Below are 123,728 nucleotides of genomic sequence, written 5' to 3'. Positions count from 1 at the left end.
AAATCATCAGAAAACCTTGAGAGGGAAAGTCGGCTGTCCCTCTACTGTGAGTGCTGAGACTACAGACAGCGGCTAACTCCCAGTTAGCTTAGCACAATGAATGGTAGTGGATGGGAGGTGGCATCCATTTATCACCGTGATTCTTGGAGGTTCTTCGTCTGGGTTTGTCCTTCACCACCCTGCGGGATGAAGTCGGCCTAGGTTAGCAGCAGCAGTCGCTCTTGCGTTTCTCTTCAGCTAATAAAACATCTGTCCTGCGTCCAGTCGCTGAGCCCATCAGGAGAGTAGCTTTGACTGCAGCGCCTGATTCTAAAAATGGACTCTTCTATTAAAATTATTCCATAAAGAATGTACAAACGGAAATTTGATGACTTATGACAAAGATGTGCAAACGCTTTCCCTTCTGCTCGTGAGTCTTAAGACATTGAAAGGCCTGCTTCTAGTGACACAAACAGTTCCTGACAATTCCATCCATCCATCCATCCCTCCATCATCCATCCATCCATCCATCCCTCCATCATCCATCATCCATCCATCATCCCTCCATCTATCCCTCCATCTTCTCCCTCTCCTCCTGTTGAGGGTGGTGGGGGTGGAGCCTATCCCAGCAGCCTTCCCCCTGGACAGGTCACCAGTCCATGGCAGGGCCAACACATAGAGACAGACAACCATTGGCTCTCCCAGCCACGCCTACGGTCAATTTAGAGTCTGGATTAACCTGGTCCCTCTTGATGTCTTTGGACTGTGGAGGAAGCTGGAGTACCAGAGAGAACCCAGCAGGAACAGGGAGAACATGGAGACTCACCCAGAAAGACCCCGTGCTGCAGCCGGGACTCCACCCACAACCTTCTTGCTGGGGGCCACGGTGAGGACCACTGCTCCACCCACAACCTTCTTGCTGGGGGCCACCGTGAGGACCGCTGCTCCACCCACAACCTTCTTGCTGGGGGCCACGGTGAGGACCGCTGCTCCACCGGGCCACCCGTTCCTGGTCATTGTGATCCTTGAAATAGCAAAGCATCTATCAAGTGGATCAAGTGGGTGCAGATTTTGAAAATCCAGCTGTGCGTCAGTTGTTTCGAACATGGCGCATTTATTTGAAATCCCACCTTGGAGCTGGTTCATTCGCCAGGATTCGCCTCCTGGAGGAGACACTGCCTCTCCTGGCGGGGATGTTTAGTGCAGCTGCTTTAAATCGTCGTGTTTGTGTATATTGAGAGTGCAGATGGATTAAGAAGATGCAGATTATTCTGGATGACGCATTTAAAACAGATGTTTTTGTAGTTTTACTGTTATCAAGCACTGGGCTCCATGAGCTTCAGCGACAAGTCCCTGTCTGACGTTGTCGTGATTCTGGATTCACCAGGAAGAAGAATGCAGGGAGCAGAAAGAATCCATGAATTCAAGACAAACAGCCAGAAAATGAAATTTGGGTGAAGTATCACTTTAAGAGAGCGCTGCGGCTGTAGAGGGGGTTCAAAACTGTCATTCGGTAATTATTTCCACCAGATCTGCTAGTAACCTGCTTGTTTATTGATAAACCAGCTGTTTAACTCTGCCTTCACCAGAGGTTTCAAGTTCACACTGCGATCTGCTCGTTCTCATGCACACACACTCGCCTCTGCGACCACCGTCTGCTGCACAGATTGTCATTTCATCAACACGCCTTGAACGACATCATGCCGACTCATTTCACTTCCCTCAGCACACACACGAGAGCTTCAGCTCGCCACGTCTCCGTGATCTGCATTCTGTCCTTCAGCCGCTTAGACGGAGACATTCTTACATTTGATCTTTTCCACAGTGCAACTCTCTGTCCTCCTGTCTCAGTCAGAAACAATCGTTCCACCCACAACTGTTCCAGAATTCAGCTGCCGGGCTTTTAACGGCGAGTAGGAAAAGAGAGCACATTAAACCTGCTTTAGCATCATTGCTCTGGCTCCCTTTACATTTTAGAGTTGATTTTTAAATTTTATGACGTTCTTTTAGAGCCTGGCTTGGACGGGTCCCAGGCTGTGGAATAGACCTCTTAACGTTCTATGAGCCTGAACGTGACCTCAGATAATCCAGTCAGTTACTCCTCTGTGTTCCCTGCTTCGTTATCCAGGCGCCAACATCAAACCGTAGATTGGGTGCCATGGGCCATTGTTGGCGTTCCAGCTAAATCACACCGGCATCTCCACTCAGTGCTTATTGGCTACAACGCCAAAGGCATAACTTGGTTTCTCTGATGACATCATGAGCTTGCAATTTAAGTCATGATCATTCCATGTAAAACGTCTCAGTCTTTATTGATGGAATTGTCGGGCGATGTGTTTGACCAGAAGCAGCGGGGAGAGTGAGGCTCCTGGAGATGAGGGCCCCTGTGTGGGGTCCGGATAGTTGGTACGATGCTCTTTATGGCCTCCTCGGCGGAGGCCGCCGCTCCCTCTCGTTGTATTCACTCCACCGAGGAGATGATGTGATCTGTGGCTTCAGGATTACGTTCAAACTCTGTGCTGATTGATCAGACGTGGTGGCGCCAGGAAGGAAGCAGTTACATTCTGGGGCGGATTTGTTCAGCACAGTGAAAAATTACATTGTTTGACTTTGTGTCTGGCTGAGGTCACGGAGGTGGACGGAGGCTCCCGCTCTCCAAGTCTCTTCTCGTTAGTCAAGTTCTACTTCAGCGTATGAGTGAGAGCTCACCGACTCTCTGAGTGGGCTGAAACCGTCCTCATGGACGATGATCTGCCGCTGCTTTGTGTCAAGTGTTTACATTCTCCAGGTGCGTTCTAGTGTTCCTTGTTCTGGACCGTCCTCCACACTGTCTCTCTCTCTCTCTCTCCCTCTCATTACATGGGTTCAGTATGACTGACCTCACCAAGCCACTTCGTAACATTTATTTTTGAAAAGGGCTAAACAAATAAGGAGCATTCGGCGGTTGCAGCGAGCTAATGAAGTGCGCTGATGAGTCACCCAGCGCACACAAGCCTGCTGTGTCTCAGCCCTGCTTCTCTGCTCGAGAGGACACTGGAGGATGAGGGAAATCATATAAAGGGCCCCAAAAAGAGGGGCCCTGACATCATCAAATCCGAAAGGTTACTGGCCAACGCTTGGCGCGCCCGCCAAAGAAAAACACTATTGATATTCTGTGGGTCCGGCGGCGGACAATGGCGAGGCCTGTCCCTCCCTCTCTCCCTCATGGCCTGGAATGGCAGAGATGTCACAGAGAGCCTCCAAACAAATGGATGGAGGGATAGAAAGGGATGGAGGGATCAGGAGGAGGAGGAGAACAAACACATTGTTCTCGGGGTGGAGAAAGGGGTATTGTGAACGAGACAGATAGCTTATGTGGGAGAATGGGGTGGGGGAAGAGGGAGGGACACAAAAGGACAGCGAAAGGTGAAATCTGGCATTATTTTTCCATAACCCTTAAACTTCTTAAAGGGAGACGCAGCGGGGACGAGTTCAGCTTTCATCTTGTTTTCTCTCTTTATAAACTGTGATCCCGAAGCTCCCGGCTGCATCTCAACATGCGGCGCGGCGCAGTTCAACAGGGCAGCGAGCAGGTAGGTTTGCAGCGTCCCCTGAGAGCCAGTTTGAACGGGTGACTTGATGTGAACTAACAGCCACGCTGTTTGAACACAGGACAGGACCTCGGTGGAGATGGAGGCTGCTGTGCTGAAATGCCCCGCAGGCGTGTGATGTACGCCAGCTGCCCCCCTCGGTAAACACCAGTGACACACACACACACACACACGGGCTGCTAAACAGGCGCACACATCCATGCACTGATGTGATTAAAAAACATTTGCAAATGCACAAAAGAGGAAACAAAACGCTGGAACGTCTCAGCGTGGAGCCTCTCACACCCAACGCACAGATCCAAGGACTCTCACTTCCTCCCCACTTACACAATCACACAAATGAGACAGGGACCAGGCTCGCTGCAGTCAACAGAGTAATCCACAACAAAGGCCAGGATCATACAGCACACACAATATGGAATTCATTACATATTTGCATTTTCAATATTTCATGCTCTGTTGCCTGTTTGATTTCCATTAGGGCCTTTTTCCATTCCTCACACTCGCCGTTTCAAGCCACCTTCCAAAGCGACGGTGCAGCTGAACGACTCGTATTTGAAATTCAGATTCGAGCAACACCAGCAAGTCCCTCGTTTGTATTAAAAAAAAGATGCGATGATGATATTCAAGATGAATGGCAGATGCGCCCAAAGGAGTCTGCAGGAGTCGAGATCAAGAGAAATCCTCACGCGAGAGGTATCCGGCGAAGACAACAACGAGAAACACTCGCGTGCACACAAACCGTGGCGGATGAAAACGCCGGTCAAATCAGAATTTCTGATGATTGCGCTATAATGGCGTCCTTCTGAACTCCCCTTCAGCAGACATGCAGGACGCAGCCACCGCCATCACCAAGACTCTGAAACAAATCAAAGGCCAAGCAGCAGTTTGGTGGAGGGCAGAGCTGCACGCCAAGATGGCGGCATCAACCTCTGCACGTGCAAACACTGATGACTGACACGTTCACACTAACAACGTCCTGCCGGAGCTGCACCACAGGGTTCAGTCTGCCTGCGAAGAACCGGGCTGCTGACCACGTGACACGCGGTACGCCACGTCTAATCAAACGCTGTGGCGCAGCAGACCAGGACCAGGACCAGGACCAGGACCAGGACCAGATGAGAATAATGATTTCAAAATCAATTGTGCCTCTATTTATTTGTTTATTTTGCTGTGATTTCATTTGTTTTATGGAATTTTAATCTTTTGAATGTTTCATGTATTTTTATGTTGTCTATCTCTTATTCACATTCTGGCGTCAAACTCTTCAAGGTGATTTTAACGTGTCCTTGCTGTGCAGGGAAGATCAAGCTTACATGAAAGGTGCAGCACGACTCAAGCTTCCCGTCATCATCATGATGACGATCATCACATCATCATTTTCAGAAATCATGTTTCAGTGTCAGTCAAAATATTCACAACTGGATTTGTTTTTCAAAATCCTGCTGCCTCGGTCCTGTCAGGTGAAACAGACCGGACCGTGAAGGACAGATGTTTTTAAATCAACCGTTAACGCTCTTCTAAAATGGCTAAAGTTACTTAGTTAGTTAGTTAGCACCTGTCAGATTTTAGAATTTCTGTTCTTATTGACCTGAGTTGAGATGAAGCATCGGTCATGGCTGCTCCAACACAAACCAAAACGCGCGTGGTACAGAACAACAGGTTGTATCGGCTGTTTTGCTGTGGACATTTTATTTTCAGGTGGTTTTCTGTTTAGCTGCGGAGCTAAGAGGGTCTCCTCAGACCCTGGGCTGCGGAGCTAAGAGGGTCTCCTCAGACCCTGGGCTCACTGTTATTTCACTATGTAAAAGCTTCTAAATCGTCTTCCACGAGGGGAACTTGGCGTCTTTGTTCTAAATCTCCTTTCAAAATCATGACTTGAGTTTGTTTGGCCCAACATCACCGCTCAGCTTTGGCTCTCAGAGAGAAAAGGTTTGGACTCAGCCGTCCAAGAAGTAATATCATCATGTCTCCCACGACGGTTTGTCACTTTTACGTACAAAATGAGGAGGATCAGGAGTGTGCAGACCTGACAGATAATAAGAACACAAATAACAGCACCATTAATAACCTGACGACGAACATGCAACACAAGCGCAAAACATCCTGGACGCACATGCAGCCAGAAGCGTTCCAGCATTTTCCCTGGATGTGGTCATGTGTGAATGAGGGCCAGAATCAAGTTTCTGGGGAATCTGCACTGACATTCCCACCTTGCAAGCTAAAGCTGTTTTTGTTTTTCCCTCCCAGCTCATTCCCAGACAAATGACTAGAACGCACCTGGAGAATGCACTCACACACGATTCCTTGCAGTCCAAATGCTGGAGCGCTCATCAGACAGGGCTGCACGTGGACATGAGGCTTTGCAGGGAAAACGGGAGAGGCTGCTGTGAAGGAAAGCAGGAACATTACCGGAAAAGTTCCCAACCTCCGCAGGGCCCCCAATACCAGCATTTCCATTTATGTGTGAACAGGTCGAACATGGGAATGTTCTGGAAAGCAGTGAAATTCGCCAGTAGACAGTATTTGGAGTAGAAGAGGCTTTGGAATTAGCAGGAGCGGAATAATTCTCGGGCAATGGTAGAAACAGTCAGAAACAACACTGGTCCCACTTCAGTCCCACTAAAGCTCCGACATAGGACGGTGCTACAAGGGTCAAAGGGCGTGATGACCTCACCAGGTCTGAGGTCATTCATTGTCTTCTACAAGAGGAGTCATGACAAACATCCTGGAACCTCAGTGACCTGAACACCCAGGACAAACCAGCTAATCGGTCAAGCCACTGAGCAGCTGGTTCTGGTGAACAGGACAAATGCTCGACGAGTCCCTCAGTTCTGGTTCCACACCGGGAAAAGAATTTTACAGATTGTTTTGTTCCTCTGATTTGAGAGCCGCACCAAACAATCCCATCCCTGGTCTTCACTGGGAGCGATGGCGGTTTCACCACACGTTGGGAGAGTGTAGCAGCTGAAGAGGAACCCAGGACTTTTGGTTCAGACTTGTTGAAGCAAACCAGCTTTGTTTCATGCCTCCAAGCTGGTTGACCTTGTTATTGTTGGAGTGAATTTAATCAAATGTGGCACAAATGTCGACTGGGACTCCAAAATGACCTGAAAACATTTTGATGGTGGAAGGTCGAGGTCACTGCGACAGGCAAAACAGTGGTGTCATACGACAGCAGCGGCCAGTTTCGACTGAGGCCATCGAGCGAGCGGAGTCAGCCAGCCGAGCGTTCGCTAGATCGACCTCGATGTCTTTGTGCTGACCTTGAATGTTTCCTCAGGTTTTCTTAGGCAGCCCAGTGAAATCACATTTCAGTGAAACTGCTTCTAAGTCTCAGTCTTTCTGACTGCTGTTTTCAATCCTTTTCACTCACCAGTAGAAAAGATAGTTGATGAATATTTGTCGTCTGGTTTACATCAAAGTAGCACTTCCCACCTGTCAACTCGCTTCATTTGTGGTGCGGCTGAAGTGTGGGACTCCTCTCGCAGTCACTCACGCATCCCTGCTGCTCAATGTTAGCGCCTCCTGACACCAGACAGGTCTGACTCACTCACTCAGAAGTAGAAATACTCAAAGTGGTGAACTTTAGGCTCCGCTAACAAAGCTCTTCAGCAGACACACACCGCCACTCACACACTCCGCTCATTTGTCGTGACGTTAGGAGTGCAACAGCTCCTCGTGTTGTTCATGCAGTTGTGGTGCTCTTGTGTGAACGTGCGCCTGAAATCCGCAGCGAGCTCTCAAGGAGTAAACAGCGCTCTCCGTCACTGTCAAAACACCCGCAGCACGTCGACTCCACTCGGCATTTAATGCAATCCACACGGCTGCTTAAGGATGGAGCAGACAAAAGCCAACACATCACACACACGCTAAGTGGGTTCCTCCTGTCACATGGCGTCACTATGCAGAAAATCATCTTTGCCTCTTCAACAGTCGATGATTGATTTGGTCAGGAAAGTTAGTGGATCATCTAACAGAAGCTGGAGTCTTTAGTCCTGCTGTTGGAGCAACTGTCAGCTGCAGCGTGTTTCCCATCACTAATATGGTTCCAGGCGGCCAGCAATCTCCTTGGCGCGCACACACACACACACACACACACACACACAGCCTTTTCAAGGGCTCAAGCAGAAATCAGAGCAGTTGAAATCATTGGTATGCTGGCGCGACATCTCACGTGTGGCTCGGCGGTTCAGCACAGCGAGTTCTGATGGATCTTTCACCAGCAGGTACGTAGAAAAATGGTCACTGAATCAACACCAAGTTTGTTTAAAACTGGCGAGAGCCTTTATTTCCATTCCATGTGACAAGAAACAAACTTATTTACAATTACACTGAAACTGCCATCATTCATTTCTTCCGTCCAGGCGGTCAGTAGTAGTCCTCCGGATCCACTTTCTCTCCCTGGTTCTGAATCTGCTGCTGCTTCTTGTACAACTCAGCGATCTGCAGATGTGACGGACAGAGAGATGGAAGGGTTTGGATGAGCGAGCATGAAAGAGAGCAGACAGGCCGGCGGGAGGGATGGAGGGAGGGACGTCAGGTCAGTAACATGAAGAGGAAACGCTAAAAATAACACTTTGATTATTCATAAGTCAGGCTTTGAAGTGGCTGACTCTCAGCTGGTGACGAGGAGACGGAGGTTATGTTCACTCGGGCTCGTCAGGATTTAGGGGCGAAGGCTGGGAGGCGGGATAATGAATAATGTGTGAACAGCAGGGACCACCCAGGAGCGGCAGTCGCTCAGCGGGGCGGCGCAGTGAGAAGTAAAACAATAGAACAGCACGTCAGCATGGAACTCACCGGCTCCAATCTGCTGCGGCACAAATGTTTTCATAAATTCTTCTGACACCGAGCGGGTCGGTTTCAGTGGAACTGTCCTCTAAATCAGCGAGTGTGAAAGTGTGTTTTGTGCCAGGGAGCGTGAGCGCGTCCTGACAGCAGCGTCATTATAATGCAGCGGTGTTTCTCAAGTGTAGCAGGAACACATCCACATCCTGCTGTTAATGGACTGCTTGATAATTCAAGTCAGTGACACTTCACGGATTCACACCTTCATCCGCCGCTGCTCTGATCTGCACCTCAATTAAAACACAGTCAACAACTTTTTTCCTCTTCTCAGGCATCAGGAGACTTTCCTATGGTCTGGAGGAGCTGATGTGATGTCACTCACTGGTCAGAGGAGCTGCGGGGGGAGAAAGCACCTACTCTGGTGTAGGTGCTCTGCCGGGGCAGGCTTGCCGCCGGCTGGTCTGGACCAGAGTCAGAGCGGAGATCCTTCTGTCAAACTTTCGGCTGTAATGTCAAATTCTGATCATAATGAAGAACCACCGCAAGGTGATGTCAACGCACGGAGCGCACAGAAGCAGAGGAAGCGTGAAGCTCGTTGTGGTGATGCTCAAGTCAAGCATCCACCGTGTCGGCCGTTAGCATAACGCTAGCCCTGTACTTCTAGCGGTTGTACTGCGCTTCAGGTATCACACGGGTGGTGTTCATTTGAGGAGATGATTTTCAGCAGAGAGAAGACTACAAAAGCACTGCTCCTGCAGCGGCGTCGGTGACGATGTGAGACTTGATTAATAATTACAGGCTGATGTGTCCAGGCGAGTACGTGACCTGCACATCCAGCAAGTAGAACTGACAACCTCCCAGTGTCTTACCCAGAATCCAACGCTCAACTGTGCCGACGTTCCAGGTGCAGACGCAGTGTCCTTGCTGGTCTATTCACCCTGGAATTTTACTGCATAGCTGCAGGAAGCAACCACAGCAACGCCATCTCTACTCAGCGGCTACACGGTTCAGTACTTGACGAACAGGCTTGAGGTTTTACCGCTTCAAACTGAAATCGGAACTCTTTGACCCCCGACACCCCTAGCGGCGGTTAGCACAGGTGATCTGATGTACCTGAGATCCAGTCGTGGCGTCCTCGGGCTTCTTGTCATCTCTGATCCGCAGAAAACGAGGGAACCTCAGAGAAACACCCTTCTCTGAATCCACCTGCATGAAGACGAGTCAGAGTCACTGAAGTCGAGCAACAGTTGCCCTGAAAATCTCAAAGACCGTCTTTCCTTCCTAGGAAACTTGGTGAAGAGCATTGATGGATTGTGAACATGCAGGAATGAGGTGGGCCTGAGAGTTGGGACCGCACCAAAGACTAAGAATGCACAATAATAACCACCTCTACCCTGATGTTATGAAGCTGATAGATGGACGACGTGGGAGCACGCGCGTTGGGTGTGTTCTCCTCTTCTTGATTAAAATCGGCGATTACATTGGGGAGCTAATACCCCCCCCCCCCACACACACACTTTTCTGAATTACACAGGCGCTGAGTAAGCGCAGCACTTCTCCCTCAATCTGTAGATTAGCTGAGAATCACATAAAAAAAAACCCTCGGCCCCCCCGGGTTCCTCAAACATGAGCATGTGGAATAATGGCTGAGCTGCTGATGTCCAGCTGCACACCCGCAGATGATTAGAAATAAATAACTAATGAGGACTTCATCATGGCGGCAGCGGAGGGGAGGCTTCTGCAGCCGGAGCTCATTAAGACTTTCTTGAGGTCCGCCACGACACACCATCACATCAGCGGTCCTGCCGTCATTAACATCAACCGCGCGGTTGCTGGGCAGATCTCCCGTGTCTCCAGATCAAGGAAGAGTAGGAGGGACGGGTTTTAGGCGAGGTGGTGATCTGTGTGCATCTGGATTCCAAAGATCAAAGTGCTCAACGCCATTTTTGGATTCATATCTTGAGTGTGTGGGTGGGGCCTGCGGGGGGTGTGTGATGCGATCAACACAACCACTTCAGAAACGACTTTGTTGGAAACCAGTTTGCTTTTGAGGACCCTTGGATGAAAAAAAGAATTCAAATAGCATCCATCTTGTTTGTTTGTAATGACGAAACTGTAAAAGGCAACGAGATGCAACAAGTGAAACATGTCGATGTCTGTTCAGCCCAGTAAAGTCAAACAGTCTATTTTCTGATACACAGCAGGGTTCGTTCATATTTTATGAATACAATTTGTTGTGTTGGTGTTCTGGCAAACATTTGTGCTGTGCCAAGTAGCTGCTAAACAGGCATTCATGGAGCTCAAAGCAGCACTTGACAGTATGTCACATCATGGGGTTCATGAGACTTCCACTGCTGGCAGCAAAGCAGAACAGGGAGACTATCAGTGGAAACACGAGAGGGGATTAACAGCGAGAACTGACCAGTCCCATGGCGGCCTTGTAGACAGGCGACAGCGACAAGTCGGCGCACTTCACCTCCCACACCTGCACGGCGTCCAGCCACACGTCCGGCTCTGCCGATTGGTCGAAGCGGTAGTAGGCACGGGGCCTGGGAAGAATGTGTTCCTGGAGGACAGCATCACCTCATCAATGACATTGACGATACATTACAAGATATCAAGTCAAAGTGACACAATTTCCGGTGAAATGACAGAAATAAGCACTGCGGATCTGTAGAGAGAAACTGTACAAAGTAGGGCAACGCATTTCTAAAGAAGCGGATAAAAGACACAGCCAGAGTGGCTTTGGTTGCCCTGCTGGATCCTGCTGCCTCACAATCACCTCCCAGGAGAAAGCGCAGGTTTGAACACTCAAATTCAAATGATACCCATTTGCCTGAGGGGCAACATAAGAGCGTGATTTCCGAACCACATTATCAAACACTTGCATGAAATGTTGCATTCAGAAACACTCTGATATGCGCATGTTCCCCGATATTCATCTCTTAGGGTGTAAAAATGAAACGCTGCAGCTGAGCTCAGGCCTCCACCCAAAGCTTCCTGTTCTGTAAGCAAAACTGTCAACATCTACAATATTTAGTGGTGTCTTCATAGCTCTGACACCTGCGATCATGCTGTCAGCGTAGGTGTCACTCTTTAACAAAATGATACCCATCTCCTCCCGGCGTAAAACAACCATTTCAGCAAATGTGGCGGTGGAACGGTGCAGTTAACTCGACTGCTGCAGTGTCCACAGAACTGGGTCATAGTTAAGTAATGATGAGAAAAGAGGGCTGCAGCAGTGCTGCTGGTTTCTCGCACACATTATTTATACTGTAGGCATTCGAGTGACTCTCCTCAACAGAGTGAATTACAATGAGTGAGCCAGTAGGCGTGTAGAGTCTTCTAAAACGCTGCTGGGGCCTCTCTCTTACAACTGCCATGCACAAAATGTCATGTTGATGGGTGGGTTATGAGCGAGGAGTGATCTGAGCCCCACTAAATACTGGTTAGTCTTCTTATGGTTATGATACGCAAAAATGCAACTTTACTAAAGATTCGTAATAAAAGCCCACTCAAGTCTAAAAATGCTGCGATGAAGGGCCGTATGAATGCACGGCTCTGAGTGGAGGGCGAAGTGTTCATCGGAGGACACACGGACGACTCCTCCTGAGGGCGTGAAGGCAGCGACTGCAGGTGCCGCTGCAGGAACCTCCAGGATACGTGCTCGTTCTGCAACACCGTGCAAGGATGTTTAGCTAAAACTTCAACTATGAAGATGAAGCGGCGCATCAATCTGTTGAGGGTTCGGCTCAGAGGCCTGCGTCAGAAGAAAGCTAGAAATGAATAACAGAAATCAGTACGACGCATATCGGCTTCATTTTTGGCATCAACGAACCAACAATATCACTTTCTCCTCCTGCACCACTCGGCCTCTCAGTGACAGAGCGCCCACCGTTGCTCCCTTGCTCAGACTAAACAAGCAACAAGACCACATCTTTTAAGTTACAGATTCTTGAAGCTGCAGATGAAATTCCTCACCAACGGCACGTCAGGTTCTGGGCTTTACTTCTCCTATCAGGAGGGTGCAACAGAGACTGAAAGCTTTAGGATTTTTCTTCTGTCTTGTGTGCTTGCTGCATTGCCTCACTCTTGTGTTTTCACATCGTATCGCATCATGACAGTGCCTCATCATGGTCATGCTTCAAAGTGACGCACGTGGAACCGTATCACTGTCCGTTTAAATGAATCTTATGGGTGGACCTGCATCCAGATGCTTCTCCGATCGCCCTTGAAGTTTTGAATCGTGACCTCATGAAAGCACCAACAGCAGGTTACTTGAAGCATCCTCCCAGTGGACGATGAAGAAGAGACCACCATGACAGAATCTCCAGGTTCCAGTGTATTACAGCTCGTCTCTTGGTGTGAACTTCCTCATAAAATCTGTTACTCGAATAATGGAGAATAAAGTGAGAAATGATGGCCCACTGGGCAGCAGCTTTGACGACGCGATCCCTCGCATTCTTATCAGACTTTTACTGTGAAACACCTGCACAGGAAGCGTTGACTGGCTGTCACATGGCACTGCTCAACATTAAACAGAAAATAATGAGCAACTAGAAACTGTTGTATTAATTTAATAGAGGGTATCAAAGCCACTATGAGAATTTACAACCCTCTCACAGTTTTGGGCTTCATTTCTGTCAGTAATAATCTTGCAGTGACACCTGGGGGTGGAGCTGCATCATGGAACAGTTGGTTGAGGTGAATAAAAACAGAAGGAATGGCTAAATTCATCAGACAGCTCTTTTTTCCCCTCAAAAAAAATCAAGAGTATACAAATGAGTTGGGTTAAACCACCTTACACAACTTATCTAAAGTTGCTACCACTTCCAACAGGGAACCCCAAACTTCCCCTTCCCTGGCAACATCAACCAGCTCAGACTGGTCCTCCACTGGCCTGTGGCCTCCTCCCCAGGGACGCGTCCAGGTGGCGTCCTTACTCGATGTCTGAATCACCCCAGCTGCCTCCATTCACAGGAGCAGCAGCTCAACACCGAGTCCCTCACGGGTGACTGATCTTCTCACCTTATCCCCAAGGGAGATGCCACCCTCCCTCCGGAGGAATCCCACTTCGACTGCTTGTATACGCGATCTCCTTTCAGTCACGACCCATATTTCAGTACCTTAGGTGAGTGTACGAACAAAGACTGACCGGCAGATTGAGAGCTTTGCCCTCTGGCTCAGTTCTTTTCATCAGAAAAGTTCAGCAAAGCGAGTACAAAACAGCTTCTACTGCTCGGATTCTCCGGCCCATCTTACACTCCTCCCTGCCCTCGCTGGAGAAACGGACCCTGAGATACTTGAACTCCGTCACTGTGGGGAAAGTCAAATAATCTGATAATCTGGCTAAACTCTCCTCTAATTTGCTGCCTGTCAGACTTCGCTGTGGCCATTTCTCCCAGATCCAAGAGTTACTTTGGTGCATGTAACAATATCATACCAGCCAATGAAAGGGAGGGAAAATCCTGACAAAACTCAAACTGTAATAACTCTGAAATGTACTTTAGTGGTGTGTAGTTTCAACCACCGCTTCCCTCACTCATTAAAGATTAATCCCCAGAATGAATAGAGAACGATGTGGGTTCTGAAGTCAAAACAAAACAAAACAGGAGCACTGTCTCAGACTTGGACTGACCCGCATCCTCAGTTCACAATAAACATCAAGACAATAAAAGAAGAGATGGGAACGCGGTGTTTGTCGTTACAGAACAGCACATCCCCACCCAGAAGAGCGTGAACGCAGCCAATCATCGCTCAGCCTGGATCCCAGCAGCTTATAGCTGTGCAACCAAAGCAACATGGCCTCACCACTGGCATGCCTTAATTCACCATCCATCACTTTCAGATGGAGGGTTTCATTACAAAGCACTAAAGTATTGCCTGTATTGGTCTGGGGGAAAAAGGTTACAATGCCTTTTCAATCACAGCTTCACTGATTCTGCAGCAGTTGGTACTCCTGAGTTTATAACCTTAAACTTAACAATATTACTTTCAAGTTCTTTATGTGACAACAACCATGTGTACCAGATCTGTTAGGTCTCACAATTAGCGTGGCTTCAAAAATGAAGATTTATTTCTCAAAAGCAGGTCTGAATACAGCCGATAAAGCCCTCAAATGAATTCTGACTCCCAGAGCAGCTATCATTTTCAGAGAGCAGTTGTCAATTTCTTCAAACGTTGCTGCTCTGGAACAAACCTCTTCAAATGTAAATTGAAAAAAGCAATTCATTACCCTACTTCAGCGCACATCCCCACAGTTGCTCCAAATCCAGGTTTTTATTGGGGAAAGAGGAGTAGTTAGAAGGCACAAGCCAATATTTCCCACAAAAATACTAAAATCACACATTTGCAAGCAAATACACAGAACCTGAAAATATGTCTGAACATTTTCGTCCGACTGAAACTGAACTACGCCAATCATTCCAATTCTGGACGAAGCCAATCATGAACAGTCAAGGAGATGTCATCACGGCGAGAGATACAACAACACTTTTGCAACTGCTCCTTGAATGCTAGTGTGCGGATCAACAGGGACGCCACTTGCTTATTTGTTTGACACGTGACGCAAAAGGTTAAGCAGAAGGAATTCTGATCGTGACAAGTGAAGAAAAAAAACTAGCTTGGAGGAAAATGGTTGCAGTATTTGAGTACTGAGAAAAGAGGCTGCATCGTCTTCCATCTTTCTACCAACACATTTAGTTCAGAAAAACCTTGTATTTTTTTGACAGAGATGAACGGAATGAAGAATTAAATGAAGAAATGCTAATTTCTTTTGAAATCGCATCACCTGGGGCTGAAAAGTGTTCAACTCCGAAGTTCTGACTATAAAAGGGTAAAACAAGATTTTTGCCAGGCTCGAATGTGTCAGAGTGCCACTTTACCTTTAAGAACTTGTAATGCTGCTCCAGATCTTCATCCTTGAAGCCTGTCCCAATCTAGAGGAGACAAAAGGAGATAAGAAAAGACACACTCAGATATACACATACACGTATTCCCTCTTGGTGAGCAGGCAGACATTTGGCAGTGAGCTGCAGAACACAGAGCAGCAAGCAAATCCCCCATACACCACAAGCCTTGTCTGCTTGCCTCGCCTGAAGCATCATGTCACCTCTCAAAAGACCTGAACCGGCAGAGACACAAGAAGCACCTCACACGCTGACATGCAGAGGCATAAATGTGGTATATCATGCAAATAAAGCATTTTCTAGCTAAGATGTCCTCTAAAAGGGAGGATTCTGCAGATGTCCACAAATGCTTCGAAGGCTGCTTTCCCCCAAAGGATGACTCATTCGAACTGTGGCACTGTTGTGGTTTTCAGCTGGCAAGTCCTCGTAAGAATATGAAACAACTCGTGCAGTTTGGAGAGTAAGCAGCTTGTGCATGCAGACAGCAGTTGGTTGTCAGACGTGTCAGACAGAGAGGCTCTAAGTGGGCAGACACTAGACTGCATCTCCCAATCATCATAGATGAAGTGAAGGGTAATTGGCATGCAGCTTCCACTGGTAAGAGCCGCCCAGCAGTGGTCAGGATCGGCTCTTCTGCCCCAGCTAGCCTGAATTTTAAACTCATCCTCCTTCTCCTCCAAGTAATTATCAGAGCATTTAGTCACAGTAACTGGTGAAAATGTACCTGGGCTCCAGGAAACTAAAAAGCTTGTTGAATTCCTCGACCTCTACCAACACTCACTGGCAGCACATCAAGCTGTAATAATTAGCAGCGAGGCATCCGCTGACAGAGGCAGGTGCTTGCTCTCGATGGGATGCACCATAGCACTCGTACCGCGGCTCAGCTGAAGAGTAGCACCACATAATGTACATGTGACCGTGTGCGGGGGCAGTATGGCTCGGGAGGTAGAGTGGCTGTCTGATAATCAGGGGTTTCTAGTGCGAGTCTGTGTCGAAGTGTCCTTGAGCAAGAAACTGATCCCCCAATTGCTCCTGATGAGTAGGTTGGCATCGAGCATGGCAGCCTCCATCAGTGTGAGTGTGTGTGTGTGTGTGTGTGTGTGTGTGTGTGTGTGAAAGAGGCAGCACTGCAAAGTGCTTTGAGTGCTGTTTGGGTGGAAAGGTGCAATACAAAGAGTCCATTCACGAGCTACCCTGGCAGTAGTGAGCATTGTTTAGCATGTTTAATTTAACGTGATTAGTGTGTGGATGCAAATTGACCCACAGTATTGTATTCTTTTATCCACTGACGTTCCTAAGAGCCTTGTTGAACTAGAAAAACTGCACTGCTTCTGTAAAACTCCTCAGTGACCTTTGAATTCCAAAACAAGTATGAACGCCCCCCCCCCCCCCCCCCCCAGATTCCTGCCACCAAAACACTCAAGATCTTGTTTTTAAAGTCACGTGCCTCAAAATTCATGGACTTGGTGAAATTTAAAACTGCTCAATTTATGTTAAAAGCCTGTAATAATCTATCACCAGGAAATATTCAAACGATGTCCATGAATAGACGAGGTAGTTATGATGATTTAAGAGGGGAACGAAATCCAAAGCATCCGTCTGCCTGACTAGTCTGAGAGGCAGGGGTGTCTCAGCCTGTGGGGTGCCCCTCTGGAACGGTCCAGATGTGGAAACCAAGAAGAGCAACAATACGAGCGAATTCAAATGCACCCACAAGCCATCATCCATGGACGTACGCGCTCACCTGTTTATTCATTCTAGGTTTGCCAGAAAAGATATCATATTACAATAAAATGTGAAAATGCATCTTGAAAAAGGAAATGGAAAATGCATAATGCAAAAGATGTGTAGGCGCATCCACACACATCCTTGTACTTATATCTTTCATTGACGTAGTACATTCCCTAGCCCCTCCCCCTCACCAACTCAACTGACTGCCTGACCCGAACCTTGACCCTAAACCTGACCTGAACCTGATTCTAACCTTCACCCTAAACCTGACCTGAACCTGATTCTAACCTTCACCCTAAACCTGACCTGAACCTGATTCTAACCTTCACCCTAAAACCAAGTCTTGACCTTCAAACGGCCCTTTGAAGATGTGAGGACCGGCTAAAATGTCCTCACTGTTGGTTAAATACATATTCTAGTCCTCACTATGTAGCAAGTACAAGAACACACACACACACACACACACACACGCACACACACACACACAAGTTGTTTGAAGATGATTTCAACAGTAAAGAGGGGGCAGGACGAACTCAGCTTTGGCTTCCTTCTGCTCCTTCTCCAGCGTATCCACAGTACTTGGACGATACCGACTGGTGATGTCCTTTTGTTTAGAGACTTTGTTTTTATGTGTTTGATTGTTCGAGCTGAATAAAGATCAAATCAAATCAACACGTTACTCGTTGGGTCGGCAGGTATTTGACCAAAGCAAAGTGAAAAGGACGGCAGCATGAAGGCCGAGCATCTCACCAAAGCATTTCTAGTTGTATTCAAACAATGGAGGTCTCTCACTGAGCTCTCCAGGGAGAAGGCAGACAGAAACCTTCTACGCCTCTTTCTTTCTTCATTTTGTGTTATCAGAGATTTTTATTTTTTAAAGAGATGCCATTTGTTTTGATCCTCTGATTCAAACAATTTGTTGAAAGAATGCGTCTTCATTTTTCTTCTTAGGTAACTAGCTTGTTGATCCGATTCAGTCAGGCGTCCGAGGCAATCACGCTAAAGACCTTTGGTAAAACCCCATCAAAGCCAGTAAGTGGACTGGGCTACCAGGAGAGCCTGCTGGAAGGTCTGCTGAGCCACCCTACTGAGCTCCATTCCTCTGAAGTCATAACAGACACAAAACACACAAGCTTGTAGGGATATGGGTTTTGACACAACAGCTGATACTTGCGTGAGGAGAACACTGTGTGCATGAGAGAGAGAGAGAGAGAGGGCGAGAGAGCGACGGGGTGAGAGAGAGGGCGAGAGCGAAAGAGGGAGAGAGAGGGAGCGCAAGGGCAAGAGACAGGGCGAGAGAGAGAGAGGGCGAGAGAGAGAGAGGGCGAGAGAGAGGGAGAGAGAGGGCGAGAGAGAGAGAGAGAGAGGGCGAGAGAGAGGGAGCGCAAGAGAGAGAGGGCGAGAGAGAGGACGAGAGAGAGAGGGGGCGAGAGAGAGAGGGAGCGCAAGAGAGGGCGAGAGAGAGAGGGCGAGAGAGAGAGGGAGCGCGAGAGAGAGAGGGCGAGAGAGAGAGAGAGGGCGAGAAAGAGAGAGAGGACGAGAGAGAGAGGGCAAGAGAGGGAGCGCGAGGGCGAGAGAGAGAGGGAGCGCGAGGGCGAGAGAGAGAGAGAGAGGACGAGAGAGAGGGCGAGAGAGAGAGGGAGCGCGAGAGAGAGGGAGCGCGAGGGCGAGAGAGAGAGGGAGCGCGAGGGCGAGAGAGGGCGAGAGAGAGAGAGTGCGAGAGAGAGAGGACGAGAGCGAGGGCGAGAGAGAGAGGGAGAGAGAGAGAGAGCGAGAGAGAGGGAGCAGCAGTCCAATAATCAAATGTGATGCGATGAAGGACGATGGAATCAAATATGAACAAGGACGTTTCAGTCCCGCTGCAGGTGAGGTCACCTTTGGAAATCTGGGTTAAAATGTGGACTTTTTTATGATTAGGAATTTCTGCCTTTGTCTTACAGCTGACATGGAGGTGGGAGAGAGAGAGAGAAGGTGGGCATGCTGTGGGTGCTGCGGTCACATGACACACCACCACTGGGCCACCAGATGCACTATTGATAACACCTTTCAAGGGGCTCATTGAATACGTTCACGCTGCTGTTAGCTTGACGCAGGTTTGATCTGTTATTCACAAAATCAATCGCAAATATTTCCTGCGGGAGCGCAGCCTTCCCACGTACCGGAGCAGAATTGTTTGTCATCTAGAATTGCTTTCAATTTGGCTGGATGGTATTCACAGGAGGAAAAATAAACACAGAGTCAGTCACAATGATACTTTGTGATAAGAATGAATATATTTACAGTACTAGGAAAGGGTTGAGACTCACCCTGGGGTAAACTGTTTTCTCTATAAGTGCATCAAATTAAACCACAAATTATAGACAGCTCGTAAGATCTGGTGGATAGCAGCTCGTCCGCAGGTGAAAGATGGCTTGCGTGGCCACCTATTCTCCTTAGAAAAGGCGTCATTGTATTTTGGGATTGTTGTAGTACAGCTTTTTGAGCACCACCATTAATCACTGCATATTTCAGCTTTTCAAAATTGTCAGACTTGTATTCTAAAATTATTTTTTATGTCTGTAAATTAATTGCCAATCTGTTTTGCAAACATAATAGTCCTGCTGTGTGTTACTTCCCATCTGCTGCCGCTCAGCAAGAAAGCATTGCTCACAAAGGAGGAATTTCACACTGAAAATCAGTGGGGTTGATTTGACAAACTGAAATTGCTAAAAGCCCCGTGTCATCTTCAGCTGAGTTTCAAAATTGTTTGTTTCACAGAATAGGACCCGTGGCTTTGGTCCGCATTACTTCATTTGAAATTGGTTCAGGAAGGAAATGTCTTTAGAGTTGGCAGGTAAAGGAGGAACAAGCACAGCCAACAATGATGTCATCACTGGAGGAAAAACACACTCAAAAACATTTGAGCGCCATCATCTGTAGCCACAAATACACACACATTTACCGTATTTTCCGCACTCTAAGGCGCACCTAAAAGCCTTTAATTTTCTCAAAAACAGACAGTGCGCCTTATATATGGATCAATATTGGTTAATTGTGGCTACCGTAGTCAGGGGGTGTCGCCGAAGTAACAGCGGTAAAAACGGTAAAGGGGAATTCCAGTCCCACACCACTTGTGTGTGTAGAAAGACCCCAAAATGGCACCTTTCAAGAGACGCTTACGACGCAGAGTTCAAACTCAAGGCTATCAGTCAGCAGCTACCGGTACGCACAGTTTGTGTTCTATTAATAAAGTTTGACCGACTGACTTATCTGACTGTTTTGTTGACATTCCCTTTAGCACAGCTCCATCTAGTGGACGCATAATGCAACCCCAGCCACTGCAGTAGTTTCTATTCTATGCGCCTTATAATGCGGTGCGCCCTCCACATCAAAACAGTTTTAAAATAGGCCATTCATTGAAGGTGCGCCTTATAATCCGATGCGCCTTATAGTGTGGAAAATACGGTACCTTTGTGCACACCAATAAAGGCATCATAAACAACAATACATGCAGTTTCACCTCAAGTATGAAAAAAGTTCAAGGCAGCCAATCAAGTAATGCAGAGGACAGCGAGTGCAAAGCTACTTTGTTTTGCTGTCCCTCATGAAAAACTCGTATGTGTCTGAGCGCGAGGGAGGTGAAACACTACATGATGTTGCTGTTAAGACAACCAACAGCGGCGTTTCCTTGTAAATCACAGGATACTCGTTACACCGGGCCTACGCCGTCTTCAGGCCTCAGCAAACGTGAAGCTGGAAAAGATCTGAGCATGTGGAATCCAACTACAATGTTATGTTCTTGTCGTAAATATAAAAATTGGACACCTCGCCATGGTAACGAAAACTCTTCACAGCGACACATCACCAACTTCCTAAGTAAGTAGTTTCTGACCAGATTTGAGCTGGATTCCTGTCGACCCATTTGGGGGGGGGGGACATCAAAGTTTTGAAAAATCATGTCATTTCCTGCTGCCAACAAGCGGCGCCACGATTAATTTGCCACAAATTTAAATGAGTTCTTCCCTACTCCAACCGGCTTTGGTGGAGATCAGCCTCATAGTTTTTGAGTAGAATGTACACACGCCACTGAAAACATGCCCTTTTTAGCCAGGCAATAAAGAAATATCCCAAAATAGAGTCTGGAAAACTGCACTTGAAAGCTATTAGAGCAGAAACCGGGCCAACGTGGAAACACACACAGACTTGTATTCTTGCTTCTGACATTTCATGTGGAAATGTATCTTCTCTGGTTTAATTCAAACTCAGCATCCAGCCACGACTCACTTATCCTGCGCAGTAATCTCAAGTGAAAACATTCACACATGAGATTTTGTTTATCGGGGAAGGGAGGGGGCACACATGCACTGCTGAGCTGCTCGGTGACCAGAAATATGTGGTTTTACTGGCGAGCTCACAGGTGGGGGGGGGCTGTGTGTGCTCACCAAATCCCTTTTCCATGGACAAAAACATAAACGCTACTCACACACAAAAAAGATGTTAAGTTTTGCAGGATGGAAAAGAAAGAATTTATGATGCGAAGTAAAGTCATACACTGGTTTGGTTGCATTCTCATTCCCCCCCCCCCCCCCCCCCACACACACACACACACACACTTTCCTTCAACTCAGGTTGGAAGGGAAACTGACTCAGAGCAACCTCACATAGTTTAACAAACAAGCTCAGCACAACACAACATCAAAATGACCTGCACCCGCCTCTCTACCATTCCCAGGCCTCAGAAGGACAGGAGCTCCAGTCGGTTTATAAGAGCAACAACTCAAGTTGAAATCTTATACCGTGGAGCTGAAGAGAGTTTACTTGCTTCTGACACCACACATCCGCTGATGTAACCACTGTGCAGGCACACCATGTGATGACAACTGACGGATGTATTGTTCAGCCTTAGTTAGGACCTTGTTAGTTAGTTAGGAGCGAACCATCTGCCCCAAAGCTCTCCACAATGTTGCCAAGCTCACAGGCTAACCAAACTACAGGTGGTTTAGGCGTTCTCATTTTACTGCAAAGCTTCACTGCATTGGACTACAATCAGTGTGTCGCACCCAACCAGATGTTCATACCAAGCGCGATTCAAACATTCACTGCTATCACACAAACCTTGCAAACGGACTGAAACTCCTCGTTCTCATCGTCGTAGCAGGCCAGCAGGAAGCCGCCGTAGGTTCCTGTCCGCTTGCCTTTCCCCAGGTAGGCACCAATCACACACAGGTCCATGGTGTCGCCCACACCTTCGAGGTAGTCCTTTTTCAGCTGTGAGGAGAAACAGAAACTGTGTATTTAAGAAGTTCCATGTAGAGCAGTTGAGTGTTCCAAACACCACGACACGTACCTCTCGCCTCCCAGAACGCTGTAATTACAATCAAGTTCCATGTGCATATGGATCCCCAGTGACAGAGCAATTCTATTAGAGTGAGACACCAGCACTTCTGCTTCCTCCTCCTCTCTACCTGCAGTCACCCCGTGTTTATTAAATCACCGTCCTTGGTCCAACAACAGCCTCGATGCATCAGGTGCACAAGTTAGCCGTTCCTCTCTTTCTAAGTCTGTACTCTCCCAGGCTGACTGGGCTCAGTCCCGTCCAGCTCACACACACAAATACAGATCAGCACAAGCAAGTTCTTGGTGCCTGAGAACCATTCCAACTATTTAATACACACCCCAAGTGTCTTCTAAATACACTTCCTTACCAGGATGGCACAACATACAGCACGACACAGCTGTGTCAATAGGCATTGTTGAGCCCCCCCAAAAAAGAATCCCACATTCATTACAACTCCAAAAGGTCTCGATTCTCTTAGCATAAATTAAATGCCCGAAGGTACATTCAAAATGTCCTTTATTCTTATGTAAACTGTCACAGGTCTTAGCTGCTCCTCCAAAACCTTGACAAGCTTACCGTCTTAAAGAAATGTCATCCAGAGGTCGAATTCTGTCTGAACATGTTAAAAGGGTCTAATTGTCACCAACTGTAATGTTTAGAAAATCTTATCTAGTCCAGAAATGTAAAACATAAATTTCTGGACAATTTCCATCTGGCCCCATGCCAAAATGAACAAATTCTAGGTTTTCACTCTTTTGCTTTTAGACGAGTCATTTTTTTCTGCTTTAGTTCAGTTGTGAACAGACGAAACTCCAGCTCTTGAAAGACGTTTTTCATTTCAAAAACACATCATTTGCTTGAAGCCCATTCAAGTACAAATATTGGTGGTAACACAATAAACATGTCAAGCTCCTCTACTTGACTGTGTGTGCTCACAATCACACCAGCGTGATCAAATCTTCTGAAAATCATGCAATACAATGATTGAACAATGATGAATCTCCTCCTTGTTTTCCTCCTTGGTTCATAAAGGTAAAACAGGAAGTATTTCAAAAGTGACCAGGGGAGTCCAAAGCTCTGGGAGCGTTGACGATAGTTGACCAACCAGCAACGTTTGTGAAGCGTGTGCCACAAACATGGCATCCACTCACCAACGGAAGCTGCCTGCTTACCTTCAGCCAGTTGTGAGAGCGCTTTGCAATTTCATAGGTGGCGTCCTTTTCCAGAGTCTTCACCATCAAGCCCTCGCAGGAGTCTACACACACAAACACACACACACACACACACACACACACACACACACATTACTGCTTCGACTCCCTACACAACAACACTATTAGAGTGGTGCAGAAAGGAAATGAACAGATTATCTTTCTGATACCTGGTGGTATTTGTGTCTTTGTGAGAACCATACGAACACTCACAGAAGGGAGCTCAGGACACAGGGACAGTAAACAAGGACAAAAATAACTGATACACACAGCAAAACATGTACATGCTCTCAAATACAGACGACACACACAGACGTAAAAGGGCCTTCACACAACACACTAGTGCTTCATGGTTATGACATAAGCAACAAGGGAAGGTTGAGGTCAGACAAAGAGAGCAGGACTGTAAACAAATACACAACTGATACACTCGCGCACACAAATTACACATGAAGGCAGCAGGCAGAGGCAGATATGAAACAAAAATTGGAGTCAACACCCACACACACACACAAAAAAAGGCTTGAGATGTAGGCAGGGAACAGTTCGTACGTACACACGCAAAGTTCAAGACACAAAGAGAAGTCAGGAACTAAAACGAAACGAAACACAACACACACACCTCGGACAGACTGCTCCAGGAACTCGGCAATACTGTCTGTGTTGCTGGAATCGATGGATCGGGCAAAGACAAACTCTCCCTCCACCTCTGAGAAGCTCTCTCTCAGCAAAGCCCGACGCCGACACAACGGCTGTCGCACCAGGGACTGTGTGTGCACGCACACAGACACACACACAAACAGAAAAACATCATTACAAGTGGCAAAACTGTATCATTAGAACCATTTCCTCTTCATAGCTTGGAGGCCTGAGATGACAAGGATGAAATGCCATCGCTGCTAGCAACACACACACACACACACACACACACACACACACACACACACACACACGAGTGTACTAAGATAAAGTGCTCAGCCACAACAGCTTTGGACACACATGGGACTCCCACATACGAACCATGGGAGCACATCGCTATGCGCATGTTTAAAACCACCTCCTGCAGTTTAAGGAGCATTCTGATTGTCTGCATTTCTTAAACGAACAGCTGCAAGTTCACCCCAAAAATTTGAAGCAAAAGAACGGCTAAGACATGAAATGTTGACAAATGAAAGTTCTTACAATTACTGACACTCAGGATCAATTCCAACCTATTTAATTCCAGCAGTATACATACAAATAGGGCTGAGTATCAACCTTCCATGAATTCATGGCCACTGAGAGAATTGCTTCAATACTACAGAGTATCAAACGCTGCCTCGTCATTAAATACCCCACGCTCACGTCCACCAGAGTTTCTCATTTGTCTTTTTTAAAAAGGTATGTAATTTTCATGAGGTTCAGGTGGATTATTATCAGTCTTGAGGAAGTATTGTTAAGAAACTGGTGTCAAAGTCAAGGTGGCTATCAATTTTATTTTCATCAATATCAAGCCTAAATGCAATATCATAGATGAAACCGTCCATGAATGTGAAGCCAGCGAGGGATCATTGAGGCAGCATTTGCAAAAAGTCAAAGCCACAACAGGAAGTTTTAAGGGCCGCCCCCAAATACTGGATCAAATACTGGAAGAGACTGAGGAGTCTTGGTCTGGCCTTGACCTGCTGGTGAGACACCAACTTCTACATGCAGAGCAAAAAACTCTTGAAGGGTGTGAATGATTTTCCACATGTGGATACTGTTGAGTGTGCAGGTATCACATACATGTGTGATACAAGCCTCTTTATAGAGACTCGTGATAAGCGAGGGGGGGGGGGTGGCTGTGAAATGAATGACTTAAGTGTTCAGAGTCTGCTTGCCGGTTGCAGTGTCAGCTTCAGAATCATTACGGCTTCTGCCAGTGTCATTAACATGCAGCTTGTTCCAATGCTTTTAATATTTTAAAGGCTGATTATTGCATTTTTGTTTCTCTGTAGTGCAGCACCGTGTTAACACTGTTAGCACATTTTTCATCAGCCCTGCAACTACAACCATTTTCAGGTTCTAAGTGCAAATTCCTGTCAGTGAAACAGTTCCTGTTGAAATGTATAGACTAAACTGTGATTTTCCTTCCCTGATATTTACTGTTACACACACACACAACGCATGCAGAGCATTTCAATATGCCTGTCCATTAACATTCTTGAGCTCACACCAAATATGGTTATACGCTTCCAGGATGTTGCCATTACTGCAAACTGACCACATAAATCCAATTTCTGTTTCTGGTCCGGCGGAATCTTTAAGTGATCATAGTTTAGGGTGATCGCTGTTGCACCATCAGCAAGTGTTGAGTTTTCACCGACTGCTGCTCTTTCACAATCACTCAGCGCAAAGTGACGTACAGCACTTTGCAGTCGTGACACAATGTAGTCTCCCATACGGCTGACAAATGACGCAGTAACGCAACAAAGAAACAATCCAAGCTAAAGAATATAAGCTTGATCATAGCAGGCAGTCTCTGTCTACAGCTGTTGAGGTCTTAGTAAAAATGTTTTACTATATTGAATGCTAGTCAATGGCAACAGCAAAGATATTTACAAAAATAACACAATTTCTACAACATTTATGCAGGACAGTTTACAATAAGAGGTTTTTTGCAGCTGAATCATTCCTTTGGCTGACAAAGTGATGGCCATTTGATTGATGGTGCAGCACTGTTCCAGAGGACCGTGGAACTGTCAGTGATAGCCGGTGCCCTGCTAGCAAAACCCGATGGTTGGTTGGCATCAACAATCAAAGCCAGTGAAACTGCAGTACACCGGGATACCATAAGTATACAAAACTGGTAGAAATAAGTGGAAAATAACAATAAATAATTCACCCACAGAGGGAAATCCCTCCCTAAAATTTACATAAATGCCATATTAGGTTGGATTCAGCAATGAAATGGCACATCCCAAGAGTCACTGGTGAGTTAATTATGTAATTTGTTTCAGTCCACTTGGGAAAACATACCACTGCCGATGGAAACAAACTGATTTGCATTTTATTCAGCTGAATTTTAGGGAAAATCGTGCATCATATCGATGAAAATAGAGTTGTTGGTTTTTTTTACTGCAACACAAACAGACTCAGTGACAATTACAATCTAGCATGCGGTCTAAAAAAAGCCCCAACTCTCTGTCTCTCTCATACACAGACGCTCTCACTCTGCTGGAATCACAATGAGCGTTACAATCATTATCTAGTTACGGCCCCCAGCAGCACTATCATTGGCATTCAGGGACATTGTTGGCATCTTGGTGGGGTGACGGGCTCCCAAACAATAAGCATGCACACACACGCTTATTCAAAATGACAACAGCAGTGCCATGCAAGACGTTTGAGTAATATTTTCCTCACTGCCGCCAAAACTTACCTCACCGTTGAGATAGAGGAGGTCAAAGGCGTACACACACACTTGGACTTTGATCTCTGATGCATCCACGTCCTGCGGGGAAGCATCAAAGCGCAAGCACGCGAACACACACAGACACACACACACAAATAATTTTCCCTTGACAAAAATATGCAAATAGACTAATCTTATTCACAAATTGCTACATCTAACCTTGGGACTTGTTAGAAAGAGCGCTTTGATTTTTCCCTCGTTCATCTTGCAAGTTAACCCACATGCCTTTTCACATCACACATCCTTGCTGAATTCATCCCTTTCTTCCGATGTATTATTTCCCTCTCCGCAACTCACTTCACTCACCTCCTCTGCTTCATCACCTACTCTCACCTTTCCTGCTCTTCATCTCCTTTATTCTGCTCGTGTTTACTCCTGACAAGTTTCTACACCGTCAACTCTGCATTATTATAGGTTTTCCACCGCAGCCCAAATGTTGCACCATCTGTTGAAAAAGCCATCACTAAATTTGAGTGTGGATCCTTCCTTCCTGACCACGTCACTTTCAGACTGTAAGAACTCAGGTTAAACTAGAAGCTAAGCTACCACAGGTAGCACGTGGAGGGGGTTTTTGTATTGTTTTTTTTAACAAGCCTGCTCGCGTTGTCATATCTGCACAAATGAGCAAGCAGATGACACACGAGGGTTTGGAGCACCGATGCAACCTGTTAATTCATTGATGAACAGATTTTCAACACCAACCACCACCCTGATAGGTGGTTGAGTGATAATACGGTGACCCTCGCATGTGTTCCAGTTCCATCGTGGGAAATATTTTCTCGAGTGAATTCCAAATTTGAGCAAATCCAGCTCTCAAAGCGATGTCAGACACATTTCCCGGCCTTACTCACCAGACACCATGTCAGAACTCCTAAAACACTATTTTTATTTTTTTGTTGCAGGAAAAGAAAATCTCCAAAATTGATACTAAATAAAATAGCCGCCAAGAAGTAGGCAGTTTTAAAAGTGATGCAAAGGGAAATACCTGCAGCAGCTGCAGTCTTCAACTCGTCCAGATTTCTTTGATGATTTATTGCGCCTCTCTTTCATCGTCTCTTTCACTTTCATTACTTTCCCCTCTACTTATAAACAACGTTTAATTAGTCTGTATCAGGTTTGATCTCCGTTTCATTTCAAGTAGAATACTTGTACTAGAACAGCCGAGACTGCCAAACATGTCCGCACAGTCAGTTTGTGCATCAACAGTCAGCGCGGTACATCTTCACATACCTCTCTCATCAAGCTCTCTAGACTTGCACATTCATTCCTGTGTAACTTTCAGCAACGTCATCCAGCTTAAAAAGAGACCAGGTAAAGGGAGTCGTTTCACTCCAGCGTGATCACTCTGATCTAAACCTAAAAAAATAACTGACATTTTCCATCTTAGTCCGTCTTCATCTCCGTTTCCTCACAACCTCGGCCTCCTCGACCCATTTGACTCCTCTGTCTCCCACTTCTCAATCTCTCGCTCTTTGTCCGTCCATCTCCCTCCATCTCCTGGATCATTTCACCTCATTATCCACATCTCAGCCTTCTGGGTTTCATCTCTGTCTCGTTTTCTCCTGAACACATTTTTCCTTTCTTTACTCCCATCTTCTCCTGCTCTCTACTTCTCTTTATCCATACCTTCCTCTTGCGGGTGGTGAGGACCTGGAAGGGCTGGATCTGCTTCTTCTCACGATCCCAGGCCACCGCCTCAGAGTCCAGAACACAGGATACCACAGAGTCCTTCTTCACCTGTGGAGGAAATAGTGAAGATGCAGCAATGCAGGACTTCATCTTCAGTAGAGACAAAGGCAAAGCAGTACCATCTTGTCTTGAAACCTCATTGAATTCAACCCAACAAATTTAGAGATTTAAAATCAGGACTCAAATTTAACCCCCCCCCCCCCCCCCAAAAAAAACTTACAGACAAATGAATTGTGGCCAAGTACTTTGCAAGTCCACACATTAACATTTTCCACCGAGGTTTATCACCGCTCTAGAGTAGCCTCATCTGCTGGTGCCAAAGTGGGAACTAATTATCTGCCACTAATCACATCCTGAGCTAGAGGCTGAAGGATGAATCTCTCTCTCTCTGGTTGATTTGGGGCTGCACGGGTTCTTAAATCCTGACCTGTTGTGCTTCTCCCTGTTACCTGCACCAAGGGAGTGATGCCATCACCTGCTGGGTCTGATGGCCAGATTATCTGTGTTACTAACTTTTGGAGGCGATCTGGATTGTAAATCCTGGCTACTGAAGATGGCTGAAGGCCACTTGCAGGATTATAGCTGAGTATTAGCAGCACTTTTCCAGACATGTCAGAAAAAGTTCAATCATATTGGACGATTACATTTGAAAAACATTTTGGCTTCCAGATCTTGATGGTATTCTGGATGCGATCCAGACAACCTATTTTCAACTTAAAGGAAAATATCTTTGAAAATGTGAGCATGTTTTGATGACATCCATGACGCTGTAGTGAATGAAAGCACTCAGCACTCAGCTCTGGATGAAGAAGGGATGGAAGCTGATCTGAAAGGCCTATTTTTGGTGGTTGAGAAAAAAATGTAGGGAGGGGTTTTGGTGGCAGAATGTTCTTCACGCACCCACAGAGCATCTTTGGCAAAGGTTTGCGTCAGTTGTCGCGTGACAATAGCAGCCTACTAGCCTGTCTATGAGCACAGTCAGATGTAAAAGAACAGTTCAAATCAGTCAGTAGACACGTTTAAGGTAACAGGTTGTTTTGCAACAATAATATCTCAAACATAATTAGTTATCCTGATCAGGATATTAGGCTAAGCGGTGCATTAATTAATAATGAACACATTAAATATTAATATTAATATCTGAGTGCATTAATATTAATTTATAACTTAAAGCATTTAAGCACTGTGGTTGCTTTGAGAAAATTAGTTTTCCCTCATTAAAATGCAAAATAATGCAGCAAGGTGCTGTAGAAATCTAATCAGACCATCTCCTCCATGCAGGGGATGTGTGAAGCATTGTTCATTCATTGTATTCACCGAGATTTGTCGACACACAGGCATTGCCATGACAACCTCAAGTCAGGAGGAGGTATACCAATTTTGAGGAATTTCTTTAATCAATTGCCTGCCGTGTTGATGATCAGCAATCGATTTGCTTGATGAGACCGTCATTTCAAGCAACGTGGCTTGAGAAAATGAAGTGTCATGAATTTGAGTTATTTAAAACCTAAATTAAAACCCAAAAAGTCTCTGTGTTACAAAGCATTTTTCCATAACATAACGTGACTGACATTTTTCATATATTTTATCTGTTCTCTTATCCAAATCCTTGAAGTTATTGCACAAGCAATAGGGAGGAAGAAAAGTGAGAGAGACAGCAAAGAAGACACACCAAGAGAAAAACATGTTTGAGAGAGAACACGAAGTGTAAAGATGAGTAAACCAGAGAAGACAGCAAAGAAAGTGAAACGGAAGGCTTTTAAAGAGAGTCAGGTGTGTAGACCGAGAGTGGGAAAGACAAACGACGAGGACGAGGAGCTGAAGGCAGAGACACGGCAAAAGAAAAAAATACTAGCGAGAGGAACGTGGAGAGAGAGGAAGGGTACAAGAGGCACAGAGACAGACCCAAAAGGTGACATTACAGGCAGCTTGTATCAAAGCCCTTAATGGATGAGAGGAAGAGTGTGACAATGGGAATAAGACGAGTGAGAAGAGAGAAAAAGAGGTGAGAAGAGAGCGGGGGACAGGAAAAGTTGTCATTAAAAACTAATGACGAAAGGACAAATGATTAGACAGAAGGACATGAGACAAAATCATGTGGACAGAGAGCAATTAGATGAGACACAAAGAGCCGTGTAGGTTTAAAAACTATGAAAGAGAATTAGTATCAGAGTGAGAGAAACGAGGGAGGACGGATGTGAAATAATACCACACACAAGGAGTGAGAGAAAATGGATAACAACCCTGAAAAAGTAAACTTTTCACAGGCTGCTATGACCTACTGCCTTTCTTCACGAGTGGTGGTGATAGTGGGGGGTTCTCAAGCCCAGCCATTAGCAACTGCTACCACTCCAGTCATGCAGCAGCGGTACGGTTGGTTCTCGACAAGAAAGAAGTTGTTTACCTTCATGTGGTGATGAAGTGAGCTGGTTCACACAAACCCCAGTCGGAGCTCGTCCCCTGCAGCTCTTCATCTAATAGCTAACTGTGACTCTTTCATTTTGCATTTTTCTCTGCAGTATATAAAGCTGCAAACAATTAACTGCCAAACAACTACATAGCACAGCTAATATATCATAATATATATACATTTTTTTCTTTAAACAGCTAGCAGTGCTAAGATCAATGACTTTTTGATGAATGCATTTTCTGTGGCTGCTTCATAATAAAAGCTAGCAGATAGACGGATGAATTAAAAGAGAATTAGAAATACGTGCAACAAGTGGCAGTTTTCCAGCGCATGACTCAGGTGGAATTTATGAGGACACACAAAAAAAAAATCGGGAAGGAACAAAACAACAAGGGGAAAGAGCTGGGTCCTGACAACAGACTGATGGAGGGGAGGAAATCTGAACAATGCATGAGGTCCGTGTTATTAATTAGCTGAAATTTTCAACAGGCAAAACATTTTCAACAATCAACTCGATCCAGAAAACAGGCATTTTATAAGCCGTTTGCTTACCGTCTTGCAGATAGACCTGACTAAGTGCATGACTTTGTATAAATCTACAATCATGATGGATTTATTCTGATCTAAATTAGCATAAAAAAATCACGTTAAAAAAGCTGGGAGCAGCAGCCTTCCAAATGTCACTCTGTCAAATTAAATTCAAACTGTATGCGGCCCCAGGGTGAAGTTAGGCACCAAGACACGATGGCGTTTGGTTTTCTGACATATCCGAGACTTCCATGGTCATTCTTGCCTCCGCTGATAAACTCAAAGAGGCAAGCCCATGCTTCTCTCCCATTTTCTACAGGAGCAGGGCAAATATTTGAAAGTTGATTACCTGTATTTGTTTGAGTAACAAGACAACCCACACAGGTCATCCAACAACTAAACGCCACAAAAGGCAAAAGAATTTGCTTTGTTTTTATTTCAAAAACAACAGTAAAGCAACGTTTCTGCAGCGCCGCACTCAGCTCCTCGCAGACATGTCTCCTATCCATCCACTAAATCACTGAACACGAGCCACTCTCACTGTCATGATCTCCAGGGACTTCAATCATGTGAAACTAGACAGCCGTTTCCTCTTTCCTAACTACAAAATTAACTTTTGTCCAGTTCCCTGCATGGATCAATACATTTTTCTGATTCTAGAGCTGCTGGCGTGGGCGAAGCCGTAAGAGAAGCTTGAGGGGCCACACTTTGTTAAATGTAAAAGTCTGTAGCTGTATGATCCTGCAAGCCACCAATGACTCCTGAGGGAGGCGTGAGGCGATCGGGATGCAGTGTGCAACTTAACCACTAGATGTCACTAAATTAGACACAGGTCCTTTAATAATACTAATACTATGACTACTACTACTACTGATAATCATCATCATCATCATCAATATTTTCCACAGATGGTTAAAAACATGCATTAGCAGCACAAAACAACACCATATGCACCATTTTTAAAGCACATTACGACTAAACTAAATGCACGATTTACAGCTGTACATTGGAATTTCCCTGATTATTTTCCCTCAAACAAGATGGCTGTCTGTTTTGATATTATTGACATCTCAGCCACAGTTGTGTGCTAAAAACACCCGTAGATGAGACAGGATTCAGTAAACTGATGTTGCTTGATTTGGTCCTTCATTACATTTCCCAATTAAAAGCAGAAAAACATGCTCAGCGGGGGTCATGAAGTTCTCTGTCTCTCTCTCTCTCAGAGATCCCCGGCCAACTGTGAGAGGTTCAGATAGAAGCAAGCCCTTTCCCTCTCAGTATGCAAGAGCATTCTTGTTAATGCGGCGCGTTTATCTGCTGCAGTTTCAGTTTGATTGACTCGTGTTTCTGACCACCACTGAGACAAAAACAGCATTTGCATGACTACAAAGTTATGCAGCCTCAGAGGACCACAGTCTAACTTCAAGTTCTAAAAAACAAAACAAAACAAAAAAACCATTGCAGCCATAAATGACCAAAGGAAGAGGAGGATAAAACAAGGAAAGGGAACCACTAAATTTTGAAAAGGGTCTCAAACTGAGTAGTCTGACAGGAGTGGGCTCAGACACCCGACAGATGAGGGATCGTTTGAGACACAATGAAAGAGTGAGATAAATGTGCACAGTTGGTGTCCACACGGCCCTCATTTGACAAAAACAGCTCAGAGTGACTCTCCCTCTCCCAGGGGCTGAGCTTCATCGCTCTGTGTGTTCAAGTGTTTTACCTTGGGAATGCGAGTGATGATGTCGGGGTATTTGCTGGTGTTGTCCTCTTGGTTGCGACTGAATATTCGAACCTCACCACTCTCCAGGATGTGAATCTGTTGGTGGAAAAGAGCAATGTAAAACTGGCCAATTTCAGTGGCAGAAAATAAAAGCAAGGGTTTTATCCGTGAGATGAGGGGATGTGTGAATCATGCATGTACTGTCCAGGAAGAGCAGCTGGCCAAAGAACGGTCACATGTGAGTGAAAGTGGTTGTTTCCTGGAGGATTCTTTACGGCTGCAGGGGCTGAAGGACTTTGCTGTACCCGGGTGGTGGGCGAATATCACTAATGTATTTGTACCGAGAGTTAATAATGTCTTATCTATTATTGAGGTTTATTCATGCATATTGCCTCTTTGACCCACCACTTAGCCTCAGGCTTGAGCAACACGACATGACGTCAATGAATCTGGATTTTGTCGTTCTGCTTATGCTATGACAGTCAATATATGGTTGTATGAGGGCATTGTGGGCAATCACTCTGAGATACATTCATTATGTTCATAACGGAGGGGCCAGGGCACTTGAACAGAGTTGGGCTTCCGTCAAGAAAATTGTACACAAATATTGGGAATATGGCAAAAAAAGACAACAAGTGTTAAGTGCATTTCTATTTACTGTTTTGGAGCCAATGAAACAACCTCTATAATGAGGATGTTGGTATCATCAAAGTTACACATGGTTGGAACAAACAGTAGAAGAGAAAAAGCGATCTACCGGCAAAAAGTTGATATCGTCTGCGAGTGAGTAAGAACAGATCTGTGCATTGGAAATTTTCCTGAATGAGGTCCAGGGGCAGGAAGCTTTCCCCGCCAGGAGAGAACTGCACAATGAACTTATTCTAGCACCTAAGCCGTGTCCTTCACACAGCGTGTCATCAGTCACGACCCACATTTGCTTAAAGTCAATGTATAATACGCGTACCAGATTAATTAAATGTTAGATTTGACCTTTCCTCTCCTGGTCTATAAAAAAAAAAGGTCAATAAAAAATTTCAATATTTATTGATCGACTAAAATGGAACATTTTATCAGTAATAATTTCTTCAACTATATCAGACAAGCCAGAGGATGACACTGCACTCATAAGTATGACAGCTGGGAACTCTTAACAATTCCCAAGAAATGCCAGACTGAAACAAAATAAGCTGTTTACTTCCTTTCAGGCTGCTTGCAGGTGAACACGGATTAACTCTTTGCTCTCCCTGGCCAGCAGTACAGAACAAGACGTGCAACTGAAGAAGCTGAACGAGTGTGTTGAGATTGTGAAAAAGGTCCTAGGTGCCGGTTCTGTTGGCGGCGTCCACAATAACACACGGCACAAGATAAAAGCAGCAAGCGTCCCCTGACACTCCTCCAGGTCAGACTACTGCACTGTTCTCTCTCCAGCTCTCCTTTTAATGAAGGCTGTTCTTGAGTTTTGCATTTTATTTTTTGGTGTACACAAGAGAAACTGACAATACATTTTAACAGACCAGTTGAAGCTGTGTCTCTTCAAAATGAACAATCTTAACAATAAATTATGAGTTTTTCTCCTCTAAAACCATCAAAAGGTGGTAGTGGTAACAGTTCCTGCCAACAATTTCTCTTTCCGGGGTGAGCGCCGTCTGCAGACTGGGCTCAAGTTGAGGACACTTCTTACAGTGAGTGCAACAGCAGAGGAGGGATTGCAACTGACTGATGCTGGTCATTATTTCATTGTTCACAATTAGACTTTGATGACGGATATTAACATGACATACAATACACAAATATTTTGCACAGTACTGTTTATTTGCACTGTTTCCTCCCTTCTCTACTGTTATTATAAATTATTATAAATTATTGTAAATTCCTTACTGTGTTATTTGTTTATTGTAATTTTATTAATTTCTTTTTATATTCCTTACACTGTCAGGCATTCTGTGGACAGCAAAGTAAGAATTTCATTGTACAGGGAAACATGTTTCCATACTGTGCATGTGACAACAAACACTTTGAATCCGAATCTTGAATGACATTGCAGGTAAAGCTGCACAGACTAAAAGGAGGGTTTGTGTTTACGTTACAACTTTGGACAAAAACGATCACGCAGGCAAGAAGAAGAGGGATTAACACAATACCAGTACGGGGCAATTAGACTGCAAGAATTTGGGGGAAAACAAGTTCTTTTTCAAATCAATGATTGATCAATCAATAATGGAGGAAAGAGAATCATCAAAAGCCGAGATCCTCCAACTCTTCAGGAGTATTACTGGTTTGTCCTCAGGCTCATCAACTGATGCTCAAAACAAGTGACACTCCTCTGAGCGTGAAGTGTGACAGGTTTGTTTCAAGAACATAGCCAGCTACTCCTGACATGATGCTGTTTATCACTAAAACGAAACTTCACCCAAAATGTGGGATAGCAAGCACCCTCGTGTCTTGAGCGAATGAAGTGGTTTTTCCCCATCAAGCATCACTTCTTTGTGACTCTAAGATGCAGAAAGCATCAGCCACAAACATCTGCCTTGATGCTGATGTGACGGACGGTTAGTAACAGCAAAAATTATCCAAAAATATTGGTCTGCAAACTCAATCGCATCGTGCGGTGTAATCGGCGCCATCTTTATCCAGCTCAGTAAACCACATACACGTTGATTTGAGCTAAAAACAGACAAGGTGCTAGCATAAACGAGCACGGTTACGCTGGTTCGACTAAATTTGTCAGTGGGTTGTGCAGATAAATTTCTTTGTACAGTGTTTGTCTTTTTTTTTTTTTACACTACTACACTGACAATCTATTTTTAGGATGTCATTTTAGCATTACGCCACAACCACGAGTGTCAAGGTTGTGGCTCAGTGATAGTTATTTTTGTATACTGATCAACAAGCCTCATCTCTAAAATGTAGAATTAAATGAAATATAAAAATATTCTCTGCAACCGTACACAGGTATTTTGTTTCATCAGACGTCACACAAGCAGAAACATACTTTCTATGTGTACTAACAATGAAGACAAAGACACACACACACACACAAAAGCGCACAGCGTCTATGGAGAAGTGTATCATGAGTCCCTCTGCTGGCTACTAGAGGTAACACCCACTGCAGTGAGACCAGAGAGAAAGACGAGGAGGACGTCATAGAGCTCATTCTCTCCATCTCTGTCCTCTCCCTCTCCTCATGTCTCTTCTTCTCAATTCAACTCAGTTCAAAGGCACTTTATAGCCATGACTGTCCAAAATTAACAATACAGCTGGAGGGGCTTACATTACAATCTCTTGCTTGCTGTGTCTCTGAATGTCCCCTCAAAATTCCCTCAGCCCCACTACTGTCTCCTGCTGTGTCTTCATGTTTGTCTCCCTTTTACATGTCTCTGTTTCCTCACCTCTCTGCACCCCCCCCACCCCACCCCCATGAGTTGCTTTCTCTGCCTACAGGCCCAAGGGAAAAGCACAACTACTGTTTATCTTAAAAGAATAGGCACAGGCGTGCTCTCACTCACACACACACACACACACACACACACACACACACACACACACTTCATGCATGTGTGCACAGTCAAAGAACACAGCCCAAAGGTGTATGCATATAAAATGCGGCTGGCATATGTTCAGTGCCAAACCTAAGAAAACAAACGGCTGCCCTCAGTAATTTACACCCACATGCACACACAAACACACACACCTGTGCACGTTCTCCATCATATTTGTACTCGCAGGTGAACGCTGCCTCATCAAACTTCTTCATCACCTCCCCAACCCCCTTGGTGGGGTGAGCCAACATGGGTCTCAGTGGAACACCTAAGACGATGGTTAATGATAGAATTAGAGGAAATAAACAGCTAAAGTAAACAGCAGGGCACAAGCTTATCATCACCAAAGAAATGCAGCAATGCATTTTTCATGTCAATCATAAATTGTTGTGGAACTAATTGCAAGTTTGCCCGGAAAATATCTTCTTCATTTTCCAGTGCATGTGGAGGCCACAGGTTACAAGAGCAGAGGCAGATTCCAGATCTGTTTTGCAATAACCCAGAAGCTGAGAAATTAACTTTAATAAACATGACACACAGCATCACACCCACCACTGTTTCTGTGGCAGCTCTGCAGCTGAAATTAGTTTGTTTGTATTCTAATTTGGCCCTAATATGAAAGTTCTCTGACTCACATCCCCTTGGGCTGCGCTGCTAAGCTAAGCTTCAAAAGCAGCAGAGGAGTGATATAATGAAATGTACTAAACAAATTCCTTTAATTGCAGCTCACAGAGAAGAGAGCCAGATATGACAGGACAGAAATATTTTGTTCAAAATGCACTTTAACAATCTCATATCACTGGGACACAACAGCCAATTGTTTATTTGGCAACAAAGCCTCTAACAAACAGCCGATTTAGCAGATGGTGGCTGGTATTAATTTCCCACCTTAGCGACAACGCTTCTTATCACAAATAGTTTGACAAAGGTGTAATTGGGAGCTAATCCTTAGTTTAGTGGTATCTTATCTTCCTGTGATAAATGACTCAACTAAAATAACTGCCTCACCTCCACTGAACAGATCGATAAACACGCAGCACACACTGGTTTGGATCCTCTTGCATCTTTGCTTTCTGATTGGCTGCTTACCTGGAGTGAGCTTGCAGTGATTGGGCAGCTGGTCTATACCTTCTTTTAGCAGAACGGGGATAAGGACATCGTAATTGGGCATCTCGCTGAATGGAGGGGAAAGTGAGCAGGACATAAGCCAGGGTGTTTGAGAAGAAAAACAAGAGAAAAATCGATATCATCCAAAATGAAAGTGAAGTGGTACGAGTGAGGGAGAATGAGAGACGAGGCTTAAGGGGAATGAAGCATTGCAGTGGCGCCGAGGAGAGACTGCAAAGTAAACTTAAGGAGTTTGTTTAGGTTTCAGTTACCAGTAAGTCTGTTTGAGAATGAGACTCTTCTCTTCGATCCAAGCTCGCCTGCTCTCAGCGCTCATCCCCTTCCCAGCGTCGATCACAGTGGGAGGGAAACCTATCAGCAAGGAGGAGAAAAAAAAATGCGTGACCAATAAAACGTTCACAGGATGAAAGTTCAAAGACACAAAAATATAGAGGATGTGTCTATCAGCTATTTCCCACCGCGCTTGAACGATGTAAATTCAGTCACAATGTTGAAATATGGTGGATTATTTCCAAATTAAACATAAAAAAAATTTGTTATATTCTTAAAAACTGAATATTAAATAATCTAAATAAATTATTCATAGTAACAATCCACACCACCCCAGTAAAAGAGGAAAGAATACTCTGAGGAACTCCTCAATCCTACCAACACGTACTCCATGGAGGAAACAGAGTTGGGGGAGTACTTGTTGGGGGGGGTCCACCCTGGTTATCCTCTGGATGTTGTAGGGCTGTCATGGTTGACACATCTCTGCAACATTGCGTTGACATCGGGGGCGATGCCTTTGGAGTGGCAGACCAGGGTGGTGGTCCCATCTTTAAGAAAGGGGACCAGAAGGTGTGTTCCAACTACCAGGGGATCAGAACTCCGCAGCCTCCCCAGAAAGGTCTACACCAGGGTACTGGAGAGGAGGGTCAGGGCGATAGTCGAACCACGACTATCGCCCTAACTTTCGACCGTGTTCCCAGGAGCATCCTGTGGGGGGTACTCCAGGAGTATGGGGTGGATGGCCCTTTACAAAGGGCTGTTCAGTCATTCTACCGGAGGAGCGAGAGTCTGGTCCGCGTGGCCGATCGTAAGTCAGACTTGTTCCCAGTGAGGGTTGGACTCCACCAAGGCTGCCCTTTGTCACCGGTTCTGTTCATAACTTTTATTGACAGAATTTCTAGGCGCAGCAGGGTGGTGGGGGGGGTCGAGTTCGGCGGCGGGAGGGTGTCGCTCTGCTGTTTGTGGATGACGTAGTCCTCTTAGCGCCATCGGGCCACAACCTCCAGCTCTTGCTGGGACAGTTTGCAGCCGAATGTGAAGGCTGGGATGAGAATCAACACCTCCAAGTCTGAGGCCCTGGTCCTCAGCCAGAAAAGGGTGGCTTGCCCACTTCAGGTTGGGGGGGAGGTCCTGCTTCAGGTGGAGGAGTTTAAGTATCTGGGGATCTTGCTCACGAGTGAGGATAGGATGGAGCAGGAGATTGACAGGCGGATTGGGGCGGCGTCCGCAGTGATGCAGGTACTAAACCGGTCCGTTGTTCGCCAAAAGGCGAAGCTCTCGATTTACGTTCCAACCCTCACCTGTGGTCATGAGCTCTGAGTAATGACCGAAAGAACAAGATCACGAATACAAGCGGACAAAATGAGTTTCCTCCTCAGGGAGGCTGGGCTCTCCCTTAGAGACAGGATAGGGAGCTCAGTCCTTCAGGAGGGACTCAGAGTAGAGCTGCTGCTCCTCCAAGTGGAGGAGTCAGTGGAGGTGGTTTGGGCATCTGGTGAGGACGCCCCCAGGAAAACCTCCCTCGGGTTAGGGTTCCAGGTATGTCCAACCGGGAGGAGGCCTCAGGGCCGACCCAGGACACGTTGGAGGGATTATATCTCTTGGCTGGCCTGGGAACGCCTCAGGATTCCCCCACAAGAGCTGGTGGAAGTGGCTGGGAAGAAGACAGTCAGGGCTTCCTTGCTGAGGCTGCTGCCCCCGCGACCCGGACCCTGACCTGGACAAGCGGTAGACGACGACGCAATATTGTCAAAAACTACAGCTGAATATTAAATAATCTAAATAAATTATTCACAGTAACGATCCACACCACCCCAGTAAAAGTTTGCTCCTGGTTGACCTGCTTGATTAAAGAATGGTTAAATAAATAAAAATGTTAAGGGAAAAAAAAATTTCCAGACCAGACCACCGATCAATGCAAATTTCCCCACCGAGCCTCTGGCCTAATTGACTCTTATTAAAGCATACCCTCTAGTCTTGAATAAGCCACGAATACTAATAAGTCAGGAATTAATTTAGTTAATTTGGTGTCTGCAGTGATGGTGGGACCAGGCTGGATTTGAGCTGAGAGCAGGTGGTGGGAGAGAAAGGCTGTCAAACCTTCCTGAGTGATGAACTCAGGAACATACCGGTAAAAAGATGCGTTGACTTCATAGCTCAATTACACACAGAGGACTGCTGCGTTTGTTTCCTTTGATTCCAGTTACCTGAGCTTAACAAGGAAGACATCACTAACATATTGGCATGGTTGATGAATTACAAGTTTCAAATATCATCTGACTCTTCTAATGAATTCAAAGAATATTTTAGCACTGCTTTCATTAGAGCTCCATAAATACAACATGCTAATGCTTATCAGCTTGAGCTCACTACTTCCCCTCTCCTTTAGCTTGAACTCCCACCATCTAATAGCATATAAAAGCAAACGTAACTTTACCTTTAGCAGACGAACTTGGTGAAACTTTCATAAAACCACATACTGGGATGGGAACTATGAAGAAAGGAATCTTTTCTTCTGTGTTATTCAGATTTTTCTACTGCTCGCTGCCTGGTAAGAAAGTGCTGTGTTTTTTGCAAGATGATTTCCAGAAAGTAAAAAATATCTATAAATGTATATGGTTTTTAGTGCGATAAAAATAGCATTTTAAATTTGGCTGTATTTAGACAGGCTAATTAGTGCAGCCTTCGGTGGGTTGTGGGGGGGGGGGGGGGTTGTGTGTCTCTGGCACATTTGTTTTTGGGTCTTGAACTAAAACATTTCGGAGCCACTGTCCTATGTTTTCTATGTTTCCACACAGGTCACAGTTCTGGTGCGACTTCAGGTGCATTTGGTTTGACTGCAGTGCTATTGAGAACAGTCTGGTTATGCAACGCTAACACAGCAATAACGCAAGCTTTACCACCCATCTTTAGTAATTATCTGCTGTCTCGCTATCACTGCGATAGCTATATCAAAGGAAGCTGCTAAGAAATGTTCAGTAATGGTGGTCTCAGCATGAGCTCCAAGCAGCGATCTGTGTGTCCCTAACAGGTATGTTCCAAACGAGCACTGCACTACTTTTCACCTTGATTGGGTGGCGTCAGGCACACAGCTTGGCTTAATGCTGATAGGACACTCTGCTCAGCCAGGCCTATCCTCAGCTTCCCAGCCAGGGACCTGTACATCAAAGACAGGCGACCGACAGCAGTCACTGTTAACGTGCTACTCGTGACAACAGCTATATAAGAAGGCATTGCAGTATTTTTATGTAAAACCTATTTGCAGATGTGTATGTGTGTGTATGGTCAGACATGTGGGCAAGCTTGTCTGGGAAATATGCGTGAGAGTGTTATTTTACCTGACAATATAGCGGGCCTCGGAAAAGCGGCACGCAACAAAGAGGCCTTTGATGATGTCGATTTTCTTATTCATGGCCTGAGGCACACAGGAGGAAATTGAGATTCACACCAGACGGGTAAGAAGAGACGGAATGCAAAAGAGTGAGGTCACCAGCGTCTATACACTCCATGTTCCATCTATAGAATCAAAAAAGAAAATCCCCAGCAGCAAAGAGGAGGAGGAACTAATTGCTCAAGTGATTCCAGTCAGGATTCAACAACTCAATTTAAGGCTGAGAAATTACCCTCCTTCCTCTGAGCTGGACAAATAGTAAACTAATAACTCAGTGTCAGAAAGGGAAGAGGTGTATTGACCACAAATACTGGGAGGTAAACCGATTAAAAACAATATTTTCCCAATACTGCTCTCCCTTAATGAAAATGTTATTCCACGGCTCACCGAGTTGCCACTCATGCTGGCAATTTCCTTCAATTTCCTGAACACACCCCCTGCTGTAAGACTGGCCGGTTGGAACATCATCCGCTGGTTGCTACGGGAACTCTCAGCCACAAGACCCAAATCTCCCTTCTCTTGTGCCTCCGCCTTGATTTTGTCCAATTGTCGCCCTGGAAACAAGAGTGAGACAGTAAATACAAGCTTCCTCAGCAAATGATGAGCAGAGCCCGAGAATACACAAGCTGGTGTTTTCTGAGTGACTGTGTGTTACCAGTTGCTTGAGCAACAGCCTTCATAAGCACCGTCTCTCCCACCCCAAGTTCCATTCCCAGGTAGGCAGGACCCAGCTGGTTCAAACACAGATACACACAGCACAGCAGGTCGTCTAGGAGGGGAGCACATTTTACACACTTAAAAGCACAAAGAGATGAGAAAACACACACACACACAAAAACAACACCACCACAAACAGTTTTGAATCTGTATCTCGAGCTTTGCTGCCGAATTTTGCCATCCTAAGGATGACAGCTTTTGCAAGCTTCTAAGAATGAATGTGCCAAATAATATACAGTGGGGGGCCTCCGCTACCTCAGTCAGATGCCAAGCTAACGCTAGCAGGAGAGCCTGCAAACTTGTTGTTAATGTTGAGGCTGCTGAAATCAACAAGGCTTGCAAATACACATTGTAGAACCTGAAATACTTTACTTCCTCACGCTGCTTCTCAGATGTTTTGGTGCCATGTTTGTCTGGTCAGAACGGCGTTACACAAATAGAGGATAGTAGTGAGTAACAAAGCAACTTTAGCCTAGTTTATTGACAGGTCAAAGGTCATGTGACAGGTCAAACCGATGGAGGTTTTAGAGCACCCTCTGCTGGATAACAAGTGACCCATTTAAAAAATGGTCCCGTGAACTCTGAACCGAGAGGTTTGTTTCCAAACAAGTGTTACAAAATCCCACTGATAGGTTCACGTGTCATCGAGTTCAAAAGTACTGAATGCCAGAGTCAGTCATCAGCTGAAAGTGTTATTTTGGATATCGGCCGAAAATTTCAATAGTGTTGCATCCCTAATAAACATGGTCCCATACATCAAACATCAGAGGCTCTTTCACACAGAGGAACAAAAAACCCAAGGACAGACAGACAATATCAAAACACACACACACACACACACACACGCACGCACACAGCACATCAATAGAAACAGATCAACAGAATCCCACAGGTACATGCTCGCGCACACGCCAATGAACTGACTCATCCTTCCACTTTTATGTATAACCCGGCTTATCATCATCTCCTTGATAGAGTGGCTGGCAGCCAGATGCCAGAGCAGTTACATCAGCATGCATTATAGCAGAGATAAAATAGCATTTACCTGGAGAGAGAAGCAGCACGGAGCGAAGCAGGTTCGACAGCGTCTCTATGTTTCTCAGTCTGGGGAACAACAACAGGATTGCTTTGAGACAAGGAAGATGAGTTAAACGAATTCCAAAGGCAAGCTGTAAACACCAGGAGGTGGGGAAATGAGATTTGTCTTGAGGTTTTAATCGAAAAAATGGAGACTGGGGAGGCAGTTCATTTATAAAACCCAATACATCATTTACAGTAGGTGGGAAAATTTACTAGCAAGTTTTATCATCCAGTGTCCTTAAAAAATAAAGACTGTCTATAAAAGTGCACTAGCGAGAGACTTGAATCAATGTATTACAAGCACTTTCCCTCATGAAAAGCTATTTCTTATTCAGAGATACAAAGGAAGGGAAGTGATCATCTAAGATTCCAGAATAACAGCTTAAACACTGTTGAATTAAATGAAAGTGTGAGGTTGTTAAAACACATCCTTGAAGATTCCTAGAAAGTGGCCTATTTGTGAAATTTCTTCCCATTTTCTGCCCTCCCCAGAATATTAATCCAATTTTGTAATTTTCCCTGGCTGGGACACACACGTCTCTAATTATGTTCCAGAAATTCCCAGCAGAAAGCTTGAGTGTTTTGGTAAATTAATATCCTGTGAATAGAGCAGATCATTTTGTACCATTTCTATCGTCACGCTGGGAAAAAATTCCTTCCTCCATATGGAGCTCCTACCTGCCAGAGTCCTCTTCAATCTTCTCAAAGGTACGAGCCACTGCCAAGTACGGCACTCTGGAGAGTGATGAGCATGTAGTTAGCAGAGCATCCACACCAACAGAGTTTTACTCCCTGCTTTCAGCTGACTGAGCTGTTCAGAGCAAATAACAAGTCATGCAACGGTAGGATCAACTTCAACTTGATCAACAGAGTGAGAGAGACCAACGGTCAGAGTCACTAAGAGTCCTTGAAATATAGTTTGACCCTCTTTGAGGCTCCATACGGGGAGAAAAGATTTCTTCAAAACTAATTTCAGACTAACTACAAGATTTAAAATCTATTTTCAATTTTCAGAACACAAATAGAGTCATAATGTTAATTCAATCACAGAATGTACTGAAGTCATTTAAGGGACTTTGTCCTATGAGATGCAGTTACTAAATAAAGCACAGAAGTGCCCCTCCCCCCGTGACCCTTAAAGGGATAAACGGTAGAAAATGGATGGATGGACGTTCACCCCAAGTTTTGAAAGTTGACTCAGCGGCACAGTTATTCAGCCGAGCTCAACGGACGTCTGCTCTTGCTTCAGAGTCAGTCATTAAATTACACATTTTAGTGAGGGAAATTTTCAATAACAACAGTTAACACAAAGTGAGGCTTCCACTTCCACTATCATGATGTCACATTGACCATACACATCTTTCGCTTCATTTCTGTATGATGTAGTTGTGATAGGAGGTGTGGAGGGTGTGAAAGTGGGTGGACGTACTTCTGGCCCTGCTTCCAACAGGCGTGGTCCACAGGATGGTAGTTGGGCCTGGAAGGATTGTAGTCGGTCTGGCCCGAAGTGGACTCCCTGAGGAGGAACACAGCAGACACTCGCATGAGCAACTCAGTTGGTTTGCTTCCACCAACATTTTTGCACCCACAAAACACTTAATACGCTTCCTAATAAAAAAGCCAACAGTATTCATTCAAGGTGTATATCAAGCGTGCCAAGTGTGTGTCTTATCCTACATTCACTGAACACTGGACAGAAGGAACACAAGCTTGTAACACTGACTTCATCATAACTCGAGCTACCATGAATACTGCAGACTGTATTCGTCTCTCCTACAATGACCCACATAAGATAGTGATAAAAAAATAAATAATCAAACATGAAAAAAAGGATTTTCTCTCTAAGAGCTGAAAATAGTTAACAGCTGAGGAGTAAACATGACCAAGAAGCTGCTTCTAGATTGTCTAAATGGAGTAAAAATACTGCTTGGTCAGTGACTGAGAATACGGGAATAAAAATCCCTAGAAAACCCACCTCTGCTGAGGCGCCACACCCACTTTTCAATCACGCGTCAGGATAAAGCAACTGGAAAAACATTGACCTGACAATAACCCAATATAATACCCTCCTGAACAAGTTACATATTGCATGAATGTCTACTGCTGGTAGGGCTGCATGATGTTGGGACAAACTGACATTACAATTTTTGTACCCCCCCCCCCTGCAATTTTCTTTGATATACACTGCAATATGCAGAAAAAAATACATGGCTTCTATGTGTAAATGTCTATTTATCACTTGTGCGCTGTACAGTGAAATCCATCCTCTGCATTTAACCCATCCTCCGCAGAGCAGTGAGCAGCTGTAAGCAGTGCTTGGGGACCAACTCCAGCACCTTGGTCGGGAGCGCTGACAGGAGTAATAACCCTAAGCTACACGTCTGATATTAATAACGGAAACAATACTAGAGTACTGGGGAGGGGAGACTGTACTATAGCGAGGTGTAGGACTACATTTAGTCAAATGGCCGCATCCGTTTGAGGCACACGCTCACAAAATAAACTACCAGCACAGATGAGAGGCTGTGACAACCACTTAACCTGAAAGAAACAAAGCATACATTTTAACATTCAACTGGAGGCTGTAATGGTAATTTTAATGAAATACGGTGACTGCCATAGTGATGGTGGGGGGGGGGGGGGGGGTCTGTTTTAATTAAAATTTTCAAAAATTGATGAAAATGAGAGCTGTAAGTTTTCTGCGGAGCATCCAGGAAGCTGCAGTGTGAGTTTTCATTTGCCTCTGACAATGCACATCCAGCGATGCGACTAACTACTGCACGCCTGGCGATGATGATGGAAGCACGTACCGAACCCATACTCGTTGCTGTTGTCGTATTACCCAAGCCTCACAGGTAATTCCACTTGGTGTCACAGCAACAACCAACAAACCATCAGGGACATCTTAACATCACAACACCCCCACCACAACAGACCTTTTGGCCTCTCTCTCCATGCTGGATGTGCACAGTCACCCTCTTTCAGAGGTGCCTTCACCACCGAGTGACATATGGAAACATTTACCATGAGCGCTGTCAGGTGGAACCATACCAATCACTTTTATACATCCAGCAAGTCGTAAAAAGCGGGGAGCTATTATTTGTTTGGGGTATAACATATCTGCCATGTCTCATATCAAGAATTTGCGACTATGATCAGTTATTCTGACACAGGGACCATCTCTGCTTACAGCTGTATGTCAACATCAGTGTAGAATTTTGTTTCATCTTCTCTCCTGACAAACATGTTTTGATTCAGTGTCTCTAAGAAACCAGAGAGTAAACCTGCGAGCGGGAGGACACAGAGAGGTAAATATGACAGACTGACACCCAGACGCGAATACAAGAAGGCAGGTGAAGAATCAGGTCTATTAAGCCTCAGGAGTTTGCAACTTCTTGTTGTACTTTTGCTTACCCTTTTGAGTCTTTGCTCTCCTCTGACGTCCTCCTGCCTGCACTTGTCTTTTTTTCACCTTCATTCTTTTCTGGTTTCTCTGTCTTTGCCACTGCTTTTCTGGGAGCTATTGAAAAGAAGGAAATAAATACCTCTTTCCTAGCTGATAAAAGGCACATTTATGGACATGTTTTTTTTGCAAGCGCAGAGCTATGCAAATTCATCCTCACCAAAGAAACTGCTGATGGGGGTTTTCTTAGCTGGCTCTTTCTGCTCTTTCGCCGTTTGACTTTTTGGGCTCTCTTCTCCTGCTCGGGTGTCCTTTTCAACCACCTCCTCCTTGGCAATAGTGGGCTTTTTCTCATCATCTGTCTTTTTCTTTTTCACCCCCTCAGCTTTCTTTCCTGTCTCATCAGACCTTTTTCTCTCCGCCGGCTCCTCCTCGGCCTCCTCTCCTTCCTCTTTCTTCTTGTTCTCCACCTTCTCATCTAGGCCGTTAGCCTCGGTCACTGCCTTTTCAACACTTTCTTCCTTTTCTCCTTCTTCCATGGGTTCATCGGCCGTCCCTACACGGGGTGAGACAGAAAGGGATGAGATAAATGCCAGCAGGTTTACTGAGGGTAGCCTATGTTTGAAGGCAGCTTTCAAGAAAACAGCCCTCTTCAATAAATGCCACAGGTTATATTTTTGAAGCTTCCTTTTCACCCAAGAGTCAGGAAAGGAAATTTCTATTCACAAACTTGTAGCCGTCGTCTCAAGAGGTAGAGCAGAGGTCATGATGCCGGCTGGTTGAGGAGTTGGACATGAAACTTTAATTTTTCCCACTCCAAGTTCAAAATGATTGATGGACTGAGCTGAGGAGAACCAGTCTTTTGGTCTGAGACAAACACCAAACAAGTGAAGTGGGTTCTGACATTTGCACTAAAACAACACGGTTTCCATTCACGAGCGTCTCGTATCGCAGGACTTCCTTCAATCCTTTGATGCTCTGGCTGAAAATTTGAACTGCATTTATTTGCAGGGTTACAGAATCATCACTACTCATCTGAGTTGCAACAAACACAAATGGAAGTTAAGGCTGCAACTGACAATAATCAACGCAAAAACCACAATAATCCATCCTTATTCTGATTAGTCCATCAGTTGTTCATTCTAATATCCGTGAAACGAATCGAAAAAAACCTGCTTTACTTTCCAACAGCCAAGGTGACATCTTCAAATTGTTCTGTCAAAATAAAACCCTCTTTACAAAGAATCACTTCACAAACACAAAAACAGCAAATACCGATGCTCACTCCGAAACGCCATCTGGCATTTTTGGTAATTGCTTTTCTACACTTCATAAAAATGCAGTTTTATATTCTTGGTTTTACATTTTATTTGGAGTATAACTTTGCTGCTCAGAAATAATCTCATCTAGGAAAAAGAATTCATATTGTTTGGATTTTCCCTGTAATTGTAGCAGTATACACAATAACAGGGGACTTGAAGTTCCGACGCTGGTTTTGTACGTGTTACCTCTCCCACGGAAGTCATGAGATGCCAGTGTGAGTTCATCTGTTGGGAGAATAACGGAACAATCTGCTGATGGATTCTGACCGAATTTGCAAGAATGGTCAACCAAAGTCCGGGTAAAATTGGATTTGAATTAGGATTTGATCTCAAAGAGGATCTGGAGACGTCAGATCGCCTCGCTGTGGTTGCTTGCTTGCAGTTGTCAGTTCTCCAAATAACTCTGAGGTGGAGCGGCTTCCATTTTTACGAACTTAAGATATTTCCATATTTTGTTTTGCGACAATTTTTGAAGCTTTTCATACGTCTTAAAAAAACGGTGGTTGCTAACAAACAGCTAAGCAGGACTACGGAGGTTGCAGGGCCATTGAATACTGAAAACTCACGAAGCGTGAAGCTAGCCGTGGTGACACGGAGTCAAGCCTTCACTGCAAAATTCATTTTGCAGCGCAACATTAGCTTTGCACTTTCAATGGTTGCATTTATGCTTGTAAAAAGGACCACAGTGGTGTTAATTAGTGAAGCTGATCTTTTTGAGTTGCCACAGAGCTTTTTTTCCCTGCAGCTACCGCAGATCCAAACCAAAAATCCATTCGGCTTTGGTCAGGGGAACCACGGTGATGTTAACTTCTGGGCGAGTGCTCTCTTATAAAACCAGTAAAAATGAGTTAGTGTGTTTTGCGGTTTTCCTTTCAGAAATAACAAATTAAATTGTGCAATTCCCTAAGTTGGAGTTTGATTATGATTAAGAATTTGTTAATGGTTATCAGTATAACACCATGGGCGACATTTGTTGCCAGGTTTCATTTTTCCCCAATCCATGCCTGTTTATTTGTGTAGGTGTTAACTTGGCAAATCCTGGAAAGCCTCCAGCTACACTTCTCTCCTCGCCAAGAAGAGGGAGTCGTATTGTTACCAGTCTCATTGCTGGGATGAAGCCTCACCTGTGCCGCTGGCACTGTTCGCCACGCGAGGACGTTTGTTTTGCTGACCCTTCTCCTCGGCCTCCTCTTTTTGACTCTCACTGCCACTCCTGCTCTCATCAAGCTTCCTCTTGGGAAACATCTTCCTCGCTGCAGAAGTCAGGACAGGCATTAAATTAAATGGAGGAAGGGGAAAAGTGAGAGGCGTCCCTGCTGAAATTGTGCCATGATCAAACAGAAAAGATGTGGAGATGAGTACAAGACGAGTCTACCCTCTTACTGCAGATGTAGGGCAACGGAAAAAGAGAGAATCGCAGATACATACTTTGCTAATGAAAACACTAATTCCGTCCTGAAATATATTATGCAGCACAGCAGCTTAGGGTTCCAGTCTAATTTCCTCTGTAATTTTATGCAGCAGTGGTGCTGGAGGGTAATTCTGGTTTTGTTTCCTCTGTTTTGGTCCTTGTTAAGGTTCTAGTTCAGGTAGCACTGCTGATGCTTTTCTTCTGGATATTATAATGAAAGCATTAACCCGGGACATTAGAAGGCAATTTCTGGTCAAATTAGAGTGTTACTTTAATGTGCTGTTTTCCTTCAGTGGTGATAGTGGCGGGGTTCTTATTGTGATAACACAGCACTGCTGAAAGCAAACACCACAGCCACCAAACACAAAGAAAATAAGATGATGAAAAGAGAATGAGCGGCTTTCCTGCTGCAAAAAGTAGCATGAAGAAAAAAGCAAGGAGGTGCTTCCTAAATGAGAACAAAGCCGCAACACTAGAAAACCGCGTAACTCTCTTACATTCTATTTAAAAGTCTACATTTTGGAGTGCTATTAAAAATACAGCGAGCACAAAGCGCCACTTACAACCCCTTAACTATTCTATTTTATGTTAAGCGCAGATGGTTACAAAGCTCTGCACGCTTTCATCTGATTTCGAAACGGAAGATAATTACCATGTATGTGGCGAGAAAACGAGGAGATCTTTTATTCTTGTTTTTCACATGAAAAATGTGATCGTATACGCATTGCAGCAACAAAAGGAATTATCAGGACATGTGATCATGCTTTCAGAAAGTTACCGAAGCCTGCAGACCAAAAACTGTGCACTGACAATCATCTACAACGATCAGACGAGATGCTGAGCTGGTTCCCTCAAAACCCCGTCAGCAGAAACAACACACAGCAAAACAATGCAGCAACAATATTACTGTCCTGGCAATAACCATAGAGAGATGATAATATAGACACGAGTGTGTACTTGTGATTCAGCAGATGAGATAAATGACACAATCAGAGAAACACAATCTCATCTAGTGGTTGTCTGTCTCAGGCCCGAGACAAGAGAGCTGAGAGATAAACGAGCAAAACTCTGTGTGTGGGTGGAAAGTGTACTTTGCTATTTCTGGTGAACTAATTTCTCATGCATTCAGTTTTTGATAAATGTCTTGTTTTTCCTCTCATTGTGAAATAATGAGTATTTAGAGCCATTAGGCTCCTGCTAACAAGTAATCAAGTTAAAATAGCTCGAGGCAGAAAAAACTATTAATCCTCAGCTGGTGTCAAAGATCACAAAGCTGCGACTCGGGGGGAGTTGTTTAGAGACACATTTTGTTCCAAGTCTGGCGTACATAGAATCCGTTAGGTTCGGTTTTTAAAGCCTGGTGAAGAAATAAATACGTGATCCGACACCAATTGTCGTTCCGTTTAAATGTCAAGTGAATTTCTAAGTTAAGTTGTTGATATGTTTGGGGGGTGGACATGAGGTGTGTTATACAGGTGACATTACACCTGACTGTGACTTCATCAACAACAACAACAAAAACGTGCCGACTCTCAGTTGGACAAGTTGTAATTGTCCCTAAGTACCGGCCAGTATCGGCCATGTTGGATGCTGTCTGGAGATGAAGCAAACATGATGGCGGCTGGTCAGCCACGTGAACCCAGGACGGGCCACTCCAGACGGGTTTCTGCGCTTTCAGTCTCTTTCAAAGGAGGTCAACAACTGAGGTACTTTACAAAGTACTGACCGGTCTTGCGTTTGACAATCCCAGAGGGGGAGACGGAGTTGGGAGTGTCAGGGGTCCCCGGGGAAGCTGAAGAAGCCGGGGTGGCGGGAGTCCCGGGGATGGCTGGTGTTGGCGCAGGAGACAGGGGGTTGGGAAGCGCCTTAAACACATCCTGGTGAAAAACACATTTGGTGAATCTCAGGATGAGAAGCAGCAAGACCTCAAGTTCTTGGATCTAAGATGTTTCTCTAGTTTCACCTTGACTCATTTGCATCTACACTCTGTGGAGGAAGTGATCATTACCATACTGCTGTCTCTGCAGCTCTGACGCTTCCTTCAAACACATTTAACGCGATTCACAGAAGTTATCACAACATGGAGTCAACACAAAGACACGTTTCAGATCAAATTTACAACATGTTAAGACTCTGCCGTGACCTCCGACTAGATTTTGAAAGCTAAAGCTAGCATAAATTAAACAGGGAGAACAACGTTCCACATCTGTCCAGAAGATAAGAATTTGAATCAGAGAGAATCGTTCATCAGAACTGTCAGTAAAACTTCAGAACTTCTGCTGAGCTAAATGAGATTAACTGCTGTGGCTGGGTATCATTCAGAGCGATGTCAAACTGACTCCTGAGCCGATTATTTGAATTAAACTCCTTTGTATTTTTTTCAAATGAAAATTACATGACAAGAGCTGCAAATGAATCCTAAAACACTCCGATATGTCAGTGAAAATTATCTTTAGGTGCAGGCTCGTCTTTCCCTCTACTGGAGCTGCTCCCCCAACCACGAGTATTTGTATTAACACGCTGGCAACCATCACGGCCTCATCGATGAACGCCAAATTACTGACATCACTAATTAAACTGACAGGGCACTTAAAACAGGTTTTACTAAAACAAGAGCTATTTGAGTGACAGCCAAAGCCAATAATCAGATCTGTTCATTATGAGGCTTTTAGACAATAATACATTCAATATTGTCGAATCGTTACACAATAACTGTGTTTTGTTCATCTGTTTTTCCCCACCACTGAATAAACAATAGGCACCGATACGCCCACAGGAGCTCTCACAGCCTTATTAGATCCAGCTTTTGCAGCTTACATTGTGGGTTTAACACATAAAAAAAGAAAAAAAGGTTTCAGATGTTTTCACCGAGGAAAGAAAAAACTGCAGTAAAGAGGCAGTTTATCTTCCAATATGACGAGACAAACCCAAAGCATTTTCCATCAACTGGTGGTTGAGCACAATTCCAGCGAGGAAACGCCTCCACTGCCATGTACCAGTTTGTAAGAGTGGCGCGTGCCTGTGTTGTACCTCGTCTGTTCGAGCAGACGCTTCCTTGTCTCCTTGTCCCTTAGCGGCCAGCTGCTCTTTAACGACTGGCGCCTCATCATCGTCGCTGTCCAGGATTTGACGGCTACGCTTGGCAACCTTCTTGATGGGTGAATCAGCCTCCTGGACCCCGTTCTGCACTTTGAGGGGACTTTTAACTGGTCTGGATACAAGTGGAAACAGAGCGTTATCCCACCGGGGCATTGAGAATAAACACAAGTCGTCATTTCGATGAATAGAGCAGCCACGAGGTGTTCATCAAGCATTTTAAGAAGAGCTTTAGGACAAAAGGTACAGCAGTAAAAAACAGCAAAGACATCAAATCAAGACATAAAAGAGAGGTCAGAGCAACGATGGAAAGATCATTCCATAAAGATCCGTCTATTAAAGAGACTTCTAAGACAGCCTTGAGTTGATAAACTATCATCAAAGCAGCTCAAAGATCCGACACAGACGCCGTTATCTCCTTCAACCATCGCTTTAGATAAGAACTGGCCACGAAAAAGTTTGACTCAACATCTGAGCGCCAGTGGGACTCTGCGATAACTGCAGGGTAGCAGGACCCAACATCAGCTGATCCACCAGCGCAGGTCGCTGATTCTCCAATTCTCCAATTTCATTTAGCAGACGCTTTTGTCCAAAGCGACGTACAACACAAGCAAGAATTTAGACCTAATTAAGGAAAAGTCCATAGGAAGCGCAAAAGTGCTTCAGTTGTGATTTGGTCACAGGTACTGCCATCTAGTGGCAGAAGAAGTGTCGCCCCCTCCCTCCCTCCCTTTTTTTTTTTTTTTGACAAACATACAACATCACACAACCCAGTTAGTGCTACATAGTCACTAAGTGCTGGGTCTGGGACCCTCTGACTGATTCTACCACAGGACAAAGAGGAGCAGAGTCAGGTTCAGTGCCTCGGTGCTCTCTGAACAATTGAGTCTTCAATTGTCTCTTAAAAGTAGAAAGGGACTCAGCAGAACGCACAGAGTTCGGTGGTTCGTTCCACCATTTGGGAACAACAGAAGAGAGGCCTCTGTACCGAGGCAGGAGTTTCCACCAGGAACTGGGCCGACACCTGAGGGGCTTTTATCGTTGCTTCTGCCGGCCTTCATCGCTCTTTAGCCCAGAAAACCAAACCAAACATCATTTTAACAGCAAGCACAGGCAGCATCTCCATATCCTCTACAACATTAATGTCTTCTCCTGGTTTCAAAAGGCTGCATTGCAATAAAAGTGATGTCATGTTGTGAGGCGGCCGGTTCCGTCTGTTCTGTTTGTGGGTGCCCACGAATCCATCAACCCACATTTCTGTTGCTGGTGATGATTCAACTCCAACCACAGCGTTCATATTATGTGAACGCACCGACAGTCTCAACATACTTTCACAAGAGTGACAGCAATATGTAATCACTCTGTCCTGTCTGAAAGTCTTTAAGCCCCGAATTCCACGCTCTGAGGGGACAAATGCAATTTGACACTTTCTAAAGAAGATGAGTAGAAGCTCTTATCATTTTATTATTGAGCCTCTGCTTCTAACAATGTGACCAGGAACGTGTCATCAGTCTTGCTCTCAGTGGGTCTCTACCCTGGTCCTCCTGTCCTGCATGTTCTCACCTGTCCCTGCGCCAACACACCTGAGCAGAAGCGTCCACCGACTTCCAGTGTCGCACAAATATTAGCAGATGAACTGATGACCAAACACAAAGAGGCGTTCAGACAGAGGATGACATCATTAGCGGGGCTACGACGGAGACACCGGTGGCAGCAACGTGATGATTGCTCAGTCAGCATGAAACACACACACACACATTTATAGGGTTAATGAATGGACAAAAGTTCATTATCTGTATTTAGAGTTTTACAGCAGAGTTAAGAAAGGCCTCCAAAATGTCCTACAACACTTGAGTATTTTTGTCATTGACCGTCTTTGAAAACCCAAATCGTGATTTTTAAAAACATACAGAAACTTGCAGCTGATGCTCACGTTTATGTTCTTCCACATCCCACATTTACACCGTACAGTTTGGGTTATTAAGCATTTTCCCTTTTCTTTTTAACAATGAGACTGTGGAGTCATAAATCACACCTGCTTAATGTGTCTAGAACTGTTAAGTGTTAAACCAGGTCTAATGATTCCTACTAAACAGCCATTTACAGACTGGGAGGGCTTCACTCTACACAAGGATCTACATTCTCCTAGTCAATAATAAGATAAGTAGTATGAGATGGAACGGCAGGAATAATCCCACTGCTCCCATCAGTGCTGCTGTCTTTTACATGCACTTTGAGTATTTCTGACGCTGCAAGAGCCCATCACATCCGTCAGAGTAGAGACACACAAGCCAGCAGGAGTACGTCTTCTCAGCCTGCCAACAATATGGTTTAAAGTGGATCATCAACGTATCTGTCCTACGTACGGCCATCAAATGATTGTGAATGAAAGCTATCACGAGGCGCAGGAACAGGAAGTGACCACAGACAAGAACCGTGCAGGAGTTAACCAGGGACCCAGGATGCAGGGAACCCCTGGGGCCCGTTAACTTCAGTACTCCAATAAAGTCCTGCATCCCATCCTGGGTGTGCGCCCAATCATGGGGATTCACATCAGCCCAGGTTGACTCAAACCTTGTCTCTGCGTCTCAACATCAGGAACAAAACCAAAGATTATTCATGAAATTCATGGACTTTACAAATGTTTCCTTTTCAATTTCATAATGCTTGCATGAGTTTTACAACATGAGCAACAGGTGGACGTCATTGAAGCTTCTTTTTTTTTTACTGACAACCGCGACTTTAGTAAATATTTGATGACTGCAAAATAGGTTCAACATCTGCACTCAGTATCCTTCATACCTGGGAGAGTTGGAGCAGCACAGGTACGATAGACCACTCAAAGCATTGCATTTAGTGGTATTTCACCAAAATACTGCCGGAAAAGGGAGTCTTACTTTTTCACAGGCTCATCGCCGCTTTTCTTCTGAATATCCTTCTCCTTGGGTTTGGGCTGAAAGAATGATCTGATGGAAGAAGGAAAACAGTGACGGGGAAACGGTTAAGCTGCGATAACGGGGGCAGCAGTAATGATATAATCAATAAACGATCAATAAGTGTGGCTTCTTGACAAATGACAGTGTCGGTGCATCGGTGGTTTGGATGTGAATCTACAGAAAGAGGAGCAGAGTGGTCGGGGCTAACGTTAGCTAGCAGCTTCAACACGTTGATGACCAGACATTCATGCAGCAACATAACGGCTACAGCTGCCCTGGAACGTGTCCTTGATGTCCGGAAAAGCAACAAGGTTCCATCTTGACATCGAGCCCACAGACCGTGAAGCAGGCAGGAGTTTGTCTGATGGTGCAGAGAGAAAAACTGCTCCTTAGTGACGTACCAGACGCCGCTGATGCTAACTTCATTCAGCGCAGGTAAGTATCAGATTTAGCTGCACCGCACCGAGTTTAACGCCTTTGGAGGCACTTCAAGAGCCCCCAACACAACTTAGGGGATACTTTACCGGTTAGTTCATGCCAGTGTGGGGTCACACGACCCCACGTCGATGCTACTCCCGAACAAGCTAGCAAGGAACACAAGCATCTCCACCGCTACTTACGCGATGCTGCGCTGCATGTTGCCGTCAAAATCCTTCCTTCGCCGGACACTAAACTGAGACTAAGGTTTAATTCACTGGGCGAGTCCAACATTCACACGCAGAAACCCAAACTCCCGCGCCTTAGGTTGACAAACACTTGGAATATTCGGCGCCAAAATGACATCGAAATCAAAGACTGTACAAGAGGAGAGGGCTCACTCCCCAGGACAAGTAAAACATTTCCGGGAGCAAATTTGTCCCGCTGCATTCCAATTGATAGTTTTAGTGGTCGTTAGCCCGTAGCATTCATTATTTTATATTTGATCCTGTTTTTATATTTATGCTTATGCTTATGGTTTATTGCCGCTAACTGCACAGTTTCACAAATGGATGTTAAATGCATTTGTTGAATTGTTTTCTGCAAATCAATGTAAATTGAATTCAATTGATACAGAAATATATTTGTTTTATTAGTACAAATCACCATAAAAGAAGAAAGTAGATGATTAAAAACTGAGTGTAAGACATCATTTCAGTTCAGAAATTCAGCACTAAAGCCAAGACTCAGTTGATTACGACGGCCTTTACATCGAGGACCTTCATCTGAATAAGTCTCTGATTATTCCACTGATGTGCTCGGAGATCAAACCATCTGAAAACACGACCAATAAAATCATGAATTCACTCACAAACAAGCCATTTTTACGTGTTGGTTGGTGGCGCCAGAAAAAAAACAACATAGTGGAACATCCTGTATTTGACTCCTCTCAGCTCGGACTTTCTCCCGGGATATTTGTGATTACGTTTACTGTGGTACCAGCGCGCCACCGCCCCCTGCCGTGTGGGAGTGGTAACTTCAAAAAGCGGCTCTAATCCGAGTGCTGCTACCACATGAAGCCTCCTTTCATAAAAATTTCACAGCGTCTGTTTGGATGCATCATTCATGTCGGCCTTTTTATTTTCATGAAGCCTGAAGAAGGGAGGGAGAATACAAGACAAGCAGCTGAATAATGTAGCTTGAGTGCACTGCTTTATTTACTCCAACACAAATGCCATGTTGTTAATTGTTTACAAGTGCAATTCCCCTACTGTGGCGTGAAGTGCTGACAGAATAAAAGCGGCCTCCTCAATATTTCTATCCAAAAATAAAACATAACATGGTACAGCTCAATAAATACAGCTCTAATTCGAAACTTTGATCTAAGAGAGATTCACTGGAGAGAAACAGTCAGTCTGGTTGTGGTTCCTTCTTCACGGCCTCTTCCCCGTCTGTCCGTGACTCCCCTCCCTCCTCTCATCTCCTGGAATTCCCGCCTGCTTGACTCCTCCGAACAGGCTCCGACTGATGTGATCCCACTCCGACCAGGCGTTTGCGGTGATGTGGAGTTCCGAGGCGAGTTGAGGCGGGAAGCCAGCCTCCAGCTCCCTGAGGCTGACCCCTGGACACGCAGGGCCAGAGATGAAGGGTAAGGGGCCCTGGAGAACCCGGGCGGCTGGGATCGGCTTCGGGAGGCAGCACGGAAGCAAGAGAGGGTGAGGCGAAGGTGGAATCGCTGTCAAGAAGCAAAGGATGCTTTCTCAAACAGGAAATGACATCAGAAGTTCAGATTCTGTGCATTTTCACGCAATCATGTAACAAAACTGTTTTCATGAATGAACCTAAATCACAGATAAACTGTATGTTTCCTGTGTTGCTGCCTTTACATACATACAGTTTGTTGCACATACGTTTTTTTTGTTATTATATTCTGGTCATGTACTAAACAGTTTTTCTACTTTAGTAAATTGTACTTTCTTGATTGGCAGTTCTTGTTTGTCACTCCTTTGTTTAAGCTCCTCTCAACCAAGCAAGTTCCTTGTGTTGGGAAAACCTTTTTACTGATAAATCCAAATCTTCAGAGCCCCAGATAGAGAGAAAAAAAGATGTTGTGGCCACAAGATATCAGTTGTTCCAACAATTTAATCAATTTGTGGACATTAGATATAACTTGCTCCTACAAATGAATCAAAGCATGGGAACAATTACCTTTTAATCCTGTGAATTAGTCAAATTGAATTAGTGAATTATAATTATGGCCACAGTTTTATGGTGTCATATCTTGAGGCCACAGTGTTTCCTGCTCCGTGTGGCCTCTCTGGGCCTCCGTACTTTCCTTATTCAGACTTTGAAGCTTTTTTCCAGCTGGTAACAGTGACGGTTGAACCAGCCTTTGGAAGCACTTGTGAATGAGAACTTTGAGATTCTTGATTTCATTTGAATGTATTTTTGTCCCCATTAACACAGTAAATCATAACAAGTAAATCGTTACACTTCTGAACTTAATAATGGAACAAAGTTTGAGGACCTGCAGCAGCAGATTTTCAAGTGCAGTTGTGCTTTTGTATTGAGTTTTCTGAAATAAAAAAAATCTTCAAGACACTGCAGTTAATCCAAGCTGTATTTATTATTTATGACCCCAAATGCTATTACTTCCCTTCGCAGTGAGGCTGTTTGACCTTGAAGGTTCGACACTCTGGGCTAAAACATCACTTTTTCATGCACCGGTCAAATTGGGAATTTCTGCTTCCTTAAAATGTCTTCTTTCAAACTCCAGCAGAGAAAACCTTGACAATACATGATTTGGTGTTCCTTTCAGTTCATATTTCAGTTCTAGGAGAAAAATGCAAATTAGATTAAATTGGATAATGCAGCATTTGCATTTGAGACTTCACTCGTGAGTAATCAGCAGGAGGTTTCGTGTGTGTGTGTGTGTGTGTGGGGGGGGGGGGCGCTAAAAATAGTAGCGCTCACAGACGTGCCCGTTTTATTGCCAGATATTCTCTGAAGGTTTTCAGAGGTTTATCATCCATACGCTGATTTATATCACATTTATGTCCTAAAAATGTGGCGGAAATTTAATTTCTCCTGGGCGGCTGAGTGTTTATTCTTCCTGTTAATTAATTAAAAACACACAGCCCCAATAAGTTTCATTTCCATTTTTTTATGATATGAATTCATCCTTCTGGGATGAAGTAACGATGTGTGGTGAAGTAAAGTAAACTTCAGGAATTAAGGAGACGGTGGCATGCAAGCTGAGTCACGACGAGGAAGACGGCCGGATTCCCTCGGAGTTTCCCCGTCAACAGTTCCAGTTTCAGAATTGATTACTGCCCTCAGTGGCTACGCAGTTAGAAAAGGCTCAGTTCAAATGGATGCCGTGTTGCTGTTGTTGTTTAGGATGTTGACATTCTCGACATGAAGGGCAACAGAAATCTGACTCTGCTGACGGACTCAGACTCGCTGCTGGCAGCTGGAGCCTGCTGATGTTCAGGGGAACCCCTGGTGGATGCGCTCTTACCTCGGTCCAGCACTGAGCCCCCACACAGAGGAAGACCGCGTTCTGCTGGGAGGAGAGGGAAGGGGAGAGGGCAGCTCTGGACCAGCTGGAGGACGGGCGGACGGACGGACGGGCGGGCGGATGGATGGATGGATGGATGGATGGATGGATGGATGGATGGATGGATGGATGGATGGATGGAGAGAGTGAAATGTGAACACTGATGTTTTTTTTCAGCACACAAGATCAGGAACATCATGTGAAAGAATTATGGAGCCCTGACGAGGCCACAGGGAGAAAATATATTTTGTGGCCATAAGTTATAAGTTGTTCCCTCAACTGGATCAACTCGCAGCCACAAGATACAAGGAATGAAAGCATGGGAACAGGTGACAGCTGTTACAACAAATGACATCGCTGTTATCTTGTGGCCACAAATGGATTAAATAGTGGGAACAAATTAGTTCATTCGTTAGCAAAGGAACAAGTGGCCATGTTATCTTGAGGCTTCAAATCAAAAACCAGTGTAAAAAGCAGTCGCATCTTCACCAATTAATCGAAGCGTCCGAACAATTAATATCTGGTGGCCACGAATTAAATAAAGCAAGGAAACAAGTTATCTTGTGGCCACAGATAAATCAAACTATACAAACAAGCTACGTCTTATTGCAAGACATGAATCAGACTGTGGGGATAGATTATATCCTGGGTCTCTTAGGAATGAAGGGGTTATGCTGGGAACAAGTTATATCTCATGGCCACAAATTAATGACAGTGTGGGAACAAACTGTCTCCACAACGACATTTTGTCCTCTTTCTTTGGCTTCTCTGGGCCTCCGTACATGGCGCCACTAAATGGGCCTCTGGATGATGAGAGATGAAGGTGTTCCTGACGTTTCGTACGCTGCTGCTCTCCCTTAAAACTGACACATGAACGATAAAGAGTTTCATTCCCAAAAAATCTGTCATCACTTTTACAAATTTGCTAATATAATTCAACTAATTATGACACTTTCTAAAGGATAACCTTAGCCCTTCGTTTGGCTGTGAACAGGATGAGCAAAGTCTATCCTCTGTAGTCAACGATAATATGTGAGTAATGATTTCCACTCAAGTCATCCAGTTTAATGTTGGATGATAAAACAGAAGGAATTATATCTATTTTGGTTGGTCTGCTTGAAAAAGAAAGAAATATATTTAATAGAGGTAATTAAGCTTTCTCACTGAGTTTTGGAATAACGCTCTTGTTAAAAGACATCTGGGAAATGGTGATTAAAAAATATAACATTTTGTTTCTTTGAATGATTTAAAAAAAAAAAAGCAATTAAAGTGAGACGCCGGTTTAATAGGAACACGCCAACTTTTTGGGAAATACACTTTGAAGTACCGCCTTCCCAGAGCCACACAAGAGAATAGTTTTCACTTCTCTGGTCTGCGCTGCACCAGAGACCAGAGACCAGAGACCGGCTGACTGGCGGTTAGCGTAGCGCAGTCAATGGTCCCGGATGGGCAGGTTAGCATCGCCCAGTCAAAATAGAGAGACTTCCCCAAAAAGTTTGTGTGTTTTTTTAAGCTGTGGTATGAGAGGTGAAGGTGTGGTGATGACCTGATGGCCGGAGGGTGGCGGTGGGTATCCTGGATAGTTGACCAGGATCAGTTTGCTGAAGTTGAACTTGTAGGTGAACCTTTTCCCTTTGGTCTTGTGCAGGATGCGTTTGTTGTAGTAGTACCTGGAAGTAAAGTGTTTCCTGTGTCACTCTGGCCGGCCTGGACGGGCTCTAAGTGTATTCATGCTCTCATATTCCTGCAGGCAAGAAGTGCTGCTGAATGTTGCATCTTTGCGTGCCTTTTAAAGTTTAAAATTTTAAAGTTGAATGTGACAGCATGTGTTGTTGCAGAGAACATGTTCTATACAGCATCAGCCTGCAGCAGGATAGACACATTCACACGTAGAGATGCGTTACCTAAGCGCGCGGCTCAGCTTGTCATAGTTCATGTGTGGTTTGCCTTTCCTCTCCCCCCACAGCCTGGCCAGCCTCTCAGGGTCCCGGATGACAAACTCACCCCACTCTCCTCCCCAGCCGATGGCCCCGCCCTCGCCGCGGCCCAGCAGCTCCAGTAGGAAGTGCCAGAGCTGCACCTGTCTGGAGCCTGGAGACCAGGCCGGTTTGTAGGCCCAGTCAGGGAACAGCATGGCTGCGGAGACCACAGCAAGAACGTGACACACGGCGACTGATGATGTCATATGTTGCGAAAAAAAAAATTAGTTATTTTGAAGAGAAATATTTTGCATCGACAACATGGTAAAACCTGAAACAAAAGAAAATGTCAAAGACTTCTCCACTTTTACTTGAGCAGAATTTTGAAAGGAAACTTTTTTTTACAAGAATATTTTTACTGTCACTCAAGTAAGGAACAGAGTACTTCTTCCTCCACTGCAGAAAGTAATTAAAAACAAGTGTTGAAAATATTCATGTATTTGTAACAGATGCCATCTAGTGGCCATACTAATTACAACCACAGAAAAGAAGAAGGTCACATGACATCAATGAAAGTGGAAAGCTCTGTATACGGATGTGGAGGCGGCCGGCGATGGAGGGATAATACAGCAAGGCCACAAGTAAGAGAGTTATGCTCCAGGTCGCTGAGGAGAAATCCTCTGTTGTTTCTATTTTTATGGCTCTTTTGAAGGAATATTTGGATACCACACGGTCGCTAACGAGCTTCGGATGCAGAAACACCTGAAGTGCCCGGTGATGCGTGAATTCGATGATTGTGAGTTTTCGTTAAACTGTGCTGAGGCAGACATTTTTGATATTTCCCCGGAGGAAAAAACAAAAAAGCTACAGGCCAAACGTAAGTCATTGCGCCATCTAGTGGTTACAGAAAGTAAACCCGACATAAAAAACCGCTGGATTTGCAGGACAGAGGTATGCGAGCTCTAGTTGTTCATGTTTTTCATGTACCCGCTCATATTCTCCATGACGAACAGCTGAATATCTGTCAGCGCAGGATCTCGCTCACACATGAATAGACGTGATGAATGGTCTCGCACTTACTCCTGCTCCAGTATGGCGGTGAAAGATGTCCGACAGAGGAGCTGCAGCTGCACTGCATCTGAGGTAATAAAACAGATAATCAGCATCAGAACTGCGCCCGTCACACTGACGGCCACAGTAGCCGCTTGAAGATTTATTAATTGCCTTTCATGTGGTGTTAAATTAGATGTAACTGATTAAACCAGCTTCTGCTCTCACTATCACTTACACAATTATATCATCTGCACACATATTAATTTAATGACACTCAAACCTTATTTGTACTCTGGAACAAAGCTGATCTCCAACTCTGTTTATTGCATCAATATAATAAATGTTGATTGGTCTCTGTCGCTTCATAATTTGCTCACATAACTCAGGACCTGATTTGAGCTCTTCTGCAGTGCTGTGAAAGTCTGACGCTATCCTTTCCCCTGCACTCACATCCACTTTATTTGCTGTATTTTCCTACAATTTCACCCTGTAAAAACACGCGCCATCCACCCACAACCACAATGACCTTCCCAGATGATTCCAAGCAGCAGAGACACCCACCGTACCCCAGCACCCCACCCCTACACAGAGGGCTGAAAACTCATCTCTTCCTGAAGTGCTCCTCATCGCCTTTTTCCTCACTGAATGATGTCTCCTCTCCTATAAGCCCTCTTCCACAAGTTGTTCTATCCACTTATCTTGGAGCAACAACAGAAAAAAGTTGTCTCCTGTTAGCTCTTATTTGATTTCCCAGCACTCTCATATGAGCACTGGGGCGTGGGGGGGGGGGTCACTGGGCCGCACAGGGGCATTTAGACAAAACCAGTTCAAACGATCTGCTCTCTAAGGATGTAAACTGAAGTATGAGCAACCAGATGCGACCGCGCTGAATATTGTGAAGATATCAGCGTTTCCTCTGTCGCTGACATTTTTTTAGTTCCTCTATTTTATGGCTTGCTTTGTTAACTACAAATTAACGTTTGTTCTACAGAAAGAAAAAAAAAATCAGCCACAAGAGCAAATCAACAACCAGCCGAAAGAACTGAAATCATTGGTGGAGCACAAAACGTTGACACAGAGGTGGTTGAAAAAAAACAAAATCCAAAAAGGCAACAAATCACAGATGTAATTTAACTAATCACTTCTTCACTACTTCTCTGCTACATTCACCTCGTTTACAAAGAGCGTGCTAATTAAAGACTCTCACATAAGTGGAATAATTCAATGGTTACCTTGATTGGAGCAGGAGGGGGGGAGCAAGCAGCAGCGTTTCGTTAGATGAATAATGATCAGTTTGTCTGCCGGCCAAGTCTGAGAGGACTGAGGGATGGATGGACCGAATCTTAAACCCTCTGTCTCATCCCAACTCCCCTTACAACCCCCCTCACACACACACACACACACACACGCACACACACACACACACACACACACACACGCACACACACACACACACACACACACACACACACACACACACATGCATGCATGCACACTCCCCTCCTTGAACCAAGAAGACAAAGTCAGAACACCCAACACTGATTACTTTGATCCATTTTGAGAAAGATAATCACATTTAATTGTTCATTAACAATTACAAAAGAAAGTACCTCAGCTCTTCAGAATGAAACATCTGAAGACTTAAAGGCAACATTTCCTTAAAAAGAGCTGTTCAGAAAAGTAAGAATTATCACTTAAATATGTGGATCCCTCCTACGAAACAACAAAAATGTCTGTTCCAAGAGACGACGACTTCAGATCCGTCCCAGCAGCCACAGTCTGAGACCTAAAAATGGACTGAAAGAGAATTCTTTACCAGTTATTTACTCAAAGTCCAAACATCTAATGCTGATTTATTTGATCCATTTCTAGAAAGACATCAGTTATTTTCCATGAAAAGCAATACAATTATCTTAGCTCCTCAGTATGAAACATCTCGAAGCATAAAAAGCTAAATATCCTTGGAAGATGTGCTTGCAGATGTAATAACCATCATTTTTAATACATTTATATGAAATAAAAATGCCTCTGATGACTTCCCAGTGCCCAAGATGAAGAATGAACATGGAGTCCAGCAGAGGTTGTGATCATGCGGGACGTTTAAAAGAGCATAATTGAAAATGTTCTGAAAACAGCATGGTCGTAATGAATTGTTTTATCAGAAACTCTGGTTTAGTTCGTTTTATTTCACTGTAAATGGAGAATTGGTGTGGATGAAACAGAACATGAATTTTATAAAGGTAACCTGACATTTTAAGATTAATTGACCGTTCAGCACTTTACTTGCGATGCTCAGGTCGCTCCCGTGTGTGAGCAGAGACGAGTGTTGGCTGTTACCCCGAGTGAAAAGGGCAACTTAGCTTAGATGGCTGTTGTTGCATGAGTGGAAAGGCCAGGAGGAGAGGAGAGACAGAAACTCAAGAACAAAGTAATTTGATGGGAGGAAACAGGAGAGGATTGCAGTGTATTAGAGTGAGCCGGGAGGGTGACAGAGGAGTGAAGGTGACGGGGGGGGGGGGGGGGGGGGATCAAATTGGTGATGAACTCAATACCAGAGCCCCTCTTTACGCCACTACATCTGCTTGTCACTGGACAGGAGCGACTTTGTCCAAGGTCAGCAGGCTGTTCGATCCTCCGCCGCACATGCTCAGAATGCTGCGAGGGAGCTGTGACGCAGTTCGCCCCAGAAAACATCCTGCCAGTGCTCTCTCTCTCTCTCTCTCGCTCTCTCTCTCTCTCTCTCTTTTCGAGTCGTGTCTCGCTCAGGTAAAACTTCCAACTCCATCAGACAGAAATGAAGCTCCTCTGGACTCAGGGAGGATGTGGCTGTGGGGGAGAAAACGTACAACTAACAGTGGCAAACATTATTTTTGAATAACCTTGAGTTTGAAAGATCAAGAAGGAGCATTTGAATAAATAAATTTAGAATTAAACAAAAGTCATTGGAGGAACAGGATGCTGGGAGAAAAACTACAAAGTGAACGATGAATGAGGGACAAATTGATTTAAAAGCACGAGTGTAACTAAAACTACAAACTTCATTGTTCCATAGAATCAAGGAATCATAACAGGCAGAAATAAGTTGTTATATCCTACTTTTGTGGTATAAAATGTAAATAATGTGGAAGTCAATTATCAAAGTATTAGACAACATGTCAAGGGATAGTTTTACATTTTGATTATAAAACGTATTCTTTTTCTTGCCAAGAAGGAGATGAGATGTCTTATTGTTGCAAATTTTGTCGGTGGCTAACTAGCTTAGCCTAGCCTAGGTTAAAGACAGTGAAAACAGGAAAACAGTGAGTCCACTTCCTCACATAAATGCTTGAATTAAATGAATAACACAGCTCACTCCACCATCTTTGACAAATCTATACAAAAATGTCAAATTCTAACTTCAGGTACGTCTTGCCAGGTCTTGCCCGAAATACAACCTGAGCTCAGCCAGAGCAGCTGTTTCTGTAGCTTATGCTAAGCTAACTTCCCCCAGGCTGTAGCTTTGTATTCAGTGTAATGATATAAATTAATTGTTGGGTCATTTGGAATGATCGCCAAAAAAAAAAAAAAAAAAAATATATATATATATATATTAAACTATAAAGTCATTACTGTGCCTATTTGGGCAAAATTTGAGAATTAGCCTTTGATTGCTAGCTTGGCAGAAATGTATCTTCTCAGTCGGTCTGCTCATGTCGACAAAAGGTCTGATCATTTCGACTAGCAACAGTTTTATTGAAAAATCTAATTGAACCTCAGGATGTCTTGATGATGAAGAGGTTTCTTGAGTGGCTTCTTGACTGCTTAAATTAAAGAAAGTGCTGAGCCACTGCATTTGTAGCTGGATTAGCTGTGATTTAGTTTTCTCTGCAGCAGAAAGGAGACAGAAAGGGCAGCTCCCTGCAGCAATCCATTTAGGATTATGATATACATTCATCCCTATGCATTTACCCATAGCCCACACACACACACACACACACACACTCTCTCTCTCTCTCTCTTATCGTCCCTCAGATGTGATAGCTGACACCGGAGGCTTTTAATTCCAGTGTAAATACAAATACTCTCCCAGACAGCTATCAATTATGCATGCCGCTAATTGAGTTGAATGTTGTGCTTTTAGCAGCCCGGGGACCCTGGGTCACACGCAGGGAAAAAAACCTGACACCAAACACACACATACACACATTCACACTTAAGCTTATCTTTAGTAGTGAGGACCCTCATTGCTGCAATTAACCCTCACAACCAAACACGTAAACCTGCCCCTGAACCTAAAGTTAATCTAAGCTTAATCCCAACCTTAACTCTTAACCACACAGGCTGGACCTTTCAAATATCTTTATAAAGTTGGGAGGAGTCCAGGATGACATCACCTCAATGGTTCCAACCTTCATGGTGTTACAGGGTTGGATGTTCATATGAAATGGGATTGAAGTTACAAATTATAGCAAAAAAATAAATAAATAAAAGTGGTAGAAAAGTGTAGTTTGTTTGCTTAGCAGAGCCAATCAAGGGAACATTAACCGTATTTACCGTTGGGCCGCTTGTGTGTTAGCAGGATGCTAACTTTCTGGAGGAGAGCAGCAGGGCCAAGGGAGAAACCATTGAGCTTTGGGGCAGGGGTTTCAAAAAGCCAGAACGTCCCTCTCTGTTGTGGATGATGATCGTTTTTAGATATTTTCAATATTTGGCCCTCTTAAGTAATTTCTAAATTAAAATACTGCCTGTCACAGTGACTTTGACCTTTGACCACCAAAATATTTTCGGTTCGCCCTTGAGTGGAAGTTCCCTGAAGGGAATTCCGGAGATATCACGTCACCGAGAATAGGATGGATTTACCAATGGACGAAGCGTAACTCCCTGGCCTGCAGCTTTCACTGCCGAGGCATAGAAATGTCAGTACAGCTTTTAATGTCACATTCATACTTTTATTTTTCACATTTTTTTTAAACGCAACTTTTTTTTGGTCAAGACATTAAGTCAAGATTTTGATCCAAGATCCCGGCATTTACAGATCTCCTGTTCTGAAAAGGACGGTGTGACGTAAGCAAACATGTCAGCTGTTTCGTAGACGTGAAAAGCCGCAGGACAAGTCGATCCTGAGTGGACGCGGCGTCGCTCTCAAACACCCTCAGAAGACGAGAAGGACTGAGCTGGAACGGCAGCACACAGCAAACACTGGATTTACTCACAGATATCAGTTGGCACGCACACAAAGCCATGACCAGGCCTCCCAGCGAGTCTAAAAGCTGACAGTCTGGTAATTGGGCTCCTGGACTTGACGGAGCCGCCCGGACGCCCTCCAGACGATGACAGGAAGCCAGATTTAAACAAATTGAGGGAATATTGAGGGCGAGCGGCGCTGCCAGGGGAATATTACAGTAGAGATGTAATATCAACACAGAAATGTAAGGAGAGCCTCTGAGAGATATTAGCCCAGTCTATCACCAACAGATGCTGTGAAGGGGAAAACAAATATAATGAAGGAATTCTGCCCGGGTTTAATGGGACACCACGTTCCCTGGGGGGCAATTAAGGTGGCGACTCAAAAAACAGGCGCAAGATGGGAATTTACTTTCCAGCGATTGTCATTCTCTCTCTATCTCTCTCTCTTTTCTTTTCTCTACTTCACCGAGCAGCATTATCTCCTCTGTGACAAACTGAGTGTGTGTTTGTGTGCAGGGGGAGGATGAGGAGTTGTGGGGGGGTTAAATCGGGATTTGATCCCCGCTAAAAGGACTGTTTGTTTTACAGCTGACGGCCGCGCGGTTTAATCTGGTGCTTAGCTGCCTTCTCAATCTCTCCACTTCTTCTTCTCTCATCCTCTCCCCCCCCTTCATCTTCCTGGTTCTCACTCAATCGTATCATCGTCTCGCAGCGGGTTCACCCTCCATGTCACTGACGGCTCCACCTCTCCATCGTGCTCCAACCCTCGCCGTCGCCTCACTCCTCTCGTCTTTCTTTGCAGGAATTTATATATATTCATCAGGTGGTGTGTGTGTGTGTGTGTGTGTGTGTGTGTGTGTGTGTGCGCGCGCGTGTGTGTGAGAGCGAGCGAGAGAGAGAGGAGGACAATGGTGAGAGTGTATGTTAAACAGGATGATGGTATTGCAGCAGATGAGGGTCATGCTCCGGGTCTTAAGGGTCAAATCCTGTTAGAAGTAAGAGGGATGAAAGCTTTAGTGAGGCACCACCTTTTTCTCCGTGCTGTAACATTCACTGACACAGAGGATGAGGGGTTCGGCAAGCATGTGACAGACATCAGTGTGTGTGTGTGTGTGTGTGTGTGTGTGTGTGTGTGTGTGTGTGTGTGTGTGTGTGTGTGTGTGTGTAATGGCTTATAAAATCTTAATATGACTGCTCGCACCTAGTGATAAAAGCCATAAAAGCAATAAAAAAGAAATACAGCATCCCTCTCCTTCGTACGCCTCCGCGCTGTCTGCCTGTCACCGTGACCTTGACCTTTGACAATCAAAATCTTTTCATCCTTGAGTCTCAGTGGACTTTTCGTGGTAAAAGTAAAGAAACTCCCTCAAGCTGTTTTCTGACATATCGCATTAAAGACAAATGTGACTTACAGAAAACCTGATGGAGGCATTAAAATGAACATCCTTGACATCCAAGCTGTCGTCAAGTATGTTCTCGCAGTGCTCATTAAGCTCCTCCCTGCCACATAAATCTCTCTGCGTTCCACTGTATATGGAGTTTATTTGCCAACATCCCCACACTGCCAGAGGGTACTGCAAACTGAGCATGCTCTGCGGGGAGAACACCAGGGACGATGCGGCAGACACGGCTGCTTCGAGTTAGCGCTCTGCTAATGTGAACGTGGATAAATAATTGATCTTCTAGACTTGACAAATTTGATCTGAGCAAATTACAGGTTCCTGGAGCAGCAATAGAGAAACGCAACAAGGTTTAATTCCCTCGATGAAGTGATTTTGTGGCCACAAGGTATAACCAACTGTGACTCTAAATGAATCAACTTGTGGCAGCAACATGTTGATCAAATCTCTAAAATACTCTTTGAAACTCTTTCAGTTCAGCGGATCGTGAATATATCTTGGTCAAAAATTCATGAAATTAAGGGAGCAAGTATGTAAAAGCCACAAAATAAGTAAGTTGACTACCAAGTTATAGCTTCTCTCACTCATTTCTAAGTTTTGGCCTCAAAGTTACAAATATATCTCAAATTAAGGTTTGTCCAACCTGACGCAGAAGCAACTCCCACTAACCACTGCTGCATTTCCCAGCGGGGCTGCTGGTGAAATAGTTACTCTTAAAAACAAATGACACGGCCGCGATTCGATTCACCTCTCAGCAAACAACAAATGGCTCCTCAGCTCTTGTGTCATTTTCAAAAAGCTTGATTTGCATTAATAGCGATATCAAACTGCTACTTTGGCTGTTGAACAAGGAAACGTGCAGGAGGGCTGACATGAATGTCACGAGTGACGAAAGGCACAAACACAAAGATTTACACCGATTCAGATTTACTCTCTCTTTCATTTTTTATGAGTCCCACAGCACCCGAAGTGTCGTGTAATTCAGGAGGAAAAATTATCAAGATGGCGGAGCGTGAACAGAAGTGGAGAGCAGACAGCAATGTTCCCAGAGGAGGTGTAATATAATGAATGAAAAATTAAGTCAATAAAATGACAATAAAATGGACCTGCGGCACATTAGACTGGCATTAAGTTCCAACCATGTCAGAGGAGTTTTGTGTTGAGGGGAAGCAGGGTGATGCCAGCGAGGGCATGGGACCATAATGACTTTAGTTATGCCCTCTCACTTAAACCCAGAAGGTTACAGAACCAATTGTCATCCCTTTTTCCCTGCCCTCTCCGGTCTCTCTGCCTCGCGGGTTCACGTGTCTCCCCGGGGAGATGTGGTTTCTTAAAGGTTTCTCCATGTCCTTAATCTCTCCACCTCTTTGTGTCCTGGCAAAAAAAATATATCCGTATGAAACTCAAGAGGTCGACAGGGGCTAAGTAGTGTGAGAAAAGATGAGCTTATTTCAAGCATTTTGTGAGGAGGAAAAAAACAGTTAAATGTGCTTTTTTCCTCTGAAATAGGCTTTTACAGGGTAGCACAGTGCTTTATATTACAGGTGGTGAAACTGGACCTGTCAGGTTCTGCAAAATGTCGAATTTATTTTGGACTATTTCATACATCACTTTTCCCTTCCATCCAAACATCCATCCATCCATCCTTCTGATACCTGACCAGCCCCAAGGTCACGTTTCCAAATGGCTGCTGCTGTCCATCTTCTACCTTTAGACACATTCGCCAACATTGTCATGTGCCAGAGAGCAGCTTTTTTGTTTCAGAAGAAGAAGCCTTTTCTCACTTCTCCAGCAATGCAGTCAACACATGGCAGACGTCTCTCTCAGCTCTGACCTTCAAGCTCAAAAACATCAAATGCAGCATTCGGCCACCGCAGTGAAAACTTGACAGGTCCAACGTTTCTTTGTCGGACAGGCAGCAGCAGCCCAAAACCAAACGAAAGAAGAGAATTGGCATCTTCACTGCAGCACCCAAATTAGGTGAGAAGTCAGCTTGCATTCTTCCACAGACACTCAGGAAGAGCCACCATGAGACCACCGAAGCTCTGATCCTGCATCTCAGTTCATAAGGAAGCAGAAATTCTGTAATTTAAGCACTCATAGAACTGCAACTCCCTTCTTAAAATGATTTCTCAAACCGACTGAAACCTGTGAAGAGAAGCAAGAGCTGAGGTGATGTGATCTCGAGGAGCCTGAAGACAAGAGATAAGCTTTTCGCTCGACCCTGTGCATAAATTCCAATAATCTGAGATTGAATAAAGGGAGGATGGCACTCACAGTCAGGCAGCTGCAGAGGAGGCCTGACCTTTGAGATTCATTGGCAAAAGCATGACTGCACACAGTCTGTAATTTGTTTATCAAATGAAAGGTCACTGTCAAAATATCACACCCAGGTGTGAAGGGTTGCGTGGGCCCCCAATGCTTCTGGAAAGTGATGGACTTTAGGGGACCGAAAAGAATTATTTCTGATTTGTTCTCAGTTTGCTGGGGAGGGTTTCACGACATCAAGCCTTTTATTTCTGACAGGAAAAAAACTAAAGAGAAACCATTCTGTCAAACGATACGTTGATTAAAATCTCAGCAGAGGAAAGTATAAGGTGGGCAACTTTCACTTCTGTGTGCATGATGTTCACTCTGCTGTGCATGAATGTCAGACAGGATTAAAATAATCTTTAAAGTAGGGTTCTGAACTGGCTTTGAAAGAGATGAATCTTTGTGTCATCAGGGTCTCTCTGTTATCGTCTCTCAACATTTTTGCTCCTTCACTTCTTTTGGTTTGCGGGTGATTCTATCAAATCATGTTTTCGTAACCTGTAACCTCATCTTTTGCTGCCGCCTCACTCTTCCAATGAAAAAAGTATCTCATTTTTTCTAATCACAATAGTATGAGTTTGTCTTTTATCATATGTCCTACTGGAAGTACATGCAAAGAAAAAAAGGACCAAGGATGGAGCCTTGTGGTACACCGCAGCTCAAGACTCACCCACGACCACTTTTGACTCCTGATCTGTTTGATAAAACTTCAACACTGAAGGCAGCATCTCTGTTGCCCGTTTCATCGTCCAGAGAGACAGAAGGATTCCCAGGGGCAAATGCAGAGGGCAACTATCAACGAATGAGACGAAACGTCCACCAGCATCAGTAAAATACCAGTTTGGTTTGGTGATTTGGTGCTCTGACAAAATATATCAAAAATATTATTCATTAATTAAATCAGCTTTGCGAAGGCTGATAAAAACTGTGAATAAGGAAAAAAAAAATGTCAGGAAAAAACTCTGGTTATTTGAAAAGTGGCTGCTCCACTGCATGCTTCTACGCAGCCGGGAGCAAGAGAGCCTCACGGCAGATAAACAGTGAGAACTGCAATGTTCAAAAAAAAGAAATTAAACAAAAAGACAAGTTCGAGAAATCTGAGGAAGAAAGGCTTTGACGAAGGGTCAAGTTCGGCCACAATGACTACGGCAGAGGGTTTGTAGAGTGGAGAAGAGCCCACGGCAGCAGGGCCAAGCTGCAGTTCTGTTAGCGAAGATGAACTGTTGGATCAGAATGATGTCACATCAACACGTGAAGGAAGTGCAGGGCAGGCGTGAAGGCAGTTTCAAATCATAAAAGTATCTCAAAACTGAGCCTGGCCACATCCTGCGCGGGTGAATAATCTGTCAGGTCAATGATTTGTTTCATCATGTCTTTATTTGTGTGTAAACAAACTCCGAAAAGAGCATCAGCCAGGTTCTGGTTTATTGGCGTTAACATGATTGATTTTCTTTTGCAGTCGAAGATAAAACATGATCACCACACTGCAAAAAAAAAAAAAAAAAAAGATAAAAGATCTTTAGACAAGTCATTCAATTCTGTCTTTTAATCTCAGTTCGTACTGGGTTATTCAAACACACTGACCTTGAACTTTTAACTGGCAAATGACTGTACCATGTCCAAAACTAAACAAAAATAAATGCCCTTACACCAGTCTTCCAAAAAACCAATCAAGAGACTTTCCCCACGATGAACAAGATTCTAACGGACTTGGTAAAGCGGCCATTTTTCTTTTTTTTTTGGCAGCGCATTTAATAAATAACATGACACTTCCATAACTGTTGCTGTCTGTTCCGTCTAGCAAGGTAACATCATCTCATCTTACCTGGTGTTTCTCACTAAGGTGCTGAGTGTTTGTGTGTGTGTGTGTGTGTGTGTGTGTGTGTGTGTGTGCGTGTGTGTGGTGAAGGTTTTGACACGAGCAGGTGTCCGGAGGCTCATTAGGTTAGTAGTTCATCAAATAATTAAATATGTAACAGATGAGGAGATGCAAAAATAACCATCTTAAAAACAACACATAAAAATCTGCAGCGATCACAGCTGTAGTGTTCAACTCAGAGTGCAACAGAATTCGCCTCATCTCGTCCTTCCACGTAAACAACAAATATATTTACAAACTGAACAAAAAACAAATACATGATCAATAAAAGTGGTGTCCACATTCAGAACCAAGGAGAGGTCACTGAGTGACAGCGTAAGGTGTGGTTGTGGGCGGGGCTCCAGCTACCCTCCAGCTGATGAACCAGCCTCCATCTCCAGGACGGCGTTTGCTGGACCTCAGAGGAGTCCAAGGGTTTGTGTCGTGGTGAATTCAGTATCTACAACTCGTGGTGCCTGAAGCAAACTATGGTGGTTTCCAGGTGATATCCTGATGCTAGAAGCATTTTCAAGCCTCCAGTAGCGAACATTATCTAAAACAAATGTTTGCAGTTTGCCTTCAGAAAAACATGCGGCCAATTTTTTAATCTTGGTTTGATTTCGCACACTTGATGCAACCATCAAGGGTAGAAGTGGCCGAATGCACAACAGCAAGCACATTTCTGTTGACCGTCAGCAGATAATTTTACTCTTGCTTGCAATGAAGGGAAACTTTTTTTTTTGCACGTAGAAGCCAAATCATCAGCCAATGGAAGGAGAGAAAACGAGTCATTAGATGTGTTTTAAACCGACATCCACGGTTTCTGAAACGCTGCTTGTTTAGTGATGACAACTATTCTCAGAATCATTAAGTATCTGCTGATTTTTGCTGTCATTCGGAACAGAAAATGAAGAGTTTTTGGACTGTTGGGTGGACAAAAGAAACAAATTGAACTCAATTTTCTCAACGTTTTACAGAGAAATCAATCGTGAAAACAGTCGGCAGAAACTGATGAAAATATTGGGGACTTGCAGCCCTAATATGAGGCTGGAGGTGTGGTCGGTCTGATGGTCACCGCTTCTTTCACGGACCCCAGAACAGAGGAGGATATCTGCTGGCCTTGGCCTTGAAGAGAGAGGCTGGCTGGCTGCTGAGAGCACCCTGGGTCTGGTGCGTGCTGGTAGGATTCGTATGCTTGCTTATGTTCGTGTGTCTGTGTGGGTGATGGATCCTTCTATCACAACTTCTTTTTAAGGCTTTCAAGCTGCTTTGGATCAAAGGCAGTCCCAGAGGGAAATTCAGCATGAACGCCGAGTTCAGAAACATCAACGTCTACCTTCACATACCGCTGAATTCAATTTTTCAGACACATTTCAACACCTACTTCATCTTCTGATTCACAAAGGGAGGCTTATGTCCCTGCAGTCAATCATCATCTACTCGCATCGATTTGGTAGCTTCCGCACACTTCATTGCTCCTGACACCAATGAATTTCTCCGTTTTAAAAATGTTAAATGCTGAAATACAAATGTCAAATTAGGACATGTGAAGTTTCAGCCCTCATCTTTGACACTGGGGGACTGCGACTGAAGACAGACTGAAGCCAAAATTTAAAAACAGCACAGAGGGGAAGAAAAAGTGTTAAAAATGCTAGATTGAACCCACACTGGCCACGAGATTAGAATAGATAAACCGTACATTAGGCTATACGCATCATAGTTACTGATGGATATGTAGCAGCCGCCGCCATCCAGTTTTAGAAACACATTTGACTAAAAGGAAAGGAGCCAGAAGGAGGAACTTCTCTTTCTGTAGCTGGGTTGAAATAAATATTCTGGTGGTTTAAAGCCGTCTTTCCTTCTGCCTGACACGTAGGGGAGAGGTTGGGTGCAGCAGCAGGTCAGGTGGGGGGTGGGGGTGGGGGTGGGGGGGGTCTATGAGAAGTTCTGGAGGGGCTGGCTGACCCTCATGCAGGCCCAGTAGAAGGCCCGTGCCAGGGTGACAAGAACCAGGAGCAGCAGCACGGCCCACGAGGCGTAGATCCCCTGGTAGGTCTGGGCCTTCACCCACGTCCCAGCCTGGGGAGACACAGCACAGTCAGAGGAACTTGTGTGTTCTGGAAGTGTTCTGGTGGTTCTTATGAGCCGGTCCATCACAGGAGGAAGGCTACAGTTTTCGGCCTGAGAACGTTCTGTGTGTTTATCATCTCTATTGTGTTTAATCCAACATGAATATGAGAGGGGGAGCTGCACACACACTGGCACGTCGATTGTTCGAAAGAAAACCGCCACACGCCTGCAGACTGATACGGTGACGATGACTTTTACAGCTTTAAATTAACACATTTTCACACAGATTCGTGTGACTGAGGGGCGAGAGAGAAAACAGCCCCCCCACCCCACCCCCATCAAGTCTACAGCTGCTCCACGGAAAATTATTTAATTAAGATGGCAAACGATAACCCAGAGGGATTTTGTGAAAACTATTTATTTCTGTTGCAAATGTTGTGTGTGTGTGTGTGTGTGTGTGTTGGGGGAGGGTCGTTACAGCTCAGGAGGTAACCTGGCCGACAAGTAATCGCAGGGTTTGACCCTCCTGCTGCTCCTCCATAGTCCTGCAGGCTTAATTACTCCTGACGATCTTGTCGGTGTGTTACAGCCTCCATAACGCGTGCGTGTGTGTGTGCGCTCATGAGAGAGAGAGAGAGAGAATAAAAACACATCAAGAAGTCAAAGTAAAAGCTTAAAAAGAGTTATACAAAATGAAAAGAGGCCTAACAATTGGGAATGAGATTCTCAGTGTTGTACTTGGTGCAGCAGTGCTGGCTGTGCGGTCCGGCCGTCCAAGTCATGATTCAGTGTTTGATGCTTAGTGGGACTGTATTGTCTGCGTGTTTTTAATCTTAACTTCTACGCACCAGGCAGGAGTAGCGCGCATGATTTTACTCCAGACGTTGAGAATTAGGGTTTTCTGTCGATTTCTATCACTGCTTTCTCTTTCCTAACAAGCAACAGAACGAAGTTTGACTTGTTACAAGCCACCTTTAACCACCGTTCCGTGAAACCCACTGAGATCTCATGTAGTGATGCTGAATTACACACCAGAGTGGTGTTGATGCAGCACTACTGGTGTTCCCCAAGCGCACACACAAGTATACACGCTATGTTCCCTAGATCTGTAGTCAGCTGTTGCGTGCTCGTCTTGCGCCCTCTGCTGTTGATGAAGAAAACTGTCCTGTTCCTTCAGCTCATCCATGTTCATTTTAAATCCTTCCTCCTTTCATTTACTACAGGCGAGCGTCAATCATCTATAGGAGTGGCTGTTATTGCAACTTTGTAGCGTTATGGTTATATCAGCTTGTACGCTCCTCAAACTGACTTGAAACATCATCAGAATCTTTGCCCTGACTGATGTGGGATTGTGGGCTGATGCCAGTGTCAGGGAGTAAAAACCCCAAAACACCAGCAGCAAAACATTTTGCTGTGACATGAAGACTTATTTACTGCTGATGAAGCTCACAGTAGTAGAAAGGGTGGTTTTTACTCCCTTCTAGCAGTCGCCATGATCGTGTTCTCGAAAACAGATGTTTTCACTTCTGCCAGATTATGAGGCAGGTTGACCCTAGGGCTGCGGGGCCGGTCAGGCTCCGGCTTGTCTTGAACCTCCCTGACAAACCCAGACCTCCAGACCAGCACCGTGGTCCACGCAGACATTTCCATATCAAGACCAGAGGCTTTGGGGCAGCAGCCAGTGAGCCTTGGAGAACTGGTCCCGGGTGACAGAGCATCCACAATACGTGGAGGTCATTTGATGGAGTGTCAAAAAGTTTCAATCAAATACGCTCGGGCAGTCGCAAGTGCGCGTCCTCGCTGGCTCATGATGAACACGCTGAGTGTCACGCAATCAGCCAAATTATTGAACAGGTGTGTTGTTCTACAGAGGCATCGCCGTGGGAAACGCCAAACACAGCAGCAAGTGAGAAAACGTGTGCAGACGGCGAGACTCGTTGCTAGAAAAGGACGATGAGGACGGTGTTGTTGTGCTCACAGGCAGCGGCGCTACTAGCTGGCTCATCAGCGCAGCCCCTTTCACTCCCGCTGGAGAATCCAACCTGTCATCAGTAAATGTAATGAAATGTCGGACGCCTGTGGGTTTTCTCCTGTGTTTTCCATTCTGGTGTCAATTATTAACTATGCACTCTGAGAAATGAAGTCGAGGTGGAGTAGCCCTGAGCTCCACTCTGGAGCAGGCCGGGTGTCGCCATGCTGGATGAAGTGGCCACTCACAATCAGGCCCGCAGTGGAGATGCTGAACAGCAAGCAGAGTAGAAAACACCACAAGCTCCGCCTTCTGGGGTACCTCTGACCAATGGAGGAGCTGTAGGACCGACAGAGGAGGAGAAACAATGCATCAGGATATCAAATCTCACACACTTTTCTGGGAGGATGCTGCTGCAGCACCACAGCAATAACGTTCCCATTTAGAACCCAATATGAGCTTGTGTTTGTCTGAGCAGGACCGATGGGGAGGAGAAGGAAGTTTGACAACTGCTCAAGAACAATAAAGGCGACAATATTTTTCTTTTGCGTTTTCCAGGGAGGGAATGATTGTTTTCCTGTGGAACACGCAGGCCTGAAATGACACATGAAGGGAAGTCATAATACACCTGCGTGAATCAGCCTTCCAGCAGCAGCTGCCAGGGTGCGTCCGTGTTCCCGGCTGTTCCAGAGAGGAGAATTCAAGTCTCACGACTGAAGCTGCTCATAAAAGACAGCAAGGGCTCACCTGGTGACACAACCAACATCTCTGCAGCAAAAGAGATGAGCTAACACACATCTGGCCTGGTGGGGGACGGACGCCGTGCGTGTTGGTCAAATCTCTGGTGATGAGCTGTGACTGGCATCAATGACACCATCACGCAACAATGACAGCTTGGTTCCGCTGCTCTTCTCCTATTCATTTTTAAACAAGTCAAATTTCGCAACACTTGATATAACTGCAGCAAATACTGATCATGCGTCGCATCAGGATACTGTTGCACATCCAGCCTAAACAACACACACACACACACGCGCACACACTTATAATCTGTTCTAAACAAGGATAAAAAGCTAAAACATCCTCTCCTGTGAGCAGGAACTCAACTGCGGTGACCTTTGCTCCATGTTAAGAAGCTTATGGATCCGGTGACGGTGTTTCATGCTTTTCAAGAGGCTGACAGATAAAGTTTAATACCTTCCACAGCAAAACAAACGCCAATCAGGCAGAAGGACGGACAGCTGCACTCTGAGTCACTGGACTGCCCCCCGGACTGATTTCAGCCCCTTCAGACAAGCCGGTCTTGAAATATTGGCTTGTTTTCATGTTGTTGTAAATATTCATAGATTATACAGTATTTATATACACTTTTTAATCATCATACATTGTCCTCAGCCAAAAAGAAAGGAGAAAAGTTGTACCTCGATGCTGAATTTATCATTAATAAAAGCTAAACTGTTACACCATCCACGTTATTGAATCTAGTTAATGCACTTTAATGCATGACATTTACTCTTTTCTGACGATAAAAGTCAAAAGCTGTTATTTAAGGAACCTGCAACTGAGCTAAATAGGAATGCAGTCCACTGAATCTTGAGGCGCAAAATGGGACATAAAAATGGCAACAACCTCATGGTTACACTGCAGCCAGCTGGCAGAAACATGTTGAAGGTTTGGAGGTAAAAAAAACAGAAAAGCCCATATAAAACTCAGTGTCCTATAAATAATAATAATTTAGATTTATAAAGCTCCTTCCAAGAAACCCTTAGATGTTTTACAAGGCAACAAATAGTGTTTCCCTCAGCTTATTTCAATGGATATAAATCTAAATATAAAAGTACAGCAGACAGGGGTTGTGGGTGGGGTGTGTGTGTGTGTGGGGGGTGGGGGGGGGGTGAATTATTACTACTCACACTTTCCTGCAGTGCGGGCACCTGGCCAGCGTCCGGTCGGTGAACTCTGTCCACTGAAATCACAAAACAAATCCAGCTGAATCCCAGACTCACTTCCACCGCTCCGAGCCGTCGGCCACTTCACTCCCTTCACTGCTCACGTTCATAATGACAGCTGCGTCGCGTTCATGGTACAAAAACGTGTACTTCAGTACCACAACATTTAGAAAAGCCCATCAATCACATATTATTACCACTCCGTCTCCTCACAAAAACAACAGCTGATGAGCAAAGAAGAGGAGTGGATCAGCACTGGGGGCCTCGGACCGACACCTCTGCATTCATGACAGCGACCCAAGCCTGTGCTTACCAGGCCAACACGAGCAGGCACCTTTCATTCCAATCGTATATGATGAAGAAGAACATAGGGAAATAAGTGTCCATCAGACCAACACATAAAACATTCAATCAGAAATGATTAAAAAAGGAAAGCAGAAAAAAAACAGCAAATCCTCAGATTAGAGGCTGAAACCAGAGAGAAGCATCGGATCGCCTGCCATTCTCAGGTCAGCACCCATCAAATGTCGGTCAAATTCTGTGGTTCCATGTCCTCTACGTGACAAGGGGTCTTTAGAAACCTAGCTGTCCCTTGTATTGATGACACACACACACACACACACACACACACACACACTGCCACACAAAAGAAGAGAAATCAAACAGTTCTCTCTCATTTGTTCCTCTCTGGCGTCGTGGGGGGGGGGGGGTACATTTGTAAACCTCGTGAACAGAACACGCTGCTGTGCGCGCTGCTCATTCTTCCCGTAGTGAAGGAAATACTTTGTATGGGACACACAGTGAACGTTATCAGCCCATCAGTGACAAAGGGATCAGTGCGCCGCCGCCCTGAGCTGAGATTTATCGTTCCATTCAGCCAGCGAGTCTTTGTGCAGGTGGGAATCTCTTTTTCCACCTCTAGTCTTCTTTCTCGAGTGCTGCCACCTTCATCTCCTCCACCGTGTATCCAAACCACCTCTGACCGTCCCGCACATCATTGAAACAGCAGCAAGTTCCCAGGACACATCAGCATGATACCTTGTCTCAGCACGGCGCTGTGACTCTTGACGGAACGATGACGCACTTCTCTGACTCGGCGACTGTTTCACCACAAAAACCTCGGAGGTGCCCACAATCACAAGAGAGTCAAGGTCAAATGTAGGTGGGGTTACGACTGAGGTTGAGCACTTGGCCTTTCGCCGATTCCGTCAGAATACAGGAGGATTTCTTTGTCGCGGTATTTGGAGGCCATCGTGGCTTCTAGCTCTGACACAGTGTGGGGATCTTACGATGAGCTGCGGTCAGGCACGTTTGGTTTGAGCCCCAGAGCAAACAGAAAAACCAACCGGTCTCGCATCGACTCGCATCCACAGAGCAGATGTTAGCGGGCGTTCGAGGCCCAGTGGCAGAGCCGCAAGCAAACATGACAAACTACTGCTGGCCTTTGCAAACTGAGACCATTTTTTTCAGATACATATTTTGAATTATAATACAAAAAAAAAAACATCACACAGAGAGGCCTTGCACACAGAGTCCGATACGTTTATTTTTCGGACACAAATGGAGTCAAGCTGCGGGGAGGATTTTGTGGTTCTGATGCGTCTTGAAAGAGAAATTCAGCAACTGGGTATTCTTGAGGTTGCAGGCTTTGTTTTGGAAGAGGAAATGATTGAGCCTCTGCGATACATTTTCAGTTTTCAGTTTTTCATATCCGCCCCAAAACATTAATAAAATGACAATAACAAAATGGTTTAGGGAAAAAAAATAATGAGGGTAGAAAACTTGAGAGTCTGTGTGTAACACTGTGTGACACTTTATCATTCTAGGCAAAGAGAGAGAGTCAATACCAGAAAAGTGTTGCTGCAGTGTCCACAGGAGACCCGGGCCCCGGCTGGCTGGGGGTCAGGACTGGCTGGACCAGGATGAACTGGACCCAGATTGATTATCCTCTTACTAGAAAGAGACGAGACCAGAACACAGCGTCAGAATTGATTCAGTTCACGACTGTTGAGAGGAACTAAAAATCACTGATGGAGTCCTCATAGTCTGCTGGTGTTGAAAGGCCGACAGCGTCCCATCTCATTACTACCAATGCTGCTCTCTCTCTAACACACACACACACTCATCCTTGTACTTGTATCTTTGTGAGGACTTTCATTTATGTAACACATTTCCTTGCCCCTCCACCTCACCCTAACCATCTCAACTGACTGCCTGACCCTAACCTTGACCCTAAACCTAACCAGAACCTGATTCTAATCTCGACCCTAAAACCAAGTCTTGACCTTCAAACGGCCCTTTAAAGATGTGAGGACCGGCTAAAATATCCTCACTTTCCAAAAATGTCCCCACTCTGTTGGTTAAATACATATTCTAGTCCTCACTATGCAGCAAGTACAACACACACACACACACACACACACACACACACACACACACACACACAGAGTCCCCTCTGGCAGCCTGCAATCACTGATAAGCAGAAATGTGTCTGGCTTGAATGTAAAACAGTGGCGTTGGCGTAAACTCTCGAGGGCGCTTTAACACAGACATCCATCTTTATGAACATCAGTGGTAGAAACTCCTCACCTCAGGGACGATATTTCAAAAAAGGAGCTAAAAAATGAAATTAGTTTCAAGCAAGATTCACAGGGCATAAAGTGTCCAGTAAAGAGAAGAAAGTGTTTGTTTCTCCACTCAGATGCTTCAGTTAGACGCACGGCCGCTGGACTGTTCGCCTGCTGCATTCATTTCAAAAGACGAGATATTGAACTTGGCAATCGGCCTTCAGCTGTAACCGGTGATCTGAACCGGAGCTGACGGATGAATGATACCTCTCACATCTTTATGACAACAGATTTTGTGATGTACAGTTTAAAATCATTCATATTCCCACAGCAGCAGAAAATGAAACAACAGAAAAACTATAAATGTTGCTCTTGCAGATTTAAAGCCCGAGGCATAAACAAGGAATCTTATCTGCCTTGAATTGCACTCAACTGCAGCAGCAAGATGTTCAGATGAGCCGCCAAAGATGAGCATTCTCACCGACTGACAGCAGCCTGCTGTTCCTTGAAGCCAAAAATCCCAATGCAGCAGCATCAGATTCATTTGCACACGTGTTCTTCAGCTTCTCCTTTTCATTAAATTCAATTCAATTCAATAAATCTGGACTGTTTTCTTCCTGTAGTAAACTGGACACACTGGTTTGATTCCAACTCACTCTGTACGAGTGGATGAGTGCTCAAGAGTCACACGTTCACACTGTCCTGGTCGACTTGTGTGCCACGGCCTGCGTGCTAGCATGGGTGGACCCGGGCGGACCGTCCTGGCTGCTGAGCAAGCGTTCATGAAGGAGTTTGAAAACTCCTAAAAGCTTTTTTGCACCTTGAAGATGAAAAAGGAAGAAACCTTTGAGTTGTGGTCTCAAGGAAGTTGTTAAAGCCGGCAGTTCTCCTGTTCATATCTGCCGTGATCTGAGGAAGATGAATCACCCAGTCATGTGCGCTGTTGCCACGGCAACCAACCAGCCTCCTGTGACGCAGCGTATCACTGGCGCACTTTGGATGCTAGCTGCCACTTGGCGTCATGAGAAAAACACAGTTCAGCTGGGGAATTGTCTCGTGGTTCTGCCTCCACCACGCAAGAGTGTGACCGCAGAGAACCAAAGTTTCTCATGTGTCTGAAATTCACACAGATGCCTGGTGGGGAGCAGCTGACCAGCCCTCGCGTCCTCTGGCGCCCTACGCAGCAAAAGATGCTCCAAAAAAAAAAAAAAATGTAAAAATTGAGCCACAAACAGGATGAAACTGAAGCATAGGCCCGGCTTCGTAAAGATAAAATTCCCACACAAGAATTCCTGTCCCACTTCAGTGCTCAGACGGTTGCTGATATTGGAGTAGAAATGCGTGAATTTGGCTGCTATCAATCTGCAGTGCATAATTAAAGCAGCATACTACTTGTGCCCAAGACAATGCATAATATATAGAGTTAGTCACACAGCGCTCCCTCCCATACTCAGGACGACAGGCAGAGGAGAAGCCAGTGACGCAGCCGTGCTAATGAGGCTGTTATTCCCTCACCTGCTCACCGAGCTTCCCTAAACTGCAATGGGAGCACAGTCTTAATTGAGGGACTGCTGCTCCCACTGCACCTCATTTCCTCTGCTTCACTTCTCTCTCGACCAGACAAGGTTCTTGCAGTCTCTCAGTGACACACACACACACACACACACACACACACACACACACACACACTGAACCAGTAAGAGTGTCTCACCAATACGGCCGAGGACAGGCGATCCTCTGGGAGGTGACTTTGCAGATGAGCAGACAGTTGCAGGGGCAGCGAACGTACTTCTTCCCCGCTGGGGCGTTCTTAATAGGCTGCAGAGGGAGGCGCAGGCACAGGAGGAGGAGATCGACAGTAGAACAAAATATTAAAAGAGCGGAAGATAATACGCCTATTATTCTTCACGGACAAGAGTTAAGCAACATTGTGTGAGAGGAAGGAATATTTAGAGGTGTGATACAAGAAGCCGAGGGACAGTACAAGAGTCCGGAGATGCTGTTGGTGCTGGAAAGTTCAGGAGACAATTGTTGCTCTTCATGTCACAATTCAGGTTATTCCCACCAGGACCGGGTCAGTCTGGAGGGTCTGATGGTGGAGCCCATTCATCACCTGGAGCTAAGAACTGCTCTGTTTTTGTTAGCTTAGCGTGAGCCCTTCACATCTGCATCGAGGGCTGGGTCTCCTTCACCGCCTTGTGGTACTGTGTGGCCGCGACTCACCATTATTTTCAGTCTCAATTAATTATTTTTATGATTTACCCTTTGACCGTTCGCTCCACACAACGTCACCAAATTTTGAAAAATGCTCTCACAGTTTGTGGCCATTTCAAACATTTCAATTTAAACAGGTTTTGTTAAACATGTCAATAAATCAGCAGCTCAACTTTGTCTATTCCTTCCTCTTCAGCTGGAGGGCATTGCTGCGATTTGTTGGTTGGTTCATCCATGTTTGGGGTCAAGGGGCAAGACAGTGACTACTGGCTTTTTTTGTGATTGATCATCAATCATTTATTATTCAGACCTTCATTTTAACGTGCAAATATTTGTGTGACAAAAACATCTTTTGTGAGTATTAGAAGTTTTAGATAGAAACTAATGGGTTTATATTTTCCTTGAGTAGACATGTCAATCAAACAAATACATAAAATATCTTTTCAGCAGCAAAATATTGAAGATGTAGGACTCTTCTTCATGATGTTCTCACCAGGTATGAGTGGAACCTTCATGCAGGTCTGGGTTCTAGGGAGAAACTCTTAAGTGATGTACATAAACAGCTTGTAGGTGTCACATTTCTGTTCTTCCTCCAGAAACATACCGTAGCTTCATTGCAGACCCCACACTTGACCACATGCTGGTGGATTTTACCCTCCACAGAGATCAGACTCTGGCACACCCTGCAGCTGATGACAGGGGCGCTGCCGCTCTCTGGGGAGGTGAGAGGGGAGTACGGGGGAGGGTCCTCTCCAAGGAGCACTGAGGGCTGAGTGGGACTAGGGAACGGTGGGAAGCCTGTACAGGAGGGAAGGAGGAAAACATGTTACTCTAAATGCTGTGACACAAGTGGAATCCTCGAACACACACACACACAAGACTGAAAAGGCGCAATTCCCATGACAAGTAAACGCCTGTGATTAACAAGTTAATACGATTTGGTCTCGAGTTCAGCTGAAAGGAGCCTTAGAAGAAAAACACTTCTGGAATGCAGAGTAGGTCGGTCTCAACAAACGAGGTTCCAAGCGTTGACCAGAGGAAGAGAAAAAGCAACAGTGAGCGTCTGAGTAGCAGAAGCGACGCGCCTCCATCTTGATTTAACATTCACCACTACGTCCCTGGCACGCAGGGTGACTGAGAGTTCAGAGCTGAGTTTGAGGGCTAAACACAATTAGGAGGGGTAGTGCATGGCTTTCTGAATGTCTAGACACTGTCCCGCCCTCCCGGAGCTCTCATTGGTCGGAACGCTTCTGGAGGTTCCCTCGGCAACCTCCCTGATGGCGTTCTGACGTGTCAATCAAATCAGGTGGTTCTCTGTGGCTAGCTAGCCAAGGTGGTGAACTCATCAAAATTACGAGTATGATAGGCACCGTTCACGTGCTGGTATACACGTAGTACTTCGTGCATGAGGTGGAGTTGAGTGATAACAATCATGAGCTGCAACGCTGGCACTGACGGGTGGTTTGACAGATGATGAGTGGAGCTAGCTCTGAGCTAACGCGACGGCTGCTAGGGTAACTGGCTGGCTAGCACAATGCTGTCAGGCTGTGATTTTTGTTATTATTGCCACTGAGCAACATTCCGTTTGCGTTAGAAACAAAACCCGAGAGCCTCCGTCTGGCCCCCCGCGAGCAGCCACGGCAGCGTGTCAGCGGCAGAGCTAGCGGGATGCCCAGCCAGAGCATGCTAACGTTAGCCAGGCTAACTGATGCTGGGTGGAGGAGAGCGCGCCGTGGATACTCACTCTGTGGTTTGTTGGGAACACCGTAGGGCGCTGCACCGGGAGACACCCCGCCATTGCCGCCGCCGAGAGCACCATCTCCCAGATCTGATAGTAGCGGAGACCTCTCGCCGTCCGCCATACTGAGAGCCAGGCGTGGGGGGGGCGGGGGGGAGAGGGCGCGTGAACGATGACCGATACGGGCTCGTATTGTTGTGTCGGAAATGCAGGCGTCACATGATCACGCCACCGCTGCTGCGGTAACGAGGCTCGGGGGTGCGGCACTGCACTCCCCGGGATGCTCGCGCTCACTCCGTGTGGACTGTGGGGACACTCCTGCACCTGAGATGATCCCCAATGATCACACGTACTTTTTAAAAAATTGTGTATTAAATATACATGAAAACATTCATGAATGAACTGTGCACATGCCGGCATTCTGATGCTCTTCGTGTTTCCTTCCATTAAAAAACAAACACACACGAGAAACTTGTACTTTTGATACATTTTGGAGTTTTATAGCTTTAATTTCATCAAAATGTGAGGAAAAAACGACCACTGGTTTAAGAGCGGATATTAGTTTGTTCTGTTTGAATCATTTTCCAGTGACTGTGTGTTCATGCAATTTAGCTGCAAAAAAACAAAACAAAGCATTTCAGTTTTCTCCAGCTTGAGTCTCCAGAAAAAGCCAAGTATTTAAGAGGAAACCTGTTTATTAAGCGTGACAAGCGCGAGCTCACGTTCACATCGAACGTACAGCAGAAGCGCCTCACGTTCGGTCTTCATGAAGGAGGGGGTGTCTGTCTCCAGTTTCAGGTCCAGTCTGTGTGGTCTGGACGCTTGTGTGCCGTAGTTCTGCCCTCTTATTGCATGTTGATGAAGTCCAAGGGCCGATTCATGGACAGAGTCACCTCGAGTTCCTCCCGCTCGCTGTAGAAGCGGGCCGTGCCCTCCTGGGTGTGGACAGGGTGTGGCAGATGGAGACCCAGTTTACTGATGAAACACAAGAGGAAAGGATGAAGAAAGAGCGTGACAGGGAGGAGGAGGAGGGGGAGATCAGGGGCCACGTGAAACGGCAAAGCTCAGCTTCTTCTGTAAAATTCTGACGAAGAGCATCAAGTGGGAGCTTTCAGCGCGACCTGCTGCTCCTCCACGTGGGCACTGAACAGCGAGAGGTTTTCAAAGCACTTCTTACTATTGTGGTGTCTGGAGATGGAGAAACGTTTCCTTTACATCCAGGATCACATCGGTTGCTTTCGTGTCTGGGAGTTTAATTTTTACCTGAAAGTGGAAGAAGTCCACGTCAGTATTTTGCACACCTGGGCCGCTGTGTCATTCACACGATGGGATTTCTTCACTCTCAGCATCTCAACACATCCTTTATTCACTTACACTTCAGGGTTAGAAAATAAAAGCTAAAACGTCATTTATGGCAAAAAAGTTACATTTCTGATATATTTCTATTGGTTTATCTGACCATTTTTGTGTCTGTGCTGCATAAAAGTTGAATTTGTGTCACCTGACAGGTGTTTACGTTTCTCACCAACAGTTTAAAACCTTTAATCAGCGCTGGTTCAGCATGAAACGGTTTATTTCAGGTGAAATTTCGCAACTAGGCCGTCCTGTAACGTGGTTTAACCGTGTGTGTTGTTGTCGGACGGATCGGCGTGAGGAAACTGCTGAGGTGTTCCATTATCACAGTGGACCGAGGGTGAATTACCAGCATCGCTTCACAGCACATGGAGGAGGGGTCCTTCCTGCTCAGTCCCAGGAATAAATCCTCCGTCCCGACTCGCTGCTTCAGGATGATTTCAAACCTGTACACGTTTACATGCATGCGCCCACAAGAGAGGGTGTTCATCACTGACACCTGCAACTTTATTGTCTGCAGTCGTTACATAAATCAAAGCTATCACCAGTGAATGAGTTGGTGATATCTGCAACGAATCTGGACGTCACAACTTGAGAGCTCCACGTGGACATCATTCCAGTTTTAGATGCAGACACATGAGAAGAACTATGCACATGTCCTGAATTAAAGGGGATTTAAAGATACCTTGAACTAGAATTACGACTATTCAGGGTTAATTAGCAGAGATGCCAACTCGTTCTAATTCAAACATCCTTGAGTATCAGCAGTGAACCCTGAGCTGCCTCCCCCCGGCTGCCTGCTTCTGTTCTATCACCGGCATTTTCGGTGACCGTCAGCCTCACACCCTGGAACCCCCAGCCAAATCCGCCCTGTTCCTTACTTAGGTTGTGGTCGCGGGTCGTCGAGGTCGTCGTACTGGGAGCCCTCCGCCACCTCCTCCTCGCTCCAGATGTCTTTGGTGCTCCTCTTCACGTTGGCAGTGGGCGCTAACAGGTCATGTTGTCATTATTACCACTAATAAAAATATTAATATACATCATTTTATTTTATTAGTTATTATTAACGTTATTAATAACAGAAATATTAATGAGAATAAATGATTCATTATTCTATGTCTGCAATCACCAACTTCTACCTTCCTCATCTTTCTTGGCTTGTGGGCCGATGTGTCCAGGCCCCAGCCCCGCACAGGCCCGCCCCCTCTGGAAAAATCAAGTTCCGCTCATCAGAATCAGATTTGTTGCTCAGTATGTTGTCATGGTAACTTAAAAAAAGCCTGACACGTTTATTAATAAATTAATTAAATAAATAATGAGGCTTGACATAACTTGTAAGAAGTTTGGTCTTTACCCCGCAGTCTTCCTCCTCCTCCTCCTCCTCCGGGGTGGACAGGAGGGCGGACAGAGCCCGCAGGCTTTGGACGGATGAAACTCCGTCGTACTCCATCCGCAGCACCGCAGCACCGCAGGTTGGTGTCACGGAGTAAAAAAGAACCCAGCGCAGAGTCGCTGAACGAATAAAACCCCGGTTAGCTGCTGCTAATGCTAACCGCACGCACTCGCTGCTTTCCGTTTCCTTGGAGACAGGTTACTCTAGTTGCCACGGGAAACCCACTGACGTCACTGACACCCCAAACAAATGAAAGAATGTGACGTAGCTCTCGGTATTGTTTATTTTTATGAGTTTCCCTCCTGACGCTGCGATGCGTGCCACTCTCAGGTTGTTTGAGAACCGCAAAACGTTCAATAGAATAAGAAATAGATAAATAAATGAATAACGGAAACAAAATGTCCGTTAAAATTAAAACAAAAATCTGTACCAATGAAAATTATTGCTATTTTGTCACTTTTCATCAGCCTTTTCCTTTTTATTCTTCTTAGTAATCCTTCTTTATGTATATACTTTAATTGCCTATCTTATAATTCCGTTTTGAACATCAACATTTGACTGGTGACTTCTGGAGCTCTTATGAACTTCTTACCTTTACCAGGATCTTGTCTAAAATTAAGGGGGTAATAATAATAATTTTGTTAAGAATATTTATTCTTCAAATTCTGTGATTAGGAGCAACCTTTCGCACAAGCAACCCTTTGTCATTACGGACTCTGAACTCTCACTTTGACCAGGTTTCAGGACACCAGCCTCGTAGTTTTGTATCGACACCGAGTTTAGTGCTTCCTGTCCCTCTTCGGACGCCGTAGGAGCTGCATGGCACAAGGGGATCGTGTTGAAGGTGACAGGTAACGCAATGCCGGGCGTTCGGAGTTTTTCGCCGGTCACTGTCTTTGCTGACTCCGGTGACACCGACAGAGAAGCCCGGTTGAACCGGGACGAGCTGTCTCTGTACGCCGCTCCTCAGCCCAGGTGCCGGCATGTGGAGCCCGAAGCGGGTCATGTGGAACGGAGCGTCGCCTCTCTCAGGACGCGAGTGGAGCCCTACGTGGTTTGGTGTCGCGACACTTACGGCAAAGTTCATCCCCAAATTCGGAATGCGGTCCAGCTGGGGGGCGACACCTACGACTACCTGAAGAACCCCCCGAAGGACTTCTACCCGCGGGCTGCAGTCATCGGCTTCACCGGCATCTTGGGAATCTTTCTCGCGAGAGGATCCCGGATTAAAAAGATCATCTACCCGGCGGGCCTGGTGACCCTGAGTGCGTCCCTCTACTACCCGGAGCAGGCGGTGAACATCGCTCGGTCAACCGGGGATTCGGTGTATGACTGCGCGGTGCAGAGCTACGTGGCCGTGGAGAAGATGCTGAACCCCCCCAGCAAAGGCGAGCAAGAACATGAAAGTAAACCCTGATCAACCCCGGGACTCAGAACCGGGCCAGCCAGAAGGAATCACATACCGAAACGTGTTACATTAGGAGATTATTTAACCCGTGTGACTCTCTCATGCCCACATTTTGCACTAAATTGATGTAACTCAGGCCAGCGTGAAAGATTCACAACAGATCCACCACTTGAATGATTGACAGCTGCGACTAATCTGAATGTATATTTATGTAGAATAAACTTGTCTTAAATTGAAGCCTCCAGACGTTTCTGAGAAGCTGCCTGACCCTGGTGGTTCTTCAGCCCTCCAGCAGCCCAGTTGCTGCTCCTGTCTTCAACAGCTGCCTCTTCAAAACGAGGCTCATAACTTTGACAGGCCGGCTACTGAATAAACGGATGAATACATGAGAATACTGTGGTAGAGGACTGCTCTGGACAAACAGGAAGAAAACTGGATTAATGACGTTGGTTTAAGTAAGAAAATAATTTGTAGTGCCCTGATTTTGAGGTTTTTTTTTTTAATTAAATTGTCATTACAGAAACCGAGACAATTTATAAAAATGATATTAAGTTGGGTTTTTTTTTTTGTGGTTTCTAATCCCAAACAACAGGTGAATACCACACCCTTCACTGATTACGATCCCGTGAACCAAACAAACAAAAACACAAAGAGCAGAGTGCAGCAGGTTTCAGAGCCCAAATCACACGAGGGGTTAATAAGGTAAAAGTGAGTGGTCATGATTTCTGCCTCACATTCATAAAAACAAACAAACAAAATTAAAAACCAACAACTCATTAACTAAACTGTGTTGTGCTCCAAAGGACAACTAGTGGGGAATGACCTGGTTAACAGTTTTATTGATCTCAGCCCAAAACAAAGTACAAAATTAAATAGGATGGCGTCCCCTGAAGCCTCAGAGCAGCACCAGCTTCTCATTGAGAGCGATCTGTGCTTGGGTGAGGTTGGACAGGTAGGTCACCATCAACAGGTCCTGCAACACAACATTCAGCCTGCGTTATTATCAGTTTTGATGCTGCCAGAAGGATTTCTTAGGACTTAAAAGAAAAACAAAACAGTGCAGCTGGGAAATCAGAGACGGAACAAATCCAACGAGGGAGACGAGCACAGCTGTAATTAGTGACATCAATGAGCTCCGTAGTCGATGGAACCACTTACGTTGATGTTGGAGTTGAGCATGTTCTCAAAGTCCTCGGCTGAGATGGTGGGCACCTTGTTGACCAGATCCATCAGGAATCGACCCACGCTGTTATCCGCTGTCACCTTGCCAGACTGAGACAGATGGGGCCGCGTTACAAGTCAGTTAGCTTCCAGATGACCTCTGGACACCCAGCTGAGTGATGCAGCGTCAGGGGCAGGGACTCAACGGGAGAATTAATGATGTCAGTCCATCATTCCAGCACTCACCAGCACATCCTCGATGTAAGCCAGCACTGTGGCCAGCATGTCCTGTATCCGGGCTGCAGACCCAGCCACTTGGGAAAGGTCAGAGGTCAGGCCCTTGGTGCGACTGGGAGTCAGACGTGTCCTCTGAAGAAGGTCCACTGAAAAACACAGATAAAGAATAATGTTGTGTTGACAGCAAATGAGAATTCATTCCATCTTAAATACCTCTGTACACAGATCAGTGCTGGGCGAGACAAACAACACACACACGTAAACTTGTGAGCAATTAAAGACTAAAATTGGCTTCCTGTTTGTTCTGAACCCGACATTACAAAAATATAAGTGGAAATGAGGAGCCACTGGTGGAAAAGTCATCTTACCGCCGATCCTCTCAGTGTCATAGTAGATGTACTTGACAGTCAGTGGGGTGAACATCACGCCAACGGTCTTTCCTGGCACACCCATCTGTGCACTGTGAGGGACACACATACACAAAATCTGTACTTAGTTACACACACACACACACACACACACAGTCACTAGTAGACATATCGGCTAACCACCCGACCTGACGTAGGCGCGGATGTTCATCTTTCCGCTCTGCAAAGCTGTGTCCACAGTGAGGTGGATGGGGTTGGAGGCCTCACGACTGTAATACTCGTGAATCAGCACTGAGTGTTCGGTGATGTCGAAGCCTGTGGCGTACCTGTAAATAAGAGTAAGAACGGCACCGAGTGTTTATCTCCGCGACGTCGTCTTTCAGAACCTAATAATGACCTGAAGCTAAGGCGCACCAGCCAATGATGACCTCAGTGGGCGACACCCTCTTGTGGAGCTCGTACATGTTCTTGGCAAACTCCATGTCCACAGCAACCTGTTGCAGAGAGGATCATTGAACTGAAGACCAACATGGAGGTCGACTCAACAACACCCATCGAGACCCCGAGCTATCATCCAACCAGCAGAACCTCTTCTCTTCTCACTTCTGGCCCTAAGGCATTTTCCAAAAGAGAAACTTCGGAAGTTCTAATCAGTGCTGGGGCCAGAACATGAATATAAAGCAATCTTACAAGGTTTCCAGTCATGGACGACTAGAAATCACGTAGTTCAAACGTCAATCACCTTTACTATAACACATTTTTAGATACAAATTTGTCATTTTGTCATAAAGTTGATGATTGAAGGGCTTCGCACTCTCTTACCTCTGCTTTTTTAGTTTGACAGTACTAAATAACAGCGACGTTTCCCAGTCAGGACACTGAATGAGTGCAATGTTTCACGCACTGAGAAGAAAGAGAGAAGGTTAAAAACGCACCTCGTCCTCCGACTCATTGTGGGGGACAGAGAAGCAGTTGGTCACCTCGATCGAGTGCTTGTCAATCGTTCCTGAAGAAGACAAGTGTTTAAGGTGAGACATGAATTTAAAACAAAGAGAGAAAAGCCTGACGAAACATCAGCATCGGTAAATTGAAAATAAACCCTAACAGTCTCACTCGCTACGCCTCATCTTAGCAAGCAGTGAACGATTTTAGTCACAGCCAGGCAGCTGTTCCAGGGGGTGCTAATGTTTTGGCTAACTAGCTACAGCTAGCCAGATGTGGCTGAATCAAGCTAGCACGCGTTAGCAGGTAAGCTAACAGCAGTTAGCCTCTGGTGTCAATGGGCATCACACCAAAGAGGACAACCGGCTCGAGTGTGTCCTCACCCAGTAAAGTTCCGATCACACGGCTCGCTCCCTCGTTTCTTCGCTCGTAGGAGTCGGAGATAGAGGCGAGAACGACGGGGTGAATTTTCACCACTGGTCCGAACACCGACATCTTGAGAGAGAAAGACCGCTTCCTCTCGTGTTCGTTGTACTGCCTCTGAGGTGAGATGGTGCAACAGCGCCACCTCCCGCCCCGGATGGTTACTGACAGAATGGTGAACGGGTGCGGTTCAACACGAGACCCCCACCCAAAACCGCGTCCCCAGGCACGAGTGCCCTCAGCCCGTTTGGATCCTCGGTGTTCTGGTGAACTGTTAATCTTGCTGATTCACATGCTTTCACTCGTTTCTGAACGTGGAAAATCAGTAAAATTACCTCTCAAACCATCGCTAAACTCAACGGTGGTAATTTAGAAGTGGAAGGCAACACAACAATTAGGTGGTCGGACTTTGAAGGGGCGTTTTGTTAACAGATACTCGTTAATGAGGTTCAGTTTGTGTAGCTTTTGTTTGATGTGTTGAGTAAATGTGGGTTGTTTGCCCCTGTTTTATTGTCCCCTTATTGACGTCTGGGCCAACATTCTACTGATAATACAGGCAAATGCAGACTTGAGTAACACGTTTTCTGCTTGCAGTAGTATTGCAGGAGTATTTTCACAACATCTGCGAATACTTCTTCCATGGTTGGTTATTTTCTTTAAAGCCAAAAATGACACGTAAAAGTAGAACTGGGGGATGCTGACCGGACACCGAGCAGCCTGTACGTCCTGGCGTCTGCAGACGCCGAGGGTCTCTGACAGCCTCCGGTTCTCTGGAGACAGACGCGGGCTGGCCGGCAGCGCTGAGAGGGGCTGGGCTGACGACACCCTCCCCCGCCGCTCAGTGGCTCCACACCTGACTGCCTCCATCTGATCCACAGATGATGATGATGATGATGATGATGATGATGATGATGATGATGGGGCTCTGCCGGGTTAAAATGCTGCCACCATTTCACGCGTCCACAGCCCAGCTCATGTGATAGGCTGCTGGGCAGGTTACCGGAAGAATTCTGAGGTGCTTTTGTGGACGGATTCTTTCTGGTGAACGCTGAGTGGTAGGATCACGGTGGTCTTTTGTTTCCCGGAGAGGCGAGCAGGAGTGGACTGATGCTGCGTCGCTGTTAAACACCAGAAATGGATGTGATTGAACCGAGGCTACCAATCCCGGTTCGCTCGTGGACCAGATTGTGTTTTTTTCTCATGATCTCTTTAATCCAGGGTTTCTACATCTACAAGTTACGAAACTGAATCGGTAAGATTTCTAATTCGTTTCTGCCTGATGATTCTAAGTTGATGGTGAGGAGTAGGGGCCACCCTATAGTAAAGACTGTTTCTGATGCATGCATCGGGCGTAGTGCGTCATCTTAGTTGTCACTGTCTCATCTTGCGTCCATCCGCCACTTGTCTGAACGGACCCACATCACCAGGCTGGAGGAGACTAAAGCCTCCATTTTACTGTGCAAATATTTCACAGGCAGAATGTCCAGATAAATTATTAACTCCGATTCTAAGTCGTGGGCCTGCATGGGACTTATGTAAGAAATCTTAGTAAGTAGGCCTGTAGTATAAATCCATATTTAAAATATAGAAGAAAAAGCTCTCTTTCTCTCTCTCTCTCTCACACACACACACACACACACACACACACACACACACTTGCTCCAAGGTGCTTCATGTATCATGCAAAACAGTGGTCTGAGTGGCTCTGCGCGTGCTACAGTTGTCCAGGGTTGCTGACCGTCAGAGAAAACAGTCCAACATGTTTGTTTCCATAAATAAAAAAAACTACAACCCAGAAACACTGCATAATAGCAGTGGTCAAATTCATTTCAGTGGACGTAAACGGGGGGAAGTGATGCAGCAGGCAGATGCCAGCTCTTGCTGGGCTGAAAAGGAGGTCCCCCAAGCTCGATGGGTTCTTCCCATCCTTGACCTCCCGTCTCCCACAGGCTCATCCAGGTTTTTGTGTGTCCCAGCTGAAATAAAGACTCACAAATAAATGTAAGAAAAGTGGTCAGAGAACAGAGTCAGTGTAAAGAAAAAAAGAAACAATCATGGGTGCATGGGAGAAATTCCTCAGAAAACTGAGAGGGCATAACTCCACCGAGGGGAACCGTCGGCCCCTGGCACGTTGGTGTTGGGGCCCTAATGAAAGCTGTAAGAAGCAAGAAGCCTGGCAATATCTGGACTTTGCATGAGCAACGTGTGATGGCGCAAATATGACTTCCTGCATCCACTAGGTGGCACTAGACAACACACACTACATGTGATGTGACGCGTTTGACACGTCAAGACAACACAGTGTGGTGTTGTTGTCAGTCAGATGTTTGTTGCACCCTGTCCTGATGGGTTAGGGTTACTCTCTGGACGTGTGTGCATGTCTGGACTCAGAGAAGCCACCGGTCCGTGGGGGGGGGGGCAGCTGGACAGTGACTGACATCTCACTTCCTTTCAAAAATGCTTTGTGAATCAGTCTTTGACAGAACAACAGCTGATCGATTCTGAGTTCACAGGATCGTTTTCTTCCTCTCTGTTTCAGGCTTCAGTCAAGCAAACAAATGATTCAATCAATATCCAGTGGACAGAGTCAGCCATAGGGACGGTATCAGTATCACTCACACACACACACACACCGCCACATACGTCATGGCTCTGGAGAACTCCGTCTTCCCCTCCCGCCCAGAATCTCTCTCCCTCCCCGTGGAGGAGAAGGTGGACGGTGAAGAGGTGGAGGTGGCCGCCGAGGCCACTGCTTCCACTGGAGTCTTCAATCTGTCCGAGGAGTTGGGCCATGTCGTCACGACAGAGACGGCACCGTCCCCGCTGGTGACGGCCAAGGTCAACAGGTCGTTCCATTCCAAGCTGTTAGAGCGGGAGGCCACAGCCAATCAGACCAGGAAGAAACCGCAGGGAACGGAAAAGGAGAGGGGACGATTCGGATGGGGTGAGTCCCCCTAGAGCAGGGGTAGGGAACCATGCGCCATGGAGGGCCGTGTGGATGCAGGTTTTCCTTCCATTCCAACACTTTAACAGGTGATTCCACTGATTAACGCTCTTCTGTGGCTGAAGGTGTGTCAATCAGTGGAATCACCTGTTAAAGTGTTTGGTTGGAAGGAAAACCTGCATACACACGGCCCTCCATGGCACATGGTTGCCAACCCCTGCTCTAGAGCCTGGAACACACCAGAGACGTGCAGATGCTGAAGATCATTGTTTGTTTGTTTTTAAATCAGGGGTGAACAGCCTAACTTCCTGGAGATATGCTGCCCCCTGTTGATGCGGAGTGTGAAAATGAAGCGCTTGATAGATGAGACCTCCTAAAAACTGCGGCTTATGTGCACTGGTTGGGAGAGCAATACTGTCAACTTGTTAAATGGTGCCATTTTGAATAATGAGTACCTCTAATGAACATCCTGTTGCTAGTACTTTCATTTAACACATATTTATGATCAGACTCTCAAATATCAGCATTCTACCCGAATCCAGAACGGATCGGCCTGTAATGAACACGATCCTCTATCCTGGTCTTGTCTCAGCTCTCAGTGGATGCAAAAAAGGAACTAAGTCATTAATTGCCTTCAGGGTTGTTCAGTCGCAAAGTCTGATGTCTTAGTGTTGCTGCTTCGAGTGTTTGTTCATGTTATCCTGTCGTTTCTCATCTGTTCTCTCCTCCTCACATGTCTCAATTCATTTGTTATCCCTTCTTCACCAGCCCGACATTTCTCTGAGCTGCACTGCTTCTCTCTAAGAAGTTTTGTCCTCTAGCACCTTCCTCTCTTTATCCTCCAATCTCTCCGTGTGCCTTCATTCAGCTCCTATCCTCTGCTGCCGTCACAGTTGTACCTTCAAACAGCAAAACTTCTTAGAGAGGCAGCCTTGAAGGCATCGCTGAAGAGTTCAAAGAGGGATTGAAAGAGTTTTGTGGAACGAGAGGTTATGAGTGACCCATCTTGTTCAAACATAGAAAATCACCAAACCTGGAGCTGCAGGTGTTTTTAAAAAGCGAGAGCCTCTGTGTGTGTTCCTACCTGACCGTGTCTCGTCACCAGCCCGGGCTCGGCGTAAGAGGCAGCGCTACGTGGAGAAGAACGGACGCTGCAATGTCCAGCACGGGAACATGCGTGAGACTTACCGCTATCTGACCGACATCTTCACCACGCTGGTGGACCTCAACTGGCGCTGCTCACTCTTTGTCTTTGTTATGGCGTATGCCGTCACGTGGCTCTTCTTTGGGGCCATCTGGTACCTCATAGCCTACTGTAGGTAAGTTGATGAAGGGTCTCCGGTCCTGAGCAAGAAGATTTGATATTACTGGTGTTAGATCACAAGGACAGTGAGCTGTGGTCCAAAATGACCTGAATATTTGGTGAGATGAATATTAGCAACACAGGTGCCTCAACTTTTCCCTGATTTTAATCTCTCAGGTGTAATAATATTTTTTTAAAAGTCAATAAAACCTTTAATCGCTCATTAAACTGTGCAAAGCTTTTATAACCAAAAACTGGCCTCTCATAAAATGACGTATTTCCTTCCTTCTAGCATTCCAGTAAGCCAACCCAGAAGTTAGCATCACCATCAGTTGCCTTGACCGAAACCCAAAGGGATTTTGGATTGTTGAAAAAAAAAGAAGCCCTGTGGGAACACAAGTTGATGAAGTTTTGTTCGGCATACTGGATTTTGAGGCAAAAATGCAATGCTTGGAAGGAGCTGCAGCATGGACACGCGACTCCTTTGTCACCACAACCAGCTGGGCTTGTGCTTCTTGTGCAACTTGTCAGCAGCTGCAGTTTTTAAGGCTCAGAGTGTAGTAGGCTATTTACTGACATCATTTGTGCAGTAGAACAAAATGTTAACGGCTCTTCATCTAAGTGTTAACCACAGGCTTTAATTTCAGGCAATTAAAGAAAAACCTGCTGATTTTGTGATGAGAGAACCACATGTTCCACAACCCAACGATATGATCAAAATAATTTATTTGAGGGTTTTAAGATTCATTCCTCCACTCACTCACTCTATACTGGAGGTACTAAAGTCTCACTTTGCTCATCAAAAATCAGATTTGGAATGAACACAGAGAAAATGTCCACTCGTTAGAGTGAATATGAAAACATTGAGCTGCAGCAAATGAAGGGAAAAATATTTCTTCTGCTAGTGTGGGACTTTAAGGAACAGAAATGAGTGGTATCCATTGTCTGATCCAACTCTTGGCAAGAATTCAACTAAACCAATGCCCCAAGATGTCTTCTTTTAATGAAATTATCTTTTCTTTTTTTTAACCATGGCTGTGAGCGAGTGACCAGCACTGAAGACATTTTTGCTACAAAGGCTAAAAAGAAGGCACATTTCAGCCAAAAAATGTGATGACACAGCAGCACTAATATTACGGCGTATTTCATCACGATGGGCTCCCTGTTCATGAAATGTGTCTGCTGGATCCCTGCTCTAATTAGCCAACATATCATCTCGTAAAACTGTGACCTTTCTGCATCAATTACAGGCCACCTAAGCAGTGCCAGGGCGGGACGTGTTTCTGCAACCCTTTGGTCACTAACACAAGTCAATAAAAGGCATAGATTTCATAAATTAACACCACTTTCATTAATTAGCCTGCGACGTATGCTGATGCAAATACTGCCGAGCTCTGCTGGAACGATGAGCTGTGTGTTGACAGTCGGTGGAAAAGTGTAGATGTTTGCTGTATTGATTGTTTTAATTCAGGCAAATTCTGTGACCGTACCAGATTAAACATTTTATTCATCACACAGTCAAAAACAAAGGTGACTATCAGGTGATAAGACCCAACACCAAATGTCACTGCGCCTCCGTTCTAAATTTATAGCTCTTCTTCTCTCGATTTTTCCATCTTGACATCCCCTTTGTCACGCTGCCCCTCCTCTTCCTCACACATTCCTCTCCTTTCATCCCAAGGGGCGATCTGGACCATCTGGAAGATGAGACGTGGACGCCGTGCGTCAACAATGTCAACGGCTTCATCTCAGCCTTCCTCTTCTCCATCGAGACAGAGACCACCATTGGCTACGGCCACCGCGTCATAACTGACCAGTGTCCAGTTGGCACCATGTTACTGCTGCTGCAGGCTATACTGGGATCTATGGTCAACGCCTTCATGGTGAGCACCGTGGCGGCGAGATGGTGGGGAGAATTATGTGAAGCAAATGTGTTAGGAGGGTGGTTTGGTGAGCTTATAATAGCTTATTGCAGCAATTGTGGCAAAAGTGTGGGCTGCAGCTCCCTGGTGGGCTGTTAGGGTACTGCAGGTGGGCTGAGAGAGGTAATTTACAATAAGCAAATAAAAAAATACGTAATCCAGAAAGTATTGAATGAAGGCAGGATATTTTACAGCTTTAAAGTAAACTTTCTTGTTGAGTGAATCAGTCGTGGGACATAAGAAACAATAAGATCTAACAACTGAGAATTATCCCAAGCTTCTTTTTGAAAATATAGTGATCTTTTCATATTGGCACATGTTGGACAACATTGGTGATGTCGATGGATCTGGGATGAACCAATATCAGACGATATTAAAGGCCAACATTTGTGTATGGCTGGTGGAGAATTTCACCTCTCAAGATCTCAGTCTGAACCGTCGTCATTACTTGGAAGCTCACACAGGTTTGAAGAGCCGCGGCTGCAAAGACACGCGGCCGTCATCAATCACAACGCAGTGCTTCGTGGCACTTCACATACGGTGCGGACCCAGTTGATCCAGCTGCCTGCTAATCAGAGTGAGGACACAAGGAGCAGAGCTGGACTCACTAAGGCAGGAAAGAAGGGGGCCCCTGATGCTGCATCCATCACCATCATCCTGATTACGCCCCGGGTGCTCCACAGTAATAGATCAGTGGAGGGGACACCGCCACTGGAGAACCCGCCCATCACACACCGAGGCCCACGACTCCTGTGTCGAGGGAGAGAAGCAACAATTAACGTGCCATAAACCGGTGACTGATGAGTGCTGAGGCCTCTCATCAGTTCTGGCCACTCCGGCACCTCGCTATAAACGGGGCCCACAACATAAATACCACGCAGTGCTCAACCGTGACAAAATGAAATCTAGATTAATTACACACAGTTGCCCAATGAATACCCACAAAAATCTAATAATAATAATCATGCAGCAATATACAAGTGAGATTTGGAAGCATGAAATAATGTCGAAAAAAATAGTGTTTAAGTGGTGAACGGGATGCAAAAAAAAAATCAATCAACAGCAAGCTAACAAAGGACAGTAAGATAGAGATGGAACACCAGATCAGGAATATTGGAATCCGGTGGCGATCATGCACAGATTAGGTATTGGAGTGATGGCTCTGATCCATACCACTCAAACAAGGTGTGTCTTTTTGCAGGATACAAACGGCCCCAAACAGCATCTGCGTTAATGCGAGTGGAGAGCCAGCCTCACCAGCGGTGGTGTGATAGAAAAAGAAAAGAATACAAAAGTATCCAGAATGGAGATGTAGTGTGCAGCGAGGGTCACATGGAGACACAAGTCACTGAAACAAACCAGCAGAGACAGAGGAGCAGCGCTCTAAGGAGTGCAGACCGGGAATCTGGGGAGGGCCACCTCCTGTGGGGCACAGCCAGGCCTGGATGTGCCTGCAAACATTGGGTGTTTTAGGAAGAAACGACAGTCTGAGGTTTGTTCCAGTGTCGACTGTGCCTGAAAAAATGAAATAAGAAGAAGAAAGAAACCAGCACAGCTGGTGTTCAACGCTTAGAAATGAAAGTAGAACAGGATATTCTAAAGTTTAGCTCACAAAAACGAAATAAAAAGATGCGCTTATTTCTAGTGACTGACAAGCAGCCTCATGCTCACACGCTTGCTCCTCTCTGTCCAGGTGGGCTGCATGTTCGTGAAGATCTCACAGCCTAACAAACGAGCCGAGACGCTGGTGTTTTCCAAACACGCCGTCATCTCGCTGAGGGACGACAAACTCTGTCTGATGTTCAGGGTCGGCGACCTGCGCAGCTCCCACATCGTTGGGGCAAACATGAGGGCCAAGCTCATCAAGTCCAAGCAGACGCAGGAGGGTGAGGCTGCCCGGGACTCGAGTCACTGATAATGAGATGCCAATGCGATGCCAATAAAAACTATCAGTGCCTTTTCATTGTGATGCACCCTTCTGAGTCCATTGCTGCGGTTTTGAAAATGATCTCAGATGAACCTCGCTGTCCTCTGTCATATCTTTCTTCTTCTCCCCTCTGATTCCTTGTCCAGGTGAGTTCATCCCTCTGGACCAGACCGACATTAGCGTGGGCTTCGAAACAGGTGACGATCGCCTCTTCCTGGTCTCGCCACTGGTGATCTCACATGAGATCGATGCATGTTCACCTTTCTGGGACATGTCACAGTCCCAGCTGGAGAAGGAAGACTTTGAGATCGTGGTCATCTTGGAGGGAATGGTGGAGGCCACCGGTGAGACACTGGTTAAATGTGCTGATGTGTCCAGTTTGCAGCAAAGTTGCTGTTGCCTTGCTAACAGTTAGCTGATTCAGACGTAATCCCCTCCACTGCTAATCGGTTCTGAGTTGTTTTTCGGGCTGCAGCCGACTCAGAGTTTTGAGTTGACTGGGATTTGGCTGTTTAATGACACTTCGATATTTCCTGCAGAGCTCAGTACCTCCTGTTTAAGGCAAACTCAGATGTGGAAATGGTGGCAAGCCTGAGCTCGACTTGAAGAATCTCAGTTGACTCAGGCGTCTCGTGACCCATGATGCCAACCCTCGAGTTTGAGGGGGCAGCCCTGGTTTTCTGGTGAAAGCTTCATATTTGGATTCATGATTATTCGGGTTAGAAAAAGACATCGACGCAGTGGTGAAACTTGCATGGCTTCACTTACAGATGACTGCTGTCTTTCATGCTGGTGGCTGCATAAACCATCTGATAACTGTGTAACCGCTCATCTTGCATTCTGAGAGGATAACATCCTCAACTGCTGGACAAGAACTCAGTGTATCAGAGCTATTCGTGATGCGTCTCGCTGAGGTAAATGTGGCCTCTCTGCCTACTCCACTTATTGATTCCCTTCGTCAGCGAGTTGTGCAGAGGGTTACAAAGAAGAAGCCAGCAGTCATAACTCTGCTGCAGAGAATATTCATGTAAAGAAGGCTTGCCATTAAATTGCTTGTGACAAAAAGGCTGATTGATTATCTCTGCGGCACTTGCTGCTCAGTGTTTCAGCTACAGACGCGCACCTCAGACCTCGGCTTCATCCTGGTTTATATGAATTATCAATTGTTATAAGTTTGCTTTCCGTGTGCAGGGATGACGTGCCAGGCCAGGAGCTCCTATCTAGCCGAGGAGGTGATGTGGGGTCACAGGTTCAGCCCCATGATGTCACTGGCAGAAGGCTTCTTTGACATTGACTACGGTGCTTTCCATCACACCTTTGAGGTAACATCTTTCGAGAGGAGGCTAAAATGGAGGTCTCTGATTGGGCAAACTGTTTGAGGTGTCTAATATGCAGATATTAATAGCCTAAACTCTTTGTTATAAACTGTGTACTTTGACCAAAAAAAAAAAAACTATATCCCATCAATTATTTACATCTCCCGCCAGCTGATGGGTTGTCTGAATATGCCGCTGCTGCTCTCCTGCACATAAATGATCATTCATTGAGAAATATTCCTCCTCCTTAGAAAGAGTTCAGGATGGTCCCAGGAACTGTTTGGGGTCTGTAAGGGAGTCTTAAACACCAGGTCCGGGTCTGGCAGGAGGTGTGTCAAGCTGGCAGCTCTGGTTTGCATTGGGAGCTGCAGGGATGGTGTATTTCTGTGGGCTAACCTGTGGATTTTGGATTGGCTGTGCTGTAAGCTCCGCTCTTTTGTTTTGTACTGCAAGATTCCTTCACGAATGAACTACACACAGGTAGATGCAGTGAATGAACAAGCGCACGGCTTCATGACCTCTTAGCTTCCTGGTTGAATCCATTGCGACCGTGTAGTTGAGACACTTCAGCCAATCTGAACGGTCATCGTCATGTTTAGCTGATTTCATTGGGGCTCTCGTGTCTCTTCTCCTGAAGGTGGATACGCCCTCCTGCTCAGCACGGGAGCTCTCACTGGCTGCAGCCAGACTCGATGCTCACCTTTACTGGTCAATCTCCAGTAAACTGGATGAAGAGCCTGCGTTGGCCAACCAGGCGGCCAAGCAGCCGGACAGCGGCTCTACCAACAGCAAAGGAGGGGCGCCGACCTTCATTGTCGGAGAGATGACGGACGTCCAGGAGCAATCAGGACAGGGCGAGCTGAACGGCAGCGTCGCCACCGACCAATCAGAATCAGAGGCCTAGATCAGAGAATGTTTACAAAGACCTTCAGTATATCACCGCCACACCAGTTAGTTAGCTAGTTCCTTTGGACGACGAAGCTCAGTACTACAGTGTATGCCATTATCCTATGTTACTGTATGAAGGAGTTTTATTTCTTGATATTTTGTCTTTTATTTCACTGTTGATCTTCGTTACAAGCGTATGTGTACGATCTCTTCTCAAGTCGTCGTGTTCTGTCCAATCACCCTTGCCTTTATCAACGTTAAATAACAGTACTATGCTTTCAGAGGGGTCAACTGTAGTACACTGGGGACCAAAGCAGAATGTTTAACAGATAGAAGCTATTTGCCTTGCTGGGTGAAAACATGACAAGCTAGTGTTTGTGGATTGTTCACATTTAAATAGATGCTTTATTTTCACATGTGCATGAATATCACTAGATGATACGAAGGGGTAGATTGGAATGGTAGGATCCAGTAGGGGTCTCTAGATGCAAAGATTATTGTTATATTTATTTTGCCTCAAAAAGTGAGGATGGGTACTCACCTGTATATTTTAGAGTGTACTAGCCTAATTACAACTGTACTACCCAAGTACCACTTGATGTTAAATGTGTGGGCACCTGAGTGCTCATCTAGCTGAGAGAGTAAAGTTGCCCATGTGTCATTCCACATTCAGGGTAACGGTGAGCGGAGATTACACTTTTTAAAACTTGACAAAGTCAATGCTGTCTGCTAATTTGTAGGGGAAAGAGTAAATCTGGCTATTGCAACACTTCAAACTCGAGGAAACGCCAAGTCAAACACGAATGAATCTAAAAGCTGAAGCGTGAATCGTATTTGATCGCCTGACTCCCGCCTCAGCAGCTGCAGCTAACGTTAGCAACACCCCTGGAAACGGAACAATTTTGACTGTTGATAACGTTAATGACTTGTTTTCATTGTAGAGAAAGTAGAAATACTGCATCACAGTTGTATGCCTCCACGATGTGTGCCTGTCACAAGAACTTTGACCTTTGACCACCAAAATAGTTTCAGTCCATCCTCAAGTCCTAGTGGGACTTTGTGGCAAATTTGACGAACTTCCCTCCAGGTGATCAAAGATATCACGTTTATGTGAGATGTCCCTGACCTTGACCTTTGACCACCAAAATCTTTCAGTGTATCTTAGAATCCCAGTGGCCAATGCAAAAAAAAAAAAAATCCTTGAAGGCGATACAGAGAGATTGCGATGATAAGATGGGAACAGATGTGGTGCACATGTGAGGTGACAGTTACCTTTAACCACCAAAATTTTTTCAGTTCATCCTCAAGTCCCAGTGGACATTTGAGCCAAATTTGGAATGAAGTTCCTTCAGGCGCTCCTGAGACTTGAACAAGAATGCAGTGGATGGAGGAACAACACCAAAACATCATGCCTCTGGCTTTCTCCGGTGCTGGGGCATGAACAGAACAGTTGGTAACTGGTACTGAGCCCAGTCACTGGGAATGATAGTGGTTCAAATGTGAGTGGTGCCCAACCCTATCAACCAGGTGTGAACAGGGTGGAAAAGTAACATGGGCCAAATCTACACTGCTGGAAATGTCATTACAATTCATCATCTGGTGCTAAAAAAAAAAAAAAGTCTGGCTGACAAATTGGTTAAAGGTGGCCTGAGAAATATGTCCAGAGAGCATCAAAATGGTTTCCTGCTCAGAATGTAAATGGCTCCTACCTTCCGGAGTGTGTCATGCTTGTTCATGGCACTGGTATGATTTTGCCGACATTCCTAACTGCTTTCAACACAAGATGGCGCGTAGGATATCTGTCTGAAGCCTTGGAGGCAGGTCAACCCTCCCGTGTGTCTGTGGCTTTGTCTGGACGTGTGTAGCACAGGGATTACCTGTCTTTTGTCCCCAGCCAAATAGAAATTCAAAGCACAACAATATTCTGCTCAGTTCAGCCCAAACTCCTGCTTCTGCTGCTGTGTATAAATGTGGTCATTTTTATGTGATGTTTTTAATATATACTATTATAACACATATAGTAGAATAAATAAACTGCAGTATATGCCAGAGCAGGTGTGTGTAGTGGATATGTACTGTACTGTCTCTCTCTACACAGGCTGTGTCAAATTCAGGGTGACACATGGCGGGAAAACACCGCCCTCAACGACACTCCTACCCCAGCAACAACAATTCATGAAACTGCAAACTGGAACATAAAACCGTGTAAAATAGCAGGAACATGTTTAAAATCAACACCACGTCCATACTTGCAGACACCGGGTGAAATTCTCAAGAACACGTCCAACAATATCCATCTCCGCCAGCTGACAAGTGGGAGAACGCAGACAAAAGCACTCGATCCTGAAGGGCCGCATGCGCTGCAGCACATGTTCTTTAACACTGACCGACATGCAGCTAAATTGCAGAGACGCAGGATATTGGATTTTTTTTTTTTTTTTTTGCCAACAGCCAACATGCTGAAATTTTACAACCGATTGTCATGATAGCTGATATTTGCATGAACATTTTGTTCATAAGCCCACTTCTTACTGCAGCATCGTTATGAAAAACAACCGTTATTAATGTGGGTCATTGGACCGTGCAGACTTCCTCCAACTGGTTTTGATTGTGGAGCTGAACAGCTGCTTCCACCGTCACAGCACCAGAAAGTGCAGCATTGGTCCACCTTAATAGTGGCATGTAACCGACACCGACAGATATCGGTAGCTAGTATGGTTCATAGACTTTGCTGATGTTTTGGAAACAGAGTAATAAAATCATCATATATTGGCAAAAAAAACCCAACAATATTATGCAGCCTTAAATTATGTTATAGAACACGGACACCTCTGATATCACCAAGCAATTCAATCAACCTTCCATTCATCAGTGCACAGTTCAATTCAGTATTTTCACTTTCACAGTCGATGTTGGTGAACTGAACACCACTCATGACGAATACACACACGGTATAATCAGTCGTATTATTCCTGGCACAGAGGGGGCTGAGAGTAACCCTACAAAAGTAATCTGTGCCGCTCAAATCCACCACGTTCATATTCTTCCCGCCGTGTGAGGAACCCGGATCATCATGAGGAGCCTCGTCGTTTTTAGTGTTGTACTTCTCCTGAAGAGGGACCCGCATCACAAGAGAGAGACCTGCATTACAACCCTGAAACCTGAAAGTCACGCTCACTTAACATATTAAACCTGATTACTTGGACCCACATCTTACAAAGTTATACATTTTAATGATTTTTCTCCACCAACCATGAGCTGAAGTCACTTGACCGCATCAAACACCGACCATATTTACACCATCAGCCCCTGATCAGCAAGTCCACCACCAAGAGACCAGCGTCACCCAGTTAACTTCTCATCTCTGTCTTGTGTTCGGCTTCACAGTGGGATGTTTCTCATTAGACATTCAGGGCTGCATGTCAGCGCCAGGAGAAGTCAGCATATTGGGTTACTAGGCAGAATCCCAGCTTTAAAAAAAGAGAAAAAAAAGAAAGAAATGTCTTTCTCTATTTCGGCTGATAGATGGCGATAAAGATGCTATACGTCCTCCTCCAGCCTGTCACATGGCCCTATTGGTGTGTAATGAGATAGGGTCCCCATCTCAGCTGTCTCCTAGGCAACCAGGGCTGGGGACAGGGAGAGGGCAGAGTGTGTGTGTGTGTGTGTGTGTGTGTGTGTGTGTGTGTGTGTGTGTGTGTGTGTGTGTGTGTGCGTGTGTGTCTATTGAGAGTTAAAGTGACACATTTTCAGAGTTTCATATTTTTTGTGAGAACAGAGAATGATGACAGTGACCTTCACTTGGACGCGAACGAATGCTATTGACATTGACAAATACTGGAAGCCACGAATGTTTAAAAAAAATCTCTTTATTGTCATAAAAAAATGGATTAAAAATATAATATAACCCTACACATTTGTGATACCATTTACATCTCAAAAAGGATGAGAAACAGTCAGGTGACATGATTGGTGGGAAACTGGGGAACCTGCAAAACCAGTGGGAGTGGCTAGCTCTGAGAGGACAGGAGGTCTGAGGGTGCACGTGGACAGAATGTGGTCCCAGGACCAAAACCGGCCTACGGACCATCTCAGTCTGACCAGAGGTCCACAAGAGGGCACTGCCCGTATTAAGCTTGGATTAAGGCCTCAAGTTCAGTTTTGCTGATTCAGCACAATGGCTCTGTACTGCTGGCTGTTGTGATGACGGAGTCAGCGTCAGGAGGAACACCTGCGGGAAAAAAAAGTTGACTCTGAATGTCGTGTCAAGAGTTGGCATCAAAGTATTGAGTCACAAGGGCCACTTCTGAGGCCCGCCCAGGGAGGACTGCGGTGTTCAAGGAATCCAAACATCCAGATGTGTATTGAAGGTTTGTTCCAGTCACGCTAACTCGCGCCCCTCAAACCTCACCAGGTGGCGGCACTCTACGCGACCATGAAACCGGAGCGTCAGGTTTGTTGTCTTGAGCTCAAATCAAAGACTTTGTGGCTTCGTGAACACACAGCTGGATAAAGAAGTTCAACTGGACGCTGCGTGCTTGAGAACTTGTACGCAGATGTTTTTGCACAGTTTTGCTGTTGTCGTTCAAGTTAAGCACTTGTGGCTGGTTGTTTCTGCACTCTGGAGTCACGACGCAGGAGAGGAAAAAAACACACTGTGAGAACTTGAAAGATACAATAGACTTGTTGGGTGAAGTACCACTTTAAATGCTAGCCAGAATATTTGTACTCATCAGTTCACCATCAAAGAACTGGCAGTGAACGTTCGCTATCTGCTGTCACACAAACTCGCTCAACAAAACACACCTGAGCCAGCACTGCTGGAGAAACAATGTTGCCCACCCCTGGTCTGGTCCCATGAATGACTCAAGTGACTCAGCCTGCTCAACAGACGAGACAGTTTTCACCTCATGTTGCACCAAAGGTCCACCCAGGACCCGTTGTGTGGTGCTGGGCTAAGATGCAACGTGCAAGATTGGGTTCTGCCCCACAGTAGAACCCCATGTGCAGTTTCCAAACTGTAATTATGGCTTTAATAAGGAGCCGTTTTGCATGGGCCTGACTGAGCCAGAATCAGTGTATCTCGAGACGGAGGAAGGAAGTCATGACGGCCTTGTTTCCATCTGGGAAGATGGAGAGAGGAGGAGGAGGAGGAGGAGGAGGAGAGAGCTTTTGAAAATAGAAGTTAAATCTAAGCTGATGAGGCCAGGACACCGTTGTTGTTATGCACTGTCATTTGTTTCAAGCCATATGGAACAAAAACCCTCTGATTCAATTTTTGCAAAGTTATGTTGTATGTAAGTATATTTTTGTCGTTATCATCACATGACCACTTTCCCTCTGCTGATCACCTGATAAACCTGAGCATTAGAAGCATGAATGTTGTTCAAGATCATAACACCGGGTTTCACAACATTAACGTGATGCTTCACCCAGAAAGGGTTCTTTGACTTTCTAGTACTCACGATGAGCTCACCAAGACATTTTTCACTCCTCAATCACTTCTTGGTGACTACAGGATGCAGAGAGCCAGCCAAGTTTGTTTAGCTTGAAGCGAACGGCGACCGACGGCTAATTAGAGCCAAACTGTCCAAAAGTGTCAGTTTACAAACTCTCACAAGCATCCATGTCTTCTTTGCTCAGCAACACACTCAGGAATCCACACACACTTTCACTTAAGCTAAAAACAAACTTCTTGGTGCAACCACTGAGGTTGCCCCCTGCTGGCCAGAAGGTATCATCCAGGTTTTAGGCCCTTCAGCATTACCAGTCCTTGTTATCAGACCGGTGAACTGTTTGTCCACAGTTTGACCCAGTCCATTCATGGAACCAGTGGGGGGGTCACAGGAAGACAATGGGTAGATACAACATGTTTTCCAGAAATCAAAAACCATTTAACAATCACATCCTAAAAAAGGCCCTAAATGTTTCTAAAGATAGCAATTGTACTATAACAATTAAAAAAAAAAACTAATTTGGGCGTGTTTCAATAGTGGTGTTACTGCACGCGTGTGCCACATTGGTCTGCCGAAACCTCCTGCAGGGACACTACGGGCGGCGAGTCCCTTATGTTTGCGGGTCCTGAGCTGAAAGCTTTGGAACCCCTGGCTTCATAGAAAGAGCGGTGACTTTGTTAGAATGCGCTGCCCTGTGAAACTGTGAGATGCACCATTTACAGAACCTGCCAGACAGCTCTGATCACGAGAAGATATTTTGAAACTCTAGCAGGTCTGTGCTTGACTGTGACTCGCGCATCACACCTGCCACTCCACATCTGCGAGGTTTAAATTCAGGTGGCGATTCAGGTGGGAAGTTATTACGTGATACCAGTAGCAACGGTCCCAACGATGGACTGGGGTTTTTCCTGGTGACCGTCTCTTTGTTCCCTTAGAGTGTGAGCCTCAAGGCGCCACTGGAGCCGTCTGAAGCCACCAACCTCCGTCACGTCTCGGATAAATTCCTCCTGCTGCATATTCGTTGATGCGAAAAACACGCAGCAACACCTCATGTATGTGTAATGAGTTCAATTTAAAGTGAGACATTCGCTGCTAGCTGACAGCTGCTCTCAGAAAAAGCACAATTTAGGATTCAGTAAAGAAGCAACGACAGGATTTATGGAGTGAACCTCCATCAAGGCCTCCTCATCCCTTTTGTTCGCTTGTTCTGTGACGTATCGACGAGCACTTTGGCTGAATCCTTCAGAGGCATCATTCATGAGGGGATGACGAACCTGAATGAGAAAGCTGTGGTCTGTTTGGTCTTGTTGACCACTTCATCCCTCAGGAGGCAACAGTGAGGAGCACCACGGACCTGCAACTCTACTTCGAGTCTCCTGAAGCTTCCATCAGGAGGGTGAAGGAGCTGCAGCTATGAACTCTGTGCCTACACTCGTGCAGTCACTCAGTACTTCACCTGACGTGGTTTGATCCACGACTTAGCAGTGGGGGGGCAGTCCAGACCGGCCACCACTTCAAAGTGGTACTCTACTACTACCACTACTACAACTAATACTTCAATTACTACTATTATAATTATTTATTATAGAAAAATGTGATATTTTGTGACACAGTTAAAACCCACTTCAAAAGTCTCACACACAAAAATACAGGTGAGAGGGTGTACCTGGAAGAGTACAAATACTTGTAGGATACCATGTTGAAAGCCTACTGTGTATACTTCAGCTCACTTTGTAGTATTACTGTTTGTAAAAGGTTAACTTCGACGTGGAAATGTACCTCTAAAGAAACATTCTTAAAAAAATTCCGAATGACTACTGTGGTGATGAAAGCACGATGGCTGCTGCTTCTGCTCTCCCTCCATTAGGAGCTAAAGGCCAGCGCCATCAGATGAGCCAGGAGCCCCTGACTGGTTGAACTGGGAAGCTGCCAGGTGTGAAATCTCTGGACAACTATTTTAAAGATCCCACTTCTTTATCAGTGCGAGGATCTCTCTGGGACGTGTGCGTTGTCTCGTCCTCCGGGCGAGGGATCCCTCTGAGTGCAGCATGTCACAGTTGGCACAGGAAGGCCTGAGCCCAGCACATTTAATTAACCAAGCTGTCTTGGCATTGGATGGGGGGGGGGGGGGGCACACTCACACACTCACACACACACACTCACACACACAGTGTGACGAGTCATCAACATCAGCTAGTGTGCGGTTCTGCTCATTGCCATATTGCAACTGATTGGGAGTGTTTATTTAGAAATGCGTCAGGGAGACGTTGAATGCTGAAGTAACGACCTTTCTTTTAGAAAAAAAAGTGTTTCTGTCGAAGTTTAATGAGGTAATCCACTGTGTGTGTGTGTGTGTGTGTGGGTGAGTGTGTGAGACAGGTGCTCCTTATCATTCAAGTCAATATGGCAGATTGAATGAAAAAAATTACTGTTGCTATGAAAAAAAAGCAAAGTTATGGGAGAAAGAGTTTGGAAGAAACCATTCTGACATCCCTTCTCTCTGTAGCTGCATGGATGTGACGAGCCCACCCCACCTCAGCTGTAGTGAGGAGAACCCATCCAGGCAGCCAGCAACCAGCGCGTCTCTGCCTACCAATCGGCATGCTCGGCTCAGGCTCTGTGCAGTGCTCCAGTCTCAGCAGCTGAAGCTGGGCGCAGGGGAACTGCGACGGCCGCGCCAAGCATCTTCCCAGGTATGCGTCTCTCTGCTCCTACGCCCATTTTTTTCTTTTTTCATTTTTTGCACTGTTACGGCATCGCTGCTGCATGATGTCCCCCGCTCTGCCGGCACTGGCTCGATTCTAGGGAGGGGTTGCTCGCTGTGGTTGTTTCTGCGTGGCTCACGTAGGCTCCACGGTAGCGCAGGCAGCGGGTCTTGGTAAACAGTCAGCGGAGGCGCATCTGCAAACCCGCGCGTCAACTTGCACACACCTCAAAAATGTTCGCCCTTCGACACACCAGCGCCGAGCCGCCGCCGCTGCTGAAGCGAGGGACGCCTTCTCTCCCTCTCCCTCTCCCTCTCTCGCCGCATGTATTTCTTTGGGAAAAATTGCTACGGGGTTATGATTTGGACAAGCGGGATTCGTCAAAATGTAACCGTATTTTCAACTTGCGGCGCAAGTGCAGGTGGAGGTTTTTTCTCCCTGTCCCTCTCCTTGCCTCTGTGGGAGGCGCGGTGCGGGGCCAGGCAGGTATTGGGTTAGAGAAATCATTTCATAGCAGTCAATTTTTGTGTAGGCTTGTGTGCCATATTGCAGCAGCAGGGCTAGTAGGTCAGGCTGCTTGCATTCATAGACAGTGATTCCTGATACATTATTGATAGCTGTTTGTTATGATACAGCCGATCTATTTCACATCATCATTCATTCATTACATTGAGTTCTGGTGCCCCCCCCCCCCCCCCCGAAAAATCTGATTTATTCCATCTCTCTTTTTTTTGCACATGAGAACTTGAGCTTTAAATGAGTTTGCATGTGTGTGAGCCGTGGGCTCTGCTGTGCTCTGTCACTAGGTAGGATGGAGGTACACTCCCTAAGCAGCCAGGGTGGTGCTGCCTGCTACTGCTGATGTGTTACAGTGGCCAGCCACTACCTGTGCATGCAGACTGCTACAGGCCTGGCTGTGCATGGAGGGTCCCTCCCTCGGGACCACGGGGGTGATTGGGTGGCTGGTTTGTGGTGGTCAACAACAACAACAACAACAACAACAACAACAACAAAAAACTACATTTTTCCAGTAAATGTAGACTTGAGTTAAAGTTCTGTGCTGCACCAGAGTTGTCAGTCACAGAGCCCTGGGTGGTTGGAGACTGGAAAAAAATGCCACCAAGTTGTTCCTTCAGCTGATTCATGGCGACAAGATAACTTGTTCCCTCAAATTTGTTCTTCTAGGGGGTGGAAAATATAACTTGTTCCCTCAGTGTAAAGGAATCCATGGCAATGAGATGTGACTTGATTCCTCCTTTAAAATAATTCATGGTCACAACGGAAGTTGTTTAATTTAGTTATTCCGAGGTAATGAGATGTAACTTTTGCTCTCAATGTGATTATTTTTTGAGGAAATTGAGGGGGGAAAGTTCAAAATTGAGGGAACGAGTTCATGGCCACATGACCGACCCCCCCGTGGCCCCTGCAGAGCTCAGTAATCAGACATCCACACACGAAGAACGTCAAACCCTCAGTTTATTGAGATGGATAACTTGTTCCCCAGAATCAGTCGATCACAGGAACAATGAACAGCTCGTGCCCTCAAAATAACTATGAGTTAGTTTTTACAGTCTCATTTTGATGAAATGGAGTGAACAAATTTAACTTATGGCAACAAATTAACTAAACTGAGAGAACAAGTTGTATCTCATAGCCCGCAAACTAATTAAAGTGGGGGAACGAATTATATCACGGGACCTTAAAGTAGCTAAAATGAGGGAATGACATGTATACTGTGGCTAGAGATAACCAAACTGAGAGAACCATCTCTATCTTGTGGGCACAAATTAACTAAAGTGAGGGAACAAGTTACACCTTGTGGCCACATCCTGATTTTTCCTCTGCCTCTATGGCCCCTGTAGGGCTCCCTAATCGACGACAGTCAAGGACTTTAGAAAAAGCAATTGATTCGTGTCCTCCGGACCGACTTTAACGACTGTTTTCCTCCCTGAACTCCCTCCAACCAACTCATGCGTGTCCCAGTCTACGTCTGCTGTAATTTGCATTGGTAGTTTTGTTGTTGCTATGCAAAAAAAAAAAAAAAAAAAAAAAGGCTCATGTGCCATATTTCCACTGCAATCATTTGAAGCTGTGACCTTGTCAAAAGAGGGTCACTGTGTGTCCACCAGCTCCCTCCGGGTCCGGCGGATGAAAGTCATTGTTAAAGGAAGCCACTTTTCTCTGGAACCTGTTTTCCCAGGATTTGGTTGATTCAAGAAGCTCTCGAGATGATTTTTGCTGCATCAACCACACCACCTATTCGCTCCACTTGAAGAGCCGGGAATAGTTGGAGGACTCAGGAGCTCTGATTTCAGCATGCTGATTTTTTTTTGATGTTATTTTCGGCTCTGCACAAGCTTTTCCAGTCACTGAAGTTACAATTACATTCATAAATTGGATAATCCATTTCACATATGTTGTCCATGAGAATGTGCACGGTGTGGTTTTAAAGTGGAGATTTTCTGCTTAGGGTTGTACAGCTGGATAGTGTTACTCATCTCCAGGCTATGGGCTGATATGAAGTGTTACAGTGACTCAGACGCGAGGAAATAAGCTCCCAGGCCAGAGGCAGCTCCGAACCGCCAAGAGGACAAAGTTTGGTATCGAGAAACGTTAAGGTCATTCAAAGGTCAAGAGAAGAAGAGAGAGTTCATGCAAATAATTTGACTGAAATGGTTGTTTCTATACCAGATATTAAGAATTGTTGACATGGACAGATAAAAGATATAACTGACAGACAGATATCCTGGATTAGGTGGACTTTTTTGGCAGTGTGTTCCTGTTTGGGTGCGGCTACATCCAGTTAGCATTGACGGTCTGGAATATCTTCATTCATCAGTGTTGGGGAAACGTGCTGGAAAAGTACTTCAGTTTAGTGATAGATTATTGAAAGAGTACTTCGCAGAGTAACTCTGAACATGTTGCATAAAGGAATTTATAGTTACATGACCCAAAACTGAAGGTATAGAGCAGCACTTTTACATATAAGTGAGTGTCCCTGACATTCAAGTCCTTGCCGACCCATAACGGAATTTTTGTCACGCAGACTCGCACGTGGAGCGAGCAGAAGCTCTCATCACCTACAAGTTCTAATGACGCAAAAGAAAATGTCTCTGAATCGGAATCTTCTGCTGGAAAAATGACAGCAACATGGCATGTAACATTCTAGCGGGGCTTTTATATGAACTCACAGAGCTGCTGCCATGTGCATGAATGCGTTCAGAAAACTGTAGTTTCATTCTTAGTGGAGACCGGGAGTCTCAACGAGCAGAAAACAGATGCTGCTGATCCTCCTGTTTCGGACTCTCCTTTGCTGTGTACCTGCAAGTATCAGTTGGTTTGAAAGTTCTTGTCTTTCAACCTTTGAATGACCTTGACGGTACATCAGAAATGGACTCTTACTCAATGTTCCCGATCACTAAGGTCCTCCACATGTCAGTGTAACCACCCAGAACAAAAGCTCTGGATGTCAATGAATAAAATTCATATAAATGTTTTGGTGATTTTTTTTTTAGACTCCAATGAATATTTATAATTTTAGCTTTAAATTGTAGTAATATTTGTGAGAGTAACGCAAATGGCACACAGATGGCAGCATTTTAATGTGGCTAATTCTTTTCTAGACATAATTACCAAGTTTTATTACAGGGGCCAGCGTAGCCCAGAGGTAGAGAGTTGAATTCTTTGTTTCCTGTCACTAAAACAACAAGGACAAAAGAAGTCACATGAAACCTCCAGAAGCAAATGTAGTGAGACTCCCGCTGTTGCTCGTGGTACAGTTACAACATCAGGCTGCTGGATTTTGTTCCTACACAGGAAAACACACACTGTAACAACAGATATTCTGGGAATGCAGAGCGGAGAAGCTCACTGGAGTCCCGTCAACTGTGTTCCCCCTCTTGTGTCGGGTATCTATCACTGTAGCTTTGCATCGGGATTGAAAGCATCTTTGAGTACCGGAGATGGAATTGTGCGTTTGCCGTGAACAATGTTGGGGGAGCATCAACCTGCACGACAGTGACTCGTGGCACGTTAGTCGATTCTGCTGCTAACGTCTTTCAACGTGCGCTCGTTCTTTAAGTGACACCTTCGAAATGGGAAATGAACGGTGAGACCCAATTCAAGTCCAAACAGGAAGAGCCAAAATGCTAATGTGTGCGAAGCCTTTCATCGCTGCGTAACTGTTTCACAAACCATCCACCGTCATCTTCAGGCAGGACGGACTCTTGGAGCCTATAATTAATGCATCCCACTGGCGCGCGCACACACACACACACACACACACACACACACACACACACACACACACAAAATCTGTGTTTGAGCAGAAAACAATGTTTGATTTTACCTAAAATGAATTGTCAACTGCACATTCATGAATCACTGAAGTCAATATCGTGCAAAAATCCCAAACATCTTCAGCGGCAGTGGTGAGGCTCTGAAGCCTTTATTTACGTGATTGGGAACAAAAAGTGGAGTTTGGAATAAAACAAGGTATTTAATAGCATCTCCTGCCGCTTCTGACGGGAATGTTGCATTCCACAGACTCAGTCGACTGATTAATCTAGACAACCACCATTGGTTGCAGTGCATGTTGCATTTTAGAAAACAACAAAACATGAATTCATTTGTTGCTGTGTTGCTACATTTTTCTGTCTGAGAAGGTTTTAGTTTGGCTCTGATTGTAAATAGAAAATGAACTCATCAAAATGTATTTTTTCGGGGATAAACTCCATAATGAGTGCGCAAGACTCAACTTGAGCCACCGTTGTCCAAACTAATTGTAGACAACGCCGTCTGCTGGAATGAAGGTTAATTCATTCATTATCATAATGCTGACTTTGATTGATTTTTTTCAAGGGGTAACTTTTGTTTTCCTTGGAGGAAGTTGCATGCGGGAGTCAGACGGCCGGCCCTGGACCGTCTTTTCCTCGTGTGTGTCTTCGGTTGATTGTCTCTTTCCTCCATCTTCAGTCTCATTACCCTTCATATTCTATCACGTCCTTCATATTGTCCTGATGCTGGTTATTTGATTGTTCCTCAACTTGACATAAATCATTGGAGCTAAGAGCACAAAAATGTCATTCCTCAGCATATTTGGGAGTCAGGTTCTTTTCTCTCATCATCCTCTGATTTTGTTTTTGATGAGTGGGTTCAGGACTCACATTCTGTTGCTCCAGGTCCCAGCCTTGTTGTGGTATCAGTATTATGACCTGCATGTGTGTGTATGTTCATACGTGTTATGTTTTCTGTATGAGATTCTCCTGGTAATGTTTGCTTTGTTTATTTTTAAGTTTTTAAGTTCTGAATGCTCGAGTAACCCTAGGAGACCCAGTCATACCAGCACAAAAGAATCAATTTTGTTGAAAAGGTGTCACTCAGCTTTCAACGTAACTCATGCTAGGGTGAAAAAATACTGCATTAACACATCTTGAATGGGAACACAAACATGTGTTCTCTGACATCAGCTAGCGTGTTGAAAATGACACATCCTTGATTTATGTGCATGCTGACATAATCTGTTCACGCCACCTCTTCCCTCCTTTGTGCTCCCTTAAGTGATGGCCTCTGCTGAGCAACTGTGCTCCAGCTTCCACCAGCAGCACTGCGCATAAGGCAACACACCCACCTTTGCCCTCCTGCCCAGAAGTGAGAGAGACACCACCATGTACAGTGTGGAGGACCTACTCATTTCGCATGGATATAAATTGCCCAAGAGCGGCCCTCCGTCTGCCACGCCTTATGACAAGCGCCCTGCTGATTGCCAGCGTGAACTTGTGGACAACAGGGCTGGCCGGGGGACACTGAATGGGTATGAGGCGGACCGCGGGGCATCTCTCACAGGGATCTACGGCAGCAGGCAGGCACTGGTAAAGGGGTACCCCACCACAGACAACGAGAGCGGGGAAAGGAACCAAAGGAGAAAAGAAGCCAGCATCGGTATCCTAGGTGACGCTCAGCCATTGGGTGATTCTCTTGCTACAGATAGCGGGTGAGTGTTTTTTCCCTGTCTTTTGCGATCCCCACACCCTTTACCCTCCTGCTTCTCCTCTTTCCCTTTCCTCACTGGGGCCCTTCGGTATTGCATGCAAGTCTGCACTGCGCAGGTTTTTTTTTCCCTCCTCTTCCCTTTCCCCTCCTTCCTGAGCTGCAGAACACAGTAGCTGCAGCAGCACCGCTGACATATCTTATGCTGGGATGTGAGGAATTATGAAAGGTGCCTTTGCACTAGTTTAAGTTGTTTGCATTCCTGCGCAGAGAGATAGCTTGTGTCTCCGTGGAGCCCACCCATGCATCCAGCAGGCAGGCAGATGTAAACAGCAGCACTAGACAGAGAGCAAACTGAGGAGAACTGAACATGCCTCAAGACAGGCGCGTAATCACTCCACTGTAAACACTGGCACACTGAATCACGCCCAGCACGTGCTCTATGATGTCAGCATGTTGCTGGGCAAGTGTGCACAGCGCGGCTCCCCTCAGCCATACAGTAGCATATGCTGCTGAGGATGATCCATTGACTTTGCTGCGTTAATGACTGAATACAGTGACTAACACAGTGATTTCGTGCAGTTCATGTATGAGATGGAGCTCTTAAAAAAGGGGAATTCATTTTGGTTTTGTTTAGTTCTCATCTTATTTATTCGGATGGATGTTTCACAATCCGGTGTTGAAGTATGCCTTTATATACATTCGCCATTTTATTGAGGCCACAAATCACTGGTCTCAAGTGATCGTTTAATAAAAGTGCATCGGCTACCCTGGTGGATTTTGTACATTCAAATTCCAACAAGGATTTCAAACACATGCCCTTTCTTCCATTACAACTGTCTGCCATCAGGACGACTTTACGAACACTTGGATGGGACTGATGACCTGGGGATCGTCACGGTGTTTCCTCTGTACTGCTTCAAGAAAATTAGGGAACTAAAGAAATAGAATAATTTTACAAAATTACTCTCTCTCACACACGCATAAAGCATGCAGTTGCGATGTTTAAACTGAATCTGTTGTGATTAAGTGTGCCGTTTCTGACATAACAGTTTAGGCAGTGCAACATGATGATCACAATGTCTTGCAATGATTAGGTAAATATGGAACCGTAGCAAACGTTACCTTCAGGCAGCGCTGCTTTATCTCACTGCAGTGGAACCAACGGTTTGAACATGCCAGCAGTCACTCGTCATGCAGCTGCCTTTTGATGTCATTTCAATGAGCCTTTGTCAGATTATAGGAATGTTTATATACGTTCACAGGAGGCATCGTTTTCCATTTCTCCTGTTTTTTTCCCACTTTAAATGTAGGTGGGTCATACAATTAATTCCCTGATATTTAACACGTTTTTTTGTTGTTGTCACTTATTTTGAGATGAACTGTTCAGAAGGCTGTTTTCTCATTCATCTGCTCAGGAGGAACACCTTAAAGGTGCTCACCTTTTCTTCAGATATAGGTTTAAAGTGTTCAAGGGTTATTTGTGACATCACGACTAGACTGGAGCCAACCCTGGCCCAACATGCACACATGAGAAGTGTAGCGATACCCCCACCAGTCAGAGTTGAATGTATCAACACTGAGTAAATTAGACAATTACATGCCAAATCACTCTTTAGTCCATCGTGATTAGTCAATTGATTTAGCCCATTCATGGCCTATTTTTGAGGCTCATGTCATGCAAATTACAGGAGTCTGGTTTTCCAGTTATCTGAACCAAAACCTCCATGATATGGATCAGACAGCTTACGGGAAAATTTGTGCTCAAGCACAGACTTACTAGGAATGGATGGACCACTCAGGGAAGTAGAAACCATCTTGTATCCCCAAGTTAATTCTTTGCATTTTTGAATTCAGAGTGTTTCAGTGTGGGACAAGGAGGAAATGATATTTTAAGTATCTCAAAAAAAACAAAACAGACACAAGTTATTTAAAAAACAGGTTATTTGTTAAATGTGTTTAAACAGGCCTGAAAGGGAAAGGTGCTCTCTTATCAAATCACTTAATGGAATGTTTTTGCTTTAACAACTACTGTCGCTGTCCAGATGACCAGCTTCCAAGATAGGGTCAGCACAATTTAATATGCAGATCATATTGCAGTAGCATCACAATTTCATGGTGTCTTCAAGGGACCGGAGAAGCTGACTTAAGCACTTCTGTCTCATATGTCCTGGCTGTGTTGGAAGGCCAGAACTGCCAAAGAAGATACAGGCTTGAGACTAAGATGGACATGCAACTTCTAATAATTATCAGAGTTACTGATTTAATGTTGCTTAGATTATCAAAGAAATTGAGATTGCACTTTGATATTTCCTTGATCAGTTTTATTTTACTGAACGTGTTCAGATAGTTTTATGGATTATCCAGAGTCGAGGTCCAAGACCCAAGAAAAGTAAAGGTGATGCACCCGAATAGGCCACCTTTACTTTTCACAAATTACAGAAACATGTTATTTTTTAATCACACAGAATACTTAATATTTGGTGTCACTTAACTGCCAAATACTATGAGGCTGTCAGTAACATTAAAAGATTTGTAGAAATGATCCCATGTGGCAAATCATGCTATAACACCATGAGAAATTAGAAAAAGCATGACCAAATGTCAGTCAACCTACCCAACCATTTCCCTGTGCATGGTGCTTCTCTTATTAAGTTTTCGTGTCTCTACAGGTTCTACGATGTTCCTAGTTTAACTTATTCAGAGCCTCTAAGTCATGAGGAGAGGGATGTTTCCTACTGGCGGAGACGAGGCCAGGACTTCAGCATCCTCCTGGACTATGCTGATGGCAGGGAGCTGAGGGCCTCTGCAGGGGCATGGAGACCCCAAGCCCTAATAGCAGCAGAGGAACACAGGGCAGAAAGGCAAGCGCAGCAGCTATGGGAGGAGATTTCCTGGCTGAGGGATCATGATGTACCTGGTCAGCTAAGGGTGACTGGGGAGAGGAAGTGTCAGAGCCTTGGTACAGAGGAATGGAGGCCTGCTGTGGGCCTGGGAAGGCAGTTGTCGGATGGGGATGGGGAAAGGTGGGCTCAGGAACAGTATCGCCTGAGGACACCGGAGGGTTTTTTTCACCCTAGAACTAAAGCAAAGTCTCAGTCTCTCCCAAGAGTCGTATCACCCGATGGAGCAGTCAGCAGAGAGCTCATTCCATCTAGACCAAGCCTCCCTGACAGACAGAGGATGAGCAGCACTGTCTTCTCTGGGCCCTATAGTAGGTATATCTACAGCGGTGCTGTTGGCAGGGACCGGTGGGGCAGGAGTGCTGGGCCAAGCAGCCATGTTGCACTTTTACCAAAGCCCAGGTTCAGCAGGCCTTTAAAGCCTCCATCATATGAGATTCACCAGCAGACTAGGGGTAGCGCAGAAATGCTTGCTATTGACCAGGGTGTCAGACAAAAAGACCGGCCTATCTATTATCCCAGGGGTGGAGAGCTGAGACAAGATTATTTTGCACAACACTCCCTCTCTGGTATGGAGCCCCCTGGCTATATCCCACCCCCATCGTATAGAAGAGCCCCACCCCCAAGAGCAGTTTCAATCAATCGCAATGAAATGGTAAACCTAAGATGGAGGGCTGAAGCTCTGCAGATGACTGGCTCAGATCCTGGAAGATGGTTTTCTAGACAGTCAGGGGTTTCATGGCTGGAACATTATGGAGATCGTGCAGCATCCTATAGAAAACAGGTACATTCGGGATATGAAGAACAACAACCAGGTCATGCTCGTCATTTACCAACAGAAGACCCAAGAGTAAAGCAAATCTCAGGAGGGCCTGGCGGAAATTCTCTCACTGATTCAGACAAGATCCGAAACATCAACAAAGAGATTCCGGCCACTAAGATTTTAGGACAATCTACACATGATAGTGCCTTTCCTCCCCAACAGGTGCCAGCTCTCAATACTGGCCCCAAAACAACTCCCAATGAAAATGATGGGAGTAATCGTTGGAGCAGCAGGGGAATGAACAAAAAAAGTGACAGTGTAGCTCCTGAACAAAACCGTAGTCAGTTTTTTCCTTCATCTATTCTGGGTAAACCACCACCTCCACCATGCAAGCCGGCTGACCAGGGTGTTTCTGAAACTGTGACAGAAGTAAAGAAAGTGGAACAAACTGAACCACCAGAAAAAGACAAATCCAAGAATCTAAAAAAGAGACTTAGTGAAACAATTTTTTGTTTGGTGTCCGTTCCAGTTACTCCACAGCTCACTGGGACAATCCGTGATCAGAATAACAACAATGAGAAGTCCCCAGACCCAGCAGACAGTCCGAGTGACAACAAAACTGGTCATTTAACAAACCAAAGTCTCCAAAGCACATCCTCAGCTGAGGCCGAGCTGCAAGCACTCACTGGTAGCATTGCAAGCAGCAAAACAAGCAGCAGAGCAAGCAGTAAAATGTTTAAAAAATTGCCCTGTAGACCCCCTAAAATAAACCATTATAAGGAGTTGAAACTGTCAGGATCCTGGCCTGCAAACCAGTATCGAGACCAGGAGACACAAACTAGCCCCGACACCCGAAAACCTGCCTCTGAAAACAAGGAAGCACAAGAGGACCCTGTCCCTCCCGGCACTGAAGCCCCTTCTGATAGCAGTGGTTTAGCAGTGGGCACTGCCTTCAGTTTTCCTATTAAGGGAGTGAAGAGCCTGAAACTATCAAGCAACAGCGCCTTCTCCCTGACTGCTACCTTCTCCAACCAGCTGAACAAGAGCACAGCTCAGCAGCCAGCAGTACCACCCTCAGGAAATGTGGAGGTGACCAAACCAGCAGCAAACAGTGGGCAGGAGGTATTTGAAGTTCCTGAGTTCCTGCTGAAACCGGTCACCCAGCGACCATGGGATGCTGTCAAAGAGCTGGAAACCATCAAAAAGGAAGTCCAGGATCAACAGCAGCAACAGGGCAGCAAACAGGCAAGCGTTGACAAGTGCATAGAGGACCTCAACGAGGCCTACAAAGATATCTTGGAGCTAGGCACTGCCAGCAATAAAGTCCCAAAGGGTTCTGTTCAAATCCCTGAGCGTATCAAAATCCGACTGACATCAGAGCCTCTCAACAAGCCCAGCAGCCTTAGGCGCAGTGCAGTAAGCTGGTCTGTTGACCCAGAATACAGGGAGGTCAAGAGCGCCTTTTCAAGGCCTGCAACAAAATCAGTTACCTTCAGTAAGCAGCTTAGGGAGGAGCTCCCTGTACCACCTCGAGAGACAGGCTTTAGAGAATACAGGGTTGTTGCGCATCTTTCGCGCAGACGCAGCAATGATGGCAGGACCGTCAAACTCGACCTGCCAGATGAACCTATTGAGACACCACTTTGTGACTTTAGTCCACCAATGCACACCACGGCAGCAGAGGTGCCGTGGGCAGATAGACAGCCCATGCAGGATGCCTCTACTCTCACAAGTCCCCCTGATTATGAGGACATATGCCAGGCTTTGCGTCAGTCAAGAGACACAACGGATGTCAAAAAAGTGTCTGCTGGCAGCAATGATGGAGAGCCTCCACAAGACCTCAGTGGTGACTCAGAGGAGGAATGTCCTATATGTAAAAGAGAGCTTGAGAATCAGATGAGACAGGGTCCACTGCCTCCACTTCATGAGGAGAACAGCTCGGACAGCTCAGCAAATCAAAATGGCAGCCCACCACAGTGCAGTGCGATAGAAAGTCCAGCAGAGGATACAAAGACAGAGGAGCCACTTGACTCAAGTTTCAATCAGCCAGGATCTGACCTGCGCGCTGAAACAAGGGAGCAGCATTCATTGACGCAGGAAAATGTGGGAGGGGATGAAAAAACAGACAATGCTCAGGCAGAAAACTTGGACAATTCGTGCACAGCTGATTCAGCTGAGAGCGTGCTAATGAATGCAGATACAGAGGACAGTGCATCCACGATCGTGCCAACTGATGTGCCTGCAGACTCCCAAATCAAAGGGGACCAGACTGTTAGTGAAACAGCAACTGAGGAAATCGAGGTGAAAGAGGGAGAAGTCATTACAGGTGAAACATCCGAGGGTAGGGTGGACAAACAGACAGCTGAAGTGAAAAGTGAGTGTGAGGTACAAGACAGTACATTGATTGATGACAAGCAAGAGAAGAAGCCATTTGCTGTCCCAGAGCATAGACTTGGTCTACGGACCCAGCTAGGGCGAGACCATCCAGGGTTACCAGAATTTCCACCAGACAGACTACCACTTTCTGTTCCCCCAA

General features: G+C 45.4%; 8 protein-coding genes and 1 long non-coding RNA gene across 10 annotated transcripts in view; 4 read left to right on the top strand and 5 right to left on the bottom strand.

The window, feature by feature from the left end:
• Nucleotides 1-3,428: 3,428 nt before the first annotated feature.
• Nucleotides 3,429-8,107, top strand: LOC147262142 (uncharacterized). The gene is made up of 3 exons (XR_015115972.1): nt 3,429-3,551; nt 3,631-3,709; nt 4,051-8,107. It is a non-coding gene; the product is annotated as an uncharacterized LOC147262142 (long non-coding RNA).
• On the bottom strand, nt 7,843-56,411 carry lig1 (ligase I, DNA, ATP-dependent). Of its 2 annotated transcripts, XM_086204562.1 has the most exons (27): nt 56,224-56,410; nt 55,565-55,633; nt 52,602-52,782; nt 51,298-51,448; nt 49,285-49,413; nt 47,059-47,394; nt 46,850-46,955; nt 44,865-44,951; nt 44,114-44,170; nt 43,401-43,459; nt 42,294-42,407; nt 42,026-42,192; nt 41,586-41,662; nt 41,313-41,404; nt 38,229-38,328; nt 37,939-38,024; nt 37,002-37,117; nt 33,311-33,406; nt 28,587-28,697; nt 26,928-26,999; nt 24,150-24,294; nt 23,489-23,571; nt 22,094-22,246; nt 15,245-15,298; nt 10,783-10,926; nt 9,474-9,566; nt 7,843-8,015 (listed from the first exon to the last, which is right to left on the bottom strand). In XM_086204562.1, the coding sequence occupies exons 1-27, from the start codon at nt 56,238-56,240 to the stop codon at nt 7,941-7,943; spliced, it is 2,970 nt and encodes a 989-aa protein (XP_086060688.1). In that variant the 5' UTR covers nt 56,241-56,410; the 3' UTR covers nt 7,843-7,940. The 2 variants fall into 2 exon arrangements, with proteins under 2 accessions (XP_086060688.1, XP_086060689.1); XM_086204563.1 differs by lacking the exon at nt 49,285-49,413 and having other exon boundaries at nt 56,224-56,411.
• A 1,042-nt stretch (nt 56,412-57,453) lies between these two features.
• LOC147262140 (ETS translocation variant 3-like protein) lies at nt 57,454-62,636 on the bottom strand. Its single transcript, XM_086205095.1, has 5 exons — nt 62,579-62,636; nt 61,484-61,715; nt 61,126-61,249; nt 59,541-59,625; nt 57,454-57,755 (listed from the first exon to the last, which is right to left on the bottom strand). Exons 1-5 carry the CDS (start codon nt 62,634-62,636, stop codon nt 57,454-57,456), a joined length of 801 nt encoding a protein of 266 aa, XP_086061221.1.
• A 10,171-nt stretch (nt 62,637-72,807) lies between these two features.
• pip4p1a (phosphatidylinositol-4,5-bisphosphate 4-phosphatase 1a) lies at nt 72,808-85,985 on the bottom strand. The gene is made up of 7 exons (XM_086204561.1): nt 85,802-85,985; nt 84,662-84,855; nt 83,555-83,661; nt 81,124-81,229; nt 79,241-79,293; nt 77,576-77,666; nt 72,808-75,367 (listed from the first exon to the last, which is right to left on the bottom strand). The coding sequence occupies exons 1-7, from the start codon at nt 85,917-85,919 to the stop codon at nt 75,224-75,226; spliced, it is 813 nt and encodes a 270-aa protein (XP_086060687.1). The 5' UTR covers nt 85,920-85,985; the 3' UTR covers nt 72,808-75,223.
• A 308-nt stretch (nt 85,986-86,293) lies between these two features.
• dnaaf6 (dynein axonemal assembly factor 6) lies at nt 86,294-89,756 on the bottom strand. Its single transcript, XM_086204559.1, has 6 exons — nt 88,500-89,756; nt 88,285-88,351; nt 88,030-88,135; nt 87,498-87,594; nt 86,973-87,058; nt 86,294-86,770 (listed from the first exon to the last, which is right to left on the bottom strand). Exons 1-6 carry the CDS (start codon nt 88,593-88,595, stop codon nt 86,641-86,643), a joined length of 582 nt encoding a protein of 193 aa, XP_086060685.1. The 5' UTR covers nt 88,596-89,756; the 3' UTR covers nt 86,294-86,640.
• LOC147262137 (MICOS complex subunit MIC26-like) lies at nt 89,328-90,490 on the top strand. Its single transcript, XM_086204560.1, has one exon. The coding sequence runs from the start codon at nt 89,398-89,400 to the stop codon at nt 89,953-89,955; it is 558 nt and encodes a 185-aa protein (XP_086060686.1). The 5' UTR covers nt 89,328-89,397; the 3' UTR covers nt 89,956-90,490.
• A 275-nt stretch (nt 90,491-90,765) lies between these two features.
• On the bottom strand, nt 90,766-93,197 carry eif3f (eukaryotic translation initiation factor 3, subunit F). The gene is made up of 8 exons (XM_086204558.1): nt 93,038-93,197; nt 92,648-92,718; nt 92,127-92,206; nt 91,901-92,038; nt 91,713-91,804; nt 91,354-91,490; nt 91,105-91,218; nt 90,766-90,919 (listed from the first exon to the last, which is right to left on the bottom strand). The coding sequence occupies exons 1-8, from the start codon at nt 93,147-93,149 to the stop codon at nt 90,842-90,844; spliced, it is 822 nt and encodes a 273-aa protein (XP_086060684.1). The 5' UTR covers nt 93,150-93,197; the 3' UTR covers nt 90,766-90,841.
• A 656-nt stretch (nt 93,198-93,853) lies between these two features.
• kcnj9 (potassium inwardly rectifying channel subfamily J member 9) lies at nt 93,854-105,421 on the top strand. Its single transcript, XM_086204557.1, has 8 exons — nt 93,854-94,329; nt 95,617-96,021; nt 97,127-97,340; nt 99,006-99,207; nt 100,940-101,132; nt 101,320-101,517; nt 102,365-102,495; nt 103,127-105,421. The coding sequence occupies exons 2-8, from the start codon at nt 95,724-95,726 to the stop codon at nt 103,391-103,393; spliced, it is 1,503 nt and encodes a 500-aa protein (XP_086060683.1). The 5' UTR covers nt 93,854-94,329; nt 95,617-95,723; the 3' UTR covers nt 103,394-105,421.
• Nucleotides 105,422-111,387: 5,966 nt separating this feature from the next.
• The window catches only part of jcadb (junctional cadherin 5 associated b), a 16,685-nt gene continuing 4,344 nt past the window's right edge, over nt 111,388-123,728 (top strand). Inside the window, exons 1-3 of the mRNA XM_086204556.1 lie at nt 111,388-111,526; nt 117,098-117,530; nt 120,199-123,728. The exon at nt 120,199-123,728 is cut by the window's right edge and continues 351 nt beyond it. Coding sequence (XP_086060682.1) covers nt 117,205-117,530; nt 120,199-123,728 — 3,856 coding nt within the window. The 5' untranslated portion in view covers nt 111,388-111,526; nt 117,098-117,204. The remainder of the gene's footprint in view (nt 111,527-117,097; nt 117,531-120,198) is intronic.

The sequence above is a fragment of the Aulostomus chinensis genome, chromosome 5, assembly GCF_037954235.1.
Source record: "Aulostomus chinensis isolate RoL2024-O1b breed Wild chromosome 5, RoL_Achi_v1.0, whole genome shotgun sequence".
Taxonomy (NCBI): domain Eukaryota; kingdom Metazoa; phylum Chordata; class Actinopteri; order Syngnathiformes; family Aulostomidae; genus Aulostomus; species Aulostomus chinensis.
This window is presented reverse-complemented; position numbering and strand designations above follow the sequence as displayed.

Excerpts from the sequence above, each read along its gene's own strand:
- lig1 (XM_086204562.1), bottom strand. Across the intron at positions 49,414-51,297 it reads GATTGTCAAACGCAAGACCG|CGAGGAAGATGTTTCCCAAG; the intron begins GTCAGTACTTTG and ends TGACTTCTGCAG. Across the intron at positions 28,698-33,310 it reads TCATCACTCGCATTCCCAAG|GTGAAGAAGGACTCTGTGGT; the intron begins GTAAAACACTTG and ends TTTCCTCCACAG.
- LOC147262140 (XM_086205095.1), bottom strand. The coding sequence starts at position 62,636 with ATGCAGTGCAGCTGCAGCTCCTCTGTCGGACATCTTTCACCGCCATAC. Across the intron at positions 61,716-62,578 it reads ACCGCCATACTGGAGCAGGA|CCATGCTGTTCCCTGACTGG; the intron begins GTAAGTGCGAGA and ends TGGTCTCCGCAG. Across the intron at positions 57,756-59,540 it reads GGGCTCAGTGCTGGACCGAG|CGATTCCACCTTCGCCTCAC; the intron begins GTAAGAGCGCAT and ends GCTTCTTGACAG.
- pip4p1a (XM_086204561.1), bottom strand. The coding sequence starts at position 85,919 with ATGGCGGACGGCGAGAGGTCTCCGCTACTATCAGATCTGGGAGATGGT. Across the intron at positions 77,667-79,240 it reads TGCCCGCACTGCAGGAAAGT|CTCCTCCATTGGTCAGAGGT; the intron begins GTGAGTAGTAAT and ends TCGGTCCTACAG. Across the intron at positions 75,368-77,575 it reads TCTCCACTGCGGGCCTGATT|GCTGGGACGTGGGTGAAGGC; the intron begins GTGAGTGGCCAC and ends GTGTCTCCCCAG.
- dnaaf6 (XM_086204559.1), bottom strand. The coding sequence starts at position 88,595 with ATGGAGTACGACGGAGTTTCATCCGTCCAAAGCCTGCGGGCTCTGTCC. Across the intron at positions 88,352-88,499 it reads AGGAGGAGGAAGACTGCGGG|AGGGGGCGGGCCTGTGCGGG; the intron begins GTAAAGACCAAA and ends TGATTTTTCCAG. Across the intron at positions 87,595-88,029 it reads GACCCGCGACCACAACCTAA|GTTTGAAATCATCCTGAAGC; the intron begins GTAAGGAACAGG and ends AAACGTGTACAG.
- LOC147262137 (XM_086204560.1), top strand. The coding sequence starts at position 89,398 with ATGCCGGGCGTTCGGAGTTTTTCGCCGGTCACTGTCTTTGCTGACTCC.
- eif3f (XM_086204558.1), bottom strand. The coding sequence starts at position 93,149 with ATGTCGGTGTTCGGACCAGTGGTGAAAATTCACCCCGTCGTTCTCGCC. Across the intron at positions 91,491-91,712 it reads TGACACTGAGAGGATCGGCG|TGGACCTTCTTCAGAGGACA; the intron begins GTAAGATGACTT and ends TGTGTTTTTCAG. Across the intron at positions 91,219-91,353 it reads CTTACATCGAGGATGTGCTG|TCTGGCAAGGTGACAGCGGA; the intron begins GTGAGTGCTGGA and ends CATCTGTCTCAG.
- kcnj9 (XM_086204557.1), top strand. The coding sequence starts at position 95,724 with ATGGCTCTGGAGAACTCCGTCTTCCCCTCCCGCCCAGAATCTCTCTCC. Across the intron at positions 96,022-97,126 it reads GAGGGGACGATTCGGATGGG|CCCGGGCTCGGCGTAAGAGG; the intron begins GTGAGTCCCCCT and ends TCTCGTCACCAG. Across the intron at positions 97,341-99,005 it reads TACCTCATAGCCTACTGTAG|GGGCGATCTGGACCATCTGG; the intron begins GTAAGTTGATGA and ends TTTCATCCCAAG.